Source organism: Gobio gobio, assembly GCF_949357685.1.
Source record: "Gobio gobio genome assembly, chromosome: 23".
Taxonomy (NCBI): Eukaryota; Metazoa; Chordata; class Actinopteri; order Cypriniformes; family Gobionidae; genus Gobio; species Gobio gobio.
This window is the reverse complement of record NC_137119.1, coordinates 33,103,302-33,247,480: the sequence shown is the minus strand read 5'-3', so window position 1 is coordinate 33,247,480 and position 144,179 is coordinate 33,103,302. Positions and strand designations below refer to the sequence as shown.

Here is a 144,179-nt window from a genome sequence, read left to right as displayed (position 1 = left end):
ATGTTATTCAGTGTACTTACAAAAAACACTATTATGATATTTACCGATAAATTAAAGGGTTAGTTCACCCAAAAATGAAAATTCTGTCATTAATTACTCACCCTCATGTCGTTGGACACCCGTAAGACCTCCGTTCATATTCGGAACACAAATGAAGATATTTTAGTTGAAAGCTGATGGCTTAGAAAGGCTTCAGACAGGCCTCCATTGGCATTCAGTACATTGACACTTCCAAGATCCATGAAAGGCACTTAAAACGTCGTTACAAAGTCCATCTCACCACAGTGACTCTACAATAATTTTACGATGCGACGACAATAGTTTTTGTGCGCAAAAAAAAATCAAAATAACACCTTTAACCAACTTGTTCTCGACTTCCGTGTGTGCCTCCACGACGCATGCGCGAGAATATGACGTAGCGCCGGCGTTCGGGAATCCATGAAATACACACTTTAACCCCATTTTGAGAACTACGCCGAGACCTAAAGCACGATCAATGTAGAATCCAACAGCTTAGACACGCGCGTCTTCCTCTGCTCGTAAACAAATCGCTTCTGGGTCATATGTCCGAGCGCCGGATCTGCGTCATTTTCTCGCGCATGCGTCGTGGAGGCACACACGGAAGTCGAGAACAAGTTGGTTAAAGGTGTTATTTTGATTTTTTTTGCGCACGAAAACTATTGTCGTCGCATCGTAAAATTATTGTAGAGCCACTGTGGTGAGATAGACTTTGTAACGACGTTTTAAGTGCCTTTCATGGATCTTGGAAGTGTCAATGTACTGAATGCCAATGGAGGCCTGTCTGAAGCCTTTCTAAGCCATCAGCTTTCAACTAAAATATCTTCATTTGTGTTCCGAATATGAACGGAGGTCTTACGGGTGTCCAACGACATGAGGGTGAGTAATTAATGACAGAATTTTCATTTTTGGGTGAACTAACCCTTTAAGCATCACTATTATTATTACTCATATTTGGGGTTTTGATTTTTGTATTACACTTCAGACCAGGCAACGTAACTGATGTGGGAACAGATACATTTTAGACTGACTGACCGAGGAAGGATAAAATTCACTGAATTGTAAGGCGTCAGGACCCACCTTTGGTGCTCTCATCTCTGCAGGCAGAGAGAGGTAGTATGCGGTGAATCTATGGTCCAGGAAAGGCACTCTCAGCTCCAGTCTAGTGAAAAAGGTTTGACGTCACAAACAATGGAAATCAGCAAGTTACTGTGGGAAGGGAAGAGAAGGAAGGGGTATTTTGTCTTACCCGTGTGCAGCTGTGGTTCGGTCTGCTCTCAGCACATCAAACAGATAAAGCTCTTTCAGCAGACGCACGCTTTCCTCAGCACCCAGTTCAGGGGATGGCGCCTAATTCAAAGCAGGTCACAAATTCAGCTGAAATCAAGTCTAATGCTGCGTTCACAACGAGCACAAATTGAGCGCAAGTGACTTCCATGTTAAGTCAATGTAAAGACGCGTTGACGCGCGTCTGGAGATCCTGCAGCGTGATAGACGCACTTAGCGCTGCGCTAGGTGAATTGACCTATCGGTAAGCCCCTCCCCTCGAATGCAGATGAGCCAATAGCAGTTGAGTATCAGTTGCGCTGGGACCGGAACTCGGACATCTTTAGATGTCAGCGCAATAGAGAAACATTGGAAAATCCGAAGCTCTCATCAGTTTGATGGTGTTTATGCTACAAAAATGCTAAAATGTCGTGCCTGAGGTACTGTAACACTGATTCCCGGGATCCTGAGAGGATTTCGTTAAGTTACGATTAAAGTCCCTGCTAACATACAAACCGAAATAACTAACTGTTCTCACGTCATGTAATGTTACACTGTAGGTCAAAAACAGGAAGGTCTACATTTCAGTGCCTCTCCATATTAAACTGGTTATATGTAAATGAATTTAATTTTAGATATGTTTGAGGTCTACATTATCTGTCCGTCTGACGCCTGAGTTGAAAAATCAGAAATTTGGCATCTGTTCTCGCAGAGTTAACCAATCAGGAGCCTGCTTGCTACTGTCATGTGGTGAAGTGCGTGATAAATGGGGGCAGGCCTGCCCGGAGTCACTCACTCAACAGTCCACTGATGAATGAGTGAAAATTTTATTTCGAACTAAAAAAAAAAAAAACCACAACAAATAATAAAACAAACAAAAATTCTGCATAATAATCACCCTGTTCAAAAAGGGATAGGTAGAAGCCCTAGGTTTATCTGGACTTACCCCCAGTATTTTCCAAAACCAAAATCACAATTAACAAGATAAATCAAAAAAGCCATTTTAAATACAGAAACACTAGGCTACTCCAGTTAACATCCTTGTTCTATTAAGCTAAAGATGGACAACAAGATATTGGCAGTGAGCAGTCATACGGAGCTATTTAGCTTCAAACGCTCGCTTTATATGCGGGATTCATATAAATGAAATGTTCAAGCGTCCAACTAGACGCGATAGAATCGAATTTGCCGCTCAATTCGTGTTCGGTGTGAACGCAGCATTAAGATACAGCTAACAATGCATGAACAGTGAAGTTTTCCTCCCTCCTAAAATGTTTGAATGTCATTGAATTTCATTATAAAACTGCACAAATGTTGCTACGCCTCTTCTCAGAACCAGCCTCAGCATTTTTAAGTGTAGCTTTTTTTATACATTTGTAGTGACAGTAAATGTAAGCTTAGAACATAATGACATGATGTACCTTATGAAAGTAGATGTATCCTTGTGTCAGCTCATCAGAACCTTCACCTGAGAAAATCAAAACGCTGTCCGTCTTCTCACGGATGTACTTTGATATTAGGTACATGCCTGCAAAGAGGAAAAATATTTTTTTTTTTTCTGAATACAAATCTTTTTCAGAAAATCACTGATCACACCTAGTGGCTATAAGCTGAGCTAGGAAATTCATATTGCTGAAGCAAATATTGCAAAAACAAAATGGCGTATGACGTAATGTGATTAAGCTTGTAAAGGCTGAGATTTACATAAATATAAAGCACTGGTTCTCAACCTTTATTGGGTCACCATAAGCATAGTATTGTTGGTGATTTATCAGCGCTGTAGCCTTTGGTGATGTTGAGGTGTCTTTAAATTTCTCTGACATACCCGGTTGCCCCAAAGTTTAGACTTGTTACAACATCCTGTTTAGGATATCTATTCATAGAGGAATTTTTACAGGCGTTTTCTGTTTTTACTACTTTGATCTTACCTCAGTTATTCTGGTATTACATTCACCAAAAATTGTCTATATGAAAAACAAATGTTACATAGTGCAGCTTTAAACAAATACGATCAGTCAACTAGTCTAATTGCATAAATTAACTACTAGAAGAAAAAAAATCTTTAGTCAAGGGTAGCCCATTCCTTTTACTCTACTCCAGTGGTTCCCAAACGTTTTTACTCGAAGGCCCACCTCTCAGAATCAATACTTGATACTGCAAGGACCACCGACTCACTCTAATATTGTTCCAAACCTGTATTAATTTCTCGATGTCAGAATTTTCATTTTTGAGTGAACTATTCCTTTAATGCTAATACAACAACAAAAGACAAAGAGAAAATCACTGCTCTTGACTTTAATACAGTAGCTTTAATAAGAATCAATGTATATTCTATAGTGAAGTCTATGTAGTGTTTTATTTTTACATTTATTCATTCAATTTCATACTTAAATGCTGCTGTACAACTCTGAGCTGCCAGTGTAAATCTTTATATATATTTATTTTATATTATACAATACACTAGGAATGTGTACAAGGGTTTTTTTTAAGTCAAGTTTTAAGTTTATATTAGTAATGTTATTCAATTCTTTTAAGTAAAATAAAGAGTATTGCAATAAAAAAATAGTCTTTTTTCTCCTTAACCTCTTGCTGTTCCTGTCGCCTAAGAATAGAATAGCAAAAAACTGATGACAAGCCATCAGAACCGAACCAAACCGAAAACCGTGGTTAAAAACCGAGGTTGAACCGTGGACTAACTGTATTGTTGCATCCCTAATATATATATATACACAACCCCAAATCGGAAAAAGTTGGGACAGTATGGAAAACGCAAATAAAAAAAAAAAGAAGTGATTTCTAAATTTACTTTGACTTGTATTTCATTGCAGACAATATGAACACAAAATATTTCATGTTTTGTCTGGTCAACTTCATGTCATTTGTAAACATGCATCCTTTCCTGTCATTCAGACCTGCAACACATTTAAAAAAAAGTTGGGACAGGAGCAATTTAGGGCTAGTAATGAGGTAAAATGGTTAAATAATGATGTGATTTGAAACAGGTGATGTCAACAGGGGATTGTAATTATGATTTGGTACAAAAGCAGCATCCAAGAAAGGTCTAATCCTTTAGGAGCAAAGATGGGCCGAGGATCGCCAGTTTGCCAACAAATACGTGAGAAAATTATTGAAATGTTTAAAAACAATGTTCCTCAAAGAAAGATAGGAAGAGATTTGGATATTTCACATTCAACAGTGCATAACATAATTAAAAGATTCAAGGAATCTGGAGGAATTTCAGTGCGTAAAGGACAAGGGCGCAAGCCTAAGCTGAACAACCGTGATCTCCGATCCCTCAGGTGGCACTGCATCAAGAATCGTCATTCATCTATAAGCGATATCACCACATGGGCTCAGGACTACTTTGGCAAACCTTTGTCAAGTACCACAATACGTAGTTACATCCACAAATGCCAGTTAAAACTGTACTGTGCCAAAAGGAAGCCCTATGTTAACAGTGTCCAGAAGCACCGTCAACTTCTCTGGGCTCTGAGGCATCTGGGATGGACCATCACACAGTGGAAACGTGTACTGTGGTCAGATGAATCAGTATTTGAGGTATTTTTTGGGAGGAATGGACGCCGTGTGCTCCGGACCAAAGAAGAAAAGGATCATCCAGACTGTTACCAGCAACAAGTCCAAAAGCCAGGGTCTGTCATGGTATGGGGTTGTGTCAGTGCCCTTGGCAAAGGTAACTTGCACTTCTGTGAAGGCACCATTAATGCTGAAAAGTACATCGAGATTTTGGAGCATAATATGCTGCCTTCAAGAAGACATCTTTTCCAGGGACGTCCATGCATATTTCAACAAGACAATGCAAAACCACATTCTGCACACATTACAAAGTCCTGGCTGCGGAGGAGGAGGGTACGGGTACTTGACTGGCCTGCCTGCAGTCCCGACCTGTCTCCAATAGAGAATGTGTGGCGCATTTTGAAGCGCAAAATGCGACAACCAAGACTCCGTACTGTTGCCCACCTTAAGACTTGTTTGCAGGAAGAATGGGACAAAATTACACCTGAAACACTTCATCACTTGGTGTCTTCAGTCCCTAAACGTCTTTTAAGTGTTGTGAAAAGGAATGACAACATTACAAAGTGGTAAATGCTTTACTGTCCCAACTTTTTTTTAAAAGGTGTTGCATATTTACAAAGCATATTTACAAATGACATGAAGTTGACCAGACAAAACATGAAATATTTTGTGTTCATATTGTCTGCAATGAAATACAAGTCAACTTGAAGTCAACTTTCAACTTGAAATCACTTCTTTTTTTTTTTTTTGCGTTTTCCATACTGTCCCAACTTTTTCTGATTTGGGGTTGTATATATATATAAGTATATTAAGTTAAGTTATCTCGCGGCCCACCCGGAGGATCACTGCGGCCCACAGGTTGGGAACCACTGCTCTACTCTTATAATTAGTCTTAGGGATGTCACGGTACCAAAAATCCAGTGGTCGGTACCAATACCATAACAATTTTATGGTACTCTGTACCAATTTCAGTACCACAGCTAAATGTTTTTTTTAACGTAACCATTTAAAAAAAAATATTAAATGTATTAAGTTTATTATTTATGATGATAATCATTATAAGTAAATAATACAAACATTTAAAGGCTGTATGCTGTTTAAAAGTAAACATTGTTTATAAAAAAAGATCAAGTGAAAATAATCAACCATCTTGGTATTATTATTATTAGTAGAGAAATATTATTATTACATAGAGACGTAGCTAAATCTACTGTAGGCTACAACCTATTCTGTCAATTTAAACCAAACTTTTATTTTGACGTGTTGTTGTGAAGACCTTTGAGTGTGTTCATGAGATGACAGTTCTCTCAAATGAAACAGTAAATTCTCATGAAGTGGCAGGTTATGCGTTCGTGTCCTCATATATTGACACATGGCAGAGACTACAAAGACAGCGAGTGTGTGTGTGTGTGTGTGTGCTCGCCCGCGTGTTATTTCATACAGAGACGCAGAACATGCAGGAGTAATATTTAAATCGTATTGTGCAGTTTAATATTCATAGACACTAGTGTATGAATATGTGTATGAATATTCGCTACAGTCTGGAGCTCTGTGCTTAGAAAAACACGGAAGCGACTGAACACAGCTTTGGGTACCGAATATACTGGGGAGTCGGTACTACCGGTACTACAGAAATGCTGTCACATTTTTATAATTTCAGTACCGAATTGGTACCGAAGTACCGGTACTTGTGACATCCCTAATTAGTCTGATGAGCTCCTGTACTCACCAACAGAGGCACGCAGAGTAGTGATGTCAAAACTCTCCAAGTGAAAGATGACTTCGTCCACCGCGCGGATACCCTCCTCAGGCGTGAAGTTCACCTCATGGTGTTCACTGCCAATGTAGTCTGCCACCTGCCACAACACACCAGTTAAAACCAAAGTGATCTGCTACTTAATGCTCAAAACCACATATGGCATTTACCATGAATAGGGAACAATACAGGGCATGAAAAGCGTAAAGTTCCCCTGTAGTCAGTTTTATCCCTTAAACTCATCTTTGATCACCAAAAAGTAATTAAAAAAAAAAGAAATTTCTTCATGCTTTAAAATAGCTTGAAAGTAACTACACTGTTGATTCATTTAGTATACACAGATTCATGAATTTGCTAATCAGCCCCACCTCCACTCACACCAGCTCAGAGATCCACTCTACTTACTGAGGTAAACGCTGCACAATGGCGCTCTTTTCAATGTCGGACACATAACAGTAATTTATATGATTAGCCTTTTGCTTGACTAATAATGTGTTGCTAATGTTACACAAACCATGTTCCTCGTTCCGGTCGCCATCTCAGTCTGCCTTCTAACAATCAGTATCCTTAGAAACGCCTTAAACAACTCAGATCGAGGATTTGTTACAAGGTCGTGTTTGACATCAGAAACACCAGCGATTTCAAACCACGTTTTTGAGACTGTCTTTAGAATACTGAAGTTATAAAGAGAATATACTCAGCAATGGTGTTTGCACATGGCTTCTCTGAATGTACAGTGTCACTTACCTTGCGGGCAGCAATAACATCTGGGCTGTCATCTGCACCAATGGCAAAAGTCTGAACGGGATACGGAAGCTGTTCTTCTTTGGCCAATTTCACGAGTGTCGCAGCAACCAGACTTGAATCGAGACCACCTGGAAATAAAAACATCATGGATGGATAGTGACAATATAATAAAGTCAGAAAAAAAAACCCACTTGAAGCAAATAACAGAAAGAGCACAGGCACCTGAGAGGAGACAGCCGATTCTTCTGTGAGCCATCAAGCGTTTCTTTACAGCATTTTCAAACAGGATCCTAATATTGCTCTTGACCGTCTCCAATTCAAATCCTGATGAAAAGGGAGAAAAATGTTTTTGTTTCTCTTTAGATTTAATTGTTCTGAATTTCTGCATAAATATAACCCACACATCAGATATTCACTCAAGTCCTAAATGTAGACAAAGAGAACCCAATCAAACAAACGAGACAAAATATACTTGGACATATTTATTCAGGAAAATTATCCAAAAATCACATTTCTGCCAGTGGCAAAAGTGAGTGAAGTTCTAGGATTAGCAGTTAATTTGAAAGTTAAATTAGGCTCCACCTAGACTGGGTAAACCCAGCCTGATTTGCTGGCGATTTGATTTCTCCCTGCAACTCAGTCTGGATACCTGTATCTTCATTTCTACTGCTTATCCACCTGGTGCGCTATTGGCGGGTTTAACACGATGACGGATAGAGAAGCGATGGGTCGTTGCCTGTTGATCACGCCTCTTGTGGTCCGATTGCTTGAAGGACTATCCCATTGCGTACAGAGCCATTTAATTTATGCTCATTTATCACATCTCTTGTGCAGTAGAAAATACCTAGCAGACTCCCCAGACCAATGTTCAATCTTAAATTGAGCTTAGAACAGGTGGAGCCTTGGCTGGCTATCAGCAGACTGAGATGTTTTCAGTCAATGGGGTGACATTCAGGTGTCAGTGTGTGCCCAGTTTTATTTAAAGAACAGGGATCTAGCAGCATCTGAACTTCACAACACGTTTGTGGAACTTAACTAAAGGCAACTAAAGGTTTCTCTCATGTTGGCTGATGTTAATGTTCATGAGTCCACAATCAGGAGAACACTGGACAACCATGGTGTGCATGGCAGAGTTGCAAGGAGAAGGCTCTCCAAAAAGAGCATCGCTGCCCGTCTGCAGTTTGCTAAAGATCATGTGGAAAAGCCAGAGTGTTTGTGGACGAAAGAAAAACTCTGCATTCCAGCATAAGAACCTTATCCCCTCTGTGAAACATGGTGGTGGTAGTATTATGATTTGGGTCTATTTTGCATTGAGGCCATATTGATGGAACAATGAATTCTGAATTATACCAGCAAATTCTAAAGGAAAATGTCAGGACATGTCGGTGAACTGAATATCCAGAGAAAGTGGGTCATGCAGCAAGACAAAGACCCTAGCACACAAGTCAATCTACCAAAGAATGGTTAAAGAACAAAGTTCATGTTTTGGATTGGCTGAGTCAAAGTCCAGACCTTAATCCAATTCAACTGTTGTGGAAGGACTTGAAGCAAGCAGTTTATGTGAGGAAACCCACCAACATCCCAGAGATGAAGCTGTTCTGTACTGAGGAATGGGCTAAAATTCCTCTAAGTTGTTGTGCAGGACTGATCAGCAGTTACCGGAAATGTTTAGTTGTCATTGTTGCAGAGTATATATTTTCTCTCATTTGTTTGATTGGGTTCTCTTTTGGCTCGTTTCCACCAAGCAGTACGGTTCAGTTCAGTATGATTCAGGATGGTAAACCCTGATCTTTCCCCCGCCAACTGTGCCCTTAGTTGCCAGGCTTGGTGTATGCCAGAAAGTAGCAATCAACGTCTTCCGCACTTGAAGAAAGGGAGACAGTAAACAACAATGGAGGACATACTACAGCAGCTTTGTTTGAGCAAAGGCTGCAGGCTGCAAGGAAAAACAGCCAGAAAATACACAATGTGTTGCAACGGTATTGTGCAATTCCCTTTGTAGCACGTTCAAGTGACGATTCTGTCAAACAATCAAGGTTCTGCAGGGAGTCCAGCTTCACCCTTTTGGTACTCGACTACTGTGCTAGGATCCCTAACAGGAGGGTCCCAAAAAAAGTGGTACAGTATGGAATTTTGGTAGCCTGGCTCCGCCCTCCTACGTACTTCGCTTTTCTCTGATCAAATTTTAACCGGTCCAATCAGTGAACAGAGGGAGTGGCTGAGAACGATGACGTTGATGTTGTGCGTTAGTTTAAATTTTAGTTCAGAAATGGTGGCTGAGAAAGATGCGAGGGAAGCAATTCATTCTATTGTGGCACCGCTGCCGAATATCCAGAAGTTAAAGCCGGAACAAGAACAATCTTTGCTGAGTTTTGTTAAAGGCCATGATGTCGTGGCCCTCCTCCCCACAGCGTTCGGGAAAAGTTAGATTTTCCTGCTCGCTCCGTTAGTGGTGAAGGAGTTGGCTAAGGCCCTATTCGGACGGTAATTGTTTCTTGTGGGATCGTAAGGTATTGTCATCATTTTCAGGGGCTAGTCAGTGATTTTATTGCCGTCCGTCTCTCACCACCCACGTAAAAATCGGCCGAATTACCTGCTGTTTTTGACAAACACCAAGGTCGTGTGGTAATTTAATTGCTGTCCGAATCCACATCTGAGTTTTCAAGACTATATCACTTCAAAATTCACTGTTTATATCCTTTTTGACCACTGCAGAGCACCGTGCGGTTGCGCTTCGTTGTAATTTTTAGGGGTGCACCGAAATTTCGGCCGCCGAAAATGTTCGGCCGAAAATGGCATTATGGGTCTCGGGCTGAAATAAAAAAAAACAGCCGAAAACGTAAACCGAAAATGAATGTCACCCGCCCCTCCCATCCGTGCGCAAGCGCTTAGGTTTCACTCACGGTCGAGCTATTATCACGCGACACGTCTGCCTATCAAAGATTAAGCATGTCAGCGGTATGAGAACAAATAGAGACGTATCCAGGCTCCAACTGAACTACCCATTGCCAGAAGTGACAATCCCCTTGACTACTGGCGCGTGAACGAAGGCCGCTTTCCATTGCTTGCGCAGATTGCACGCAGGTATTTATCTGCCCCTAAGCAGTGTTGCCAAGTCTGCGGTTTTCCCGCAGGATGTTTTTCCATGTCCGCGGGTTAAAGCGACCCCATTATGTGATATTTAGACCCAGGAATGCGAATTTTAGCAGGCAACCCTGCCAAAAAAACACATATTTTACCCCCCAAATGCCATTTTTCCCGGAGAACTGTGACAGACATGAGAGACTATTCAGTGCAGCATCTCATGTTCTTAATGAGAACCATTCTGTGATTTTGTGTGCAGTTAGTCAGATAATTGTGGATCTTTTTTTTGCACAATGGTTAAAAAACTATTTTATTTGATGGAACATAAAACTTGAAGAATAATATTAGGCCTATTTGGTAGTATTATTTATATTTATTGTTAGAAATATTTTAGGTTTTGTTATGTAACTTAATAAAAGTTTGATTATTCTATTGGTTCCTGATTTTTTTCATTTTAGATCCATTAAATTCAAGCAATATATATATATATATATATATATATATATATATATATATATATATATATATATATATATATATATATATATATATATATATATATATATATATATTGCTTGAATTTAATGGATCTATATATATTATTATACGTTTTTAAAAGAAGCCATTTTCGGCTTCAGTTTCGGTTTTCGGCCAAGTGCATCCTAAATTTTCCCAGAATTTTCATTTCGGTGCATCACTAGTAATTTGGATGCATTTCTTGACTTGAATTTCTTTAAATGCTGGCAAGTATTTAAAAGAGCAATATATTTCATCATTGCTCAAAAAATTAAAAGAAGAAAAGCACGTAAACGTTTGAATTGGGCCGTTATTTACGCCGGCATTTATTCTTATCATACCAAGCATATGCATTTTATTTACAGCAATCATGTTACGGACCACGTGAGCAGCGCGTTCCCAATCACAAAACTCTCCCCTCCATCGTGAATAAATCACAATCTGAATGCACGAGTTTTAGGTTATCACTGAGGTGGCATGCACAACTGCACATTTATTTTTACGGACTTCCATGTGAGAAACAAAGGCAAACCGCGCATGACATATGTCACAACCAAGCGTTAGCCATTGGTCATGACAGATCCAGATTGGCTCTTGGCAGATCCAATAGTTTTAAACTTCAACAGAGTACCCGCCTTCAAGGAAGTAAACAAAAGAAAATAATTGCACACCTTAGTTTGTCACACAAATACCTTGAAGGGATAGTTCATTAAAAAATTAAAATTCTGTCATCATTTACTCACCCTCAAGTTGTCCCAAACCTGTATGAGTTTCTTTGTTCTGCTGAACACAAAAGATGATATTTAGAAGAATGTTTGTAACAGAGCCGATAGAGCAACCACTGACTACCATAGTAGGAAAAAAATACTATGGTAGTCAATGGTTGCTCTATCTGCTTGATATCTTTTGTGTTCAGCAGAACAAAGAAACTCATACAGGTTTGGAACAGCTTGAGGGTGAGTAAGTGACAATTTTCATTTTTTGCACACAATAAATACCATAATTGCAAACCTTAATTTGTCACACACTTAATTTGTCAAATGGCTCAGAAGCCTGGGACACACCAAGCCAACAATCGTCCATCGGGCAGTAATTAAGTATCAGCTGACAGTTTTTTTTCGGTGTATTCCACACTTTTGTCTCTAGTCGGATGCTGCCAGGGTTGTTTTTGGCCGATTCAGCATGTAGAATTGCCGTTGGGCTGTCGGTGAGAGAGAGAACTCTGATTGACTTCAATTTAGCGAAGGAGTCGAAGCACAAAAATAATAGCAAAAAAGAGAGCAAAGTCAAGACGGCACAGACAGAAGGCTGTTCTAATTTGACGTCATCTTACCCGAGTGTTCCTAGGCGAATATTTTAAGTTTTAACATGAGCGGAGTGGAAAAAAGTAATCAGCATGAATGACATTCAAAACGGTAAGTGAGTGCTGCTTTGTGTGTCTGCAGTGTCAGTTTCACTTTCTGAATGACGAATATGGAACATGCATAAAAAAAAAAAAAATAGAGAGCTGCCTCCTTATACGCAGGCGCAGAACGCACAGGCTAGTTGGCGACGGCTGTAGTCTTTTCAGTGTGTTCAAATTCAGCTTTTTTGCCCTGACGCAACAGTCAGTTTTCATCAGAACTAGTTTTTTGGCGTCGGTTTTGGTGTGTCCCTACCCTAAAACACAGAAAATATAAATGCACAAGTAATCTGGACTTCTTTTACGTCAATACATGACATCTACCTGTGCCAAGGCCCTGAAGGATGTTATAGGAGGCATGTTTAGGTTCATCTGTGCAGCAGTGGAAGCGGTCTATCAGAACAGACTCCACTTTTCCAGTGAGCATCAAGTCAAACACCTCAATGTGTCCTGGGAGGAAAGGGGTGATCTGTGCAGGGGTTTTATATTTTTTATATTTTTATTTTTATCTTATTTCCTATTTTTATCTTTTACTTGATTTATTTATAATTCTACTTATGTTAATACTTTTTATTCTAATTTTATTCTATTTCTATTTAATTTCTTGTAACTGTTATTTGCACTGTCCATGGAGCGGACCTGTTTACATTTCACTGCCAGTTGTATATTGTGTATATAACTGTGTATGTGACAAATAAAACTCTTGAATCTTGAATCTTGGACATGGAGTGTTTGATCTCTGTCAAACCTGTTTGGATTAAAACCACAGTGAAAATGTGACGCTGTTCAAATCATTCTGCAATATATGACAATATGACAAATTATCATTATTTTATTCTGATTATTATTATCAGTATTGCTAAGATTAAGATAAGCCCTACCAGGAGAGGACAAATATGAATTGGTTTTATTCATTATACCTTTGGCCTCAGAACAGACAGCAAGAAAGCCATCGTCAGCGAGCAGTTTGAACAGTGGTCTCACACCGTAGGTGTCCCTCCCTAAGAAAACCTTTCTGTTAGCAGTGTCCAACAGGATGAATGCAAACACGCCATCTAGCAGAGATGCCATCTTCTCGATTCCAAAGCGATCGTACAGGTGCAGAAGGATCTCTCCATCGACTTTGGTCTGATAATAAAACTCATATTGCTCCTTCAGCTATAAGGGAAAAGAATGGTCATCAGATGTCAAGTTAAACCAACTACAATCACATGACTCAATCCCATTGAGGACAAAAGCCTTAAAGGGGTTATGACATGAGAAATCTAATTTGCCTCGAACTTTTGGCATATACTGTAAGAGGTCTTTGTATCATTAATACATCCTGCAAGCTCCATAACATAACATAACGTCCTCGTCATCAATAAAATAAATTCTTAAATTGAGCTTGGTCTGGTTATAGCCAGACAACTACTTACCCTGATGTGGTTGTAGATCTCACCGTTGTAACACAACCAGAGGTAGGGAAACTTCTTGACACGCAGGGGCTGCATGCCATACAGCTGGTCCACAATAGCAAGGCGGTGAAACCCAAAGCAGCAGTTGGTGAATCCATCGACATTCTCAAAACGGAAAGCATCTGGGCCACGATGGGCGATCTTCATGGCATTGGTGCACTGAGCCGCAAGGCACTCATCACTACCAAACAAGGCCCATATACCACACATTCTGAAGCTGGAAAAAACAATAAAAGCAAAAAATTTTTATTAAAATTAAAAGGGAGCAAATGTAATCATTTCCAAATGTTTTAACAGACCTACTTGAATCTGACTTCAAGAAGTGCATGCTTGATTAGAGACTTTGCGCAGTCAGCTCCAATTTTTGTGTCCCTTTCCAGGGCCAAATATATTAATTTGATTGCGAGTGATATTTTTGCTGAGATCGCCATTGGCGACCATTCTGTGATAAGTAGACCATCACATATTTTGTTGTGTGTTGACGTAACAAAATGAGTTGACGCGCAGCAAAGTTACAATGGTAAAAAGCTCACTGAGTCTGAGCACCAAAATATGCGACAGAAATGGAAAATATCATGCTTTTTCAAAGCCCTTGTCTCTATCGAGCGGCAACACTGACAGTGCCAGCATGTCAAGGAACGAACAACCAAGTACTCTTGTAAAAGTGCAGGAAGGCAAGTGTCTTTGTGCACACAACGTTGATAAACAACAGATAAACATGTCAGCTGTGTGGACGCCAACTAATTGGTAACAATTCTCGTTTTTTAATTGATACTGATATGGATTCTTATCCTCAATATAGTTTACTCTTTGCTGTTTTCTGTTACTGCCTGAACAGGACTCACAAAATCACTAGCCCGGGGCTGGTATCTTCCAGCCGGGCAACCAAAACGTATCACCGCCCTGCCCAATGGGCTATTTTAAAATAGTGAATACAATTCCTTTATTGTTTTGCGTTGTTGACTCTCTTGACTTGTTATCTGAAGGAAAAATAAGATCACGGATGTTTTTGATCACGCTGATTTGTCCGCAGTGAAGTTTAGCCGATGTAGCCTTTGTGTGTGCGTGTATGTCTTTCAGTGTGTTAGTGATCATATAGTTAGTGAGTGGATCAGGGCTATATCCGCGGGTCAGGTGGATCAAATAAAACTCAACATTGTAATTAATTGTGAGTGGATGAGGGATAAATAATTAATGTGTTGATTTTAGGAACTTTCATTTCACTGCAAAACACGATGAACGTTCATCACTCTTTCACTTTCAGCGTCTCTTCAGGGAAAACAAATCAAGGATAACATATGCCTAGAGCACCTCCTGTTATGGATCTTTCAGCAAAATCTTTGCTTCACTTAATAAACATTTATTTGTGTAAAACCATCTTTAGAGTCAGAAGTTTGTCAGACGCTGATTCTAGAGGTTCAAAGGGGGTCTCAACCAGACCCTCGAGGGCTAAAACTAAGTCCCATGAAGGGATCTTGGTTCTTACTGGAGTCCACACTGCCTGGCACAACGAAGTGCGCAGGCAGAGGATGCCTCCCAAGCGGCACCCCATCCACCAGGGCGTGGCAAGCCAAAAGAGCGGCCACATAAACCCTGCGAGTGGAGGGGCAAGTGCCTGTTGACAACTCCTTGCAGAAAGTTGTAGCCAAACGAAAAACCAATTCTAAGGGTCAGAAGTCTGTCAGACACTGACTCTAATGGTTCAAAGGGGGTCTCAACCAGACCCTCGATGACTATAACTAAGTTCCATGAAGGGATCTTGGTTCTTACTGGAGGCCTCAAATGCATGGCACAACGTAGCGAGCGAGCAGAGGATGCCTCCCGAGCAGCACCCCATCCACCAGGGTGTGGAAAGCCGATAGAGCGGCCACATAAACCCCAAGTGAGAATGGAGGGACAAGTGCCTGATGACAATTTCTCTTGCAGAAAATCCAGTGGAGGACACCCTAGCACTTAGGAGGGTCTCAATAACCTTTATAACATATGAAACTGGCGGGAGGCTTCATCCCGTCTTTTAATCAGTGTGTTCTTCAATCCGCTGTGGCGGCGAATAGAGCGCACGTGAGAAGCTGAGGTGTGTGCATTGATCTGAGCCTCATTGGTCTGTCACCGCTCGTCAATGTCAAAATATTTGAGAAAACCAATCAAATCAGAGTAGGCGGGCTTTATGTAGGCCTACGCACAGATGCTGCTGAGGCTGAGCGCAAATTTTAGCAGCAGGACTCAACGTCAAGTGCGAGATATGAAGGCTAAGTAGCTAAACTAAACATTTCATATTTGACAGCTGCTTCTTAAAGTCAGAAATGTAAAAAAAATGACAAAAATATTCAGGCAAATTAATAAACTTTTGTCTAATTTCGCCATTTTTAATTGAAATAGCGCTGTGTAATGTCATTTATAATATAATTAACAAACAAGAAGTCCCCTAGAGTTATATAGTTGAGTTTTACCGTTTTTGAATCCATTCAGCCGATCTTTGTATCTGGCGGTAGCACTTTTAGCATAGCTTAGCCTACATCATTGATTCTGATCAGTCCATTAGCATCTCATTCAAAAAATGACCAAATACACTTTCAATATTTTTCCTATTTAAAACTTGACTCTTCTACTGTTACATCGTGTGCTAAGACCAACTGAAAATAAAAAGGTGCGATTTTCTACACCTATATGGTTAGGAACTACTTTCTCATTCCTGCGTAATAGTCGCGGATCTTCGCGGCCGTACTATGGCTGCAGCAGCGCAATGATATTACACAGCGCCTGAAAGTAGCCCCCAGCTAGGTAACTTTCAATGTGACCGGCACTAAGTTCGTGTTGTTGCAGAGAAAGTTTCAGGCTTGCAGCCGACAAATTGTGTTGTGGATTTACCTGTGTGATTAGCCATGGTTCTGTGTGTTGTAAAGGGCTGTGATAGTAAGTCGAAAGTGTATACTACCACCATGTTTCACAGAATATCAACGAATCATTGCGCCGCTGCAGCCATAATACGGCCGCAAAGATCCCCGACTATTACGCAGGAATGAGAAAGTAGTTCCACTGCAGGAGGGATTTTGGCCCACTCCTCCACACAGATCTTCTCTAGATCAGTCAGGTTTCTGGCCTGTCGCTGAGAAACACAGAGTTTGAGCTCCCTCCAAAGATTCTCTATTGGGTTTAGGTCTGGAGACTGGCTAGGCCACACCAGAACCTTGATATGCTTCTTACAGAGCCACTCCTTGGTTATCCTGGCTGTGTGCTTTGGGTCATTGTCATGTTGGAAGACCCAGCCTCGACCCATCTTCAATGCTCTAACTGAGGGTAGGAGGTTGTTCCCCAAAATCTCGCAATACATGGCCCCGGTCATCCTCTCCTTAATACAGTGCAGTCGCCCTGTCCCATGTGCAGAAAAACACCCCCAAAGCATGATGCTACCACCCCCATGCTTCACAGTAGGGATGGTGTTATTGGGATGGTACTCATCATTCTTCTTCCTCCAAACACGTTTAGTGGAATTATGACCAAAAAGTTATATTTTGGTCTCATCTGACCACATGATCTTTCTCCCATGACTCCTCTGGATCATCCAAATGGTCATTGGCAAACTTAAGACGGGCCTGGAAATGTGCTGGTTTAAGCAGGGGAACCTTCCGTGCCATGCATGATTTCAAACCATGACGTCTTAGTGTATTATCAACAGTTACCTTGGAAATGGTGGTCCCAGCTCTTTTCAGGTCATTGACCAGCTCCTCCCGTGTAGTTCTGGGCTGATTTCTCACCTTTCTTAGGATCATTGAGACCCCACGAGGTCTGTAAGGATCGGTTTTGGTGCTAAGACAAAAGCTGAGATACACACCCCAGCAATTGAACAATAAAAGTCACTAATCTTGAGAGAAGATCTCACAGAAACTGTGTGACAACACCCTGACAAACATTTCTCCCCCCTCCCCATTTTGCCCTCTCCTTGCCCTGTTTTCAAGTCACCAAATGCAGACATACCAGTGATGATGTATCTTATAAATCTATTGTTTTATCCCTTTCATGTTTGATGTCTTTTTAAAGGTCTCGGTGCGAATGGTAAAATGGTCTCAGTTTCACTGCAGTCACTAGTAGTATTAGAAAGATTGAAAACTAATGAGAATTCAGGAGTCTCTTCAAAGATATCTGATCCACTCCCCCAAAACCAGGTGTTTGTGTTGCAAATATTTACAACCCTTTTGTTCTAGTTGGAGTATTTAAGCGAGGGTAACCAAACTGAGGGGGGAACATTCTGTAGTCAGAACCCCCCGTGTGGTGCAGGGTCAGTGTCTTTGAGACACTGACCCAAACTGCATGTATTGTGCCAGATAGAGCCCTGCGCGGGACTGTTTTCTTCATCCCGCTCCCGCCCGCACCCGCTGATTTTCTGACCATTACCGCCCGCTCCCGCAACGTATGTGTTACACTCCCGCCATATGTATGTCCACTCCTGCCCGCACCCGCAAAACTCTGAGAATTTATTCCCGCACAATAATAGAGATGCATTGATTTTGTGTCTTCTCCCGTCCCGCAGGAAAAAAAAACACGTATTTGTATTGATATTATTAAAGAGATTCATGGGGTTGTTTGTTTCGTTTCCCTGGCCTGCATGTAAAAAAAAAAAAAGACAAATACATTCAAATATAATTTCGTTTTTATCAAAAACTTTGCACATAAAAATAGACTGCTTTGCAAAACAGAAAACAGAAAAACAGATTGAGAAACAAAAAACAGATCCCAATTCGTCGGTCAGTTCCGACGTACGTTGAACGTGACTGACTGAAAGGAAACCTGAGAAAACATGCTTCAACAGAACGTAATGTGAACACAAAATAGCAAACGGACATTTAGAAACAATCCATTTCCACTCACTAAACTTCTATGTATTGTTTGTCAAAAACACCAAACAGTCAACTTGACCTGCAGGGAGTGCTGAGCGTTTTTGGTGAGGTATGATCAAGTAGCTATGTATTTGCCAGCTGCGCAATATGTGGATACATATAACGTTATACCGCATGATTTTGCTTACCAAAACAATTGAGAAACTTCTCCAAATGTCAGACTTTCCTTGCTTAGCTTTTGTGCTGTAAATACCTCGTTTGAGGTTCTTTTCTACATCATCTATTGACATCTTCTCCATCATGTCGTCAGGCAACCTCCCTATCCCGCCGATTCCCGCCGTGTTTTTTTTAGCCGCCCATTCCCGCCCGCAGCAAAATTCAAACCGCCCGCTCCCGCGAGATTTGCGTTGGGTCCCGCGGGACCCGGCGGGACTCAATCCCAATGCAGCCCTCTAGTGCCAGACATGATGACTCTTTTAAATTATTTTCATATTGCTTTGCAATTGTGTTTTATGTTTTTACGCTGATCAGTTGTGTACCATGGATTCTTGTTTACTTATTTACTTTTCCTGTCTGGCCAAAATAAATGTTAATCTTGATTTATCTTGTATGATTCTGAAATCATTATTCTAGTATGGATCGATGTATACTCCTTTATTACCGCAAAATCTAGGGTTATGATAGATCACACCGATGACGCCACGACTGAAGCATGGGGCGCAGCGTGCGCAATATTCTGATTTCGGACTATCGCTGGATTGGCAAGTTGTAGTCCGTGAATATTACTAAAATTACACTTTTTGTTGAGTGAGCATGTGCAACCACTTAAAGGTAAAATATTCACTCTGCATCCTCTGACTAATTATAGAAGTAAACATTTTGTGCCCGTGAGCACGCGAACCGGACGCGTCTGTCTCTCTGCGATATTGGGTCTCTCAATGAATGAATATGAAAACTAGGAAGATACAAAGAAAATCAACGATCTAAATTAAATCGCAACTAATCGTAAAATCAGCTGATAAACTCTAAATGTAGCACACTTTATGGAGTCACTTAGAATTGGAGTCAGATAAAATTATTAATGGAGTCAGATTAAAAATGAGATATCAATAAATTAAGAGAACTTCACCGACAGGCTGAAAAGGCTTACACGCAGAATTCCTTTTGACCAAGCCATTAGTATCCGGTTTTTGGGCTAAATGGAAATGTACAGGTGAGATCTTGCATGGAGCCCCAGTCCGAGGAAGATTGACAGTCATGTTTAGCTTCTTCCATTTTCTAATGATTGCTCCAACATTGGACCTTTTTTCACCAAGCTGCTTGCCAATTTCCCCGTAGCCCTTTCCAGCCTTGTGGAGGTGTACAATTTTGTCTCTAGTGTCTTTGGACAGCTCTTTGGTCTTGGCCATGTTAGTAGTTGGATTCTTACTGATTGTATGGGGTGGACAGGTGTCTTTATGCAGCTAACGACCTCAAACAGGTGCATCTAATTTAGGATAATAAATGGAGTGGAGGTGGACATTTTAAGGCAGACTAACAGCTCTTTGAGGGTCAGAATTCTAGCTGATAGCTGATAGTGTTCAAATACTTATTTGCAGCTGTATCATACAAATAAATAGTAAAAAAATCATACATTGTGATTTCTGGATTTTTTTTTTTTAGATTATGTCTCTCACAGTGGACATGCACCTACGATGACAATTTCAGACCCCTCCATGATTTCTAAGTGGGAGAACTTGCAAAATAGCAGGGTGTTCAAATACTTCTTTTCCTCACTGTATATATATATATATATATATATATATATATATTTTTTTTTTTTTTTTTTTATTTTTTTTTATTTATTTATTTATTTATTTATTTATTTATTTATTTTTTTACAAGCATTTATGCAAAACACTTAATAATAATAATTATAATAATTTGTTACATTTATATAGCGCTTTTCTAGGCACTCAAAGCGATCTCAGACCTCTAACACAAATAGGAGGGGTGCATGAGGCTAGCGTGGCAATGCAATGTGAACTAGTGCTGATGGTACCTTGGCTCCATACCCATCCCAGGATGTTGGTCTGTGCGGGAGCAACAACTGTTTTTACAGGGGATAAGCATAGGTTGCATGCCTGAAGAGCCATTAATACCCTTCTCCAGACCACAATCTGTTCTTCAAAACTGTTAGCGCCACAGTAAAGATCGTCAGCAACTTTGACCACCTGCCCCTGTTGAAGTAGTTCACCAAGTACCTGACATGTCAACTCCTCCAGGGCAGTTTCTGATCCAGGCATACCCATTGCACATCTAGCATAGACCTGAATTCCCTTGAATGGCGTTACTACTCCACAGTACTTCATGGAATCCTTTGAAAGAGGTATCTGATAGAATGCCTTTGTGAGGTCAGTTGCAACAATATATCTCCACTGAGCGATCTGACGTAAAGTGGCATGAGGGATGGCTGAGGTTTGCTGTACCGGCCTACGTCTGTAAATGCTGTCACAAGACGGAACCCTCCGTTCATTTTTTTGATAAGGAATGATGGATTAACATATTCAACTGCAACACCCACGTCCTCAGGTTTTTGAAAGACACCCATCTGTTCTAACATGTCAAATTGAGCCTGCAGTTCCTGTAACTGGCCTCTCGAGTACTGCGGAACTCTACCCTTCCGTTGTGGTGGTTGGACAGGGCCCATATTTACTCTAGCCTGAAAGGGCCTGACAGCGCCATTATAACCCGTCGAATTCCCGGTGGACTTCCAGAAATTTGTCTCTAACATTTGGAGTCATGATACTATCTGGGTCTAATGAGACGAGATCGGAAAACAGGGTCAGACTGGAGTTATGGGTAACTGTCATTGAGGTCTCAGACAGTGCCCGTTCAGGTAGTTCAGGCTCTGGGACATAAGTCATACGAATACGACACACATGATCATTTCTCTTAATGCCCTGCGGTGTATTGGTCAAATTGGGAATTCTGATTTTACCGGATATTCCTGTATACAAGGCAGGTGCAAGCCACTGTGTAGAGGCCTCATGTGGCTCAACAGCGAGTTTCTCACTAACATTCACCAACTCAGCAGGCAGTTCAAGCTCAACAAAGTCACCTGGCCACACAGTATGTGACGATGTAGCTCGCCGGACAACGTGTATTCCCCACTGTTCGTCTGGAACCATACTCTTATGTGTTAGACCCTACACAGACCTGGTGTTTAGCAGGGTGAAGGGAGATGTCATTCCACTCCATGGTATGCCAGCAAGAATATCAGAGTCAAAATTTTCTAAAACAAGCCCTTCAAAGTAATGCTCATATCCATCTCTGTGAAAGTGGGTGTTTGTCTCACCAACTACCTTTAAAGGTGAAGAGCCATCTGCCTGGTGAGCCGACTGGGTACTGCTGGTAATCTTAAGCCCCAGTCTGTTAGCACACGCTGTCCTTATCATATTTCCTGTAGCACCACTATCGATGGTCAGCTTAACTGGAGGAGCATAACCATGGAAAGCATCAAGACACTGCGACTGCATGATACGAACACGTTGCACTGCCATACGCCAACACACAGAGTCATCATGGCCATCATCAGATTCACCCTCTGTGTGGTCTAACGAGCCCACCACTTGCCACGCTTTAGCAATGACTGCTGTCGTGGGGAGGCAGATAGGAGCACTTACTGAGAAAGTGATTATCTGGTCTGTGAACCTCTTTACACATTGACATGACTTCCTAAATTGACCCATAGACGACGGATCCCACCGCTGCCACCACGCCAGTGTTTAGATAAACTAGGGCTGTGCAATTAATCGAATTTCGATTTCGATTTCGATTTTGCCTCCCAACGATCACCAAAATAGTACAATCGAGAAAAAACGATTATTTTGCCTTGCGTTCTGAATGAAACGCGCACGCGCACATCCGCCCCTCCCGAACCCACAAATCTCTCTCAGGTCGTGAGTCTCGTGTGCATATCATCCGCTGGAATTTAAAAACTCGGCGCGAGTAAAGATGGCAGAAGGAGGGCAGTTACAGCAGCGTTTGGTGAGCAAAAAGGCAAAACCAACTCCGTTGTCTGGGAACAGTTTGGCTTCGAGGAATCAGACGACGAGCAGAAACATGCTAAGATTTGCTACATGGCAGTGGCTGTGACGCAAGGGAACACCACGAATTTGTTTAACCACTTGAAAATTAAACAGAGTGACCTATGACAATCTAATAAAGAAACAAAAACTGACGAGAGCAGGGGAGCCGTGTAAACGTCCTTTTTTTCCTTCATATTTTTCAAATAATTCTCTCTTTGTAAACTTTGTTCAATGCATGCGAGATTGCGAGTGCTGCCATATTTTCGAATATGACCAGTCGTTTTCACCGTCATCACCCGGGTTTAGTGCTTTAGGGTTTAGGTTTAGAATGAGAAGCCGCGCGCGCTGTGAGAAAATGTGTCTCTGTGCTCTCATCCGAGAGCGCGCACACGTCTCTCAGCGCGCAAATATTGAGTTCTCTTTCAAGTCTTGCTCTTAAACGGACAAACTCACACAAAACGTATGTCAACATGTCCATCTTGATGAGTATCTTAGCAGACATAGTCTGTATATGCCTTAAGTGAACTTTATACAGTCGATAAAGAAGACGCGAGGTCTTATAGGGGCAGTAGCCTTTACTGCTGTCTGTTTAATGTCAAACAACAAAAGACAAGGACATCACTCACCGCTCTTGATTGAATAGCTTTTGTAAGTTTAATAGGATTAATCTTTAATTTATGCACTCAAATATGCAATGTTATTTTACATTTGATACATTTCTGTACCTGAAAACTAATGTTAGACGTACATGAAAAGCATAGCCGAACCATATTGTTGATCTTATTTATTTGTGGTTATCATTTTTACGTGAATACTTTTATACTTTGATTCGAATATATGTTATATTATTTATTTTAATAGTTCAAAAAGTACAACAAATGTTACAATTTCAATTGAATTGTTGAAAGGTGTATTTTTAATAAATACAACACATTCCCAAAGTCATGTGAAATAATCGTGATTTCAATATTGACCAAAATAATCGTGATTATGATTTTTTCCATAATCGAGCAGCCCTAAGATAAACACAATGAATTACCGACACGAGGAGCTGGTTAACACATGACTTTAATGGTGACCACCGTCAGACTAATAAGCCATCACACATAGACCCAAACCTCACCCCGCGCTGACGTGCCACCACACTGGGGATCAAACGTCACATCCCATACACGACACCGGGGATCAGACGTCACATTCCACTGGCGCTTGCTGTCTTTGTAGTCTCTGCCTTGTGTCACTATATGAGGACACGAACGCATAAACCATAATTTCATGAGAATTTATCTTTTATAATTTGAGAAAACTGTCATATCATGAACACAGACACTCAAAGGGTCTTCACGGCAACCCGTCAAAATAAAAGTTTGGTTTAAAAAAAAAATTTTAATTGGCAATATATTAGGCTACTTTTGTACAGTAGATTTAGCTACTTCTCTATGTAATAATAATAATACGTCTCTACTAATAATAATAATAATAATTATGTCTAGATGGTTGATTATTTTTCACTTGATTTTTTTTATAAACAATGTTTACTTTTAAACAGCATACAGCCTTTAAATGTATTATTTACTTATGATTATCATCATAAATAATACACTTAATAGGCCTACATTTAAAAAAATGTTTTATAGTTAATTAAAAAAAATTTTATCTGTGGTACCGAAATTGGTACCGAGTAGCAGTGAAATTCCCAAGCGACTGATGACTCTACAGAGAGGAAGCATGTAGAGATTAGAGCCCGACCAATATATCGGCCGATATTAGGCATTTTCCAAACGATCAGTATTTATGATGGGCGATAAATTAATATTAAAAAAAATTATAAACGGACAAAACACCGCTTAACCACATTATGAGTGTTGGCGTTTCATAGTTTGTTCACCAGAGGGCACTCTACAATGTGCCGGTTGGCAACACCAGCTGATCCATCCAGAATCATGCTGTGTGCCGCCAACATTCACAACTGAGATTATCCGTGAAGTGCATGGCAACTATCACGAGACATACATTGCTTGAATAACAATTAAAAGAACACCCCCATCAGTTCTCTTAACTCAAATAACATGACAAAATTTGTGACTCCCTATATACAGGGAGTGCAGAATTATTAGGCACGTTGATTTTCTGATCATATTTTTTTTCCAGGCACATTTGACCAATTCCAAACCACAGTTATCCTAATTACTACTATTGATTTAGTATTTAATAATGTATAAGTGATATATAATTGTTCATGAAGGCTGGAAATGAAAATCACCTTATATTCAGGTGTGCAGAATTATTAGGCATGTTTTCTTTTACAGATAAATTGAGCCAAAAAAGAGATTTAACTCAGACTGAAAAGTCAAAAAGTATTAAATGCCCATGAGAAGGATACAATACTAATGCAATACTAGACATTGCAGTTAAGGCGTGACCATTGGACAGTGAAATGCTCGTTGGGTCAGCAGGGTCAGACAAAAACATGTGGCGGAGAAAAGACACCTGTTAACCGCAAAAGAATTAAGAATTAAGGTGAAGAATTAAGGGTGAAACCATCAGGAACCCTTTAGTCTCCAGCGCCACCATTTTCCAGAGCTGCAACCTACCTGGAGTCTCCAGAAGTGCAAGGTGTCAGGATCTCAGAGACTTCAGTTAGGTAAAGAATCCTAAAAAATTACCCCCACTAAATAAGAATCATAAGCTGAAGTGTTGTAAAATACACGAAGAAGGTTTTTTTATAGGCTTTATGGACAGATAGGTTGAGAGTGACTCTTGAAGGACCAGCACCACATCCTCTAGTACCACTGTTTGAAGAATTCATCTTCCAGAATCTGGCAGTACGTTTTGCACTTCTGGAGACTCCAGGTAGGTTGCAGCTCTGGAAAATGGTGGCGCTGGAGACTAAAGGGTTCCTGATGGTTTCACCCTTAATTCTTCACCTTAATTCTTAATTCTTTTGCGGTTAATAGGTGTCTTTTCTTCACCACCTGTTTTTGTCAGATCCTGCTGACCCAACGAGCATTTCACTGTCCAATGGTCATGCCTTAACTGCAATGTCTAGTATTGCATTAGTATTGCATCCTTCTCATGGGCATTTAATACTTTTTGACTTTTCAGTCTGAGTTAAATCTCTTTTTTGGCTCAATTTATCTGTAAAAGAAAACATGCCTAATAATTCTGCACACCTGAATATAAGGTGATTTTCATTTCCAGCCTTCATGAACAATTATATATCACTTATACATTATTAAATACTAAATCAATAGTAGTTATTAGGATTACTGTGGTTTGGAATTGGTCAAATGTGCCTGGAAAAAAAATATGATCAGAAAATCAACGCGCCTAATAATTCTGCACTCCCTGTATATATATATATATATATATATATATATATATATATATATATATATATATATATATATATATATATAATCTCAGCATATCGGATTTTTAAATCACCAAATATTTGTATCGGCCTTAAAAATCCTTTATCGGTTGGGCCCTAGAAGATATTGAATAGGAGAGGTCCTACTGAGCCCTGAAATGGTGAAACCCTTAGAAAATGTAAAAGTTCAGATATAGAAAACTCATTTTTAAATAAATGTAATATATATATATATTATTATATTATATATAGCCAATATATTAAAAGTCATTACTTTTTTTCTAACTAAGATTTCATAATTAGTCCCATAGAGGGTTAAATAAATATCCTAGGCACAACATTTGCAGTAACTCAGGTTTTAACATGTGTGTTTAATATCGGACCAGTAAACACAGAACGTTCCCCTAATGTTCCCATATGGTTCCAGTTTGGTTATTTTTGTGGGGAACCAAATAAGAACGTTCTGGGAATGTTCTCTCTTGGTTGTGTTTTTGTAACCAAAAGAGAACCTTCCCAGAACGTTCCCTGCAGGTTATTTTTGGGGTTTATTTTATAACCTAAAGAGAACCTTCCCAGAACGTTCCCTGCAGGTTATTTTTGGGGTTTATTTTATAACCTAAAGAGAACCTTCCCAGAACGTTCCCTGCAGGTTATTTTTGGGGTTTATTTTTATAACCTACAGAGAACGTTCCCTGCAGGTTATTTTCGGGGTTTATTTTATAACCTAAAGAGCACCTTCCCAGAACGCCCCCTGCAGGTAATTTGTAGATTTTATTTTTTTATAATATATACGCAGGTTTATTTGTATATTTCGGTACTTCTCCAGCACGCGCTGTCTTCTGTCTTCCACAGAAAGACGCGCACTCGAGTAATTAAAACATTTACGGCCATTTCGTTTTTTCCGACTGACTAACATTAGTTTATCGATCTTTATAGAATACTAGGTTATAATTAATAAATATACCAGTGTAAATAGTGTGATTTCAGAGAGATTTGACACGTAATTGAAGACGATGTTAACCGAGAAGTTGTTTACTGACCAAAAGAGAGAAGTAGGATACGTTCCGTTAATTCAGTGGTAAGAAAATAATGCAATGTTATCCCAGTTAAAATAATCTTTATTCATTAATAGGCTATTTATATCTTTGTTATCCATGTTTTATAAAACGTGTCCTTGTGGCTGGCTTGCAGTATAGGCTACAACGGTGTGTAGTGTAAACAGCCTATTATATTATCAATAAGAAGCAACCACCTTACATAATTGTTAAACAGATTTATGGTTAACTTTTAAGTTGTTCGTTTATCTGTTAAATGTGTACAGGAAAACAGGAAAGCTGAAAAGATTCTGTGGTTTGACATTTGAAGACATCTGGAGCATACCAACTCCTATAATGAATTCGAAACATCTTAAAAACACATATCGTGAGATAAATTCGTAATAAATCAATGAGATAAAACGTGTACTACCTTTAAAAGATGCTTGATTTAGTGTATCTCGGATGAGGTAGGCTTTGAGAAGTAGGCTACCTGTTCTTCAGTGAGGATCGGCTGATGAATCACACGTCCAACATTTCTGCATGAGGATATATAGGCTTGTTTGAGATGCGCCTCGTCTAAAATTCAGCCGAGACTAGGCGGCTGCAGTGAGGGGAGGAGTGAAAAAAGTGCAGGCAAGCCGGACAGTAATTCTCTCTTCTCGTAGTGGATCAGACACCTGCGAGATCAAAGGCGGATATCGCGGGATTCACACTCGTGCGCTTTTTTGCTGATAAACTGGATGTAATTTAAGTTCTGTTACTTTTATGTGAAAATAAATATTATGAACAAGACACCCAAAGTTTTTGTTATTTATTTCCATTCGAAAGACGTGTTTATCAATCATTTTGACTTTAATTAGGCCTACATACATGTGTATGTTTTTATATATATATAAATATGACAACAATCACATAACCCACAGAGAGATTGCCTTTGTTAGAGAGTTTGGGAATATTCACACATAAAAACATGATTTCAGAGTTTTAAAATCAAACATTTTAAAAAAGAACCATTCATCACGGTTGTTTAAACCAATAAGCATTAACCTGTGTCGTCAGCAAGTCGTTTCCCATCATGCTTTTGATCAGCGCAGTCGGTGGAGAGCAACTGCGCTCGACTGCAGAATCCGACACATCCGCCTTTTGCTCGCGAGAGTTTTTTGACATACGTCAGCATGACATCAGAGCAAGGCTGACCGCCCTCGGACACTTTTCTAACCAGCATGCATCTCGCGCTGATCACCGGTGATCGGTTCTGCGCAGATTTTGCTCATCTCAAACAAGTCTTATATCTCAGATAAAAGTGGTCGCTGCTGATTGGTCGAATGTGGGAAGTTGCCACGACGATCTTGGCCATGTGACTACAGGGCCGTCGCTAGTGGGGTGCCCACTAAATCCAGTAGCTAAATCCAGATCACACGATTGTGACGTCACCGCATATCGCGTTTAATTTACCCCACCACAAACAACTCTATGATATTTATATTATTTTTTAAAAACATTTAAAACACCCCAAATACACCTATTTACATATATGTAACATTGTCAATGTTTTGTTGTTTAACATTATAGTTCCCTTCAGCAGGTGTCTTAAAGGGTTTCAATAAAGAAAGGGAAGACTGGTATACAAAAATTAATCTCAGTTTTATTTTCACTACTGGTATGATTAAAATATTGAAGGTTGGCAAACAATACTGTTCAGAGGCACACAATGGTCAACGGCAAGGCCTCACTATCATACAAACACACGGTGCATTTAATACCTCAATCTCAATTAGCACAGCACCCCCGATATAAACATACTATGCACAGCAAACCCAAAACCCGTGTGACACCACACTACATTTAGGCTGAAGACAGGCAGTGGGCCAATGCTGCACAATATTATAATAATGTTTGTCAGACCATTCAAATAAAAAAAAACAAAAACAACAAACAAAACAAATAAACAAAATACACAATAAAACTTGGAGGTACAATATGGTTGATACAAGTATGATACAAGAGGGAAAAGCGGCAATTACACCCAGAAGCGGTTTCTTGCACTATGGATGCCCGCTCCTAATTGCGTTACCTACTGGTACTCTGCTCGGCTACTAACTCTCCCGTTCGCGACCATTTAGGCGTCCCTGCTTTCCACTGAGAACAACGGCGGTGCGCCAGTCAGTGCAATTACTCCCGTCCAACTCTCACCATTCTGCGCTAGACACTGACCATGAGTTCTGATTCCAGCGTGACTAACCCGCTCTCGCTTGACGCACGCCAACCGGGCCCACCAACAAACGACTCCTCCACTCTACACGCCGCTTTTATCCACTTCCTAAATCTAACCACACCCTATAGTATCCAAGTAGGAAACTACGCCACAGCGTTCAGCCTCCAGCAGATTCCCCCTGTAGGAAGGGAGTAGGTATAGCCAGCCTACATGGATGTCTAGCACAACCACTTCATCCGGTTACATCCACCCCAGTTTTAAAAGCTCACCGTCCCGGTGGGAATATCCCCCGTTCTAATTATACCCACGGTCTAAATGTTACTGCCAAGGGAGCAAAGGTTGTAAATCTGCCCTCAATTGAGTTAGTTTGACCCACATTGCTACTGACATTTCTAGGCAGATGGAATGGGTTACTATGTTGACCTGCTGTGGCCCTTGCTGAGCGTCTTATTGTAGTGTCAGAGTTTGAGGGAGGACCTTGCTCAATCTCTATTGGGGGTTGGGCATAGACCTCCAGCCGCGTGTGGCCCTCTGTCTCATTGGGCACATTAGGGGCGCAGGGTGGGTTTCGGTACTCAGGAAGCACACCACTGTGATTCTCCATGTTAGTCACTGGTTCCATCAGCACAATCTCATCTTCGGAATCATTATCCTCTGTTAACTGCGTCCTGCTTACTCCCGAATTTTCCGGGTCTTGTTGGTCCCCTACTCTGTCAGGTATTGTGGAAGGGTTCTGGTCTACCCGTACCTTAGTTGGAATAACTCGAAGTTCTGACCTATGAATATTCTTTTCTGGCCCAGCCCCCTCCAAGGGGCGGATTGTGTACACTCTCCCATCCTGATCCAAGGCATCTTGTACTCGATACACTGTAGCATCCCAGAAGTCTTGAATCTTATGGCGGCCCAAAGGATGGTTCCTCCGGTGGACTAATGTGCCAGGGATGAGTGGCTGGCTCACTGCCGGGGTGACCTGCTGATTTTGACGCTCTGCTGAGAGGTTCAACCGGTCCCGTGCATGTATGTAGATTGTCCTAAGATTTTGCTGATGTTGTATTATCCAATCGTGGGGGTGCCCGGGGCCACTTTCCTCTTCAGTACTACCCAAAAGAAAATCCACCGGCAGTCGTACTTTCTGTCCAAACATCAGTTCAAAGGGTGAATAGCCAGTTGACGCATGCTGGGTGGTATTATAAGCAAAGAGCATGTGGGGAAGTGCTTGGGGCCACTTACGTTTCTGTTCCGGTGGTAACGAGCGGAGTAGATCGTGTAACGTGCGATTAAATCTCTCGCACTGCCCGTTACCCTCGGGATGATATGGTGTCGTTCTACTCTTAGCGATGTTGTACAACTGGCACAACTGCTTCATAAGGTCTCCCTCAAAACTTCTGCCCTGGTCGCTATGAAGCCGCTTCGGTACCCCATAACGATAAAACCAACCCTCTGTAAGTAGTTTAGCTACTGTGCTAGCCTTCTGATCCCGAGCTGGGTATGCCTGTGTAAACTTTGAGAACACATCTGTCACAATCAGTACATGTTCACGGCCATCTGTAGCTTTTTCCAAGATGGTGAAATCTATGGCTACCACTTCCAGAGGTTTGGACGCAGTCAGGTTCCCCGGAAAGGTTCTCGCCTGTGGACGGACAGCTTTTGCCACGACACAACGGCCACACTCTTGACAGTAATTCTCAATCTCTCGAGACATACCAGGCCAAAAACATCTTTCTCTAATGAGGCGGGTTGTGCGTTCTATACCTTGATGTCCATGGTCATCATGCAAACCTCTCAAGACTTCCTGTTTTAGGCACTGTGGCAAAATGAGCTGGAACGTCTCTCTACTGTACCCTGGCAGCCGAATGCTGCGGTAAAACACCCCATCCCGACACCGAATCCTTGGCCAATGCTTAAGCAGTTTCTGGGCCTCCGGAGGCAGTAGCATCCGTTCCGATTTTGTCGGGACTGCTCCTCGTTTCCAGAAATGGATAACTGGCCCAGTAGCTGGATCCTCCCTCTGTAGGACTTGCAAGTCAGCCTTCTGTCTGAATTGGTAAGGCACTAGCCTCTTGGCACAGGGTTTGTGTCCTACTGGCATCTACACTCAAGAGGACTTGGGGGACCTCTAAACCCGGGGCCACAGTAGCGATGGAAATCGGGGCCGGCAGCCTGGAAAGTGCATCCACATTTCTGTTCGCAGAGCCTGGGCGGTATCTGATTTCAAAGTCAAACATTGCTAGCTCCGAGGCCCAGCGATGTTCTACAGCCCCTAACCTAGCCGTCTGTAAGTAACTTAATGGGTTATTGTCGGTGAAGACCACAAACTTTGCACCTAAGAGATACTCCCTAAACTTGCTGGTTATTGCCCATTTAAGGGCTAGAAGCTCTAGCTTACGGGAGCTATAATTGGACATGTTTCTCTCAGTCGGGCGCAAACCTCTACTGGCAAAAGCGATAGGCTTCCTACGTCCATCTTGTTCTTGGGCTAGGACGGCGCCGAGCCCGGCAAGGCTTGCATCAACTTCCAAGACGAACGGTTTTTTGAAATCCGCATACGCTAAGACGGGGGCGCTGATCAGGCGGCTTTTTAGAGTCTGAAAACTCTGCTGACACTCTGGGGTCCAGCCGTCTCCCAGTGCATTGGCCCGGGACTTGGACCTATTAGAGCCTGTCTCCACCCGAGCGACCAATCTATGCAGCGGGGTGGCAATCTTTGCAAAGCCCTCCACAAAGCGACGATAGTACGATGCAAACCCCAGAAAAGATCTCAGTTCCTTTGTAGTAGCCGGCTGTTTCCATTCTGCTACTGCTTTAACTTTATCCGGATCAGTGGCTACCCCTGAGGCCGAAACAACATGTCCCAGATATTTTACCTCTCTTTGAAAAAAATGGCATTTAGATGGTTTTAACTTAAGATGGTTACTGTGCAGACGGTCAAAGACGAGTTCCAAACGCTTCAAGTGTTCGTCAAAAGAGGTCGAAAAAATGATAATGTCGTCCAAATACAGAAGTAATGATTGAAAACTTTGATCTCCAAAAATCCTCTCCATCAACCTCTGGAAGGTGCTCGGCGAGTTACAAAGGCCAAACGGCATACGATTAAACTCAAAGAGTCCAAAAGGTGTACAAAATGCTGTCTTGGCCTTGTCCGCTTCTGCAACTGGCACTTGGTTGTAACCACTGGCAAGATCTAAAGTTGAGAACCACTTCGCCCCCGTCAATGCATCCAAAGACTCATCTCTACGAGGAAGTGGATAAGCGTCCTTCCTCGTCTTTGCATTCAAGAGTCGGTAGTCAACACAGAGTCTAAGATCTCCCCCTTTCTTTTGCACGATAACTATAGGCGACGAATAGGAACTAGAACTAGGTTTCACAATTCCTGTCTCTAACAACTGCTGAATATGGGCTTTGACTTGTTCGTACTGGGAAGGAGGCAGTCGACGATATCTCTGCCTAATGGGGACATCATCAGTGAGGTGGATCTGATGTTCTACCAACGTAGCACACCCTATATCCCCCTCCCCCTGACTAAAAACCCTGCTGTGCTTCTGCAATAGTGCCTTTACTCTATGTTCCTGAGCTACAGATAGGGTTGGCCAAGACATATTAGAACAATCGATCAAGGGAGTGGCTTTCGTCTCCGCTGACTGAACTACCGCAACCTGTTCCCCACTACCCCCTTCCACAATGTGCACTGAACACCCTGAAGACATAACCTGAACAATATGGAGTGCCCCCAACAGGGTGTGTGGTTGCAGCCATACATCTTGTAAGCTCACATTCGTGACTGGTATTTCTACCACCCCGTTCTTCACTGATAGTAACGCTTTAGAGATCAAAATACCCACTGGTAACTGGGTTTCCTCTGTGACCGGCTCTAATAGCACAGAGTAGAGGGAAAGATTAGCAGCACTAGGACAAACTATGGAGATGAGTTTCAGAGACCCAGCAGGAATCCGTACTGCAGAACTCTGAACCCTAGCCTTGCCTAAACACCCTTTACTATGGAGGTCCTCAATGGACTGGCATATGGTAAAAGCCTGTCGCCATACCCTGCTGTCTTTATCCACCAGAGAAACCTGGGCCGAGGTTGCTGGTATCTCGGTGAGCAATTCTTTATAAAAACTCTGGATGATGTTCATACCTAATAGACCGGGGACTGCACGCTTCTGTTGTTGAGTAAAAACATCAGTTGGGTCCCGCACTACCAAAATGCCCATGCTAGGGGAGGTTTTACCCAACACTGTCACATCCAGTTCAAGGTAACCCAAGTATGGGATTTCGTACCCATTAGCTGCTTGTAATTGGAGCCAACTGCAGGGTTTAAGGGACTCCTCACATGCTTGAAAATGTTCCCAAAAAAATGTTTCTGTTATTGTGGAAACCATAGAACCCGTATCCAACAAACATGCAACTACTTTTCCCCCCATTCTGACATGAACCACTGGACACTGACCTATGAGATGGGGCATGTTGTCAAAGGCAGAATAACAAGAGCCTACTTGAGCCCCCCTTGGTGTTTGGCTCTGTACACCAGAGGGCGCTAGTTTTCCTGCGGCTGCAGAGGAGTGGGTAATTCCACTAACTGATTATGAGCTACAGCCCTCTGCCCCACCCCCTGGGTTACTACATTAGTCAAGTTTGGGTCAATACGGCAGTTTTTAGCAATATGGCCTGCTCTGTTGCATCGAATACAAATCGGCCTACCATCAGGATGGAACCGGTATGTTTTAGACTGACCTCCTACACTCCTTGGGTTAGCCTGTGGACGAGATAAATTTAATTGTGACAGAATGACATCTAATTGGGCCTGCTGACGCCGTAAACATTCTTTTAGCTCAGTCATTTCAGTGTTAGTCGCTGATATTGCGTTAGCATCTGCACCCCGACTACCCCCAGCAGATGCGTGAGTATCAAAAGAAAAAGCTCTAGGTCTAGTCTTCGTTCCTTGTTTCCCCTCCTCCGCCCATTTAATGGCTATGCTACGGAGTGTGACAAAACTCATATCCGAGTCCAATGCCAGCCGTCTTTTCAGCTCCCTTCTCAGCATGTCATCGTTTACATTTTCAGCGAACTGGTCCCGTAGCACTAAATCATGATTTAAAACTCCACCAGGTGTCTTTTTCATTACCGCATCCATTAAGGATTTTAAAACATGAGAAAAATCACGTAGGGACTCTCCCTCTTTCTGGTGTCGCTGGAAGAAACACAACTGTGCAGCGACATAGGACTGGGAACCACTGAAATTTTCAGCAAGAATCTTAAAAATCTTTTCAGCTGTATCTCTATCTGAAGCTTCATGAAAATCAACCTCTGCTTTTGCCCCCCCATCAAGATGATCATACAGAAACAACACTTGTTCAGCATTCGGCATAGGCCTAGCCTCGAAGCATCTCCGGACCTCTGTGACCCATTGATCTAGGGTGACTAGGTCCAAAGACAATTTGCCAGTAAATTTTGAACATTTACGCTCTCGTGGGACATAAACATAACGTGCATGCATCGAAGTAGACCCAGATGCCGTACTAGATGTAGGCTGTCCAGGATCAGTGGCGGCAGATGTTATATGAAACTCACTGTTAGAAGTAGAAGCATCAGTATCCCTGTTTCTGTCCTGTCCCTTCAATTGTTCATTTTCAGCCTTAAGCTGTCGAATTTGGTCCATTAGTTCCTGTAGTTCCATCACGCCTTGTGGAGAAGACATGGTCTCGGCCGATCCTCAATCAGCACTTACTGACGAGTCCCCCGACACGATCTCTCTGAAAATGGTGAACTGCCGCTTTTCCCACCAACAAAACAACCTTGTACCTCCCAGTACCACAATGATCTATTAATGAAACCAAAAAAACAAAAATATACCTATGTAACCAGCTTTAAAAAATCCTGCCGACTACGCCAGATGTAACATTGTCAATGTTTTGTTGTTTAACATTATAGTTCCCTTCAGCAGGTGTCTTAAAGGGTTTCAATAAAGAAAGGGAAGACTGGTATACAAAAATTAATCTCAGTTTTATTTTCACTACTGGTATAATTAAAATATTGAAGGTTGGCAAACAATACTGTTCAGAGGCACACAATGGTCAACGGCAAGGCCTCACTATCATACAAACACACGGTGCATTTAATACCTCAATCTCAATTAGCACAGCACCCCCGATATAAACATACTATGCACAGCAAACCCAAAACCCGTGTGACACCACACTACATTTAGGCTGAAGACAGGCAGTGGGCCAATGCTGCACAATATTATAATAATGTTTGTCAGACCATTCAAAAAAAAAAAAAAACAACAACAAACAAAACAAATAAACAAAATACACAATAAAACTTGGAGGTACAATATGGTTGATACAAGTATGATACAAGAGGGAAAAGCGGCAATTACACCCAGAAGCGGTTTCTTGCACTATGGATGCCCGCTCCTAATTGCGTTACCTACTGGTACTCTGCTCGGCTACTAACTCTCCCGTTCGCGACCATTTAGGCGTCCCTGCTTTCCACTGAGAACAACGGCGGTGCGCCAGTCAGTGCAATTACTCCCGTCCAACTCTCACCATTCTGCGCTAGACACTGACCATGAGTTCTGATTCCAGCGTGACTAACCCGCTCTCGCTTGACGCACGCCAACCGGGCCCACCAACAAACGACTCCTCCACTCTACACGCCGCTTTTATCCACTTCCTAAATCTAACCACACCCTATAGTATCCAAGTAGGAAACTACGCCACAGCGTTCAGCCTCCAGCAGATTCCCCCTGTAGGAAGGGAGTAGGTATAGCCAGCCTACATGGATGTCTAGCACAACCACTTCATCCGGTTACATCCCTCCAGCAGATTCCCCCTGTAGGAAGGGAGTAGGTATAGCCAGCCTACATGGATGTCTAGCACAACCACTTCATCCGGTTACATATAGAATGCTGTAAAGGAAAAAAAATTATAATAAATCAACTCCATAGTGGGTTCGAAGTGATCAAGGGCTTAGGACGTTCCAGTTCAGTCCATTGCAAATGTTCCTCCAGTAGTGGGCACTCATGCAATGTAAGCAATGACGCACATCCGAGTGAACGAGACAGAGGGAAGTTAATGAGTGAAGGGCCTGATAAAAATGAACTGGAACGCAGCACGTGTCATCTCGTCTCTACTTCTTCTCTTGGTTAATAACGAATTGCAAATAAGGTGCTTACCGCCACCTACTATACAGGAGTGTGTAACGTCATGTTATTTTATAATAATAATAAAAAAAAAAAGCTCTGGTGATATAACAAATTACAGGAAAGCAACTAAAAAGACTATGACTAAATGGTTTTGTATATACATATAACTATAAAAGCTTAATTAAATGCACTTATAAACATTTAAAAAAAATGTCCTTCAAAGCTTGTTGTGCTAAAAAACATTGTCTCGTGACATTAAAATTTGGCAGATCAAAATATATTTTTACATTCAAAGGAGTACTACAATAATGACATTTTGGACAACCATTCTTCAGAGTTTAGTTCTCTTAACCCTCAACCAACATTCATCAACTAGTTAGAAGTACAGGAAAAACTTGACAACCATGTCCTAGACTTCTTTAAATGTAGTCACAAAGTAACTAGTTGAATTAAATGGATTAATAAACACTATCTAAAAAGTAGTGACCACACACAGGTTTTGTATACTATTTCTAGGCAAACATTTAGGTTCAATACATAAAATGACAAAACTGACAGTTGTTATATTGTTTCCCCAACAACAGAAAGCCACACTCACTCAATAACAGTAGCCACAGTTCAGTCAAAAACAAGGTATGTACTCATTAACTTTAACGCATTAAGTCATTGGTTCTCAATTCTGATCTTGGGGACCCACAAAATTACACATGGATGTCTCTCTCATCAAACTTGCTGTTTAGAGCTTCTATTATATGAGTTGAATCATATGTACTAATGGAGACATCCAAAATGTGCAATGCAAGGTGCTTACAGGACTGGAGCTGAGAGCCACTGCATTTAGCAGGTCATTACAATGTACTTTTTGTTAATATCTCAGCACCATGGCTTGCAAAAAACAATCGTACTGGACATTGCGAAGAAAAGCCAAAGAGAAGGTGGACAAACAACTGCAGTCAATGCAAGCATTATCATCCCCATCATGGAGGGAGGAGAGTGGTAGCAAGCAAAGTGATACAAGCAGCACCATTGATGATGACGATGTCAAATTTATGGATTGTCTGTCCCAAATCGATGAGCCTGAATGCGTCACCATGGCACATACTTTATATAGCAGTGAATCTAACACAGACTCAGACACAGAGTCTGAACTGCATCCAAGTTCCCTGGATGATGACTTGGCAACCTGGGCAACAGAGCATAAAATTACACATGTGGCACTAAATTCATTACTCAATATCCTCCGTGAGCATGGTTTGAATATGCCAAAAGATGCCAGGACACTATTAGGAACAGTGCGTTCCAACATACAAAACAAGGCTGGTGGCCACACAGTACTATCATTTTGGCCTACTTCAATCTATTTCAGGCGTACTCCACAAGAACTTGGACATCTTGAGAAACATGAGTAATCTGGAGCTCCAAGTAAACATCAATGGTCTGCCTCTCCATAAGAGTTCAGCAACTCAATTCTGGCCTATTCTCGGAACGGTTCAAAACTTGGTGCAGGAGGAACTGGTCACAATAGGTTTATTTTGTGGTGCTGGTAAACCTAGCTCACTGGATGAGTATCTCCAAGATTTCATCCGTGAAATAAAATAATTGGGTAAGGGTTTTGAATTTGAGGGAGTTAAGTTAACACTAAAGATTACTTCGATGGTTTGTGACGCTCCTGCGCGTGCCTTTCTAAAAAGGTGAAAGGACACACAGGCTACCATGGTTGCGAAAAGTGCATTCAGGATGGCGTTTACCTGGAGAACAGAATGACCTTCCCCAGAAATGACATGCCTATTAGAAATGATGAGAGCTTCCGAAATAAAACTGATGCGGATCACCACCATGGCATCTCACCTCTGGAAGAAACCTCACTAGACATGGTCTCTGGATTTCCCCTTGATTACATGCACCTTGTGTGCCTTGGAGTCATGAGGCGGCTTCTCCTCTTGTGGCTTCGGCTGGGTTCTCTCACGTGCAGGCTGTCAGGATTCCAAGTCTCTGTGCTGACAGAAAGGTTGGTTGGTGCCCAGAAAAATATGCCCATGGAATTTGCACGCAAACCTAGGGCACTGAGGGAAATAGGTCGATGGAAGACGACTGAATTTAGACAATTTTTATTGTACACAGGCCCGGTTATGCTAAAAGATCTACTCACCACAGAGGTGTACAAAAGCTTTCTGCTGTTTTTTTGTTGGAATAAGACAGGCAGGAGCGCACAGCCAATCCCCAGTAAGGCCCCACCCCTTAACTACGGGCATATATAGCCTGCATGCGCTACTGTACATCAGTAAGTATATTCGCTTCTCGTGCGGCAAGCGGGGCAAAGCTGGTGGATCTCTCCACTCTGTTTCAGAGAACCGGGGTTACGACAGTAACCTATTGTTCTCTTTCATCATCTCGTGTTCGAGATCCACCTATGGGAGAGACATGGACAGCTCCCCGTTTGCCCAATATACTCACAGTGAGGTCCTGTTAGCCAGAAAAAGACGGTCACCCCCAAGGGGGCGGTGCTTGACACATCTCATAATCATGAACCCGCCAAACGGACGCACACACGTAACTGTGGTGTGCAAGCAGGACATGAAACGTGTGTGGCACACACAAAAGAAGGCAGGGTCAGGAAGACCCCACCCCCAAGACCGAATGTGCTACTGAGGTTCTGGTGACATCCAGCCTATAGTAATGCACAAACGTATGGGGAGAAGCCCAACTGGCAGCAGAGCAGATATCCTGCAGTGATACTACCCTGAACAGAGCCCAAGAGGCGGCTAAGCCCCTCTTGGAATGAGCTCTGATGTCCCCTGGGGGTTGCACTCCCTTCGATTCGTAAGCCAAAACTATAGCGTCCACAAGCCAATGTGAAAGTCGTTGTTTAGACAGGGGATCCCCTTTGTGGGGAGGAGCCCATGAAACAAAGAGTTGGTCACTCTTCCGGAAAGCACTGGTCCTAGCCAAATACGTCTGTAACGCACGGACCGGACACAGGGCGTTCAGCCTTTGATCCTCCGTGGAGGAAAAGGGCGGAGGGTGAAAAGTGGAAAGCTCCAATACCTCCGATGTGAATGCAGGAAAACATTTCGGCATGAAGGCTGGATTAGGCTTAAGGAAGACCTTATCTCCACCCAGAGAGAATTTAATGCTCGAGGGGTGAACCGAGAGTGCATATAACTCACTGACACGTTTGGCTGATGCCAAAGCCAAGAGCAAGGCTGTCTTGAAGGACAGCAACTTTAGGGAAATATTCCCCAGAGGCTCAAAAGGGAATTGAGACAGGGCTTCCAGCACCATGGAGAGGTCCCATCCGGGAATCGTCCTCCTAATGACTGGCAACGAACGACGGGCACCCTTCATAAATCTGCGGATTAGAAGATGCTGCCCAACCGTTGAGCCCTCAAAACCCACATGACAAGCAGAAATAGCTGCCAGATAGACATTAAAAGTGGAAAAGGACCTTCCTTTATCCATGAGGTCTTGGAGGAAACACAAAATATCAGAAACTGAGCACTGATATGACGTGAGACCCTGCCCATCACACCACTCATCGAACACTTGCCACTTACAGCCATATAAGGACCGTGTAGAAATGGCCCTGGCATTCTGTATAGTAGCCACCATGCGCGGGGGAAGCCCTAACACGCTCAGGTTCACCCTCTCACGGGTCAAGCCCAGAGAGCTACCCTGTCCGGGTGTGGGTGATAAATCTCCCCGTTCGCTTGAGACAATAGGTCTGTGCGGAGGGGGAGGCGCCACGGCTGGGCATGTAACAGAGGGATTATCTCCGCCAGCCAGGGCGCTTTGGGCCACCTGGGCGCTATCAGGATGAGAGACAGGTGCCCCTATTTCACCCTGGCCAGTGTTGGAATTATCAAGCACAGGGGAGGAAAGGCATACAGCAGCACTCTGGGCCACGGGTGGGCCAGCATGCATCCACCCCGAGGGGCGCGTCCAAGTCCTTTAGCGAGAAGAACATAGGACAACGGCTGTTTGGCTCTTCACCCTGAAGCCCAGAGATGTAATGTGCGCGAGCACGCGGCAGGTGTCCTGCAACACCTTTCCCCTCGAATCGGCTATGATGAGCCAATCATCTATGTATGTCAGGATCCGTAGACCGGACATTCTCAAGCCCACTTCCCCACACAGACAGAAGCTGCGAGGGCTTAGACTCATCGCAAACGGCAGGATTGTGAATTTGTAACAAATGCCTTGATAGGCGAAACGAAGAGACATGCTGTGCGGTGGATAAATGCTTATGTGGAAAAAAGCATCTTTCAGATCGACCAATGTGAATAAGTCGTTCCGTTTTATGGCGCGGGCGAGCAAACCATGAGTTAACATTATGAAATTGTATTTCCTCAAATGTTTGTTCAACACCCTAAGGTCCAGAATTGGACGGGAGGAACCGTCCTTCTTTGGAACCAGGAAATAACCGAATGAAAACCCTGGTTTATCAGATTGGGGGGGTACCACCTGAATCGCACCTTTGCTCAGCATAGTGGAGATTTCCTCTTTCAGAACGCGCGCTGTGTTTTCCTCTGTGTGAGAAAAACAAACGCTGCTGAAAAGTGGGGGTTTCATTGCAAACTGCAGACGATAACCCTGCGATATAGTACGCAATACCCATTCGGGTGGTTCTGCAGTTCGCAAGCCGACAGAGAGGGTATCTCTCTGTAAAGAATTCATATGATTCATCTGATTTAACGTGTTTTTTTGTGTTTTTTTGGGGGGAAAACACTGGGGTTTGGGAAAACTGGGGCCGAAGCCTTTATTAGCTGAGTGAGGGGACACAGTATGTGCGGTGTGGTGACACTGCTTTTGCACTTTCCCTCACAACAGACCCCCTGAATGGGGGGGAACACACCCCATCCACTAAACACATAGGCTGGGCAGCCACGGGAGGGGGGCACCCTCCAGAAGAAACCCTCCGTCTTTTGCACAGGGTTACTGCAGAAAGAGAGTTCAAAGAGCTTGTCGCTCGAGAACGGTATTGATGAAAGTTATGCCCCGGGGCCGGGGAATTAGGCAAACGCACAGGGGGCGCCTGGCTTGGGGCCGCCTTCCTAAGAAGGCACAACTTGAAGGCCTCGTCCTCCTCCTCCTCCTGGTCACATCCTACAAAGCAAAGCGCCATGGAGCGCCCAAAGGTTTGGAAGGCCTGACGAGCGTTATGGAGAAACGAGGTTGTAAATCGTGATGATCTCCTTCCATAATGCAGGAGAGGAAGATCCCTAGCTGTTGGCCCAGGTCGTCCAAAATTTCCGCCTGGTAAGCGGAGAGGAGGGAGGAGACATTTAGGGCCCTAACAGCCAAGGCCGAGGATTTATAAGCAGCCTGGTGCACCGAAGCAGAAAAACGGTTCATCAGGGCGAGCAGCCCTCCCTGGACTGGGTTGAGGTGCCTGGCGATCGCTCAATAGCGGGCGGTTAACCCATGCCGAGAGCCGCCATATTTTAACCTCCAGACCCGCGAGACCGTGTTTAAAGTCGAGCGGGTCGCTCCAATAATGCCGTGTGTGCTTAGCGCACGCTGGGAGAACGGGAAAGTTGTTACCTCGGGCCGAGGGGAGCTCCCAGAATTTTCCCGTCGTAAATATTCCTCTCCTGGTCGGTGACGCTCTGTGTAGCCGATGTTGAGACAAGCGGCTGCTCGCTCGCACACATCCAGGAAGATGTATTGAGGCAAGGCTGCGGGGGCGCTAGCCTGGGGAATGCCAGAGGGCGGGATGGCCTCCTCGTCCTCTGATGGTGCGTTCACACCGGAAGCGAATGAAGCGTTTCGCCGGAGTGATTTACATGTTAAGTTACATTTCATGTTAAGTCAATGCAAAGACGCAAATAGGCATTCCACAGCGCAATTCGCGCGAACGAGAAGTCCCGCATCGTCGTCATCACCGGACCCTGCCGGATCGTCGGCGAGCGGGGGGTTTCCCACGAAGATGTCCTCTTCGGGGAACTCAGGATTGGGCTGGTCAGCCCAGACAAGAGCAGTCACGCCCCGGGAGGTCCCCGGTGGCGGGCTGTCGTCACTATGTCCCACTGGGTAGCAGCACTTATGGTGGCGTCGCAGGAGTAACTAGGCAGCACCAGGCAGTGACTGCAGTTCTCCGGATTTTCTATGGCCTCTTCCGCGTGCTTGAGGCCCAAGCAGACCGCACAGAAAGGGTGAAAATCATAGCGGCAATAAGAGCACCACACGCGGCCAGGCAGGCCCGTGATAAACTAGCGCCGGACAAAGCAGGAATAGAGAGCAACATACCGGCGAAGAACTCAGGAAAAAATCTGTGGCGGCAGCCGTGGAACAGGAATGACGAAGGAGAGTGCGGGCAGCTCCGAGAGCAGACACAGAGAAACTGGCAGAATAGAAACTGTCACGCATGGCGGAGGCTGATCCGAACATATTTCCTCCTGCAGACAATAAGTGAGCAGCGCAAATTCGACAGAGCTGTGTCAGTGCAGAGATTGCAAGAAGCAAATGTCAACTGATGTACAGTAGCGCATGCAGGCTATATATACCCGTAGGTAAGGGGTGGGGCCTTACTGGGCATTGGCTGCGCGCTCCTGCCTGTCTTGCCAGACTTGGTGCAATTGGATGCTTCTGCAGAGGTCAGGTACGGATGCCCTTCCCATTGGTGGATCTCTCCACTCGATGTTTCAGAGAACCGGGGTTACGACAGTAACCTATTGTTATAATCTACGTGGAAATGGGAAATAGTTCAGTGCAAATGGAAAGTCTTGCAGCTTTCTGAATGGTTGAGACATCCGTCATACGTTATTTTATCAAAAATAAAACAAACTAAAGGCATATGCATGAATACCATGATTCCCTCGCTGATGAAGACTATGAAAACAACTTTCCCCAGTGGAAAATGAATACATCAATCTATCTATTTATCTATATATCTCCTTAATTATCTATCTATCTATCTGTCTTCCTATTTGAATCTATATCTGCTCCGCCAGACGGACACATTGACGAGAATATCAGTTTTGTACATTCTCGTTCTGTTTACCATATTATTTATGAGGATGACATAACATGCCAATATTATTGCAGAAAATATTTCACTTTTCTTTTTGCAAATATGTGTTAATTTGCTTTCTGCTGTAATTTTCGTTTGATTTTGTTTGTTTTACACTGCAGATCGATCAAATGGGTGTTCGTGTAGGCTGTTAATTGTAAGACTTGCTTTGTGAAGTCTTCATGTTATTTATGAGAGGCAGTATAGCCATTTCTTATAGCCTGTAGAACGGTCTACAGTTTCACAGGTTTCTTCCATCTGCCGACGGTGTCGCCATTTCTCATTTCACCCGTTTTTGTGCGTACGCCTAGGTCAGAGCTTGCGTGAAGGACCGCACATTTTTCCGTCATGTTTGCTTTTTATAAATACCAATTATTGCGTAGAGAGCGGCGTACGCCTTGTTTTGTGCGTACGCAACGTTTCTAAATGAGGCCCCTGTTCACGTGAACACGTGTTTCTCTGAAAATCAGCATTGAGTTTAAAGGAACGAGATCACTTAAAAAGCAATATCGGCAGAAAAACTGTCTTTCAGTTTGTGATCTCTGTACTACTCAGATTAATCCACAAGTTTAAAGAAATGTGCAATAAATCCGCGGGTCGCGAGCCGAACCGTGTACGGATCACGGATCAACTGCGATCCGTTACACCCCTAGCTTGTAGTAGGTACAGTTCATGTTTAACATACTTTAAATAATTCTGGGTTCAAGTCTATCAATAGCAGCAAACAAAAAAAATGTGTTTTCTTTTAATGTGCTCATCTTTGAGATGAGCGATGGGAGGGACAACCTCTTGGTGGTGCTGTTGGTCAGTGGACACATGTTTTTGAGGCATTATACACAAGTATGTTCAAGATAGTTATTTTTTTTTTGGCTGCGTTTTACCAACTCCGAGAATATGAGTTTTACCAAACACATTCGTCAGTATTGTACAAGTCAAAAATACTAATTTATATGCACAAAAACCGTAGCCTACCTTCCGATTCTACATTTAGCATATATTTTACCGATTCATCAATCAAGACTTGTTCTGTGACGAAATGTAAACCGATAAAAGAGCACTACATTAAAATAGATTGGATTTGTAAGTATCTGAATTACAGCTCATTTGACATTGCTAGTTTCACAAGACAGTGGCAGCCATTTTGTAATGCGTCAGATAAGTGGCACCAAGCTGGCAACTGAATAGAATCAATTTGTATACAATTTTTTTTTTTCTTGGAAATAAATTACTTTTATTCAGCAAGGATGCAATTTGGTCAGGATTTCTAAAATTTACAATTTATGGTACTGCACACTTGTTTCTCTGGAGCATAAAGGTCCCTCCAAACTCTTTGGATCTACACAATTTAATCCAAATGGCTAATTTCACCAAAATGCAGCTACTTTGCAGGTTTGAATATGACTTCAAAGCCTACCAACAATCTAGGTGTGATCTCGTCTTTGTGAACTGTGCATGTCCTATTTAACTAATTCTTTTTTATTATTCCTTTTGTTTGTGGCAACTTGCAGTCTAATCATGCATCTACTGTGGGTGCAGTCTCATCCTACAGGCGAACAGAGGAATACCCGGGTCGTCGAAGTATCATTTCACACCAGACACCACACATACTGAAATGAGTCAAAACACGTACATACTCTGAATCAAAGCTTTATTAATACCATGACCAGATCTTACAAACTGATAACTTCAGCACACATCAAGCCCTCAATGTAACTGAAAAGTCTTTGACTATTCTGTGCAGGAGGTGGAAAATGCTTTAAACACTTCATTTACATAACCCCAAAATTATTTTCTACCAGTTTACGGTGTTGTTGCACCAAATAAAACAGACATTACATCAAATATTAGAGAGCAACACTAACTCCCCATAAGGCTAAATTGTGCCAGGTGTTTAACTTTGAGAGTCACAATAATTCACTCTGAGTAATACATTCAAAAAGGAATAATTCTCCCAAAATCATCATTCATGAAAGTCACTGGTCACCAACGATCGTAAATTTCATCTTTGGGTTTTGCAGAAGAAATGCATTCAGGTTTAGAACAAGGGTTATTACCTTTTTTTTGTGGACCATCCCTTTAATTTCACTGGTTGAAAGTTTAACTAGCCAACCAATTGCTAATCTGTCAAATAACTAACTCAACACCTACAAACACATTCAAAGGCACAGTCCCACAAAAGGAACTTGGGTATAAAGTGCTTAGCTCAACTTCAAAATGGTAGTAGTTCATGGCCTGTAAGAATCAAACCAACAACTTCTCCAGCCCAGGGGTGCATTTCCCAAAAGCATCGTTAGTCATCTATGACCACAAGTACCATTGAACTCTATTGATGATGGAACTTGCGAACATAGTTGGCTTTGGGAAATGCACCCCTGATCATAATATCTTATGGATCTTCAAAAAGCTTTCAGAATCTTTGTATAAAACTCTTTTGTTGACAATATTGGCTAATGAGAAGTTTGGTGATTTAAAGCTGTAACAAAAATTGTATTTATGGGTAACAGTAGTAGTGGAGTCCTTTAACCAACAAGCTATACCTCACTTAGGTTCCCTAATCTTTTTGCATTCAGTTTAATAATATAAAGCCTAATGAAGAAGTGGATGCGAATAGCACTCAATATGTTTTAAATAAATACACTGAACTTCAAGGCAGCTTGAAGGCTTGACAAATGGACAGGGCCTTCTGTAAAGAATTGAACTGCAGTAATATAAATTCAGTTCTCTTTTGAATAATGTAATTCAAGCTAATTTTAAAGAGGAAGGTAGCATCATACATTTTGAACCAGCTTCACAAGGAAGGTGTGCATGCTGTAGCGAATGTAATCTTTAGCCAAGGTCTGAAGAATGATGTGATTACTGGTCTTTATCAGGCTTGTAGATGGTCAGGGTTCTGGCTGAGGGGTCTGTGGCCTTGATCCAGCGGGGCATCCAGTAATGAGGTGTCCAGTCGCTGCGGCCGGGGTACAGCTTCTCAAACACCTGCCTTATGTAGAAGCCTTCTTTGGTTTTGGGGGGGTTGAAAGGGAACAGTTTATTAGCCTTCTCCAACTGGGAGTCGTTCACCTGAAAGAGAAAAAAAATAGATTAGCGGATACACACTGTGTACATCCATAACATCATGGTCTGTGTGTACATGTGTAGTACCTCAGACTCGATGTGCTCCTGCAGGCTTGTGTACCAGGATTTCTTCATGGATGTCATACCATCACTGAAGGCCTCTTTCCTTCTCCAGAGAATCTCATCTGGGATAAGGTTCATCCCTTTAAACGCGTCCCTCAGGAGATGCTTCTCTACACCATCCTGCCCCAAACATGTTATTCAGTGTGCTTACAAAAAAACACTATTATGATATTTACCAATAAATTAAGCATCACTATTATCATTACTCATATTTGGGGTTTGTATTACACTTCAGACCAGGCATCATAACTGATGTGGGAAGTGGGAACAGATACATTTTAGACTGACTGACCGAGGAAGGATAAAATTCACTGAATTGTAAGGCGTCAGGACCCACCTTTGGTGCTCTCATCTCTGCAGGCAGAGAGAGGTAGTATGCGGTGAATCTATGGTCCAGGAAAGGCACTCTCAGCTCCAGTCTAGTGAAAAAGGTTTGACGTCACAAACACAGTGGAAAACAGCAAGTTACTGTGGGAAGGGAAGAGAAGGAAGGGGTATTTTGTCTTACCCGTGTGCAGCTGTGGTTCGGTCTGCTCTCAGCACATCAAACAGATAAAGCTCTTTCAGCAGACGCACGCTTTCCTCAGCACCCAGTTCAGGGGATGGTGCCTAATTCAAAGCAGGTCACAAATTCAGCTGAAATCAAGTCTAATGCTGCGTTCACAACGAGCGCAAATTGAGCGTCTGGAGCAAGTGATTTCCATGTTTAACAAGATAAATCAAACAAGCCATTTTAAATACAGAAACACTACTCCAGTTAATATCCTACTTTATCATTCTATTAAGATAAAGATGGACAACAAGATATTGGCAGTGAGCAGCAGTCACACGGAGCCATTTCGCTTCAAACGCTCGCTTTATATGCGCGTCCAAAGGTGGATTCAAAATGTTCAAGCGTCCAACTAGACGCGATAGAATCTAAGTTGACGCCCAATTCGCGTTCGGCGTGAACGCAGCATTAAGATACAGCTAACAATGCATGAACAGTGAAGTTCTCCTCCCTCCTAAAATGTCAGAATGTCATTGAATTTCATTATAAAACTGCACAAATGTTGCTACGCCTCTTCTCAGAACCAGCTTCAGCATTTTTAAGTGAAGCTTTATTTATACATTTGTAGTGACAGTAAATGTAAGCTTAGAACTAAATGACATGTACCTTATGAAAGTAGATGTATCCTTGTGTCAGCTCATCAGAACCTTCACCTGAGAAAATGACAACGCTGTCCGTCTTCTCACGGATGTACTTTGATATTAGGTACATGCCTGCACAGAGGAAAGAAAAAAAAAATTTCACTGAATACAAATCTTTTTCAGCAAATCACTGATCCCACCTAGTGGCTATAAGCTGAGCTAGGAAATTCATATTGCTGAAACAAATATTGCAAAAAACTAAATGGCGTATGACGTAATGTGATTAAGCTTGTAAAGGCTGAGATTTACATAAATGTGAGCACTGCAAGTTTTAAAGCACTGGTTCTCAACCTTTATTGGGTCACCATAAGCATAGTATTGTTGGTGATTTTCAGCGCTGTAGCCTTTGGTGATGTTGAGGTGTCTTTAAATTTCTCTGACATACCCGGTTGCCCCAAAGTTTAGACTTGTTACAACATCCTGTTTAGGATATCTATTCATAGAGGAATTTTTACAGACGTTTTCGGTTTTTACTACTTCGATCTTACCTCAGTTATTCTGGTATTACATTCACCAAAAATGGTCTAATGAAAAACAAATGTTACATAGTGCAGCTTTAAACATACGATTAGTCAACTAATTGCATAAATGAACTACTAGAAAAAAAAATTCTTTAGTCGAGGGTAGCCCATTCCTTTTACTCTACTCCAGTGGTTCCCAAAAGTTTTTATTCAAAGGCCCGACTCCTCTCAGTATCAATACTGCAAGGACCACGACACCGACTTTACCTTCATTACAGCCATCATCCATCAAATATTTTTAGCGACACTGGTTTGCTTTATCCATCTGAAATGTGTAGTTTGCGTATCCTGTGTTCATGAAGCGGGTGTTTTTGCCGTTCAGTCTGTATTTCACACAACGCGATTAGAACACCTTGGGCTGCTCCGAATCCAAAACAATCACGGAATACCTTTGAGAGGTGGCTCTTTCTTTCTTTGTTTGTAATTTAGATTTTGAATTTAAATCATTTCTCTTTTATTATTTACGCATCAATAATACAATTAATGAATTATATAGTTACGCAGGGATGTCACTAGGATTGGAAGACAGGGGGGGCTTAGCCCCCAGGGTATTTGTAACTTGCGTTTGCAAAATCTTTACACTCACATCTAGAGCTACACTTATGTCAACAACCTGTCAAGAAACCAAGATGTTAACAAGTAAAACGTGACAGACATATACTCTTCTTCCATTTCTACTCTGTTAAAGAAAAGTTACTGTAATGTTAGCTTTTAGACACAAAGCTGCATGGGGGAATTTACTTAGGCCAGACTTTGCTCCTGATGAGTTACTATAAGCAATGACTTAAATGCTATCTGTCTACTCATGTAAATGTATGATAAAGTAATAGCATACTATATCTAATTCCTCTCTATGTAAGATAAGTTGTCCACAGAAGGCCATTTAATTACACAGAACCGCATGTATTCAACCCATTTTGGAGCTAAAATACAAATATACAGCTAAACCTATACAAATACCACAGCTGTACAATTTTCACACCCTATACTAAATTGACCCTATACAATATGACATAACATTATTTAATATTTGAATCACAGCTTATATAGTGTTTTGACATCGACAACCCAAGTGCATTTTACCTCAAACTTGCGACTAGTTAACTTTCTTAAGTAGCAATCGCTTCTCGGGTCGACAATTAACACACTGACAAAATGATATTCTGAATTAAAAATATTTTTATAGGCTACCACTAGTGTTGTAGTACTCGAGACCGGTCTTGAGACCAGTTTTTGATGGTCTTGGTCTTGTCTCGGTCTAGACTGCATTTCTCCTCGGTCTTGTCTTGGTCTTGGACTTAGAGGACTCGGGATTTTATCTCAAGACCAGTCAAGACCTCAACTGCAAGGATATCACTAAATTGCAGGTGCATTGTCTGATTTAACATCATTAACGTTATTTGATGTAAAACTTACAGTTTAAAATGCAATCAATAACTTATTTGTAATGCGATATATATATATATATATATATATATATATATAATAATTAAAGGGTTAGTTCACCCAAAAATGAAAATTCTGTCATTAATTACTCACCCTCATGTCGTTGGACACCCGTAAGACCTCCGTTCATATTCGGAACACAAATGAAGATATTTTAGTGTAAAGCTGATGCTGAGAAAGGCTTCACACAGGCCTCCATTGGCATTCAGTACATTGACACTTCCAAGATCCATGAAAGGCACTTAAAACGTCGTTACAAAGTCTCTCACACCACAGTGGCTCTACAATAATCATACAATGCGACGACAATAGTTTTTGTGCGCAAAAAAAAATCAAAATAACACCTTTATCCAACTTGTTCTTGTCTTCCGTGTGCGCCTCCACGACGCATGCGCGAGAATATGACGTAGCGCCGGTGTTCGGGAATCGATGAAATACACACTTAAGCTCCATTTTGAGCACTACGCCGAGACCTAAAGCACGATCAATGTAGAATCCAACAGCTTAGACACGCGCGTCTTCCTCTGCTCGTAAACAAATCGCTTCTGGGTCATATGTCCGAACGCCGGATCTGCGTCATATTCTCGCGCATGCGTCGTGGAGGCGCACACGGAAGTCGAGAACAAGTTGGATAAAGGTGTTATTTTGATTTTTTTTTGCGCACAAAAACTATTGTCGTCGCATTGAATGATTATTGTAGAGCCACTGTGGTGAGATAGACTTTGTAACGACGTTTTAAGTGCCTTTCATGGATCTTGGAAGTGTCAATGTACTGAATGCCAATGGAGGCCTGTGTGAAGCCTTTCTCAGCCATCAGCTTTCAACTAAAATATCTTCATTTGTGTTCCGAATATGAACGGAGGTCTTACGGGTGTCCAACGACATGAGGGTGAGTAATTAATGACAGAATTTTCATTTTTGGGTGAACTAACCCTTTAAGCAATATCGCAAGAGAGCTGTTTTCATGAATTTAAGCGTGATTGCAAATTATATTGATTTATAGAAATGTTCAATAAACAAGAAGATAATATTAAATGACATTTTAAACTGTGTCTTTGCTAATTCGGCAACGTTTCGTTATTAAACGAATCCGCTGCTTTGAACAAATCGTTTGAATAAAGGATTCCGTGACTGTTAAATAATGTTGATGTTTTAATGTTAAATTAATCTGGACAATTTATGCAGGTGTAATTGTACCAATTCAGATGCAACTTCTGTGCCATAAATTTCATTATCAGTGATTTTATTGGTAACAGCATTGTAGTGTCTTACTATTCTAATTGTATTTATCCATTAAATACAAGTAATTTACTACTTAATAAATAATCTTTAAATAAATAATCTTTTAATTGTTTTACAATATTTCATCTTTAATATGAATGAGTTTGTCAGGAATTTATCATTTTTACTTTTATATTTTTACGTTGCATTTATTTGGTTCTTTGTTCAATCTCAGACCATTTTTTGTCGTATAGGTCATAGTTTGACTCAAGCTTTTTTGCTTAAAGGTGAAGACCCAACTTTATGCATGTTTGTTTTGCAAGATTCCCCTCTCCGTTAAACATATTTTGTTGGACTGTCCTGGGTTAAAACAAGAATGCCTTTTATCAAGTTACTTCACATAAGGACTCATGAAAAGGTTTTGGATTTTTTTAAGATCATAAGTTGATTTAAAAAAATCTTGTATATGACTTGTCGTGTTTGTTTGGTTTTAATTTATTTATATGATATTTGTATTTTTGTAATAGATTTTTTGCCATGAATATAGCCTTAGATGCTGACATGGCATTAAATAAAACAATCTGTATTCCATTATTTTATTTTTATTATTAAAGGTCCCGTTTTTCGTGTTTTTTTGAAGCTTTGATTGTGTGTACAGTGTGCAATATAACATGTGTTCATGTTTCATGTGTAAAAAAAACACAATTTACTTATCTGTATACTGCTGTTTTCACTGTCCTCTAAACGGCCTGATAATTTCCTCGTTCTATGAAGTCCCTCCTTCAGAAATACGTAACGAGTTCTGATTGTGCCAGCGGTTCCCGTGTTGTGATTCAACAGCAGCTTAGGGCACGTTGCCCGAGAAGGTCACGCCTCTTACCATAACGGGGAGATGAAGGCACTTCATCAAACAAAGGTGATTTGACTCCGGGATGAAAATAACAGCGCCTGATGGCGACAAACGCAACCGAACCGAACGCAACACTTCCTCTTCTCCACGAGGGAGCAACAAGACCACGCCCCCTTTTTCCGCATATTCTTGTGGGCGGAGGTTAGTCAACAAACTGTTCTACTGACGTAATTAAAGCAGGAAATACCAGGATGTAGTCCAAACCGGCCGTTCGCTGTAGGCTTTGAAAGGGAACTTCTGTTAAATAAAATATCTCGCTTGGCATTGAACTTTGAGCTTTATAATTTTACAGGTATTATTTATGCTCTAACAGCAACATTACACACTAACTAAAGTTTGAAAAATGGGATCACGAAGAACAGGACCTTTAAGATGTCTGCATAAGAGTAAACTCTAATCAGTGCAAACATTAAACTTTGCTGAAATTAAAAATCTTGATTCGGTCTCTACACTTCGTTCCGGTAACTCTGCTAAACTATAATTACTAAAACTAAAACGAAATATATAAAAACTAAATAGAAATGGGTTTACAAAATAAAAAAAAATAAAAACTAGCAAAATAATTTATAAAACTAACTAAACTAAACTGAAATTTGTTGCAAAATTTAAAACGATAAAATTAAATTTTAAATAATAAAAAAATGCAAAACTATAATAACCTTGTTTTGTAATGCCTCATTTTTATTTTTATTTCAGTTAACGACAACCCACCTCGTTTTTTCGTTCATTTTCATTAACGATTATAACCGTGGTAACGACGAGACGAATCCTCCAGGCAGTTACTTGCAGTAGCGCTCCGGTCTGCAACGCTCTGAAAGCTGCCACAGTTCACACCAATGCAACGAGACACGGTGCATCATCTTGATAGTACAACGACTCTTTGTACTTCTGTCCAACTTCCGACTTTTCGGCAATTTTTTTGTAGCTGGAAATATATCATTTGTTGCGTCTAAATATGAACGAGGATACAGTTATTGATAAATCAAATTGTTATTGTTGTTCTTATTATCATTTAGGGGGGCTTAGGAACATTTTGGGGTAGCTTCAGCCCCCCTAAAATAGGCCTAACGACGTCCCTGTAGTTACATTATCTCGTGGCCCACCCGGAGGATCACTGCGGCCCACAGGTTGGGAACCACTGCTCTACACTTATAATTAGTCTTAGAGATGTCACGGTACCAAAATTCCAGTAGTCGGTACGAATACCATTAATGTAACCATTTAAAAAAAAATATTAAGTGTATTAAGTATATTATTTATGATAATCATTATAAGTAAATAATACAAACATTTAAAGGCTGTATGCTGTTTAAAAGTAACCATTGTTTATAAAAAAAGATCAAGTGAAAAGTAATCAACCATCTAGGTATTATTATTATTATTAGTAGAGACACATTACATAGAGACGTACCTAAATCTACTGTAGGCTACAACAGTAGCCTGATATATTCTGTCAATTTAAAAAAAAATTAAACCAAACTTTTATTTCGACGGATTGCCGTAAAGACCTTTGAGTGTGTTCATGAGATAAATTCTCATGAAGTGGCAGTTTATGCGTTCGTATCCTCATATAGTGACACACAGCAGTGACTACAAAGACAGCGAGTGCGTTTTATATATATATATACATATATATATATACATACACACACACACAGTCTGGAGCTCTGTGCTTAGATAAACACGGAAGCGACTGAACACAGCTGCGGGTACCAAATATACTGGGGAGTCGGTACTACCGGTACTACAGAAATGCTGTCACATTTTTATAATTTCAGTACCGACTTGGTACCGAAGTACCGGTACTTGTGACATCCCTAATTAGTCTGATGAGCTCCTGTACTCACCAACAGAGGCACGCAGAGTAGTGATGTCAAAACTCTCCAAGTGAAAGATGACTTCGTCCACCGCGCGGATACCCTCCTCAGGCGTGAAGTTCACCTCATGGTGTTCACTGCCAATGTAGTCTGCCACCTGCCACAACACACCAGTTAAAACCAAAGTGATCTGCTACTTAATGCTCAAAACCACATATGGCATTTACCATGAATGGGGAACAATACAGGGCATGAAAAGCGTAAAGTTCCCCTGTAGTCAGTTTTATCCCTTAAAACTCATCTTTGATCACCAAAAAGTTTAATTAAAAAAAAAAGAAATTTCTTCATGCTTTAAAATAGCTTGAATGCAACTACACTGTTGATTAATTTAGTATACACAGATTCTAGCCTGACGTTGTCATACTCAATTCTAGTCAGAAAATGAGTCTAATACTGTCTGCTCCGCTGGGCTGTGATTATTGGGCGTGTTTCAAACGAACCAGGAAAGACCTCAATTGGATAGACCTACAACCAATCAGAGCAACGGAGCGACGCATAACGCAAGTTGTCAAATGTCAACAGAACTCAACTGCACAGTGTTGCCAAGTCCGCGGTTTTGCCGCGGGATGTTTTTCCATGTCGACCCCAATTATGTGATATTTAGACCCAGGAACCCAGGCAACCCTGCCAAAAAAACACGTTACCCCCCAAATGCCATTTGGGCTAGTTTTGAGTAGCAATTGGGCGGGTTTTGTTGTGAAAACATGCCAACCCTGTGCACGCACGCAGGAAGTAGTGAGTGTAAACAATGTTTGCCGGTGTTGTAAAAAATAATTTAAGGATACACAGAGTACTTACCAACGCGATGATTTCTGAGAGAAATGGTAAAGGTGAATGCACATACGAACAAGTTCTCCGTTTAGGATTAGAACAAATTCAACCCAAGCGCTCTTTGGTGACGTGGATGCTTGCGTTACTGTTTATCATCTGTCCATCATCTAAAGCCCGCCCTGACAATTTGATTGGTCCAAACAGCTTCTGTTCGGGCATAACGGATCAAGTCCAGACCGAACTTCCCGGACTAAAATGTTGTGGGCGGGGCTAAATTCGGCTAGCATCCAGGCTACACAGATTCATGAATATGCTAATCAGCCCCACCTCCACTCACACCAGCTCAGAGATCCACTCTACTTACTGAGGTAAACGCTGCACAATGGCGCTCTTTTCAATGTCGGACACATAACAGTATATGATTAACAATATGATTAGCCTTTAGCTTGACTAATAATGTGTTGCTAATGTTACACAAACCATGTTCCTCGTTCCGGTTGCCATCTCAGTCTGCCTTCTAACAATCAGTATCCTTAGAAACGCTTTAAACAACTCAGAACGAGGATTTGTTACAAGGTCATTTTTGACATCAGAAACACCAGCGATTTCAAACCACATTTTTGAGACTGTCTTTAGAATACTGACGTTATAAAGAGAATATACTCAGCAATGGTGTTTGCACATGGCTTCTCTGAATGTACTGTGTCACTAACCTTGCGGGCAGCAATAACATCTGGGCTGTCATCTGCACCAATGGCAAAAGTCTGAACGGGATACGGAAGCTGTTCTTCTTTGGCCAGTTTCACGAGTGTCGCAGCAACCAGACTTGAATCGAGACCACCTGGAAACAAAAACATCATGGATGGATAGTGAGAATATAATAAAGTCAGAAAAAAACCCCCACTTAAAGCAAATAACAGAAAGAGCACAGGCACCTGAGAGGAGACAGCCGATTCTTCTGTGAGCCATCAAGCGTTTCTTTACAGCATTTTCAAACAGGATCCTAATATTGCTCTTGACCGTCTCCAATTCAAATCCTGATGAAAAGGGAGAATTTTTTATTTCTCTTTAGTTTTAATTGATGGTAGGCAGACGCACAGTGATGCTTGAAAGTTTGTGAACCTTTTAGAATTTCTGCATAAATATAACCCACACAGATATTCACTCAAGTCCTAAATGTAGACAAAGAGAACCCAATCAAACAAACGAGACAAAATATACTTGGACATATTTATTCAGGAAAATTATCCAAAAATCACATTTCTGCCAGTGGCAAAAGTGAGTGAAGTTCTAGGATTAGCAGTTAATTTGAAAGTTAAATTAGGCTCCACCTAGACTGGGTAAACCCAGCCTGATCTGCTGGCGATTTGATTTCTCCCTGCAACTCAGTCTGGATACCTGTACATTCATTTCTACTGCTTCTGTTACACTTTTGCGGAAACCAATCACAGACTGGCTTATCCACCTGGTGCGCTATTGGCGGGTTTAACACGAAGGATAGAGAAGCGATGGGTTGTTTCCCGTTGATCACGCCTCTTGTGGTCTGATTGGTTGAAGGACTATCCAATTGCGTACAGAGTCATTTAATTTATGCTCGTTTATCATATCTCTTGTGCAGTAGAAAATACCTAGAAGACTCCCCAGACCAATGTTCAATCTTAAATTGAGCTTGGTCTGGTGATAGCCAGAAAAGGCTCCACCTGTTCTGAGATGTTTTCAGTCAATGGGGTGACATTCAGGTGTCAGTGTGTGCCCAGTTTTATTTAAAGAACAGGGATCTAGCAGCATCTGAACTTCACAACACGTTTGTGGAACTAAAGGCAACTAAAGGTCGCTCTCATGTTGGCTGATGTTAAATGTTCAAGAGTCCACAATCAGGAGAACACTGAACAATCATGGTGTGTATGTACTCTTATCATACCAAGCATATGACATTTTATTTACAGCAATCATGTTACGGACCACTTGAGCAGCACATTCCTTATCACAAAACTCTCCCCTCCACCGTGAATAAATCCCAATCCAAATGCACAAGTTTTAGGTTATCACTGAGGTGGCATGCACAACTGCACATTTATTTTTACAGACTTCCATGTGAGAAGCAAAAGGCAAACGGCGCATGACATACGTCACGACCAAACGTTAGGGATTGGTTATGGCAGATCCAGATTGGCTCTTGGCAGATCCAATAGTTTTAAACTTCAACAGAGTGCCCGCCTTCAAGGAAGTAAACGCTTGTCAATGGAGAGTGGCCAGACTCTCTGTACAAATTAAATGCATGAGAGTCTGGTAAGACCAGGCTAGAATTTTGGTACCATTCACAACTTCTGACAAAGGAAACGGAAATAATTGCATACCTTAATTTGTCACACAAATACCTTAAAGGGATAGTTCACCCAAAAATGAAAATTCTGTCATCATTTACTCACCCTCAAGTTGTTCCAAACCTGTATGGGTTTCTTTGTTCTACTGAACACAAAAGATGATATCTAGAAGAATGTTTGTAACAGAGCCGATAGAGCAACCACTGACAACCATAGTAAGGGAAAAAAAATTAAATGGTAGTCAATGGTTGCTCTATCTGCTTGATATCTTTTGTGTTCAGCAGAACAAAGAAACTCATACAGGTTTGGAACAACTTGAGGGTGAGTAAGTGACAATTTTCATTTTTGGGTGAACCATCACTTTAATTTGTCACACAATAAATACCATAATTGTAAACAAACGAGACAAAATATACTTGAACATATTTATTCAGGAAATTGTTCCCCCCTTCTATGTAAAGCACTTTGAGTGCCTAGAAAAACGCTATATAAATGTAACAAATTAAACCTTAATTTGTCAAATGGCTCTGAAGCCTGGGACACACCAAGCTGACGATCGGCCATCGGGCAGTTATTAAGTATCAGCTGACAGTTTTTTCGGTGTGTTCCACACCTTTGTCTCTAGTCGGATGCTGTCAGGTTTTTTTTTGGCCGTTTCAGGCCGTTGGGCTGTCGGTGAGAGAGAACACGGACTCCTTCACTAAATTGAAGTCAATCAAAGCACGAAAATAATAGCAAAACGGGGAGCAAAGTCAAGACAGCACAGACAGAAGGCTGTTCTAATTTTACGTCATCTTACCCGAGTGTTTCTTGGCGAAAATTTTAAAGGTTTAGTTCACCCAAAAATGAAAATGTCGTCATTAATTACTCACCCTCATGTCGTTCGACACCCGTAAGACCTCTGTTCATCTTCGGAACACAAATGAAGATATTTTTGTTGAAAGCTGATGGCTGAGAAAGGCCTCAGATACGGCCTCAGGTACTGAATGCCAATGGAGGCCTATCTGAGGCCTTTCTCAGCCATCAGCTTTCAACAAAAATCTTACGGGTGTCGAACGACATGAGGGTGAGTAATTAATGACATCATTTTTATTTTTGGGTGAACTAACCCTTTAAGTTTTAACATGAGCGAAGTGGAAAAAAAGTAATCAGCATGAATGACATTCAAAACGGTAAGTGAGTGCTGCTTTGTGTGTCTGCAGTGTCAGCTTCACTTTCTGAATGACGAATATGGAACATGCATAAAAAATAAAAAAAAATAGAGAGCTGCCTCCTTATACGCAGGCGCAGAACGCACAGGCTAGTTGGCGACAGCTGTAGTCTTTTCAGTGTGTTCAAATTCAGCTTTTTTGCCCTGACGCAACAGTCAGTTTTCATCAGAGCTAGTTTTTTGGCGTCGGTTTTGGTGTGTCCCTACCCTAAAACACAGAAAATATAAATGCACAAGTAATCTGGACTTCTTTTACGTCACTACATGACATATACCTGTGCCAAGGCCCTGAAGGATGTTATAGGAGGCATGTTTAGGTTCATCTGTGCAGCAGTGGAAGCGGTCTATCAGAACAGACTCCACTTTTCCAGTGAGCTTCAAGTTAAACACCTCAATGTGTCCTGGGGGGAAAGGGGTGATCTTTGCAGGGGTGGACATGGAGTGTTTGATCTCTGTCAAACCTGTTTGGATTAAAACCACAGTGAAAATGTGACGCTGTTCAAATCATTCTGCAATATATGACAATATGACAAATTATCATTATTTTATTCTGATTATTATTATCAGTATTGCTAAGATTAAGATGAGCCCTACCATTAGAGGACAAATATGACTTGGTTTTATTCATTATACCTTTGGCCTCAGAACAGACAGCAAGAAAGCCATCGTCAGCGAGCAGTTTGAACAGTGGTCTCACACCGTAGGTGTCCCTCCCTAAGAAAACCTTTCTGTTAACAGTGTCCAACAGGATGAATGCAAACACGCCATCTAGCAGAGATGCCATCTTCTCGATTCCAAAGCGATCGTACAGGTGCAGAAGGATCTCTCCATCGACTTTGGTCTGATAATCAAACTCATATTGCTCCTTCAGCTATAAGGGAAAAGAATGGTCATCAGATGTCAAGTTAAACCAACTACAATCACATGACTCAACCCTAGGGCTGTACGATTAATCGAAAAATAACCGAAATTCAGAACCTCTAACCGACGTATTTTTCCCATGTCAGTTATTTCGGTTTTCACGTGACTCTGCCTCGTCAGTCACATCAAGTGCAGTTTGCAGGCACACCGAGAGATGCAGGAGCGGTAATCTGTGTTTATAGATGCCCAGAATCACTATAGTAACTGCATGTTTTACACAGTTTATATACAGGTCAGTTAATTGCTGTTCTTATAGCCTACGCGCTCACACACACACACACACACACACACACACACACACACACACACACACACACACACACACACACACACACACACACACACACACACACACACACACACACACACACACACACACACACACACACACACACACACACACACACACACACACACACACACACACACACACACACACCTTTCACTTTCGTGCTCATAAAGTTTGTCAAGTAAATGCGTTTAAAGGCTTGCCAGTTTCAACATTTAAAGTGATTGTGCACTATTCAAAAACAACAACGGACAATGTATCCGTTCAGTGCTCAGCTTTTTTATGTGACACAGAGAGCCGAGCTGTGTCGCGTCTCTGACAACACGCGCCCTGAAGGCAGACCTCTTTTTTACCTGCGTCCTCACAAAGCTTGTCGACTCATTTGTATGTGGTTTAAGCTCTGCCAGTGTTCGACCATCAGATGTGTATTATGTTGAACTAATGCCTGATATATTGTGACAAACGAACACTCAGACAGAAGCTCGCACATCATGTGAAGATCGCACGCAGAGGAGCGCAGATATGCAGTGTCAACGCTGTCCTGTGACTAAAGTAAAGTCACTAAAGTAGTTTAGAAACTCAACCGTTATAGGCATCTCTTAATACCTTTGAAGTAAGTACAAACCACAGCTTCATAATGAATAGAGACAGTATGAGTAAGTCACACACACCATCTCGCTCATTAATGCATTCAAATAAATTAAATGTAGGCCTACTGTGCTAATGTATCTGTATCTGATGTACAAGCAGAAATCTGCCCCATAGACAATAACTGCTGAAAGTGAACTGTTTCCTTCAAGTACTTTAAAATCACAAAGAAATGTACTCTCATTAGAAAAAAAATCCACCTTTAATGATATGAAAATATTTACAGTACAAATCTTATCAGGAACTTCCTCAAAAACCTTATGAGGGCAAAAAAAGAAAAAAAAAAAAAAAGAAAAAAAAGAAGGAAAAATAATCGTTCATTAATTAATCATAATCGAGGTAAAATGTTCAATTATTCAAGGTTTTTATTTTTGATCAAATCGTTACAGCCCTACTCAACCCCTTTAAGGCCTTTGTCCTCCATGTGATTATGACAAATTTTCCTTGAATATAAGAGGTCTTTGTATCATTGATACATCCTGCAAGCTCCATAACATAACGTCCTCGTCATCAATAAAAAAGCATTTAAATAATTAAGCTGTAAAAATAGTTTGAATCCGAGGTGGCAGCTGAGATATGCAGCCTAAAGTAGGGCTGCACAATTAATCGAATTTGTAATCGTGATTACAATTACGGATGCCACAATTATGTAATCGTTCAATAAAATGTAATTTGCAATTACAAAAAAAAAAAAGTCTTATATTATTCTGTGTACTTAATGTTTTTTCTTTCTTTCTACGGGTCCTTAAGTTTTCTCCCCATTGTTTTTATTTTTCAACTTATGATTTGTCATAATCGTGCAGCCCTAGCCTAAAGATGCATTCACACTACCAGTGACTTCGCTATTGGGCATTCCCACTACTGGTTGCCTAGTAATGTTTGTGATTTTCTAATATCATTGCGCCGCTGCTCCCATGGTACGGCAGCAAAGTTCCTTGATTATTAGGCTGGAATAAGAGAATAGTTCCAGCCATATCGGTCAAGAAAAATCGCAACTTTTCATTTTTCGTCTTAGTACACAAAGTAACTAAACACATCACAACATGTAAATAGGAAAATGTTGGCGTTATTTTGTCACTTATTGAGCAGTAGGCTAGCTGGAGCCATTTACCTCCAGTCTTTGTGCTAAGCTAGGCTAGCAGTGGGTGCGTCAGACAGAGTTATGGCACGCATGGAGATGAGAATGGTATGTATGGACTCTAGTGTTGTCAAAAGTACAGACCACGATACCAAATGGGTATTGAAATGTAAAAAAGTGTGACACTTTGAGCACTGTTGCGCGGAATCGTTAACACCTCTGACTGGCCATTGTGCTTGCGCGCTCATCAATGTCTGTGATTGGCCACAATGATCAGCCCTTCACAAACATGTTGTAAATATACAATGACGCTTTATACACACAGATACACACGGGAGCGTTTGAAATTCAGGTGTCTATCAGCCTACCGGTCCGCTGGTACACATTTGTGTTCTTTCTTTATGACAGGTGGTCTCATATTTTTGTTTGAACAATGTTCAGCTACTTACCCTGATGTGGTTGTAGATCTCACCGTTGTAACACAACCAGAGGTAGGGAAACTTCTTGACACGCAGGGGCTGCATGCCATACAGCTGGTCCACAATAGCAAGGCGGTGAAACCCAAAGCAGCAGTTGGTGAATCCATTGACATTCTCAAAACGGAAAGCATCTGGGCCACGATGGGCGATCTTCATGGCATTGGTGCACTGAGCCGCAAGGCACTCATCACTACCAAACAAGGCCCATATACCACACATTCTGAAGTTGGAAAAAACAAAAAAAGCATAATGTCATTAAAATAAAAAGGTAGCAAAAGTAATCATGTCCAAATGTTTTAACAGACCTACTGGAATCTGACTTCAAGAAGTGCATGCCAGTTTGAAAATTTTCAAAATTGACAGTACAAAGAGTGTGATTAGAGATCAACCAGTTGGCTCACTTTGCACAGTCAGCTCCAATTTTGGAGTCCCTATAGATTCACTTACGTCTGAAGCCCTTATAAATGCGCTTAGCACCGCCCGAAGGATGTTTATACGTTTCATAAGAGCATAAGAGATTTCATCTTTTCAGGAAGCAAATTTTTCTGTTTCTGTTTTTCTGTTGTGTCGGAAACACACACAACTGTGTTTTGGGAGATAAGTACTTTTTTCCCCCAACTTACCACAAAATTCCTCAAGTACACCATTAGCGATTAAATATTTTTATGAAAAAAATTACACGTTAATGATTTAAAGGTGCAGTGTGTAACTTATGAGGATCTATTGACAGAAATGCAATATAATATACACAACTATGTTTCCAGTGGTGTATAAAGACCTTACATAATGAACCGTTATGTTTTTATTTCCTTAGAATGAGCCATTTCGATCTTCATACACCGCAGGTCCCCTTACAGCGAAGTCACCATTTTGTGGCTCCATGTTTCTACAGTAGCCCTAAAAGGACAAACTACTCTACAGAGCGCTACTCTCTGCCGTTTCAGATGATGACATCTTTGTCCTTCGGCCACCGTACCTTCTCTATGTACTTCGAAAGGGAGGGGTGAGTGGATGCAATTGGCAAACTCACCGCTATGCTGCTAAAATTTACACAGTGCACCTTCAAGTTAAATCCAAGTTGTTTCTGGATATTGATTTAGGTGTTAGAGGCAGAATTCTGCCATCTGCTGGTTAAAAAACGACCATGTAGTAGGTGGTCAAGTGTTGCAACAAGCAGAAGGCCATAAAGAGCCATTCATTTTTTTCTGGATGTGACTTATGAGCATATGAGCTCATATTCAAATTGTGATACATTTTTGTGAAGATATTTATTCAAACATAATAAAATACATTAAAATCAATTTATGTGAAAAGTTAGAATTTTTTGTTGTTTGGGTTATGAAGTTTGTTTTTGCAATAATACCATAAAAGTTTGCAAAAATATAACTAAAATGCCACTAAAAAGAGACTCTCTTACCTTTAGAATAAGCAATACATAAATAAAAACAGCAGAAATCAATGGGAGTTGTGTGTTTGTGTGTGCGCGCATGTGTATTTTTGTGTGCATTAAGCCTTGTTTATACTTGACGCGTCCGCACAAGCGCGAGGGTACAACGGCGAGTGCGTCAAGTATAAATGCCTCGTCCGTTTGGGGAGGCATGCGGTGCGGAGCCATGCTAAAGTATAAACAAGGCTTTAGGTCTTACCTCTTCATATCAGCATTTTTTCTGCATGTGTGGCTGTTTATTGTTTCCCAGATCCTATACAAATACTCTGTGGCAGGCCACCTTCTGTGTATGTGTGTATGTGAATGAGCATGTCTATTCTAAATTGCATTTGTACTCTAGTACCAGGCCTTCATTTCCATTTGGAAACTCTGATTTATGCCAGATTTATTGATTTTAGGGATGCTCATATTGACGTTAAAATAAACCTGTGAATTTAGTTTTTTTAAATGGGACAGACACTCGTCAATTGTATTTTTATTTAATGCCAATTCAATATTAGAATCTTAACGGTTAATATAAATGGATAACGAGCGGCAGTTGTCGGTCGAGAAAATTAACCAAAATGAGCATCCCTAATTGATTTAAAAGTTTTAAAAAAATGTTTTCGCATTTCTCTTTCAATTGGGCTTCATTTGCATTCTCATCCATATATAAAATTATTTAAATTTAATTTAATTTTAAATGCATTTCATCATATACAGTGGTATAGTAAGAAAAGCTGCATTATGTTAAGCTGTGAAGTTTCTCTGAATAGCGCAGAAATGCACATATGTACAGCTGTCCCATGAGGTCTGTAATCTGGGTCTGTATGAAAGGCATTTATTCTGAGAACTGGTGAGAATGGCACGCTTGACATTGCTCAAGGATTGGGCGAGACCGCGTCTGCAAACAGCATGTTTGATAAGAGTGATATTTTATTCACATAGCCAACAAGGAAACATTAAAAAAAAAAATAATAATTCAACAACAAAAAATGAATTCATGTTCTGGAGGTTTAAACTGCTGGGGTCCAATTGACCCCAGTGGCCAAAAAAATGGGGTAATATTTACACATTCAATTTACACCAGTTCTTTGCAATATATCACCAATTTTCAATTAGTATGCCATTTCACTTAATAAATAGCATCATCTGCTATTTGCAGAGTGTAAATATCACAAAAAAGTAAGGCAGTTGAAAATAACATTTTCTTAGCGATATATGATATTACTTCCCATTCTTGGTCGGGTTACATTTCTCTTTGTCGTAAACTATAGGGCAAGGATTTATTTAAATTTGAGCCGTGACATTTAAATAACACTTGTTTTAAGCTGCCACATTTATCAATGTACAATCAGTCACATCTGTGCTTGCTTCTACATTAGATGGGGCTCTAATAATGCATGTCTGTAATTTTGCAAATATTACATTTACATTTAGTCATTTAGCAGACGCTTTTATCCAAAGCGACTTACAAATGGGGGCAATAGAAGAAGCTAGAAATATTTTTTTTAAAAAGAAAACAGAGCTTTGACAATTAATTTTTTAGTTTAGTGGTAGTTTAAAATGCAATGTTTAGGAGTAACATGGCAGACACAAAATTAAATTAACCCTTTATGATGTTTCGTCTTTTATTAATGATGCAGAGAAAATACAATAATATTCAACCAAAACAAATTACCTTTTAGTATTATCATATGATATCCCCTTCAGCAAATAAAGTTAAACCAGTCTCATGTGCTTGATATTTTGCCAACAAGGACATGGAGACATGAGCACATGTTAGGTCACATGCTGTCAAGGCTCCATTGCAAGTTAATTTTAGACTAGGAAATACATACAAAATTAAATTATATAGATAGATAAGCTATTGCTCATTACTGGCAGGCAGTATAATAGGCTTTTTGCCCATGTTTTAGGTTAAACTTAGTACATTTTATAGAAGACAGAGAGGAAAAGCTTAGCTGTACCTTTTCCAGAACAGAATTTCCAAGTAAGAAACAATGTTAAAGATCATTTTAAATGTTTCTTAAAACACTATCCTATTTTACCGTTCTCTCTCACTCACACACACACATTATATATATGTACACTGAAAAATTAAATTAAGCAGAATTAATTTGTGCTCGTTTAAATAATTTTAATTTAGTTTTTTATTTTAATTTTAAAAAATGAATTGGTTTTATGGGAATTGCATGTGTTTTTGTTTAAATTGAGATCAAATAAATTGATTGCGACCACTTACGATATTTTTTTTTAGTAAATTCAACAAATTTTTTTCAGTGTATATAAATCCTTTTATTATTTACCATGCTGTTAATTTTCTATAAGGTATTTGATTGGCTTAGAATTATAAACATTGTTCCACTCTTTCCAATTACACTGATTGCTGGCATGTCGATTTAATTGGTGGTTTGAAAGTTGGATTTAATGCAACAAACATGATCCATGCACGATCTAATCTATAGCGTCTTATTAAAGGGTTAGTTCACCCAAAAATGAAAATTCTGTCATTAATTACTCACCCTCATGTCGTTTGACACCCGTAAGACCTCGGAACACAAATGAAGATATTTTAGTTGAAAGCTGATGGCTGAGAAAGGCTTCAGATAGGCCTCCATTGGCATTCAGTACATTAATACTCCCAAGACCCAGAAAAGGCACTTAAAACGTCGTTACAAAGTCCATCTCACCACAGTGACTCTACAATCATTTTACGATGCGACGACAATAGTTTTTGTGCGCAAAAAAAAATCAAAATAACACCTTCATCCAAAGACGCATGCGCGAGAATATGACGTAGCGCCGGGGTTCGGGAATCCATGAAATGCACCCTTTAGTCCCATTTTGAGAACTACGCCGAGACCTAAAGCATGATCAATGTAGAATCCAACAGCTTAGACACGCGCGTCTTCCTCTGCTTGTCAACAAATCGCTTCTGGGTCATCTGTCCGAACGCCGGATCTGCGTCATATTCTCGCGCATGCGTCGTGGAGGCACACATGGAAGGCAATAACAAGTTGGATATAGGTGTTATTTTGATTTTTTTTTTCGCACAAAAACAATTGTCGTTGCATGGTAAAATGATTGTAGAGTCACTGTGGTGAGATGGACTTTGTAACGACGTTTTAAGTGCCTTTTCTGGGTCTTGGGAGTATTAATGTACTGAATGCCAATGGAGGCCTATCTGAAGCCTCTCTCAGCCATCAGCTTTCAACAAAAATATCTTAATTTGTGTTCCGAATATGAACGGAGGTCTTACGGGTGTCGAACGACATAAGGGTGAGTAATTAATGACAGAATTTTCATTTTTGGGTGAACTAACCCTTTAAGTCACTGTCATCCATTGTCTGCAACACATTTCTTCTCCCTCTTCATCTTTCTGCCATTTTCTCCGCTGCTAAAGAAACTCTTAAGCCTCTTAAAAGTCCTTGTCCGTGCTCCTAACAAATTTGACCTTAAGACCTCTTTTAAGGGTTAAGATGCTTTCTGAATTACTTTTTTCTTTACTAGGATTTTTTTGTTAATTTTAAGAGTAAACGCCCACATTTCTAAGAATTTTGTCACTAGGAGCTACTCTTTGCATTAAGATTCTTTATGAATACGGGCCCTGATAAATACGGGCCCAGATGTAGAAAACTAATTTTTAAATAAATGTAAAATAATTTATTTTTTATTTTTTTATTATCTAACGAAGATTTCATAATTAGTCCCATAGCGGGTTAAATAAATATCCTAGGCACAAAATTTGCAGTAACTCAGCTTTTAACTCAGAGTAAATTAGTAGCATGTGCGTTTAATATGATCGTCATCTGACCAGTAAAACGTGTCCTTGTGGCTGGCTTGTACAACTGTGTGTAGTGTAAATCAGCCTATTATATTCTCAATAAGAAGCAACCACCATACATAATTGTTAAACAGATTTATGGTTAACTTACGTTTAAGTTGTTCGTTTATCTGTTAAATGTTTACGACAGGAAAGCTGAAAAGATGCTGTAGTATGACATTTGAAGACTGGAAGATCTGGAGCATTCCAAATCCTATAATTCTAAACATTTTAAAAACAGATAAATTCGTAATAAATCAATGGGATAAAACGTGTACTAACTTTAAAAGATGCTTGATTTAGTGTATCTCGGATGAGGTAAGAGAAGTACGTGTTCTTCTGTGAGGATCGGCTGATGAAACGCACATGCCACATTTCTGCATTAGGATCAGTGTTGCCAACTCTCGCGAGACAAATAAGCAACCGCAGCTTCAAAAACAAGCCCAAAACAAGCCCAATATTATTATATTATTTAATTAATTTTTTTTTTTATCAATAAATGAGCAACATATGAAACTGAAACCTCTCAGAGTGTGAAAAGCAAAAACAGATGTGATTTTACAAAAATCATCAAATTGCAAATTGCATTGAATTTTTCTTCAATGAAGGGGAGAAGGAAGCGGGATATTTGAGGACGGATTATTACAGCACTTGTATCGTTGCACTGAATGCCTATTAGCTGTGAGAAGACAGTGTCAGTCAATGTATTGGACAAAACAGCGACCATAAATGTAAAGAAACGAAGTTGCTTATTATATTTTTCTAACAAGCAACCACATTTTTTAAATAAGCCCAAAAAACCGCAACCCGCGACTCGTGATTTCTTAACGCGACTTGCCAAAAAAAGAAGCCCAAAGTCGCGTGTTATACGCGGACTTGGCAACTATGATTAGGATATCTCAGAGCGGTCGCTGCTGACCAACTGCAGAACCGCAGAACCCATATACCATATACCTGAGTGGTATACCATATACCACTCAGAGCAGTCTGTCTATGAGTCTGAGGATAACAGCACCACGCCTCAGTCTCATGCCGGAAGTGGGCGGAGTAGCAGCCTCAGATCGGAAGTGGGCGGAGTTAACGAAAACTAAACAATCGGCATCATAGACCGGCATGGCGGAAGAAGAGAGCACGATAAACAGTTGTTTTTGTGTTGTGATTTTAATCTATCAAGTTTATTTGTGTTTATTTGTTTGATCCCTCGTTGTTGTATTAACACTTTATACAGCACGTGGCTTTAATCTTTTTTTAAACGAGCTTTACGATGTCTCTCGCGTCTGTTGATATGGTCTTGCTTTAAGTTACATATTCATTGTTTGTGAGTTTACTTTGTTGTTGGCGCTGTATTTTTTATTTAATTACCTTTTCTGATAATGTCCAATGTGTTTTATGTGGATTTTTTTTCTAATTTATAGAGGCATGTTGCGATTTGGAGATGCTCAGCTTTACTTCATTTTCATCAATGCAAGACATTCTGCAACAGTTTTCACTGCCCAGTGTTTTTAAACTGACCAGATGGCACTAGTTGAATGCATGCACACCTTCAAATTCACTTCAAAAAGCAGCTGTCCATGAAGGTATGAATGTTTTGAGTTATTTGTTTATATACAGTGGCAAGAAATACAATTTATTAGTTATCCTTTTGGAATTAGTTGGTTGCATGATTTGGTCAAAAATGTCATCTCATCTTCAAAGTTTCTTGTAGATATATTTATATATAAGCACAATGTGCTTAACCTAACAAAATACAAAAAATATTTCATGTGTCTGAATATGTCCAAACATATTCTTGGTTCTTTATCCACAACCAAACATGTTATATGTATTGCCAATTATAGATATTGTTCATTTTGATGACGTTATGAAAGTTTCTTTTATATTCAGAATTTGCAGTAAGTGGTAATTTTTGCTTGAGAAAAATGAAACTTGGCTCTCTTGTACAATTTTTATGGTTACATTATATATAATATATTTCTGTTTGATTTTGTTGCAGTAAATTGACAAGCAGACTCACCACAGGACAGGACAATGGAAGCTGATCAAAAACAAGGTTAGTTTTAAAAGGCTCTCATAAAGACATAAGCTACTTATACAGATAGTGTGTTGTTATATCTGTCACATCTTTTCCAGGAATAACTTAATAATGTTCTATTGTTTTAGACTGTTCCACAACAGTTGGTCGGCTCTATTGACTGTGGGATATTCATGTTAATGGTAAGACATTTTTTTTTTAATAAGAGCTTCTCTTCATTAGGATAAAAACATGAGGGCTTTTCACACTTGAAATAGTAAACCCCGGGTATACAGAATCCTGGGTTATCTTGCTTCACGTTTCACACTGATCATCATTAACCTGAGATGAACAATTAATGCTAGGTATTCATACACTGCCGTTCCACACTGTACTTTACTAAACCATGGGATAACATCCTTATCTGCAGTGTCAGTGTCACTGATTGGACGAACACCGCACACAATATGTTTACATAAATGCTCAAGATTTGCATGAGGAGTATTACAAGTTTATCCTGAATGGACATTTCAGATTATAAAATAATTAAAATGGTCTCTTCTTCACTGCAATTGTTGCGTTTTCTGTCAGCATTTGACGTTTTTCCTCTCCAACGCTGAATTTATTATTTATATAGAATGCACAGTGTTTCAGTGACTGTCAAATGCACGTCAATATAAAAGTGTGAAATGTTACTTCACCCGGGGTTAAAAGTGTCTTTAGAACGACGATAAGCTCAGTGTGAAAAGCTTGCCTTTGATTTCTGTATACAGTTTGAACTGAAAATGGTTAATTAATTTGATTTGTGACAGGGTATGATTTGTCACAAATATAGACATGAGGGAAATTGAATTTCAAAACTTTTTTACAAACTATTATACATGCTACATCCTTCAACACACGAGATTGTTAAAAACTTCCAACATTTCATCCCATTTTTTGTACCCTTCTCTCATGAAGGAGCCACGGATCACAGAAGACCTCTGCACTGCAGGTGAACTACCAAACTTTTTCAGAGGTTTCGTGGAGGAGCCGTGCTTTCTGAAATTGAGAGAGGCATGCAATTCTTATAATATGCATTTATTTTTACCAGTTTTGACAGCGATTCTCAAATGATTCCTTTAGTGATTCACTTTTCAAAACCCCGCCTTTACGTGACGCTAATCTGCGGTGATTGGTCCGATGACACAGTCAGTTGTGATTGGTATAGTCTGTGCAGATATTTTCGAAAACGGAACGCCCATCAAAGTCTTATAGTGACAGTAATTTGTTAATATGTGTCAGGAGTTATGAATATGAAAACCGCATCGGAACCGTTTGATTGTAATATGAGCCTCAGCAGATCTCATTCATAAAAAAAACTCCTCTATTCTCCTCACGAAGACTCGCGACAAATCATCATCCCTCAGGGCTTTTAGTTCAAAAGTGTGCAGATGAGGAGACATATTGATAGATTCTCATATGTCTGTGTCAAATTTCTAAACAGAGGAGTATTTTTTATTCAATACTTCCTCAAAATGCGCAGATGTAGCCTGTTCACGAGCGATTGAGTCTCTTATGTGTTGTTTTGAATTCATACTGGCAGCCGGAGGGCGCTCTGTGCACATTTTGCCATATATGGTACAGACAGACGAAGAAGAACCATGTGCCATAATAAAAGTCCATAATAAAAGCTTCCTGAGATCGCGAAACATGCAAATAGAGACATTTGACGATTAAATAAACACACAATCGCGACGATGTATGGTTTGTCTTCAAGCCACATAGTCTTCAAATGCTCATCCTTGGGCAGATGAAAAAAGTTTGCTTTTGAGTCGCACTTCAGAACACAGCGTCTCGTCGCCATGATGTTTTCTAGTTTTCACTGGCGTCTTGGAGCGCAATAAGTGGGCGTATCATATTCAAATAACTTGACAAGTTGACGTCATCTAGTCAGAGAAAAAGCTTCGGTCTTCTAACGATTCTTAAAAATGACTCAGAGTCGACTCTTACTTTTGAAAGAAAATAACTATATATACGGTGCAATGTCATATTTCAAAACTTTGCAGGATGTTTTTGTTCACTTAGATCTATGTTACACACTATATGAAAGGTAAATTTCAAAATTCCATGATAGGTGCTCTTTAAATAAAATATCTCGCTTGGCATTGAACTTTGAGCTTTATAATTTTACAGGTATTATACATGCTCTAACAGCAACATTACACACTAACTAAAGTTTGAAAAATGGGATCACGAAGAAACAGGACCTTTAATAAAATACTTGACATTATTAACATGGTTTTAAACTTGGGTTTGAAACGCTCCAAATGGAGCAATGTATACGAAGATAAATCAGCTCCGCCCACTTCCGGCATGACCGTGGTGTGGCGCTGTTGTCCTCAGACTGTTGTGAGTGACGTATATGGGTTCTGCGGTTCAGCAGTTAGACCTATCTCACTATATCCAGTAGCTATGCTATATTTTCCCCTACTTTTATGAATCACATATATATTATAGCGTCAGATTTTATGCCTGAGAGTTTAAAGAAAAACACAAACAAATACAATTTAGTTAAATTTTTCAAACATCTCTTTCTCCCCTCCATAAAATAATGGTTTAGTCCGATGATGCAGAGCAGAGGAACCCAAAAGGAAAGGGCTTGTTCGATAGCTGTGTCCCAAAGTGGAGGGTGCGCACTTCGAAGGCCGTGCACTTCGAAGGCCAGACCAGGCCACGCCTTATGTGGCGTTCACACCGGACGCGATTCGCGCGAAGGTGGACGCGTGTACATTTTGAGTTTACTCGCGCGTGACATTAGGCTTGTTTGAGATGCGCCTCGCCTCGCCTCGCCTGAAATTCAGCCGAGACTAGGCGGCTGCAGTGAGGGGAGGAGTGAAAAAAGTGCAGGCAAGCCGGACAGTTCTCTCTTCTCGTAGTGGATCAGACACCTGCGAGATCAAAGGCAGATATCGCGGGATTCACACTCGTGCGCTTTGTTGCTGATAAACTGGATGCAATTTAAGTTCTGTTACTTTTATATGAAAATAAATATGATGAACAAAACACCCAAAGTTTTTGTTATGTATTTCCATTCGAAAGACGTGTTTATCAATCATTTTGACTTTAATTAGGCCTACATACATGTTTTTATATATATATTTTTTATAAATATAACAACAATCACATAACCCACAGAGAGATCGCCTTTGTTAGAGAGTTTGGGAATATTCACACATAAAAACATGATCTCAGAGTTTTAAAATCAAACATTTAAAAAAAAGAACCATACATCACGGTTGTTTAAACCAATAAGCATTAAGCTGTGTCGTCAGCAAGTCGTTTCCCATCATGCTTTTGCTCCGCGCAGTCAGTGGAGAGCAGCTGCGCTCAGCGGAAGAATACGACACATCCGCCTTTCGCTCGCGAGAGTTTTTTGACATACGTCGGCATGACATCAGAGCAAGGCGGACCGCCCTCGGACACTTTTCTAACCGGCATGCATCTCGCGCTGATCACCGGTGAACGGTTCTGCGCAGATTTTGCTCATCTCAAACAAGCCTAAGGGTGCTGATCCACTTGTCCGTGCAACACTTCTGTCGCACCGCACTCCACTTTATTCCTATGGGTGACGTCAAGCAACTTTAACGCGCCCGCAAAGCATTCCGGGAAGGCGGCGCTGCATTTGAACAAATGCCGAGCGTCAAAAAAGCTGGCCGAAGCTCAACTTTATGCAAATTAATCCGTTGAACGCGACGCGACTATCCAATAGAAGTAGAGCACATGGAGACGGAGGGAAGTCTCTCGCTGGTCCTTTGTTTTTCATTCCCCGCTGGCTCAAATGCACGCCCATAGCGGTAAACTTGAGGAACGCCCATCAACATACACATGAGGGGAAGCGTCACAACACCACGCTTCAGTCGTGCCGCAAAAGTGGATCTGTATCATCAGCCTAACCTGCCAAAGTAGGCGGCACGTGCCGCTTCTCGATTTCCAATCACTAGCATCCAAAGAGTGACAGCAACCAATCAGATGATGGCCAGGTGACAGCAGCGTGTAAAACAAGCGGCAACCTCCCGCAGTTTCTCTTGAAGCCAATATGGAAGTGCCTCAAACTGCAATTCATCGACTGGCCGCTAGGGACAGGATCCAGAAGGGAGCAGAATCTCATTGAGGCCCATGTTAAAATGGCCAACTTTACAGCAGGATAAAACATGTTTACAGCCTGGTACAAATTGTGCTTTAGGTCTATACGGCTCATTTTGCCCTTCATGACAATCCCATGGGTGACGTCACGGACACTACGTCCATATTTTTTTACAGTCTATGGTGTAAACATTCGATAAGATTAAGAATCGGTGGGTTTGTTGTTAATACCTTTAATATCAGCCAACGACAGTATCGCTGCAACTAGCGTTTAAAGAGCCACGTCTTGTGTGCCGTATTTTACATTTATAATTAGCTTTATCGGCCCCAGCAAACATGAACTTATCAAAGCAGAAGAGTCGACATACAGACTGTGGAATAATTATGTTCATGGTAAGTAGTAAATGCCAGGGTTCTCTAACACAATATTAATGATGGACATAAGTTTAATCAGTTGTAAAACACCGGGATAGGCCTTTTTTAGGAGTAGTCAAATCTGCAGTTTGATTTATATTCATGTGGGGGGGGGGACACTACTATACTGTATATTGCGCTGGACTGGAGTTTGTCTTTACTCAGGTAAGCATAATACAGTTTTGAGACGTTTTAACGGTCATTTTGAATGTATCTGCTGTGCTTCAGAATGACTCCTATCAGTGAATCTGCTGATGTCAGAAGTAAAGAAGGGAAGGAATTGACTATGTGAATTCAAGCAATTTTTGACTTTTGAATATTAGTAATCACTAATAATATTTTCTAGGAAGACACCGTGCACATTTGTTGCAGAAGGATGCAGGCAAAACAACAGACGAGGTAACAGCACATTCAGTGTGACAGAAGCTCATTTCAAGTGTTACCCTCTCATACTGTATCTACAGAATCTTTCTGATTAAAATACAGAATACATGTATTTCTCAAGTACTAACTGCACCCATAGGATGTGCATTCTGTATTAAGGGAAGTTACTGTAAGTCGTGATGAAAATAGTATAGAAAATAGTGTTTAATGACACTGTCAGTCATTTTTGTTAGTTTTGTATGCCACATCGTTGCCAGAGAAATGCTTCTTCGTGTGGTCATTGAGGTGGGTGATCCTGCTTTTGTAAACTTGGGTCTTGTATGTCTGCATTAGAAAGCGACTCATACTGTGTGAAAGCACACTTTCGCTGGTTAGATCAATGTTTCCCAACCCTGTTCCTGCAGGCACACCAACAGTAAACATTTTGAATGTCTCTCTTATATGACCCATCCATTTTAGGCCTTGGAGCAGGGATGTGCAGCTTCGGTCACAGTCCTGAAGAGTTCAGCTCCAACCCTGATCAAACACACCTGAACCAGCTGATCAGGGTTACTAAGTCTACAGGCAGGTAAGTTTTTATCTGGAGCTGTGTCTCATTTCGGAGGCTACATTTGTCAGCTGCCTCATTTCAGTAAAGTAGCCATCACATTCCACACACATAAAGAAATTACAACAATTTGCTTCACACGGATAACAGTCAATTTTATAATGGTTACCTTTCTGAAATGAGACATCCTTGACTATGTATGTGGGTGACAAATGCGACCTTTGGAACGCAACCTCCAAATTGAGACAGTAGTGACCAGTACCAGTAGTGGCGTTATACATCGATGTTGCCATGTCTCTGGAATCCAAGTCTGGACCAAGTCTCAGATCCGGCGTTCGGACAGATGACCCAGAAGCGATTTGTTGACAAGCAGAGGAAGACGCGCGTGTCTAAGCTGTTGGATTCTACATTGATCATGCTTTAGGTCTCGGCGTAGTTCTCAAAATGGGACTAAAGTGTGCATTTCATGGATTCCTGAACCCCGGCGCTACGTCATATTCTCGCGCATGCGTCATGGAGGCACACACGGAAGGCAATAACAAGTTGGATAAAGGTGTTATTTTGATTTTTTTTTGCGCACAAAAACTATTGTCGTCGCATGGTAAAATGATTGTAGAGTCACGGTGGTGAGATGGACTTTGTAATGACGTTTTAAGTGCCTTTTCTGGGTCTTGGGAGTATTAATGTACTGAATGCCAATGGAGGCCTATCTGAAGCCTTTCTCAGCCATCAGCTTTCAACAAAAATATCTTAATTTGTGTTCCGAATATGAACGGAGGACTAACGGGTGTCGAACGACATGAGGGTGAGTAATTAATGACAGAATTTATTTTTGGGTGAACTAACCCTTTAATCGTAATCATGAGATTTGCATGGTAGACGTCTCGCGCACGGCGGAATATCCTGTGAAGTCCACTTCGCAGGGAATTACGGTTGACCAGGGGCGATTCTAGGAGGGGGGATCTGCCCCCATTGAGGGGGAATGAAAAAAAAAAGGTAACCTTTTAGTTTGGGGTCCAATTCTCACTATTAACTAGTATCTTATTAGTAAGCAAATTAGCTGTTATTGGCTGTTTATTATTACTTATAAAGCAAATATTAATGCCTTATTCTGCATGACCATAATGTACATCCCTTAATCATACAATGTAGGCAGGTTTATAATCAATGAGATTCCAAATGTGAGCCTAGGTGGGGTTCGGGTGCATGGCTCCTCGAGAAAATGTTGATTTCTATGATCTATATATGTGCAGATTAAGATGTTCTGAACGCCAAAAAAATAGATAACAATAGTTTGAAAACCATGTCAGTGGGCAGATTGTAATCATTTAAATGTTGCAGCTGATTAGGCCTAGGCTACTTTATAAAGAGAATTGTTGCTCGATTTCTAATATTACTCTAATATTATTCTAATATTTTTCTAGTGTGTGAGAGTAATGCTGCTGTAGGCTACTATTTGTGATAATATTGCAGTTAGTAATTTATTCCTTCTTTCTGTTTATTGTAGAACCACACACACACACACACACCCGTACCTAATGCATATTGTGTAGATTGGAACAAGAGAAAATAACTGTCTGCCATACCGTGCTGGTTCCTGATTCTGAATCTTAATCATTCAAGTAAAACTATAACAACCTGATTCTGTCTTCTGAGTCGTGACTGACATCCGTAGTGAATGCAACACATTACCATCTAACAGAGTCATTCCTATCTCTTCCTAACAATCAGCCTGAGAGTTTGACTCAGAAATCCAGATAAGAGCAGAAGCTGGAGACAAAGTGATGATGATAAAATTTGTTATTTTATTGAATAATCTTAGTTGCGTATGCCTCAATGCTCAGACTTCGTCTGGCCAGTACAATTCCAACAAGTGTTGTACCAAGGGAAAAACAATGGAAAATTACTGCTTCACAACATTGTCATGTGACGTTAAAAAACTTGAAATGGTGACATTATCTTATCTCCTACTCGTGAAGCAAACATCCCTTCAGACCACACAATCATAAGGTTTAAACAACAATAGAAAAGAAATAAGATATAAAAACAAACCTAAATGAATAATAATTCAATGATAAATGACAGTGTTGGGCAAAGTTACTTTGAAAAGTAATGCATCACAATATTGCGTTATTCCCTTAAAAAGTAACTAATTGTGTTACTTAGTTTCTTTCTAAGAAGTAATGCGTTACGTTACTTTTGCATTACTTTTTCTCACCTGGGCTGGGATTTTTTTTAAAATAACAAAACGTTCTATTTTGTGGCAGACGTAAAGGCCCTTTCACACCAAAATTGAAATAACGTTGCGTTCACACCGAAAGCGAATAGAGCGTCAAATTCGAGTCTAGTTGTAGTCTTAAAACTATATTTTGTGACACAACAGTAGTATTTTTAAATTATGTTGGGTTTCTCATCCGCTATTGATTCGCCATTAGTTTATGACGTCACCACGTGACAGCAGCAAGCAGGCTCCTGATTGGTTAACGCGGTGCGAACAGATGCCAAAGAACTGAATATTTTTTAACTCGGGCGTCAGAAGTGAATTCGCTTCAAACGTGCAAATGCACAAAAAGCACCAAATAAAATCGTTCTCAGCTGTGCTGCCAGAAGAATAGGATGCAGGAGAAGAAAGTTTAACACTTAATCTAAAGTAATTTTTGCTTATATGGTTTAACTGAATCATCGAAAGGTCAGCAGCAAGTACATTGGCCAATAAAGTGAGATTGAACGCACACAAATATTTGTTTATTTAACATATTTAATTATTGGAGGTTTGCGTAGTCTGCTGATTTAGCATTTCACTGATTTTATTCATTTTGAGGAATATTGAATCTGTTTTTGTGCAAGTGAGATTAGTAATTGCATGCTCACATTTAGTGTAGATCTACAATAACCCTCATGTTTACACACTACGCCTCTGCACTTATTCAACATGGGGACAGGAGAGCTGTCAGTCAGTAAATGAGAAAACAAATTAACTTGCATTACTAATTTGAAAAAAAAAAACCTCAAATATTTAGTTGTAAATTTAAAAGCATAAATTTGTAAATGCGTTACTTTACTAGTTACTTGAAAAAGTAATCTGATAATGTAACTCAAGTTACTTGTAATGAGTTACCCCCAACACTGATTGATTATAAAATGATAAATGACATACATGAATGACTAATGATTATAAATGATTATAAAATTAAATCATAAAAAATCAATGACTGATCACAGGTTGCTATTGAAAATCTTCAGATCTTTGATTTTGAAATTGCAATCTTTTTATCTATCTAAATCAGGAGTTTTCAGCTAATTTTTATTTACTTATTTATTTATTTAATTTTGCTAAAAAGGAGAAGATGGACAGATGATTATGGCAGAAAGTGACATCTAGCAGGAAGGAAGGTCTCCTCAGGATCTTGACTAAACTCGCCATTCTAGAGAACAGATAGAACAAACAACAATATAAGCATGTTTCTGCAGTTTTAAGTCAATGTAGGTGCATCCCAATTCGCGTACTCATGCACTATTCTATGACGTTATTTGATTAACATTCCTAAACTTAATTTAAAAAATCATAATCATAACACAATTATGACGATTCATTGTCCATTGTAGGGTTTGTAATACATTTTGTGTGCTTCATTTGTTAAATAATTGAGATGAATTTAATCATTTGTAAGTTATCATTTTGCATTGTAAGATTGCAAAGAAAATTTTAAATTCGGAGAATCGACAGATGCCTATCCAATACTAGTGCTATCACTATACTAAATACACTAAATACACACTACCTCATAGGTGTTAGTGGGTGGGATATATTAGGCAGCAAGTGAACATTTTGTCCTTAAAGTTGATGTGTTAGAAGCAGGAAAAATGGTCAAGCGTAAGGATTTGAGCGAGTTTGACAAGGGCCAAATTGTGATGACTAGACGACTGGCTCAGAACATCTCCAAAACTGCAGCTCTTGTGGGGTGTTCCCGGTCTGCATTGGTCAGTATCTATCAAAAGTGCCCCAAGGAAGGAACAGTGGTGAACCGGCGACAGGGTCATGGGCAGCCAAGGCTCACTGATGCATGTGGGGAGTAGGGTTGGGTATCGTTTGAGTTTTTTTTAAATACTGGTGCCAAACCGATACTTTTAAAACTGTACAGGTGCCTAAACGGTGCCTGAACCGATACTTAAAAAAAAAAAAAGACCCACAAAACGACGGCGGATGCCATTAGAGAATGGCTTTTTATTGTATGTTTTTTTTTTATTCTTTAAATTGAACAATTTATTAAAAGTTTAAAGTACACTTAAATATATAAATATACAAAACTTTACTTAACAAATTCACAGTAAAACTAAGCAACCTACAAGAGGCCTAATTTAACACTAAATAACAGTTACAGTACTAATAACAGCAAAGTTTGGTATGCTACAAACCAGTTTCAAGGTTCAGCATTATTTTGCAGAGAATATGACCATATTCTCTGGCTAAATATTTCAGAACGCATCGCCTTATTGTTTCCATAGCGACGCGTCATGCTTCTCATATGACACAGTAACCACAATAGTGCTGTATGACAGCTGTATCGGTTTTATTTTGTTTTTCTTTTTTATTCAAAATATTCACAAACTGTTTACTATTCACAAACTGTTTACTATGTCATGAACAATCTGATATTCTGATTTTCAAATATGTGTAAGTGAATGTGTTTTGTCATTTAAAACCTTTATAATGATCATGTTATTTGATCTATAATGCTCAATGGGCGCCGTTATGTTAGTTTGCGCCTCATAGAATTGGATCTGTCGGATTTACATCACGTAAATTCATCCTCTCACGAAATACATGAAAGTGAGTGACCACTGAACCGGGGGAAGAATAGAGTAAACTATATAGTTAACTATATAATGTGTATCTGATATAAATAAAACACGTAGTCAAGTTATAACTGTCTGAAAGAATTGTTATTGCCGCTTCCATAGACATCAGTGTGTTTTTTGCTATATGTGCATTTAAATGTCTGAACTCTGAAACCTACAATAAACATTATGTGGTTGAAAACACTGAATAGTTTTGATGTGATGAGCGCTGAGCGTATCTGTCTTTGGCTCGGTGCCAGCCAAAGCTCGAAAGCAAATGAGGCACCGAATGAGGTTTGAATGAGGCACCGAAATCTGCGTTCTGTTTCGGTCCGGTTACATACCGGTTATATAGGTACCATATTGGCACCGGGTTTCGGTACCCAACCCTAGTGGGGAGCGAAGGCTGGCCCGTGTGGTCTGATCAACAGCTACTGTAGCTCAAATTGCTCATGTTAATTCTGGTTCTGATAGAAAGGTGATTAGAATATACAGTGCATCGCAGTTTGTTGCGTATGGGGCTGCATAGCCACAGACCAGTCAGGGTGCCCATGCTGACCCCTGTCCACCACCAAAAGCGCTAAAAGTGAGCATCAAAACTGGACCACGAAGGCGGAGCCTCCTTATCTGGGGAACACATGGCACCAGGATGCACTATGGGAAGAAGGCAAGCCAGCGGAGGGAGTCTGATGTAGATCTACTACTAATACTAATACTACTAGCATATAGCAAAGTCAAAATTTGCTATGTGTAAAAACAATATAAGTGTCAATATTTAAGTTCCTCCCATTCCTTCAGTCTCTGTCCAATCTACGTTGCGTTAAGTTGTTCACCCAGCCTGAACACAACGTGACAATACATTTGTTATGTTCTAATTTAGAAATGTGTATCTAAGTGTGTTATTGTATTGTATTGTAAGTGTATATTTCATACCTGAGTTTGGCCCTAAGCAGCCTGTAGGAAGTCCACAACCTCCTTCCGTTCAAAGGCTCTTGCCTAAAGGTGAGAGAAGCCAATTCATGAATGATTACATGACGCATGACATTATCAACATATCTTTTCATACATATTTGATATTTGCTGACCGACAAATTCACACTAACAATTAGTCATTTTGCAAAGCAACGTACAAACGAGGAACAAGTAAATGCCTTATATCCACAAATCCACTCATACAGCTTTATAAATGACAAGTCACTGCAGGCACTGATTGTTGGGCTGTGTACTATTCAACACACATCCCCATTAACTCACCACTTCAACAGGAGTCTTTCCATCATAACCGGGCATGGCCATATTAACCCCAGCTAACTTCCAAATCTTCAATCCCTCCAAGTCACCACTTGCAGCAAGACTGTAAAACACACATCAGAATATATACATGAGCCATCATGAACCCTGAAGCTACTATCATTATTCCAGCTCCTGAAAAATCAGTTCTGGCATGTGTTCAATATTTTGATCTGTTCAGTAGGAGACATCAGCCTCATGTCAGCAAGGCTACAGCTTTAAATTGACACTTCTGATCTGTACTAAATGTGGAGGTGATTTATCATTGCCAGTGAAGGGTGATAAGAAGCAGTTAATTTTGTTTTATAAACATATAGTTCTGACTCTAAATTCTGACCTGATGAACCATGTTCAAATTAATTGAATTTAATATTTTTATTTTGCTATAATAGTAATATTTGTATGCTATTATTAATAATACACTTATAGGTTTATAGATCTTTGGTGACACACAGAATGAAGACTGATGTAGCTGAAGGACTGACATGCCACAAGACATGAGATGATGTCATGCTTAGCCAAATTCCAATAATATCTTTGCTGTCTCAATGCAATGAAAGTCGCTGAATGACTGGTCAGACCAGAATAAATACTACAGAAAGGGTGAGAGGAAATGTGTGTGTGTGTGAGAGAGAGAGAGAGACCGGCACAGCTCTGTTCCAGTATCCTGCAATTCATCACGGGAGAGGTGAGCTCCACTGTTCCTCAGCAGCTCCACAACATCCTTATGCCTACAGACAGAGAAAATTGAAATGTCTTAAAGGAATAGTTCACAAAAAATGAAAATCTTCTTTACTTGCGTAGGCCATTTGCCAGAAGCTAGTTATTTTAGTTTATAACGTTTTAAATATGGATATTTTTCTTAAACAAACAATTTGTCGCTTCATAAAACTGACATTAAACCACTGGAGTCACGTGTATCATATTGTCTACTGTACTAAAATTGTAAAATTGCATTTTGAATGTATGTTTGAATAAATTAATAGATCCTAATTGGCGTCACGTCATTGACCAACTTGTCTTGAAATGTATTGTTGAAGGTGGTGAATTTTTTACAAAAATGGTGCATCAACAGCTATAGATGTGGAATGTTAAAGGGGCCGTTTTAAAGGTGAACATATCTTTAAGTTACGGTGACTAAGGCCCAGAGCAGTGTAATGTCTGTCCATGGATCATTCATCCCTCCACCAGAAAGAGCCATAACCAGAATTCTAGTTCCACTTCCTGTGTCCTAAATCACTTCCTGTTTGTAGATATTTCTACCATGCTCTCACATCTTTGTGAAGTATTGACAGTTTCGTCATGCTGGCATGTGTGGGAAGTTTTAAACCATGTGTATTACAACTAGCCCCGCGTTAGGTTGTGCCCCGCTCACCCCCTACAACATGCCCACACACATCTGCACACCCGCACATTAGTTGTGGTGAAAACAGAGAAAAAAACCTTTTAGATATAGGCAAAACATTCAGTTAAATACGCATTTACAAGCTTCCTAATGCAAATAGGTATTAAGCTAATACCATCCGACCTTACTGGCCTGTCTTACCTGAACTGAACGGCATTGCGAAGGGGTGTATCACCAAAGCGATCTTTGACAAAGACGGTGGTCCCTTTACTCAGCAGATATTGCACCACTTTCAGATGCCCCTCACATGCGGCGATGTGAAGGGGAGTTCGGCCATCATAATCCGCCATGCTCAAGTTAGTGCCCTATAAACAACAACAAGAACAAAAAAGAAAGCATTTCTTATGAAGAATGAAGAATCTCTTTCTCCCCCATGCTGTTTGGTACAATCAATGGCGGAGAGTAACAAAGTATTTTTGCTCTCTGTGTCTGTAGGTACGCCAACTGGACATAATGAATTAGCATTTGTTGGGTCGTGAAACGCCATGACAAAGAGTTACACAGTACAGTCATTGCAAAGGCACTTGCTGTTACAGCAAACACCCAAATGCTTACCATTTCCCTTATGGCCTCTAAAGCCTCGGTATCTCCATTCTTAGCAGCAGCACAGGCCAGAGTGGGCGTTAGCGCATTTCGTATGGCTTCAAGCTCCTAAGGACATCAGCAATATTATAGTGAATTACAACTGTTAATCGCAACCTCTTCTGGTCCTGAATATACTTGTTCATTATAGGGCTATACAAACAAGATTAGAAGCAAAAGGTCTGGCCTACTCACATCTTTACAGCCAATGCTGAGGGACTTGGCGATGACCTGAATAAAGCGACTGTCGCTGAGAGAGAGCTTTGCACCCTCCAGGTCAGCTATCATCTCACCACGCAGATTGCGACTCAGCATCTTATGAACAAATAACATTTTGAAACCATAAAGTAACATTACTAACACTGTACTGTGCAAACTGTCCTGGGAGATGTACAATTCTCACTTGTTTTATTTTTATTTTTTTACCTTCTTCTTCTCTTCTGCACTGAGGTCTTGTTTTGCCAGCACATAGGAGAGCTTGGAAAGAGCAGCTTCTGGAGTCATATCAAACCCAGCAACCGCACCCGCCTTACTCAGAGCCTTGGAGGGAATATTAAAGTAATACACACTTCTGGAGTACACCGATATAAGGTCTTTCTCATGCAAACTCCCATACCTGGCCAGTGGCGTATGATATTGTGACTGTGCCCCTTAGGCACTGAGTGCAGTTGACAATGATGAGTCCTCTATCAGTCGCTTTACGGATCTCATCCAGCAAGTCTTGGCGGTTATCAGGGGCGTTACCACTGCCGTAGGTCTCCAAAATTACACCCTCCATAGGAGCCTTCAAGAAGGCCTTGACCTGATGAGAAAATTTGAACATCTGAAAACTTGCATGTCAATATTAATTTATAATTTATTATTAAACATTCCCGAGCCATTTTATTTCCATAATGTAATGTAATTCTGAGTGAAACAGAAAGTTGGGAGTAACCCCATAGTTTTCCTTTTTCAAATCTAACATTATTTACCACTATGGCCATAATCTGATAATAATAAAACATTATTATTAAACTATTCTCAAACTAATAACCAGCATATGTTAACCAGCATATGATTACTTATTTTTTTATGCAAAAAAACATAATTATTTTTATACAATAATTCATATACTACACAGTGCTTTTTTTATTTGACCACCACCCAATGGTTTGTGTACTACAGCTGCCCTAAACTAAAAGTATTGGTGATTACCAAAATCTGGTTAATCCAGTATGTGTTAGATCTTTAGTCAGTGTGTGTGTGTGTATATATATATATATATATATATATATATATATATATATATATATATATATATATATATATATATATATATATATATATATATATATATATATATATATATATATATATATATATATATATTCGGCCGCTTGTACCCGCAATCTAGTTATTTCGGTCATGACCCAGACCCATGGAACTTCATTTATATTATTGTAATTCTCTTCCTATGCAATGCAACATGAAATCACAGTTATTTGATTTTAAAAGAAGTAGTAAAAACAATAGTAAAAAAAGCAATTAATTTATTAATGCTGCAATGCATTCTGGGAGTATGCTTCCTCATATCACAGATATAATTAAGTTGACAAAACTTAAATGGTTTAAGTAAGAACAACTTGATGCAATTAAACTTGTAAGGATGCAAGGTTCACTTTACTTAAAGAAAATGTGGAAACTGATTGCACATAGTTTTTTATATCGCCATAGCTGAAAATGACAGATTAAAACTGTTGAGAATAATAGTATTTAAGATGGACATAATATAACACTGTTAGTTAAATGGAATTACTCAAGTAATCTTACTGTAAATTCTTAAGTAAGATTGGTAAATATTCTAGTGTATGTTAACTAGAATTGGCATTAAACTAACTTGATCTTTATTACTTAATTGACTTGGGAGGTGTTAGCTTTCTTTTAGCTGATAATTAAATTAACTTCATTTTTCCCTTTAAGTTTGCTTTGCAAAAATAAGGCAATCGGTTTCCAAACTTTTTTAAAGTAAACTGAACTTGTTAAAATTTACAGTGTATATATTTTAAATAATACATTTTATAAACATTTAAACTTTCTTTTATTTGTAATTTACTAACACAATTAGGCAGGGTCCATTTTGATTTCCTACTGACTTTATAGTCTTGTGGAGAAACACAGCTCAGCTATGTAGGATCCATCTATTAACAGTCACCACAAGCTTTTTATTCTTTCATTTTACACTTTCTTGCGGAGTGTCCCATTGGGATCACTAGCTAATTACATTGTCACATTGTTATACTTGAGGGTGTTTGTGGTCCAATGGAGAAAATAATTAACGATGCTGAAGATTCAATTAAAGCTCTGGTAGACTCCAAGCCTGCTACGGCACATCTGGAGCTGCTACCCAACATCAGCACACCCAAGGACATTTCAAAGGCATCACAGGCACTGGCCTGAGATGTGAGATGAAATCAAGAATATTTCTTATGCTACTTGATGGCTAGACATGGCTAAGCCATAATGATAATGAGAAAAACACGAATATTGGCATTATGACTATCTATGAACATGAAGAGGTGTAACCCCCCCCCCCCCCCCCCCCCAGAATTATATGTGAAGGTTCATAAACACCAAGATTATAAAATAATAATAATTAAAATAAAAAAAACATGGCAAAAGAGTCAGACTGATGTAGTAAATACCTGCTCCTTCCTCCACACTGCTCTTAATAGAGGTGGCGTTAAACTCTCATCATCAGTAACAGATTGCAATTAACTACAAATATTTTGTCACTTAACATTAAAGATGTTTGACCAAAATATGTGGCATATTACCACACAGCCTTACTGTATTAGTAGTAATCCCTGGGAAGAGTCGCAGGAGACCCACATTTTGGTTCAGTTGTGTGCTGACGATGAATTTGGCAGGTGTGCTTGGTCGCCACACATTGTCCCAGTTAACTAAACAATAATAAATTATAATTTTTAAATCAGAATACAAACATTAGTACAATTACATCAGTACTGAGGAAGTTGACATGAAATTGCAAGCAGTGGCAGCAACACTGTCTTGTGACACGGTCTGTTAAGCTACTTGAAATTAAAATTTACTACAGATTGTGAGATACGTTTACTATATATACTGTATATATAAACTATATACACACACACACACACACACACACACACACACACACACACACACACACACACACACACACACACACACACACACACACACACACACACACACACACACACACACACACACACACACACACACACACACACACACACACACACACACACACACACACACACACACAGTAAATACATATATATATATATATATACACACTGTATAATAGCCTATACACACAGTAAACATATCTCACAATCTGTAGTAGATTTCAAGTAGCCTAATATTTCTGACTAATGCAGCTATAAATGTAGGAAGAACTGGAATTACTGTTGATGTCAACTTCAGCATTGGCTAATGGTGGAAGATTTGGTGAGGCAAATGCTTTAAAGCTTCCAGAGTCAACCTTAGTGACACGATTGCCTCTGTACAGCTTATGGTGAAAATAGAGGCAAACCTGTAGAGAAATAAAGAGATAAAATTATATTTTCTTGTACATTTACATTTATGCATTTAGCAGACGCTTATTATCCATTATATAATTATATAATAATATAAGCCATTATTATTATTATTATCCATTATCCAATGATTTTGGAGTACAGGAAGCGATCATGAAGAGTCGAGTAAGCGCAACAAGTGCTACCCGAGCCTGCTTGAATTTGGCAGGGAAATTGCCGGTGCAGAGAGATGTGTCGAGTGCTGGTAGGAGTGTAGGAGAGATGGCTTGAAGGAGGTGTGAGGGAATGGGATCTAGAGGACAGGTGGTAGGATGGCTGGAGAGGAGAAGTTTAGATACTTCTGCCTCACTGAGTGTAGAAAATGTGTTAGTCATTTTAAACAGTTTTCAATAATTGTATGTCCTGTTATTGTGCTTCATTGTGTGTCAGCCTTCACTGGAACACCTTATCATGGACCATCAAAACATGTACTGACTTATTTGAAAGGTGGTGTACAGGTGGTTACAGGTTTGTGCTGTCTGTTATTAAAGGTCCCATGGCATGAAATTTTCATTTTATGAGGTATTTCAACATTAATATGAGTTCCCCTAGCCTGAATATTGTCCCCAAATGGATAGAAATGTTGATAAAACCGAGTTCTGGCTGTCTTTCTCTGCCTTTGAAAAAATGACAGGCCAGACTAGCCAATCCTGAAGTCTCCTGTTTTGACGTCCACACAGGAATGGTTACCTCCCTTTCCTCCGCCCAGAGAATCTGGCACGCCCATGCAAGCGCTCGAGAGATCATGGCTTGTGAACGAGTGAATGCTGGCAGTTTCTCAGTGTTTGGATGTACAAATGAAAACAGAAGTCTTTTTTCAGTTCCTTCTGATCTGTGATCAGTGATTTCTTATGTGTAGCTAATTATTTATTATTCGTGCACACACTGCGGCTTCTCTCTCTCCCTTGTCAGGAAGCGCACTTCCCTTTGACCTCACACACTTCCCGTGTGTGAGGTCAAAATTCTGTCCGGGTCATAGATATGTATACGTAGATTCCTCATTCGAGCGATCCACGCCATGATCCACGCAGGCACTAATGAGGTATCTATGTATATATCTATGACCCGGCCGGAATTTTGACCTCACACATGGGAAGTGATGGCAGTCTGCAGAGCTGAAGCGTTCGTCTGATATGAGGTGAAATTAATTGCATAAATACCGTTCGGTTTCTCTCAGAAACCGATCGTTTCGTGTCTTACGACATCAATGTGTCGTCACGAGCCGTGGGGTTTAATTTGAAGTTGTCTGTCCATGTGTTTTTTACTCTAATAGAATTCGACCCCATTGACAAGCATTATATGAGTGACACACGGCAACGGTTGGAGTTAAAAATCTTCATTTGTGTTCTACTGAAGAAACGAAGACACCTACATCTTGGATGCCTTAGGGGTAAGCAGAAAAACATCAAATTTTCGTTTTTGGGTGTACTATCCCTTTAAGTGACTATATATACTGATTATAAACTAAGTATTACACTATATGCATATGGTCAATTCACCTATGCAGCATGTTTTTGGATTGTGGGGAAACCAGAGCACCCAAAATCCTAACATTTATTTTATATTCAATAACACTATACAAACACTATACAAACATTTTTAATATCTGTATCATACTGCTTGCTCATACTGCTTTTGCAATGGATATAAAAGCATTTCTTAAAAGAAATATCTCTCACCTCGGGGATGACAAACTGTCCTGCAATCAAGAGCGCCCCCAAGAGGTTGTCCCTCCCATCACTCCTCATCTCAAAGATGGGCACCTGCCACACATAAAATGGTTAGTTAAAGGAATAGTTCACTTAAAATACCTTTAAAATGTGTTACCTGTGAGCCAGTGAGGATGACAGGCTTTCCCAGATTCTCACACATGAATGATAAGGCAGAGGCGGTGTAAGCCATGGTGTCAGTGCCATGCAGAACAACAAAGCCATCATAGCTCTCGTAGTATTTCTGTGAACAAGACACGAGACAAATTCTCATTACTGACTGTCTAAAGTGGAAAAATAAATAAATAGAGATGGTCAAAAAAAGGCACCTCAATGTCTTTTGCAATAGTAATCCAGTCATTTGGAGTCATATTGCTGGAGTCAAGCAGTGGAGAGTACTCTAAAAACGTATACACAACCCTCTTGCCCAGTTTGGATCGTCTAAGGTAAGACAAAATGAGGCAAAAAACAAAATGAGGCTTGATTTAAGTCAACTTATACTTGGGATGTACCATAATAACAACAAGCTTCAAAAAACAATATCTCATTTAGTTGCCTTAAACCATAAAAAAGAAAGAAAGAAAGAGCTGCTAGTGGTAATGAAAGGGCACTCGCACCCAGGGCCACCACCACCCGGTGGCCTTAGGAAAATAGTGAACTGTGGGTGATGCTTTTTTCGTAAGGGTACACAGATAGCAAGCTACCATCGAAACAACGCTAATTCAATGTTAATATGTCAATGTTAACTGCATTGAATCAACATCATGTTTGCACCCGCAATTAATGTTGAAAAAATGTTGACGTTTCATCCAAAAATCAAGTGTAATGGCTTAATCTATGTTACAATGTGATGTTGGTTCAATATCATGCTTGCACTCTCAGAAAATGAAACATAACAACTACAACTAAAGCCACACAGCCTGAAATAAACTGAAAATAAAATAAGACAATAAATCTCTCTAGATCTCAGCAGAAGTCCTTTTGATGTTTTATTGAAAATGTTTGGTCACCATTATGGTGATCGTGTTTTCTTTAGTTGGGCAGTTTGCATGATCCTTATTGGTCTCTGGAAAATTACATTGACATTGCATTGCAACTGAGCAGCTCTGCTTTTACAGTGGGTATCATGAAGGAGGATAGTGACATACCCACTGCATTTGCTAAGCAGGTGTCTTCGACATGAGTCTCGTCCCGTCATGGCTGATGTCCAGGGTCCAGTGACGTGTCCTGTCCATGTCCAGGGTTCAGCGACATCTCCTGTCTGTGACCAGCGTCCAGAGATGGCTCCAGCCACTGACCAGCGTCCAGAGATGGCTCCAGCCACTGACCAGCGTGCAGAGATGGCATGGCTCCAGCCAATGACCAGGGTCCAGCGACGTCTCCTGTCCATGTCCAGGGTTCAGTGACATCTCCTGTCTGTGACCAGCGTCCAGAGATGGCTCCAGCCACTGACCAGCGTTCAGAGATGGCTCCAGCCACTGACCAGCGTGCAGAGATGGCTCCAGCCACTGACCAGCGTCCAGAGATGGCTCCAGCCACTGACCAGCGTGCAGAGATGGCTCCAGCCACTGACCAGGGTCCAGCGACGTCTCCAGCCACTGACCAGGGTTCAGCGACGTCTCCTGTCTGTGACCAGCATCCAGAGATGGCTCCAGCCACTGACCAGCGTGCAGAGATGGCTCCAGCCACTGACCAGTGTCCAGAGATGGCTCCAGACACTGACCAACGTAGAGTGAGGGATCCAGCCTCTGGTCAGCGTCCAGAGAGGGCTCCGCCTCCTTCCCTCACGAGTCCAGAGAGGGCTCCGTCTCCTTCCGTCACGAGTCCAAAGAGGGCTCCGTCTCCTTCCGTCACGAGTCCAGAGAGAAACCCGTCTCCGCTGCTGTGGTGGTCGTCTGCTCCGCCGTGGAGGTCTTCAAACGCATCTCCACTGCTGTGGTGGTCGTCTGCTCCACTCTGGGGGTCTTCAAACCCGTCTCCGCTGCTGTGGTGGTCGTCTGTGCCACCCTGGTCATCTACCCAGCCTGTTCCGCCCTGGATGCCTGCTCTGCCTCAGTCTCCAGGCCCTCTTCCGCTCCATGGGCCTGGAGTCCACCAGAGGGCACTCCACCTCAGACTATTGCCATATCACCACAGAATACATTACCCATAATACTCTCTGCCCGGACTCATCATCCCTGATTACATCCACCTGTGTCTCATTACCCTATATAAGCCTGGTTATCTCAGTCATTCATTGCGAAGTCTTGTTTGTTGTAATACTGCATTTCTGAGCATTTTCCCTGGTTTCTTGTCTCTTGGTTTTGGATTACTTGCCTGTTTCGTGGATTACCCTTTTTCCTGTCTCTCCTGTCTTGATTGCCTGTTTGGACTGCTTGCATGTGTATGGCCTTTTGCCAGTTTCTTGACTACAATTGTGGATTATCCTTTAATAAAGCTGCGTTTGGATTCTCAGCCTTTGTGTCTCTGAGCAGTCCTATGTCCATCTGCTGGTCTTTTAAGCATTTACAATTTTTCAGCAAATTGCCAGTGCTTAGTACGTTTTAATATTGCATAGGTCATGGTAACTTTTAACTTTTTCTAACTTGTGCATGATAAATTGATTTTGCTAATATGTGGCATCAACAAATAATTTACCATGACATGCTGGGTCCTGATCAAAATCAGCCAAGAGACACCTCCTTAAATCACAAACTTGATTAAATTGCATGGGAACTTACGGCAGCACCAGTGTTTTCTCCTCAGGCTTGTAACATTCATACAGCTTTGTCTGTTGTGCGTACTGCTCATCATGCAGAATGGGGAGTTTGCGTAGAGCTTTAACAAGAGCATTTGGTTCTGGAGACAGAACTGCAAATATAGAAGAAAAGCATGTAAGAAAGAAAGTTGCATCTCACAACAAATTCAGATACGTACAACAGTAAGTGATGCATGATTGAAAACCCCTGGCACAGCTGAGGCATGTTTTATCTGTTTAATTGAGCATTTTGTGAGCGATTTGAAGAAGCTGTATCCCAAACGACAGTGTAAGTGTCATCTATAGCCACATACAAAAATATTTTTCTTCTAATATTTTTCTTATTTATAATTTACAATTAGTGTAGTAATTAAGGTTAACATAGAGAATTCCAATGCAAAGAGGCAAATTAGAGTCATTTTGTGGCTGGAAAAATAATACATTTAATTTGTAATGCCATGGTTTACCCACTAGGTGCCTGTATGGCTCTTTAATAAATATATACTCTAGTTGCTCAAAAAAGTATTGCAGATCATAACTGCTTACTTATTTTTAGGTTTTGCATTTGAATACATATTTAGATTCCAGAGGGAGGGGCTCTGATGACATCCTGAATGCATGATTTTTTCCCCCAAACCAGTTAAGTGGAAACTCCGCCCTGCAGCTGATTCATAAGATTTCATTGGTCATGTCAATCACAGTAATGATTGCCTACACCAAACACTGATCCCTAAAGCCTAAACCTACCCGTCACTGTAATCTTAACCAATGAAATTAGCTGCAGGGCGGGATTTCTGGTGAAGTGATTTGGGGGGGGAAATCACGCATTCCCGAATGGCTGTTTCATTGTAGGGGGTGTGACCTGAGGAAGGCTCATAATTTGTAGGCCGTGGTTTGTAGTATACTGCGGGACGCAGTTTGACACACTTGCTCATACCAGTTTGAACATCAGTCATGCTGATCACTTTCTCCATTCCAAGTGGCTCATGTTATTATGAAAATATGTGCGCATTAGAATGCTCAGGTAAGATGACATAAACTTAGATCATCCTTCTGTCTCTACCATCTTGACTTCTTTGTTTACATCTGTTCTCATGCATTGACTCATTCGCTAAACTGAACAGCCAATCCGAATTCTCTCTCCCAGTTATGACGCAGATGGATGGTGATTTAACATGCCTAAATGGCCAAAACACCCCGACAATCAGGGCCGTGCGCAGACATTTTGAGGAGCAGTGGCCCAAACCAAAAAAAGGGACACTGGGGTGGGGTGGCATTGGGGACGAGGATTGGGTGCTTGTCCATACAAATTATCCTTCTTACTCTTACTATTCCTTTACTAACAGCCTGTAATCTGATTTGGCTGATGCTCAGTGGGCTCTCCCTCACTCTCCGAGCCCTAATTTTTTTCTCCTGACCATAGGCGACACAAAATCACATCTCAGCACTTTTGATGAATGATTATACTATTTTTAATTTTGTCATTTCATCTGAATATCAACATTTGTGAGATTTAGTCAGATAAAACAGTTTTTATCTAATTTTGTGTCTATCGAAAATATAGTGATCTATGACATTGTATTATGTTGAATATCAAAGTTTTTGTCTATATAAATATCTATAGCAAAGTCTATTTTTAATGAGGGATTTACATTTACATTACATTTACATTTAGACATTTAGCAGACGCTTTTATCCAAAGCGACTTACAAATGAGAGCAATAGAAGCAACTACAACAGTCAGAGGCTACAGTATGCAAGTGCTGTAACAAGTCTCAGTTAATCTAACACAGAACACACAGGATTTTTTTTTTTTTTTTATAAATAAATTAGACAGACAGAAAAATGAATAGAATGTTAAGTGCTATTCTTGATTGGTCAGGTGCTGCTGGAAGAGATGCGTCTTTAGATGTTTTTTGAAAATGGCTACAGACTCGGCTGCTCGAATTGAGATAGGCAGGTCATTCCACCAGGTGGGAACGGTCCAGGAAAAGGTCCGTGACAGTGATTTCATGCCTCTCTGGTATGGCACCACAAGGCGTCGTTCACTGGTAGAACGCAAACTCCTGGAGGGTGTGTATGTCTGAACAAGCGAGTTAAGGTATATTGGTGCAGAGCCAGTGGTTGCTTTGAAGGCGAGTACCAGTGCCTTGAATTTGATGCGAGCGGCTATTGGTAGCCAGTGGAGTCTGATGAAGAGAGGCGTGACGTGCGCTCTCTTCGGCTCGTTAAAGATCACCCTCGCCGCTGCATTCTGGATCAGTTGCAAGGGTTTGATAGTGCATGCCGGAAGGCCTGCTAGAAGAGCATTACAGTAGTCCAGTCTGGAGAGAACAAGAGCTTGGACCAAGAGTTGTGTGGTCAGCTCAGATAGGAAGGGTCTAATCTTCCTAATGTTGTATAATGCAAATCTGCAGGACCGGGTTGTTGCAGTAATATGGTCAGTGAATTTTAGCTGATCATCGATCACAACTCCAAGATTCCTGGCTGTCCTGGACGGAGTTATGGTTGATGATCCTAGCTGAATGGAGAGATTGTGATGAAGTGCTGGGTTGGCTGAGACCACAAGCAGTTCAGTCTTTGCAAGGTTGAGTTGCAGGTGATGCTCCTTCATCCAGGCAGAAATGTCTGTTAGGCAGGCAGCAATACGAACACCAACCGTGGGATCATCTGGTTGAAATGAGAAGTAGAGTTGAGTGTCGTCTGCAAAGCAGTGATAGGAAAAGCCATGTTTCTGAATGACCGATCCCAGTGATGACATGTAGATGGAGAAGAGAAGTGGTCCAAGCACTGAGCCCTGTGGAACTCCAGTGGCTAGATGATGTGACTTAGACACTTCACCTCTCCATGACACCCTGAAGGACCTACCTGAGAGGTAAGACTTGAGCCACTGGAGAGCAGTTCCTGAGATGCCCATCTTCATGAGAGTTGACAGGAGGATCTGGTGGTTAACTGTGTCAAAAGCAGCAGACAAATCCAGTAAGATAAGTACTGTGGATCTGGAAGCCGCTCTTGCCTGCCTCAGTGCCTCCGTAACCGAGAGCAGGGCAGTCTCAGTTGAGTGGCCGCTTTTGAAGCCTGATTGGTTGATATCCAGGAGGTTGTTCTGTTCAAGAAACGTAGAGAGCTGGTTAAAAACAACTCGCTCGAGTGTCTTTGCAATGAAAGGTTTGCAATGAAAGATTTGTGGAATAAATATTATAGCTTTTATTTTGAAGTAAAAAGATAAAATTAGACCCTTTGGGGTAAGATGACCCAGCCATCTTTGGCACAGAAGGCCCCAAGTGGCATGCTGTTACTGGTGTTATTGTTTTTAAATGTAATACTTATTGTAATTAACGGGGCTATTATTGAAAATATAGGTTAATTGAGTGAATTCTATTACGATGAAATCTATTATGTTTTTTAAAATTATTTTTATTATGACATATCTTCAATTAAAATATGGGCAATTATAAGTGAATATTGATATGCTTGTATATAAGTCATAAAAATGTACCTTTCAGATGATTATCTTTTAATGGGATTCAGATTTTTCTGTTATCAGTTATTCAATTATTCTACTAAATTGTTAAAGCAAAATTTTAAGTAGAATATTTTATTTAGTATTTTACATTAATGACATTTTAAAAGATATATAAATGGTAATAAGAATTATATCAAAAGCTATTTATACATTCTGTAACAGTTCATGCGTTATTATATGAAATTAGGCCTATATATATATATATATATATATATATATATATATATATATATATATATATATATATATATATATATATATATATATATATATATATATATATATATATATATATATATATATATATATATAGTGAGGAAAATAAGTATTTGAACACCCTGCTATTTTGCAAGTTCTCCCACTTGGAAATCATGGAGGGGTCTGAAATTGTCATCGTAGGTGCATGTCCACTGTGAGAGACATAATCTTTAAAAAAATCCAGAAATCACAATATATGATTTTTTAACTATTTATTTGTATGATACAGCTGCAAATAAATATTTGAACACCTGTCTATCAGCTAGAATTCTGACCCTCAAAGACCTGTTAGTCTGCCTTTAAAATGTCAACCTCCACTCCATTTATTATCCTAAATTAGATGCACCTGTTTGAGGTCGTTACCTGCATAAAGACACCTGTCCACCCCATACAATCAGTTAGAATCCAACTACTTACATGGCCAAGACCAAAGAGCTGTCCAAAGACACTAGAGACAAAATTGTGCGTATCACCAGACCAAGCTCAATTTAAGATTGAACGTTGGTCTGGGGAGTCTGCTCTGTATTTTCTACTGCACAAGAGGCGTGATAAACGAGCATAATTCAAATGACTCTGTATGTAATTGGATAGTCCTTCAACCAATCAGACCACAAGAGGCGTGATCAACGGGCAACGACCCATCCCTTTTCTATCTGTCATCGTGTTAAACCCGCCAATAGCGCGTCGGGTGGATAAGCCAGTCTGTGATTGGTTCCCGCGAAAGTGTAACAGAAGCAGTAGAAATGAATGTACAGGTTTCCAGACTGAGTTGCAGGGCGAAATCAAATCGCCGGCAGATTAAGCTGGGTTTACCCAGTCTACAAGTTGTTAACAGAAATACAAAAACAAACTACCAAATTACTAATTCAGAGGATTGTAATGCATAGAGACAGAGCATATTTAGGCCACGCCCACACCAGGGGGAAAACAATCCCACGCTCTCCATTGACTTTGCATTGCGTGAAGCGGCCTCCTTGTCATTTCAGACTTATAACAAAAAACAGAATAATGTCTAAAAGCTGATATGTGACCAAGTGTACAGCAAACAAGCTAAACAAAACCCAGAACCAAAAACCCAGAAGTTTTTATAAGCTGTTGACCCAAAAAACGAGCGTTTAAGGACACAAAAGTGGATACAGGCAATTGAGACAGAGCGAGATTATATTACACTGAGAACTACACCCACTAGAGGGGAACGTGATCAGTGACAGGACATATAATATATAAAACTGACATTTGGATATTTGACTTAACAGTGAAAAAATACTTACTGTACACACAGGCATACTGAGTGTCAGGATGTCAAAATGTACCTATTCTTCCTGCTGTTGCTTCACGTCTTATTGCCTGTATCCACTTTTGTCTCCTTAAACACTCGTTTTTTTGGGTCGACAGGTTATAAAAACGTATTTCTGTGTTTTTTAGCTTGTTTGCTGTACACCTTGTCACATATCAGCTTTTAGACATTGTTCTGTTTTTTGTTATAAGCCAAAAATGACAAGGAGGCGCTTCATGCAATACAAAGTCAATGGAGAGCGTTGGATTGACAAACTCATAAAACCGTCAATTCATGAGAATTTACCAGAATTTACCATTTAATTTGAGAAAACTGTCATCTCATGAACACAGACACTCAAAGGTCTTCATGGCAACCCGTCAAATTAAAAGTTCGGTTTAAAAAAATTGAAATTGACAGAATATATTACAGTATTACAGTATTTTAGCTAGGTCTTTATGTAATAATAATACATCTCTACTAATAATAATTATGCCTAGATGGTTGATTATTTTTCACTTGATATTTTTTATAAACAATGTTTTCTTTTAAACAGCATACAGCCTTTAAATGTTTGTATTATTTACTTATAATGATTATCATCATAAATAATAAACTTAATACATTTAATCATTTTTTTAAATACTAAAAAAAAACTAAAAACATTCAGCTGTGGTACCGAAACATTTTACCGTACATTTTTTATGGTATTGGTACCGACTACTGGAATTTTGGAATTTTGGTGACATCCCTAGTCTCTATACTGTTAATGCGACGACATTCTGGTACTGTCGTCTCCGTTTTCCAGATTTCCGTGCACAGACTCTGTGAGTGACGCTGGGGAGCGAGCGGGAAAACAATGGAGTGGTTTTACAATGGCATACACATAAATTTTTTTTTCAATTAAATGATTATTAGGCTGCATTAACTAGGTCAGCCGGAACCGGGAACACTTACCATAACACCTGATGTACTCTTTACATCATAAAAAGAATGCAATCTACACTAATGTTAGTCTCTCTGTTTATCCTGGGGTTTATTGCAGTCAGCCGGATCCGGGCCGTATCCAGATCAGATGGTGGACCTGCACCCAGACATGACCAACGCATCCCTGAAGTGTCTACAGAGACCGTGTCAATTAGACTCCCCCTAAATTGCCTCATCGTGACGACATCCTGAATAAACCCGTCTCCGGCATGGTGAGTCCGATCTTTCGAATATTCCTTTTTTATAATTGTTTAATCGACATGTCATTCTCAATAAACCCGTCTCCGCCGTGATGACTCCGATCTTTTGAATATTTCGATCTAATATGACCCCTGACCTGTAAAGTTGCCAGAATAATAATCATACACTATTTGTTAATTGGCCAGAGGAGAACTGGCACCCCGACTGAGCCTGGTTTCTCCCAAGGTTTATTTTTCTCCATTATGCCACCTGATGGAGTTTTGGTTCCTTGCCACTGTCGCCTTTGGCTTGGCTTGCTCAGTTGGGGACGCTAAATTTTCAACTAAATATCCAAATAAATCTAATTACTAAATAACTAAATTACTGTACAGCCGAATCAAATTCTCTTGCATTATTTTCCTGTTTAACTCTGTGAAGTTTTATCACTAAGTTTGTCAGAGCCATGCAGGACAGAAGGCCTTACACTCTGCTCTTGAGTGTGAAAGTACACTCCTTTGTAGTGTGTCTGAGTGCTTTGGACCCAGATAAGATTATATTTTTAAAAGATAAAGATTTGTGTTGGTTAGCTTCCTGAAGCTGTGTTATTGTGCATGGGCAGAATTGAATGGATTTATAGTAGGCTTATAATTGTAGTATGCGACTGTGGTGTTCTGGTTGACATGGTAAAATATGGCAGAAGCCTGCTAGAAAAAAAACCTTCTGTTCTGAATAAGCAGTCCAGTTGCATAAATTTGTGAAATATAGAAATGATTATTTGTAAGAAATTCACTTGTCCCACTTATATAAAAATTATTAATTATTTTCTGTTTATCTTCAGTTACATTAAGTATTTTATGTATGCCTACTATCTTTCTGACTGACTTTTCCAATGTTGAAAAACTGAAAGAACTCTCATATGGCAAACTAATCTTTTAATTAGGGGTTTGAGCACTGACAGCCTATTGTATTTATCAGGATTTTTATTATTATTATTCTGCCATAAAAGTGATCATCAAACTGGCCTACCCTAGAGACTTGAAACTTGATCAGATGGTAGAAGTCTTGCTCGCTACTCAGATACATGGCCAATAGGGGGCACTACAGTGATCAAAAATGTGAAATTGCTTCTAGATAACTCTATTTGTTTGAGTGTCTGATATTTGGAATCCTGGGCTCAAGACACAAAATGTATTTAGCTCCAATTTCATTTCCACTATTACATTTTTTTCCACCATTTTTAAATCTACTTTTTCAAACTCCTCATAGGCTGTTTGTCCAATTCACTTGAAACTTGATATGCGTCATCTAGAACCCTTAATGGCAACACATTTTTTCCAGCAATCCCTGTTTACACTGTTACTATCAGAGTTATGTTTTGTCCGGGTTATTGTTCAATTGCTGCTTTTCCTTTGACCCTCATTTTCCTATCTGTTTCATTCTATAATCATGTTTCACCCGTGTCTAGTTATTTAGTCATTAGTCACATGTCTCCTAGTTAATCAACTCATCAGTTCCTTTGTTTTGCCCCATGTATTTAAGCCTTCAGTTTCAGTCTGTTCCTGGTCCTATATTGATTTGTGTTATGCGTTATCTCCTGGATATTCTCCTTTTCCTTGTGTGTTAAGTTAGTAATAAAGACTATTTTCACTTAATTCCTTTGTCGCACGCTCATCTACCACCCCAGACCGTGACAGAATACAGGACCTATCTATCTATCTATCTATCTATCTATCTATCTATCTATCTATCTATCTATCTATCTATCTATCTATCTATCTATCTATCTATCTATCTATCTATCTATCTATCTATCTATCTATCTATCTATCTATCTATCTATCTATCTATCTATCTATCTATCTATCTATCTATCTATCTATCATCTGTTTTAGGGATGGGGTGACACATCAACATAATGTTCGTCCCTGGCAGCGCTGCTTTGAGCCTACACATTTTGTAGGACTCACAACCACACAGAGAGCATGTTTCAGCTGCGCACCGCTCCGTAAATAAACTAAACCATGTCATGATTATACAGTTAAGTATTGCTCTCACATTATTATATGATGTGGCAGACAACTAGTTGTCAATTGCAGTTCCGTTAATTCAGCACAGGCCATTATCCATTAGCATTTGCTCTAGAGTCTTGTGTGAAACATGACAGGGGATTGATGAACATAAACAGTGCATCGATTACATCGGGAGGAGCACGTTCAGATTATCTACACAATCAGCTTGAGAGGAGGCGTAGGCTATATATATATTCATAGCATTCCTCAACAGTTTTCAGCATCCCTCCACCACCCCATCTCCTCACTCATAGTCCTATTCCCTGCAAGAGGTATGGGGGGAGTACTCTGGGTTAAGGCCAAATTTCGAGCTCGGAGTTCTGCATGCCAAATGCGCATATTTTATGGTTTTAATCTACAGTAGCCTATTTGATAATTTGTAAGTGTGAACTCATGAAAAAGCAGAACTCTGCTCATTATTTTGTTATACTGACTGTTTGCAGGTTCATACAACAAAATATTCTGGGGGCCATGAAACTTTTGTGAACATGTTAAAAAATGCTAGTGCTGACTGGCACCTTTTTTTATTTTTTTATTTTAGAAAATGTTGGCAGGGAACTATTCAACAATTAGATGCAAACGTTATTTCATTGATTGTACTCTGCATTAGGAGAATAAAATTATAAAGAATATATCTAAATATTGATCATAACACAGTCCTAAACAGTAACTCTCACTAACAGATTGAAAGTACATTCCTTTGTAGTGTATCTGAGTTCTTTGGACCCGGATACGATTTTATTAAAGATAAAGATTAGTGATAAGTGAAAGATAAAGAGTGAATTTTGTGAGCTTCCTGAAGCTGTATTATTGTGCATGGGCAGAATTAAATGGCTTTATAGTAGGCTTATAATTGTAAGTGTAGTGATCTGGCTGACATGGTAAAATAAGGCACAAGTCTGATAGAAACAAACTTTCAACTAAACCGTCCCAATATATTGCCTTTGATAAACAATATAATTTTTGTTTATCTTCACTGTTCTTTCTTCCTGACTGACTTTCCCAAAGTATGTAACCTTGGTTCCCTGAATAGGGAACAAGATGCTGCATAGCCATTGCTATGGGAACACCTTCGATGTGATGAATGTCTGAAGCCATTATACCATGCTATTTTCATCTGATTTCTAGTTATTGTGCGTACGTACATACACTTTTAGGTTTAAATCTATGGAAAGAGACGTGGTTCCCTGATGGAAACTCGGTCTGCGCACAAAGAAGGATATGCCTCACCAACCTGCACAGGGGATGAGAAGCAGTTCTCCTTGGCAATTTAAGTATGAGACCACAGTCATGTTATCCGTTCTGACCAGTACATGATAGCCCCTCAAGTGTGGCAAGAACCATTTGAGTGCCATTAACACTGACAGCATCTCCAAAAGATTTATGTGCCAGCCACAATGTGCCCCCTTCCAAATTGATTGCCCCCCAGCTCATATAGGATGTGTCTGTCGTTATAGTTTTGCAATGACAGAACGCACTTAGCTGGACTCCTCTGCAAAGTAGCAGGGACCTTATCAATGGTCACGAGGCATGAAAACCTCATGATCAAGGGCGTAGGTTTGATTTTGAAATTGGTAGGGACATCCCTGGAAGCCGAGGATTCAGGGAATGAATAGGATAATGTTTTAAGGTTTTTAGTCTATATTGACCTTAACAATATGTTAATTAATGAATTCTGTAATGTTAAAGATAACTAACAAAGACAAGGAGGCAGTTTAACAGAGATTTAACTTTACTCCATTCATAGTGCAAAGCATGCGCTGCAATTAAATTAAATCAAGATACTTTTACTAGATAAGTAAAATTATACAATATATTTTTCTTGTTTTATTGGGGGGGGGGGGGGGGTTGCTTAAAACAGGCAACTTTATCAATGGGTTAAGAAGCAATGGGGTAAGAAAAATCTTGAAACAGATTGACAAAGGAAATCAGAGTTGCTAAAAGAAGCTACTCTGAAAAGCTGAAAAAACTGTTTTTAGCCAATGACCCTGCATCAGTCTGCTTGAGGAACATTACCAACTACAAGTCACCATCCCCTCGTTCTATAGAGAACCAACAACTGGCTGAGGATCTGAATGCAATACTAAAAAAAACAAAAAAAAACATTCAGCTGTGGTACCGAAACATTTTACCGGTGACATCTGAATGCATTCTACTGCAGGTTTGAAAAGCCCAGTCTCACACCACACACCCGCTCTGATCAGCACTTCACACATTCACCATCACCTCCTGCACCCCTTCTCCCCCCTCCTGCCATCCATCCTGACATTAAGGTCTGTGTGGAGGACGTGAGCCGAGTCTTCAAAAAACAGAAGACTAAGAAAGCTTCAGGCCCAGACGGCATCTCATCTGCTTGTTTGAAAGCCTGTACTGACCAACTGGCCACAGTCTTCACGCAGATCTTCAACAGATCATTGGAGCAGTGTGAAGTTCCCTGCAGCTTCAGATGCTCCACTATCATTCCTGTCCCCAAAAAACCCGAAATCACTGGACTTAATGGCTACAGACCTGTTGCTCTCACGTCTGTGGTCATGAAGTCATTTGAAAGACTGGTTTTGGCCCACCTGAAGGACATCACTGGACCCTTGCTGGATCCTCTTCAATTTGCCTACAGAGTAAACAGGTCTGTGGATGATGCAGTCAAGACCTGGGACTTATGCAAGGATCTTATTTGTGGACTTCAGTTCGGCCTTCAATACCATCATGCCTGATCTTCTAACAGCTTAACTGACACAGCTCTCCATGCCATCCTCAATCTGTCAGTGGATCTCCAGCTTCCTGACAGACCGGCAGCAGCTCGTGAGACTGGGGAAACTCACATCCAGAACTCTCACTATCAGCACTGGCGCCCCCCAGGGGTGTGTTCTCTCCCCACTGCTCTTCTCCCTGTACACCAATGACTGCACTTCTAAAGACCCCTCTGTGAAGCTCCTGAAATTTGCAGACGACACCACTGTCATCGGCCTCATCCAAAACGGTAACGAGTCTGCTTACAGACTGGAGGTTGAACAGTTGGCTGTCTGGTGCAGTTATAACAACCTTGAGCTCAACACGCTCAAAACGGTGGAGATGATAGTGGACTTCAGGAGGAATAGCCCAGCACTCCCCCCACTCACCATCATGAACAGCACTGTGGCAGCAGTGGAGTCATTCAGGTTCCTGGGCACTACCATCTCTCAGGACCTGAAGTGGGACAATCACATTGACTCCATTGTGAAAAAGGCCCAGCAGAGACTGTACTTCCTTCGTCAGCTGAGGAAGTTCAACCTGCCACAGGAGCTGCTGATTCAGTTCTACTCGGCTGTCATTGAGTTTGTTTTATGCACTTCCATCACTGTCTGGTTTGGTTCAGCTACCAAATCAGATATCAGGAGACTACAACGGACAGTCCGGACTGCGGAGAGGATTATTGGTGCCTCCCTGCCAACCCTCCAGGACCTGTACTCTTCCAGAGTGAGGAAATCATCACAGACTACACTCACCCTGGACACCTCCTGTTTGAACAGTTACCGTCAGGTAGGCGACTCTGATCACTGGCCACTAGAACATCTATAGGCACCGGTTCTTCACCGGTTCTTTGACTAAGGTGCTATATAGCACCTCTGAAGAACCGCTGAAGAACCACTGAAGCACCAAAATTGGTGCTATATAGCACTAAAAAAGGTTCCCCTATGATTACGAGCCAAGAACCATTTTTGGTGCCATATAGAACCATTTTTTTTAGAGTGTATATATTTAGACTGGAAACAAGACAAAAATAGGCTACTAGATAAGAAAACCATTTTTTGGCAGTGTAGGCTAGTCAAGTGCCTGCAGTGTTCCTTGCTATTTGAAGAAGCCAAACACATGTCTGTGTCTGTCCTTAACAGAAATGAACTGTATATTTGTTTCACATATTGTCCAGTTTGTCTTGGCAAACAGCAAATAACATTACAATTTAATAATAATGGTTTTAATAAACTTAAAAATATTATTTATTTCTGTGATGCAAAGCTGAATTTTCAGCATCGTTACATCAGACTTCAGTGTCACATGATCCTTCAGAAATCATTCTAATATGCTGATTTGATACTCAGCTATTATCAATGTTGTTGTCATGATTCCCGTCTTGTTTTCCCCTGATCTTGTGTGGACTAGTGTTACTTCCTGTTTTACGTCATGTTTTGTAGTCCTTTGGAGTTTTTTTGTTTGTTGATTAGTTCTTTGATTTGTCTACCCCAGGTGTTTCTTGTTTACTTGTTAAAACTACAAAGGACTACAAAACAATGATATGAAACAGGAAGTAGGCTAACACAAATCCACACAAGATCAGGGGAAAACAAGACAGGAATCATAACAGTTGTGCACTCTAAAAAAAAAGGCTCGTAATCATAGGGGAACCTTTTTTAGTGCTATATAGCACCAATTTTGGTGCTTCAGTGGTTCTTCAGCGGTTCTTCAGAGGTGCTATATAGCACCTTAGTCAAAGAACCGGTGAAGAACCTCTGAAGAACCGCTGAAGAACCACTGAAGCACCAAAATTGGTGCTATATAGCACTAAAAAAGGTTCCCCTATGATTACGAGCCAAGAACCATTTTTGGTGCAATATAGAACCTTTTTTTTTTTTAGAGTGTGCTGCTTTTTTTTAATATATATTTTTTAATACTTTTTTCAGGATTCTTTAATGATGAAATCATTTAAAAAGTACAGCATTTACTTAAGATAGGATTTTTGTGTAACAATATACACTACTGTTCAAAAGTTTGGGGTCAGTGTTTGTTTGTTTCTTTTTTTGAAAGAAATTAATACTTTTATTCAGTAAAGATGTGTTTTGATAAAAAAGCGATGGTAAAGATTTATGTTAGAAAAGATTTCTATTTTGAATAAATGCTGTTCTTTTAAACTTTTTATTCATCAATGAATCCTGAAAAAAGTATCAACGGTTCCAAAAATATTAAGCAGCACAACTGTTTCCAACATTGGTAACAACTGAGTATCAAATCATCATTAGAATGATTTCTGAAGGATCATGTGACACTGGAGACTGGAGTAATGGATGATGAAAATGCAGCTTTACATCATAATAATATTTCACAATATTACTGGTTTTTTTTTCAGTATTTTTGATCAAATAAATGCAGGCTTGATAAGCATAACTTCTTTCAAAAACATTAAATAGTTAATATTAATAGTAATGTTTCCAAACATGAACTCTCGTTTCCACTGCTCTCCTCTTTTCTGCTTTCTCCATCACTTTCTTTTTCCTGTGACTCAATTTCTGTGAAGCTTCATGAAGCTTCATGAAGCTTCGAAGCGTTATGAATCAGTGAGTCGATTCAGCGGTTTGGATCGCCAAAGTCACGTGATTTCAGCAGTTTGGCGGTTTGACACGCGGTCCGAATCATGATTCGACTCGCTGATTCATAACGCTTCGAAGCTTCATGATGCAGTGTTTTGAAATTGGTCATCACTATAAGTCGTTATTTAGGGGGTTTTTTGCACACAAAAACTATTCTCGTCGCTTCATAAAGTTATTGTAGAACCACTGTAGTGAGATGGACTTTGTAACGACGTCTTTAGTAGGGCTGGGTATTGACACAAATTTCACAATTCGATTCGATTTCAATTCACAAGCTTTTGATTCGGTTCCATTCGATTCAATTCAATATCGATTATTTTGGATATGTATCAGCTATAATACATGGAAAATGTTCTCAAGGAAAACTAATTTCTGAACTAATGTTGTAAACTATGGGAGTCAGTTGATACTACATTAGCCTATTAATATTGAAGGTACAAATTAACTGATTTGTATACAAACACTTAAATGACACTAAATTATGTTTTTTTTTTATATAATAATAATAAAGTTATAATATTAACTTTACAATTACATAATCATAATTCTACTCCAATTCGTTTTTTGAAATATAAACATTTAAAGGGTGGCTGTCATAAAAACGTGCCAGATTTATTAAATATTGAAGAACATTGACAATGAATACACTCTAAAAAAAAAGGCTCGTAATCATAGGGGAACCTTTTTTAGTGCTATATAGCACCAATTTTGGTGCTTCAGTGGTTCTTCAGCGGTTCTTCAGAGGTGCTATATAGCACCTTAGTCAAAGAACCGGTGAAGAACCTCTGAAGAACCACTGAAGAACCTCTGAAGAACCGCTGAAGAACCACTGAAGCACCAAAATTGGTGCTATATAGCACTAAAAAAGGTTCCCCTATGATTACGAGCCAAGAACCATTTTTGGTGCAATATAGAACCTTTTTTTTTTTAGAGTGTAGGCCTGTAATGTGGTGCATATAATTAGCAAAATGCTCCTCTCTAGAGTTAATTTTTCTAGCTGACTAACGAGTTTATGGACACTGGATATGGTTTTTCTGAGGTAACTGTGACGTTACGTGACATTGTTTACTTGTAAGCCGTTTTACTTACATCTTTCTGCGGTTGAAACACTGATTGAGCGATTCTGTGTGACACAATACGGATTTCGGTATGTTGTCCTGTATCTTTTAACACACTTTCAGAAGCTCATTCGTGTTTATTTCGCACTGTTACTGGAATTAAGGCGGAAGAGAAGATCCGTTCATGTGTGCTCCGAAAACGGTGCCAAAACGGTATTTATGTTTTTGAATTTCGTAAAAAAAATAGACTAATCGATTCTTGGGATTTAAGAATCGATATTGCTTTGTAAAAGTGAGAATCGATTAAAATCGAGAAATCAATATTTTTTACCCAGCCCTAGTCTTTAGTACCTTTTATGGGTCTTGAGAGTGTAAAGTGCATTGTGCAAATGGAGGCCTTTCTGAGCCATCGGATTTCAACTAAAATATCTTCATTTGTGTTTCGAAGATGAACGGTCTTACGGGTGTCGAACGACATGAGGGTAAGTAATTAATGACAGAATTTTCATTTTTGGGTGAACTAACCCTTTAAGCTTACGATGGTTTTGTGAAAGCAGCCCTGGAAATTAGTGTGAGAGGCTTTTCAGCACTGCAAGATAGCTTTTCAGCCCCAAAAGACGCTTGACACTCACAATTTTGAAAATCAGCTTCTGCTTAAAGGGATAGTTCACCTAGAAATGAAAATGTGATGTTTATCTGCTTACAAGGTGTCTTTGTTTCTTCAGTAGAACACAAATGAAGATGTTTAACTCCAACCGTTGCAATCTATCAGTCATATAATGCATGTGAATGGTACATGATTACTAGCATCATGAGAGTAAAAAAAACCTGCACAGACAAATCCATATTAAACTCTGCAGCTTGTGACAACACATTGATGTCCTAAGACATGAAACGATCAGTTTTTGCGAGAAACCGATAACCGATATATAGTATTTATATAATATTTTTACCTCAAAAACGATCTATGTCCGACACCCGTTCAGTGCGCCATCACTTCCGGCAAGTGTGGTCAATGTACATAATAATAATAATAATAATAATAATAATAATAATAATAATTTGTTACATTTAAATAGCGCTTTTTTGGGTACTCAAATCGCTTTACATATAGAAGGGGGAAATCTCCTCAACCAACACCAATGTGCAGCATCCACCGGGATGCTGCGACAGCAGCCATATTGCGCCAGAACCACACACCAGCTTATGGTGGAGAGGAGACGGAGTGATGATGTCAATCGGTATATGGGGATGATTAGGAGGCCATAATGGACAGAGGCCAATTTGGCCAGGATGCCGGGGTTACACCCCTACTCTTTTTCCGAAGGACATCCTAGGATTTTTTTTAAGACCACAGAGAGTCAGGACCTCGTTTTAACGTCTCATCTGAAGGACGGTGCTCTTTGACAGTATAGTGTCCCCTACTGGGGCATTAGAACCCATACAGACCACAGGGTGAGCACCCCCTGCTGGCCTCACTTACACATCTACCAGCAGACACCTGGTTTTCCCAGGAGGTCTCCCATCCAGGTACTGACCATGCTCAGCCCTGCTTAGCTTCAGTGGGAAACAAGTCTTGGGCAAAAGGGTGATATGGCTGCTGGCAAATGATCAGACAGAGTGCTGGAAGTGATCTCTCGCACGTATCTCTACGCCAGATTGTGTACATTGACCTCACTTACCGGAAGTGATAGCACGCTGAACGGGTGTCGGACATAGAACGTATTCGAGGTAAACATTTTTACAAATACTGTTCGGTTTCTCGCACAAACCGATAATTTTGTGTCTTAGGACATCAATATGTCGCCACGAGCTGCGTGATTTGTCTGTGCATGTTTTTTTTAACTCTCATAGATTTTGTTTCCATTCACATTCAATATACGACTGACAGACTGCAACTGTTGGAGTTAAAAATCTTAATTTGTGTTCTATTGAAGAAACAAAGACACTTATATCTTGGATGCCCTGCAGATAAGCAGATAAACATAAAATTTCCATTTTTGGGTGAACTATCCCTTTAAGTTAAATCCGGGGTTTTACAACTTTGAGTAGCATGTTGCATACTGGCATTAGGTAGTAGTCTTATAGTTTGAGAATTAAATACCATTAAATTCAAACAGTTCTAAAGCAGGATAAAACCTTATATGTGGTTCATTCACTTCATGTTTTTAGAGATTAAAAGCTTAAAGAAGAATCTCTAGTTTTCATTCTTGCTGCTACTTTTACGCTACTTTTACTTTTTTTAATACTCAAGTACAATTTTAATGTGGTACTTTTTTTACTTTTACTCAAGTATGATTCTGGCCAGATACTTTTACTTTTAATTATTCATTCACTTGAGTAACATTTTTGAGTACTTTTTACACCTCTGGCTGTATAGCTGTATTTAGCGATGTGTTTGTTGTCAAACTGAAAAATTTTGTATATTTTTAATGATTAAAAAATGCCATTATTTTATTTTAAAAAGTTAATAATTGTATTTTGTTGACAAAATATTTTAGTTTGTCTTGGATATTTTTTTGATTATATCAGGTAACATTTTAAGCTGTCATTTGGTTATGTTACAATGTGCCCCCTAACATGTTACAATGTACCCCACCTATGGGGCATGTTGTCACATTTCACTTCCATTCTTTTGGGGTAAATAAAGAAAAAGGTATACACTGTATTAATTAAACAAAACCACATAATTGTACTAGACATGTGGGAAAGAGATTCACAAAAATGTAATAAATTCACAAATAAATAGAATGAGATCCACAAATATATGCAGGAGTTTCACACAAATGAATTAGATTCACAAATAAATACAATGACATTTGTTAATACAATTTGTAAATCGCAGCACAGCGCGTGGATTTTGAAACATTTCTAGCGTCTACAGTACACTCACATAAATCCACAAATAGGTAGACTCCACCCATCATCTACTTAAGCCAATCAGATAACTCCATGTTGTGCTGACCCATAGACCGTAAAAAAATATGGACGACGCGACTTCATTGACTTCCGCTGACCAAAGTTGAAGCTTTCATAGGCCCGCTCACGGCGCTGACATCTTGGGACCGAGTCTGCGCAGTAGCGATCTCGGGACCGGAGTTGCGCAGTAGAGAACAGGAAGTAGAGGCGCGATTATCAAAAGCCCGCCCACACTCTCGCAGATGCAGAACAATTCATTTTGTTGGTGTGAAATAAACAGTTATGGAAGTTTAGAAATTAAAGCTAAAGCTCCAATCTCCTCCCAAAAATCCAGAAAAAAGTCCGTTAGTGCCTCAGTGACAAGTTCATTCAGAGAAGCCGTCAATCTCAGCTGTCAATCATGACGTCACACCCCTCGTTTTTATAGCATCAAATAACTCACTAAAACTAAACTTATTTAAAAAACGAACACTTGAAATGAAATTATTGTAATAAAAACTGCCTAAAATGACAGAAACCATCTTTAGGAAACAATTATTTGAAGTGTAATTAAATTGTTTAGTGTGTCTCGCGCCCATTCTAATACATGGAGAGGCGGGGTTTAGGAGCTATACTGGGACCGGCCACCGGGGGGCGATCGAGTCGCGAAAGCTTCAATTTCTGACTGAAGCACTACAGGCTTGTGCTGACCAATCATAGCACATTCTCGCTCCAACCAATCACGTTTTGGCCACTCCCATAGACTTCATGCGTAAGTAAAGCGCGTCATGGAGTGACCAATAGTTCCAGCATTGAACTCCATTAATTCCAGTGTAGGCTATCTCAAGCACACTCGCTGGCAAATTGATGAAATTACTGCATATTTTGCGATTTTATGGCATTAGTTAACCTCTCAGGAATATTGATAGAAGATGTAGGCCTATTTTATAAAGCACGTTAGAGTTAGCCTAATGTTTAGTGTTATATAACATATCGTTAGACTCTAACTTCAGTTAGAGCAGCACTACAACAGCTATTATATCCAGATGCTATGTGTCATTTCAACAGTTTTTAGAATCTCATAGATCTTTCTGTCAAATGCGTTCCTATGAAGTATTTGCCATTCAAGGAATAACGTAGCCTATCTAGTGCCAGGATATAAAGAGTTTAATAAATTGGTTGCCCAGTTTTTTTTTAAACACTATTTAAAACTTCTTTCTTGGGTTAAATTCTGTATATTCTAGCATCATTCATTTATATTCACTTTGCTTTGAGTATCAAAATAACATTAGGACGTCAAAGGGATAGTTCACCCAAAAATGAAAATTCTGTCATCATTTACTCACCCTCAAGTTGTTCCAAACCTGTATGAGTTTCTTTGTTCTGCTGAACACAAAAGATGATATTTTGAAGAATCTTTGTAAACAAGCAGATAGAGCAACCATTGACTAGGGGAGAGCAGGGACGAAAGTACCATTTTTCAGAAAAACGTAATTTTAAAAGATAATATTTTAGACTGAGATATATTTTTGCTGTGGTCAATAACTCACAAGTGTGGTCTATCAATAGCAGGTGGTATTTTGTACAAATGTAGAATGACTACAGTATCATTTTTCACTTTGAACATAAGCTGCACATTGTTACTTTTGACCCCATCAGGTGGGACGAAAGTAACACACAGGTGGGTCAAAAGTAACACAACAATACAAGCTAGATTTTTTTGTGTTACTCTTGTTTTTATTAAACATACCTGACTATGACCTTGTTAATATGTAACTGCAAACATATTTTGTCCTTTATCTTTGCAACAAAAAAAATATTAAATTACATTTTCATTTTAAATGTTAAAGTTCATCAAATGTTTCAAATGTAACCTGACATTACACATTTTTATTTGCAATGTAAATCTATTTGATAAGATTTTTCTTCAACAGTAGCCTATAAACAATATGAAAATTAAATTAAATTAGCATAATATGCATATATAATAGCGGGACAAAAGTAACAGGTGTTACTTTTTTCAGGAAGTCCTGACATTTAAACACGATTTACTTTTATACTGAAAAACTCTGAAAAGACAAACCTTCAGGGTGTGTAACAGCACTAAATAACCCATAGATTGATCATTACTGTGACACATGAAACAAGAAACACAACTTTTTTGCCGTACTTGAAAACTGTATTTCGGATCTAAAAACGATGAGGGAATCACGTGATATTTGGCAGATCCGTCAAGGGTTGTGTGCTGAACGTGCTGTTTGCTGTCATAACTTGGAATGCAAATGTAGTCAAGGGCTCTGAGAAAATCGCTTTGTTACTTTCGCCCCGGTTCTCCCCTACCATAGTAGGGAAATACATACTATGGTAGTCAATGGTTGCTCTATCTGCTTTGTTACAAACATTCTTCAAAATATATTATTTTGTGTTCAGCAGAACAAAGAAACTCATACAGGTTTGGAACAACTTGAGGGTGAGTAAATGATGACAGCATTTTCATTTTTGGGTGAACTATCCCTTTAACAACATTAAAAAAATGAAAAATAAATTACCACTATAACCAGTAGATGGCGGAAGAGGAACACTTATTGGCTCATAGCCATTTTTTTAGCCATTCATTTTTTATAGATTATCAAATCACTATTATAACATTAAAATATCTATTTTTGTTACTTTATTTGTACTGAAGTGTTAAATATATAGGCTAATTGTATGGAAAATTACAAAGTCTAATGAAAAACAAAAACATCTGACTTAACTTCACAATAAATCTTTATTTAAATCGTGTATGTGCTTTGTTTATGATGAGGGGATTTGTAGATAATGGGAAGATTTGTATAAAACGTAAACTTGCACTAAAATTCATTCAGCGTTTTGAGACTGTATAAAACTTGTTTTGATCGATTGAGAGGATTCTCATTGCCGGTAAATAAAAAATATGACTGGTTATTATTTTCAACAGAAATGCCCGTGATTGACTACAATGCTCAACGCTGTAAAATCATGTTGTAGCCTACTGTCGTGACCCAAATAAAATAACCAGATCACTCAACCAAAAAAAAGATTAACGTCGTCTCTTCTTTATCTCTCCCCAGAATAAAATGCTACTGTAAAGCCTAATCGAAGTCAATGCACATATTGTGTTAATAATTTGCCAGAAATCGCTGCAAATAGCCTACAGTTAAATGCTGTCTATCCTGCTTAATCCTATTCAAACAGATTGACAGCACGGAGTTGTTTGGAACTATTGAGAGCTCTCTGGTCAGCACAATATGGCCGTTATCTGATTGGCTTAAGTAGATGGTGGGTGGAGTCTACCCATTTGTGGATTTGTGTGAGTGTAGACGCTAGAAATGTTTCAAAATCCACGCGCTGTGCTGCGATTTACAAATGTGCAAGAAGAGATCCACAGATGCAGAGGAAGCCATCAACAAATGCACAGGAAGCGATTCACAAATGAATGCAAAGCAGAGTTGTGTTTGTGACATAAAAATATATGTGTGGATATTTTTGTCATTCACAAATCGCCACCTTGGAATTATAAGGTTCTATGCATTCTGACTGGTTTGGAGATATTGAGCTTTAAAGTTTTTTGCATTCCATTTGACTGTGTAGAAAGAACCTTTTTATTTTGTAAATAAAAAATTCAAAAAAACTTAAAAACTTAAAACACATCACATAATGTAAAGAAGTTGTCACAGAATACGAATGTGTGAATAACTCAATTTTGACACAAATGTCAGATAGAACCTTATTATTGCAAGGGGACGAAATGTCATTGTATTTATTTGTGAATCGAATTCATTTTTATGATACTCCTGCATATATTTGTGGATCTCATTCTATTTATTTGTGAATTTATTTAATTTTTGTGAATCTCTTTACATTTATTTGTGGATGACAATCTATATTTGTTTGGAATAAAGCAACAAATCTACCCCCATAAATTAATGTGGGAAAAAAATAAATACTCTGAACCACAAGTGGATTTATACAGACTTGGTTGTCGCTAGGTTGTGCAACAGTGGTTATAGCCTATATAAATATAGGCTATAATTTTTGATTGAAAATATTGCTAGGGACAAATCTGGAGAGACATGTCCCGTGCGTCCCTTCTAAATTCTACGCCCCTGATATATTGAATAATACATAAGGAATTGCCACTTTTCATATATTGAAAAATACGTGACTATTTGCTAGGCCTAATGTATTTAACACATATATGATCAGATATGATAAATGCATGTATAATATATTGCAGCTATTTAAACACACACATAAATAGAACATATAATGGCCGAATATATTTCTTTATATTTACTTTCATTATGCGTTTCATATTTTCAAGCTAGTTAACTAGCACAAGCACACCTGCATGTAGGCTATTTAGCAACTAATCTATCACAGCGCCATTGAGCAAATCACGTAAAATAACACTTAATTTTAACATTTAACTACTCTCAACAGTCAGAAGCAAAGCTGAGATCTAGAAATCTGCTGTAACTCATTCCGTGAATGTGTCTATGTGTGTAGCCTACAATCAAGGGCTGTGCCAAGTGTGCGACCGCACCGGGCCTCGCACCTCACGGCCTCAAGAAAAGTGACAGCTGACTTGATGATGTAAAGCCAATAGTTAAAGTTCACGTTTTTGTCCTCCAAAATACTATATTAGTTAAAAGACATAGCAGAAAATGTGTATCGTGTTGCTGTATTATTCTGCTTGTCAAAAATGTATCACGCAGTAACTTAAAATATTTCTCTGAGCGTGAGACGGTGCGTGTGACCAACCCGTTCTCATCAGTCTGCGCATGCATGTAAGTCAGCGGGCATCGCACGTCAAGTTCGTAGAGCTTTATTCACAGTCCATTCAAATTCTGATTTTGGCTGCCTCTGAAATGGGTAAAACCATAGATATTACCTAAGAAGTTCAAGTGGCCTAAATATGCTAGAAATCCGCGCTCATTCAAGGGTGTGTATTTATTGCATGGACGGAGAAAGGATGGACGTCTGCATTTCTTCTGACAGTACGCACAAAGGTTTTTTATTTTATTTAACACTATAAAGTTAAATACGCATATCCTAACTATTAGGCCTACTCACCTTTCGGAGCATCAGTGAGAGCAACGGGACCACAGAACGAGTAGCCTACTTATCGCTAGACGTTTTAAACTTTTTTAAAACTGAAAACTTGTAGGCTACAATACATTCACACATAGGCGTAATTTACGGGTGGGACGGGTGGGACATGTCCCCACCACTTTTTGCCAGGCTCGATATTGTCCCCACCACTTTTTAAAACCTAGCCTAATTGAAAAATAGATTGCGGAAGGTGTGTATTAAAGCAAAAGCACGATCTACAAATCGTAATTCATTCATTTAACAAATGTTTCCGCCGGTCAGAAGCTTTTTTTCCATTACAGATTTGCACAAAACTTTTGCCATATTTCCTAAGTCGATAAAAAAAAATATTGCGAAATGACAGCGACATTTATACAGGTTTGTGCAGTATATGTTCACAATAAAGGATCAAACTTTATGAATTTACATGTAGCCTAATAAAATTTTTGTCTTCATTTCTAAATATTTAGCCTTTCAATAAATAGCCATACATGGTCAATGCATAGACCTATACTGCAGTATATTGAAAAATATAAGCAACCATACACTCTAAAAAAAAGGTTCTATATGGCACCAAAAATGGTTCTTGGCTCGTAATCATAGGGGAACCTTTTTAGTGCTATATAGCACCAAATTAGGTGCTTCAGTGGTTCTTCAGCGGTTCTTCAGAGGTGCTATAGCACCTTAGTCAAAGAACCGGTGAAGAACCTCTGAAGAACCGCTGAAGAACCACTGAAGCACCAAAATTGGTGCTATATAGCACTAAAAAAGGTTCCCCTATGATTACGAGGCAAGAACCATTTTTGGTGCCATATAGAACCTTTTTTTCTAGTGTATGGTTGCTTATATTTTTCAATATAGCCTACTGCAGTATAGGTCTATGCATTGACCAAAATATATATAGAATTATATTTTGCAGCCTATATATTTTTTGTTATGTAAAGGGTGTAGGCCTATCTCTCTTGCATGTTTTTAACCGATTTAATAAAATAGGCTACACTATTTTAATTAGCCAATTAAATTACGAAATTAGGCTACGTTTTTACAAAAAGCGGCTATTACACGCATCTTCAGGAAAACTGAAAACAGTCGCATGAAACGATGTAGCCTACGGTGTTGCTTGCTTTTTTTATAGGCCTGTGTTTCTTTTTCTTTTTTAACGAACGTCAATGTGAAAGTGTAACTAACTTGTTTTTTTTTATTATTTTTTTTTATTTATTTTTTTTACTGGCCTATAAAACAATAAAGTAAATCGGAAACACAGTGCTTGTTTTGTTTTAGATGTACATAATAGAATATGGCTAGAATTTTTTATCATTTTATATAATTAGCTATACTATTTTAAATGAGTACAAATCAATAATATCTAGGCTATTACCAAAAATACAATATTTTTTGTGCAATTGTGTGTACAATATATCTATGAATCTTCATAATTCTATGAAAAACTGTGCCAGGGCTGTTCAATATTGTCAGTATGAACCCTCGTGCAGTTAAGCTGATGGTGTTTACCGCCGTCATGCATGATCATTCCTATGGTTCCGCCGGTGTTTAGGACCAGGACCCTCGCCTCGACATCGGTACTCAGATCAGAAGAGCCGGAACTGTCGCAAGAGACTCTTCTACGTCCCACGGCGCTTCGGCAGAGAGACTTCTGGGACTGAAACACATCACATGGATTTAACCTGTTACTCAGCGATGTCATTCTTGCTAAAGCACACAACTAACTAACAATTTTTTTCAGAGGCAGCACGTTGATTTTAAACATAGCCATAGTGCGTCTCAATCAGCTCCCTAGTTCAGTAGTCAGGGCACTGATCAGGGTGTCAGCCCATTGACTTATGTCCTTATCAGTGCCCTGACTACTGAACTAGGGAGCTGATTGGTACGCACGCATAGGCTGCTCGCAACTACCGTGCAACTAGTCTAAATGAACATATAGCTACTTTTACACTTTTATTAACACAAAAGTAGCCTATATTAGAACGTTTTAAATGTGAGAAAACTCCGTCTTATCAAATCCAGTTATTATTTTCAAAACCTTACCAGGAACTGCAAATCCATGTCTTCTTCTTTTTTCTTTTTTGTAAGGCTATGTGAATTCACGTATGATGACTGTTGAAGATGATCGTGCAGATTTACAATTTAGGCTACTCTTTTATTTAGTTGCAGACATGAAGTAGAACTTTGTTTAAGCCAATGAGGGCGCTGGACAACTGTCATGTGATGACGAATTAAATTGATAAAAAAAAAATCGAATTGCATAAGGACACATAACTTAGTAACTGCTATTGCGACAACACGACCTTTAAAAAAATTAGGCCTACATGGTCATCATAATCATCATAATGGTCATCCTTCTTTATTTTTCGTTTTCCTTCATAATTTCCTTCATTATTTTTCCTTTTCGTTAATAATATCTCACAATAATATACACAAAGTAGATGACGTTAAAAATGCTGGGCTGTGATAGGCCTATCACTAAAATATTAACCAAAATTAAAATAAATCAAACTAAAATATTGGCCAAAACTAAAATGAAACATAGGTCTTAAGAGTTCTGACATGTTGGAATGGCAGAATTTCTCAGTATGCTCTTCACAACCGAAATAAGCAGTGAGCATGTCAAACAGGGAGCACTTAATCGACTCCCGATCATGAATTAATTCTATATTATATAATATCTATATTTATAAATAGTATAGGGCCATCCCTGGTGAAAAAAAGTATACTTTATTGTATTTCAAATATATTCCCTTTTCAGCAATAGCCTACTAACAAACATTTTTACCATCTATAAATATATAAAAAGTATAATTTTGACAATGCAACTTTAAAATAATTGTATTTTAGTATATTTTCTAAAAATATATTTAGAAAAATATACTTAAAATGAAAGTTCTGTGTAGGCTACTTTTTTAAAGTGTACTTATTTTAACAGTATACTTTAAAACATTTTTAGTATATTTTGAACTTGTCATTGTAACAATTCACTTAAAAATACATATAATATACTGAAGTTGTAGTAGCCTATATTTAAAGTTATATTTTATTATAATTTTTAAGTTTACTTATTCATGCTGGGAATTCTTTATTACTTTATTGCATATTACTTTCAGAAAGTGTTAAAAGTATAATGCATTAAAAGCCCATTTTTAAATATAAGCAGTGTACAATTGGCTACTTCCCTCCGTCTCCATGTGCTCTACTTCTATTGGATAGTCGCGTTGCTTTCAACGGATTCATTTGCATAAAGTTGAGCTTCGGCCAGCTTTTTTGACGCTCGGCATTTGTTTTAAATGCAGCGCCGCCTTCCCGGAATGCTTTGCGGGCGCGTTAAAGTCGCTTGACGTCACCCATAGGAATAAAGTGGAGTGCGGCGCGACAGAAGTGTTGCACGGACAAGTGGATCAGCACCCTATAGGTAATATGTACCCAATAGGTAATAGGCTTGTTTGAGATGAGCGAAATCTGCGCAGAACCGATCACCGGTGATCAGCGCGAGATGCATGCCGGTTAGAAATGTGTCCGAGGGCGGTCCGCCTTGCTCTGATGCCATGCCGACGTATGTCAAAAAACTCTCGCGAGCGAAAGGCGGATGTGTCGGATTCTGCAGTTGAGCGCAGTTGCTCTCCACCGACTGCGCTGAGCAAAAGCATGATGGGAAACGACTTGCTGTCGACACAGCTTAATGCTTATTGGTTTAAACAACCGTGATGTATGGTTCTTTTTAAAAATGTTTGATTTTAAAACTCTGATATATCATGTTTTTATGTGTGAATATTCCCAAACTCTCTAACAAAGGCGATCTCTCTGTGGGTTATGTGATTGTTGTTATATTTATAAAATATATACACATACACATGTATGTAGGCCTAATTAAAGTCAAAAGGATTGATAAACACGTCTTTCGAATGGAAATAAATAACAAAAACTTTGGGTGTCTTGTTTATAATATTTATTTTCATATAAAAGTAACAGAACTTAAATTGCATCCAGTTTATCAGCAACAAAGCGCACGAGTGTGAATCCCGCGATATCCGCCTTTGATCTCGCAGGTGTCTGATCCACTACGAGAAGAGAGAACTGTCCGGCTTGCCTGCACTTTTTTCACTCCTCCCCTCACTGCAGCCGCCTAGTCTCGGCTGAACTGCAGGCGAGGCGAGGCGCACCTCAAACAAGCTGTGCGTTCACACCGCCGCCGGCGAGAGCGTCAAACTTCGCTCTGGCCGCCCTGCCATCGACGCTGTAGAAAGATTCGTGGACGCGGTGCCGCTCTGACGTAGATCGAATGCTTGGTCTTTTTTGAAACGGCATTTAAAGGGGCTGCAAAGCAAACAATCATGTTGATCGGCGTCTGTGCTGACTGACCACAAGTAGGGTATAACCGTATAATATAACCTCATGAAATCATTTAAATGATGTTTAAGTTGTTAAGGCGGACCGCCCTCGGACACATTTCTAACCGGCATGCATCTCGCGCTGATCACCGGTGATCGGTTTTGCGCAGATTTTGCTCATCTCAAACAAGCCTAATGAAAAACAAAGGACCGGCGAGAGACTTCCCTCCGTCTCCATGTGCTCTACTTCTATTGGATAGTCGCGTCGCGTTCAACGGATTCATTTGCATAAAGTTGAGCTTCGGCCAGCTTTTTTGACGCGCGGCATTTGTTCAAATGCAGCGCCGCCTTCCCGGAATGCTTTGCGGGCGCGTTAAAGTCGCATGACGTCACCCATATGAATAAAGTGGAGTGCGGCGTGACAGAAGTGTTGCACAGACAAGTGGATCAGCACCTATTGGAATAAAGTGGAGTGCGGTGCGACAGAAGTGTTGCACGGACAAGTGGATCAGCACCTTGACGATTGGCACATGGAGACGGAGGGAAGTCTCTCGCCGGTCCTTTGTTTTTCATTCCCCGCTGGCTCAAACGCACGCCCATAGCGGTAAACTTGAGGAACGCCCATCAACATACACATGAAGGGAAGCATCACAACACCACGCTTCAGTCGTGCCGCAAAAGTGGATCTGTATCTCCATGTGCTCTACTTCTATTGGATAGTCGCGTCGCGTTCAACAGATTCATTTGCATAAATTTGAGCTTCGGCCAGCTTTTTTGACGCGCGGCATTTGTTCAAATGCAGCGTGGCCTTCCCGGAATGCTTTGCGGGCGCATTAAAGTCGCATGACGTCACCCATAGGAATAAAGTGGAGTGCGGCGCGACAGAAGTGTTGCACGGACAAGTGGATCTGCACCTTCACTCTCCCTCGCTTACCAGAGGTTTGCAGGTGAAGTAGGCCTACAATGTCGCTATACTTTATTTAATAAAACATTCAAAGCAGAAAGTACATCGGTCATTCTTGGGAATTCGGACCAGTTCAATCAACTGACATCGCAGCCTGGCCTTGATGGCGAGTCGATGATATCTGGATCGGAATAAATGGCCTATACGCAATCCTGAAAAGAACAGGAGAAAAAGTCCTGCTGTTCCCTTGCGATACACGAGTAGGCTACTGCGTCGTTCATCTTATTAATATTTAGACAAGACGCTACGGGGAAAAAACGTACCTTTTTCTCAGATTCTGAAGCCTTCAATATTTCCAGAAAAGGAGTTTTCCAATAAGCGTCTAGCGACGCAATACGAGAAACCGTTTTCGAAAGGGAACATAGGATATAGCAAACCAGAGACTGAAAGAATAATCTAACAGGTACAATTTACCCTAAAAGTACAAATATGCTATAGACCTTCAAGCTATTTTTAATATTTAATAATAATAATAACTAGTGTGGTTGCAAAGTGGTATTTGTGGTAGAAGCACAATAAAAACAACACTTGCCATGCTTTTACCACCTTAGTTTTAATGTGATAGGTGTAGTAAAAGAACAGTAACCTCAAGACTTACCATGCTTTTACCACAGTATTGGTAGGTCGTTTTAATGTATTGTTTATTGTAAATAGACAGTAACCACAACACTTACCATGCTTTGCCCTTTTTGGGTGCTCGAGCCCCTGCCCTTTTTCAAAATGAATCAAAATTGCCCCTCTCAGACAATCAATGATATCGTGGTCAATAAAACTAAATAAATGTGATTATTATAACATGACAATGCATACAATAGTAACGAACGGCTCAAAAGTCCCCAAAAGTCGGACAATTTCTGTTGAGGCGTTGCCATAACGCGTTGCTATGGGTTGCATGCGTTTTGATCATAGACTGTAAAAAAATATGGACGTAGTGTCCGTGACATCACCCATAGGATTCTGATGTGCCGTTCTGAAGCGCAAAGTATGGACGAGATGGCCGTTGCCATCTTGGCAGCGCGTCATCGCGCGTCACTCCCGGATAACAGAAAATGGGCAAAAAGGCGGGACGTGGGCGGTGCTTAAGTGACGCGATGACTAACAAGGTGTTTCTCAATGTCAAGGATCCTTCCTCTGCAGGATTGGTCCTTCCAAGTCACTTCCTTCAGAGGCTAGGCGAGGCTCCTCTTTAGCATTCGGAGAACACGTAAATGGAACAGGCTAGCAAGTGCGTGTCAGCCTCATTACGTCAGTGAAAAGGTCCGTTAGCCATCAATAACGTCATTTGTATAATATCAATACGGTTGTAATTTGTACTGGCATTTAAAAGTTAAACTTTACTTATATTTACTACGGTTATAACAAATGTTTGGTAACGTAAATACTTAAATTGAAAGCATATTGCCCCGTTAACGCTCCGACTCAGCCAACGTCCGATATTTTGTATTTTTTGAACAAGATAGCAAAGCTGTGCGCATAGGATTGTGGGTGATTTGAGAACGCTAAGTGCGCGAAGTCTACTCGTATGCATCCTTTCCTGTATATGGCATATTTTTCGAACGAAGGACTCAGACCTTGGTTGAAATTCCGAGGATCCTCGACATTGGAACAGCCCTTCGACGGACGTCGATGACGTAGCATCCTCGGAATTCTGGCTTTTCCGAGGATCCTTCCTTGACATTGAGAAACGCCTACAGACAGCAGATAAATGGCTATCCACCTGTCACTCGAAGTGGCCACGCCCTTAATTATGCAGAACTTTAAGGCTTTATTTAATGTAAACGAATGAGTTATAAAAAAATTCACCCCCCTCACAGTTGTCATGAAGGGCAAAATGAGCCATATAGACCAAAAGCACAATTTGTTTCAGGCTGCAAACATGTTTTATTCTGCTCTAAAGTTGGCCATTTTAACATGGGGCTCAATGAGATTCTGCTCCCTTCTGGAGCCTGTCCCTAGCGGCCAGTCGATGAATTGCAGTTTGAGGCACTTCCGTATTGGCTTCAAGAGAAACTGCGGGAGGTTGCCGCTTGGTTTTGATTGACTGCTGATTTTCCACTGTTCGGAAACGGCTCTCGAGCCAAATATGGTCCTTTCAGAGTGTGTGGCCTCACGGGAAAAAAGTAAACCAATATTTTTTTTTCATCCATAATCAGAGCTAATGTGTTGATTGTATTACAAATCTATATATTAGCTATATATTTTAAAGTATTACACAATTCACCAATGCCCGTTTGTCATGTATAGGCTATACACCACAGAACTTTGTGAGATCGCGATGAACTGACAAAGCGACAGCGTTTTAGTGATTGTACGCGGTTGACTCGCTTTCGATGTTATACACAGTCCATAAAATCCATTGAATAAAACTTTTGTTTTTCATGCTAATATAGAGGACTGATGGCCAATTGCATGCCTTCGGTAGTGACTTAATGCTGGATTCACTCTGCACGGGAAAGAAATCCTCCTGGACACAGAATAGATGTTTTGCCTCTGTAGAGGACATTATATTTTAGCTAATTTCTCTGACAACATGTCACAGCTTTAAGTCTGGATATTCTTATGAAATATAAGATATTCTTATGAAAATATTCCCAATTATTAGTCTCATTATTACACATCTTTTGTTTCATTACTTGTTGCCCCCAATCACATTAATATATAAATTAGATACAGTGTTGCATTGCATAGAATGGGAATGGCCATGTTTTCACGCATATTTCATAAATATTTCAAAAAATGCTATATCAAATAATTCTGTTATATCTTTCATAACATAGTTAAGAATCATCCTTATAAGTTTGGATAAAAAAAGCTTGAAACAAAAAAAAATATTTGTTAAATGAAAAAAAATTCCATTGGTTTTGCCTATTCGTGTATTTTAATAAATGGGTCCAGAGTTTAATTAATAACTGATGTTTTATTTTTATTACAACCGAATTGAATTATCACAAAATTGACATAATCAAAATAAAGGTGACTTGACCAATGGTACAGCAGAGTTGGTTACCTAAACTAATGCTTACTTTACAGATAATGGTTTTACTACACTCCTAAAAAGAAAAAAGTAGTTCTGCCAGTTAGTTGGCATAGCTCATTTTGTTTATTATTATTATTATTATTATTATTATTATTATTATTATTATTATTATTATTATTATTATTATTATTATTGTTTTACCAAGGTGCTGGAAATGAGGCATATCAAATTTTGACATAAAGAGCACAAAACATTTTGCTTTCTGTATTTTCAAATTCAAATGAGTCTTATTTGATGATAATTCTGTATTTGAAAGTCATTAAATGTATTAAAATTATATAATGATGCTTGTACTCTCAGAGGTCTGTCAGGCTCTCTCTGTCACATGTTGATTGCAGCAGAGATGAAACAGGATCTAAATGCAGCAGTCTTTATTTAGAAATAAAAAAAAACAGGATCAAAAGAACGGAAACATGAACAGAACAACCAACTTAACGCAAAAGAACTGACAATGAACTGAAAGACGCACAGGGCTTAAATAGACAGAACAAACCTATCAAAGAAACGTGAAACATCTGTGACAACTTAATTAAACCATTTGTAAACTATAGGAGACTAACAGGGAAACGGAGGATGACGGGACTAATTAACAGATCAAGAAAAGCAACCTAGAAACAGGCATGAACAGAACAGAAGATCAAAAACGAACTCTAAGCGTCCCTTCCCAAACTCAAACAAACAAACTCAAAGTGTGACAGTAAGGCGCATCCTCGCACTGTAATAAATCCACCAGGGTAGGAGGGTGGGCACCCCCTGGAGGCGAGGGCATGGCTTAGCGGAACAGGAAGCCTACGCCCTGGGCCCCTGAGTTGCCGGTATAAGGGGACCATGGCGGTGCCAGTAGCTCAGGGGACCATGGTGGTTTGGCCTCTGTGGCCTTGACACTAGGCTCGGCCGCGATGGTGAGGACTCTGGAGCGGGCTCATGGGCTGGAGAGGATTCTGGTGAAGCTTCCTGGGCTGGAGCCATCACAGGACTCTGGTCCTGGGCTGGAGCCATCGCTGGAGTCTGGTCCGGGGCTGGAGCCATCACTGGAATGGACCCAGGGGCTGGAGCCATTGTGTGTTCAACCCACACACACAAAATGGCCATGGCCATAATGATCAGGGCTGCATTCTCAGAAGCGGACTCAAGGACTGGAACAGGCTCTGGAATTTCCCTCACGGCAACAGACTGGTGAATTTCTCTCACAGGAACAGACTCAGGAAATTGTAAGTGTAACAGATGGTAACAGATTATATCAGAAGAAGAAAAAAACTAGAGGCTTTTTGAATCTTTTATTTGAAAAGTTTGTTTTCAAAAAGGTATGAATGAGGATTTTTTTGTCTTAAAGTCCCCCATGGTGAAATCAAGTTTTTAATGTTGTTTGATGTCTATGTGGTGTTTTGAATATGTTTTAAGATAAACCATGTGCAAATTCATAAGTCAACACTATTGTTGAGTATTTTCTCTTTAAAACTGCAGTGAACCAAAGACAGTCACAAAAACACAGTTTGAAATCGCTGTTTCTGACGTCATAAACTACCTTGTAACCAATCACGTGAGTGACGTGACGTCAACATGCCAGGGGGCTTTAGCATATCATTAACTATGCTGCGAAACAGGGGATTCTCAAGACAAGCCAGCTTATCCCAGTATATTTTTCTGTTGACATGAAGAATACAGCGGTAGAATTATTCAATTCAATTCAATTCAAATTTATTTGTATAGCGCTTTTCACAATACACATTGTTTCAAAGCAGCTTTACAAAAAGTGCATTTCATAAATGTACATTGAAAAATGTTAGAAAGAGAATGTTAAAGCAAAATCTTAGAAAAAGTTAATCAATCATGTATTAATTTAGGCCATAACAACGCTGGCGTTGAGTCGTCTCTTCACAGGCGTCAAGTCGTCTCATCACAGGTGTTGGGGCATCTGAAGTCTCCATGAGAGGCTGGATACAAACTGGAGCTGACGAACTATTTACCTCGGGACTAGTGTCCCGAGATAACAACAGAAAAGCAGATGGGAAATAATTAGCATAGCTGCTGTTCAGAATATTAATGCTTTTGATCCGATTTAACTGTAGTATAAAAGGTAATTATAATGTGAATGCTTGGCTAAAGAGATGCATCTTTAATCTAGTTTTAAACTGGGACAGCGAGTCTGAACCTCGAACAATATCAGGAAGACTATTCCAGAGTTTAGGAGCTAAATGTGAAAATGCCCTCCCTCCTTTAGTGGACTTAGATATTCTAGGAATGACCAGAAGCCTCGAGTTTAGTGATCTTAAAGAGCGTGATGGATTGTAGGGCGATAGAAGATCCGTTAAATACACTGGAGCTAAACCATTTTGGGCTTTATAGGTAAGTAGCAATACTTTGTAATTGATACGGAACATAATAGGTAACCAGTGTAGAGATGATAAAATTGGTGTTATATGATCATATTTTCTTGACCTAGTAAGAACTCTAGCAGCTGCATTTTGGACTAACTGTAGCTTGTTTATTGATGATGCAGGACAACCAGCTAATAAAGCATTACAGTAATCTAGTCTCGAGGTCATGAATGCATGAACTAACTTTTCTGCATCAGAAATAGATAGCATGTTACGTGGCTTAGCAATGTTTCTAAGGTGGAAAAATGCCGTTCTTGTAACATATGAAATATGATTTTCGAAAGACAAGATGCGGTCTAATATAACACCCAGGTCTTTTACTGTAGTGGATAAAGTGACAGGACATCCTTCCAAGTTAAAGTTGTATTGTGAGAGGTTTTGTGGGCAGTTTTTTGGACCAATATGTAATACCTCCATTTTATCTGAATTTAATAGCAGAAAATTACACTTCATCCAGTATTTAATATCTTCAACACACGCTGTCAGTTTAGATAATTTAGCGTTTTCATCTGGTCGTGATGAAATATATAATTGAGTGTCATCAGCATAACAGTGGAAATTAATTCCATGTTTTCGTATAATATTACCAAGTGGCAGCATATATATTGAGAATAGCTGAGGGCCTAACACGGATCCTTGCGGCACCCCATAGTCTACTGATGTTATCTTTGATTTTTCCCCATTTAGACAGACAAAATGGTAGTGGTCTGATAAGTACGATCTAAACCAGTTTAATGCCTGTCCCTGAACACCAGTGTAATTTTGAAGTCGATCTAAGAGTATTTTATGATCTATAGTATCGAACGCAGCACTAAGATCGAGTAGAACTAGTATTGAGATACAGCCTTGGTCAGAAGCTAGAAGTAAATCATTTGTGATTTTAACGAGCGCAGTTTCTGTGCTATGATGCGGCCTGAATCCTGATTGAAATTTTTCATAGATATCATTTTCTTGCAAGAAAGAGCACAATTGGGCATACATTTTTAGACATAAATGGAAGATTTGAAATGGGTCTGTAATTTGCTAGGTTATTATGATCTAATTGTGGCTTCTTAATGAGAGGTTTTATGACTTCCAACTTGAATATTCTTGGAACATGACCTAAAGATAAAGACGAGTTAATAATATTGAGAAGAGGCTCTTCCACTACAGGTAACAACTCTTTCAGTAGTCTAGTGGGTATTGGATCTAATAAACATGTTGTTGGTTTAGATGCAATGATAAGTTTATTTAGCTCTTCCTGTCCTATAGTTGTAAAGCGGTGTAGTAGTTCTTGAGGGGCGATAATTGAGGTTGAATCATAAGACATCATTAAAGATTGTACATTTACAATTTTGTTTCTGATGCTTTCTATTTTCTCAGTGAAGAAATTCATAAAATCATTACTACTAAACTCTAACGGAATATTTTGCTCAGGCGATGCTTGTTTATTTGTTAGTCTAGCCACGGTGTTAAATAAAAACCTTGGATTATTTTGGTTATTTTCTATTCGTTTGCGGAGATGCTCAGCCCTGGCTGCTTTTAGGGCCTTTTTATAACGTGACATACTATCTTTCCACGTGATTCTAAAGACCTCTAAATTAGTTTGTTTCCATTTACGCTCTAAGTTACGAGTTTCTCTCTTGATAACATGTGTAGCACTGTTGTACCATGGTGCTTTAGTTTTCTCTCTAACCTTTTTTAATCTAATTGGTGCAACAATTTCTAATGTACTAGAGAAAATGGTGCTCATACTGCTAGTCATTTCCTCTAGTTCATCTGTTTGTTTGGGTTCACTGAGCAGCTGAGACAGATCAGGTAAGCTATTTGAGAATCTATCTATAGTGGTTGGAAGGATTGTTCTGCCTGGTCGATAACGTGGCGCAACATGACAGATTTCAGCAGTATGCAAGTTACCATGTAATGGTCAGTGACATCATCACTTTGCGGTATAATATCTATATCGGTTGGGTTGGTTCCATGTGATATAATTAAATCTAGTGTGTGATTAAGACGATGAGTGGGACCAGTGACGTTTTGCTTGACCCCAAAGGAGTTTAATAGATCTGTAAACGCAGCACCTAACGCATCATTTGTGTTATCTACGTGTATGTTAAAATCTCCAACAATTAATGCTTGATTGACGTTGAAGAATAGATCTGAGAGAAAGTCTGTAAACTCTTTTAGGAAATCAGCATAGGGCCCTGGAGGTCTATATACAGTAGCCAAGGCTAGAGATAATACGGATTTCTTTCTTACATCTAAGAGCGTAACATTTAGCACTAGTACTTCAAACGAATTAAACCTGACCTGTTTTCTGAGTAACATTAAGAATATCTCTATAGATTGTTGCAACACCGCCGCCACGACCAATCAGACGGGGCTCATGCTTATAACAGTATCCTGGTGGAGTAGACTCATTAAGACCGAAATAATCATTTGGCTTAAGCCAGGTTTCAGTAAGGTAAAGTACATCGAAACTATTATCTGTGACCATTTCATTTACAATAACCGCCTTAGGTGTGAGCGATCTAATGTTTAGAAGACCTAGTTTTAGAAATTGTTTTTGTTCATTAATATTGAGATTTTCTGGTTTAATCACAATTACATTTTTCCTAGATCCTACAGTAGATTTAATGTTTGACCTCACTAAACGAGGAATAGACACAGTTTCTATATAATGTTCTACATTGGTACTTATGTCAATTAAGTCAGGACACAATTGTGTGCACCGAATGCAGCTCGAAGGTGTCCTCACCTGCACTCAAAGGTAACATTAGACACACATCCGATTTATTCGCCATTGTAGCAGATGTGCTACGATGGCGAATTGTAGGTTTCAGTGGTTATCGGGTGTAAATAAGTTACCACGCGTGCAATGCTAGCGGGCTACGGCTAGTAGCGGAAGTTCGGATATAAGTAGCGATATCAAAGCAATCCGATTGTTTTTTATAGAGAATCGTATCGGAGATATGTTCGCACGCTGTAAATAATAGAAAGTATTCGTTTGTAAGCGAGTGTTAAGAATAAAATCAAGGATTATGAGTCAATGCGACGGAGCTCCAACACAAACAACACGCTCAAAATAATTATGTATATAATGTATTACGATGTTGTGATGAACTATATGCCTTTCTCCACTGATGCTCTAAATTGTTCAAAGCGTTTAAGGCTGATTTATACTTCTCGTCGGATTGGTATAGCAATGGATATGGCAATGTAACATGACGCAAGGATAGGACAAACACCCCCAAAACAGCAGATCTACCACCATGACATAGCCTCGCTAATCCTGATTCAACTCATCAGCCCATTATACACCTGAACTGCATCAACTTATAGGGAGACATCTGAATGTGCAGTGTTTGGGTACTTAGGACCGAAACTGCACATGTAGGTCAATGGTATATCAAGCAAAGAAACAAAAACATTTTTAGATTGGATTAGGCAACTTGAAGTTCCTCAAATTATTGTCACTTGATGTTGCAAGGTTATATTAAAATCCATTAAAATGACCATGGTCATCCTAATTTGTGAATAATTGCAAAACATCCTGTTACAAAACAGCAGAGTGGGTTACCATAAACTTACTTGACAGATAACAGTTTTAAAACCCTCTACAGCAGGGGCGTAGCCATCATTTCAAAAGTGAGGGGGAACGAATGTTAAGCGATATCAGTTTTTTCTGACCTTCGTCTAATTGACTGGTTTTATTTTTAATGTTATATTTTTTTTTTGCTTAAGTGGCTTAATATGCTATTTATGTTAAAGCAATAAAAGATGCAGATGTTCAGTACTTTATATTTCACATGGTATTGTATATGTAGGGGAGAACCGGGGCGAAAGTAACACGGGACGAAAGTAACAACGCGATTTTCTCCGAGCCCTGAATACATTTGCATTTCAAGCTATGACAGCACGTTCAGCACACAACCCTTGACGGCTCTGCCAAATATCATGTGATTCCACCATCGTTTCCCGCGGTTAGGTCCAAAATGCAGTTTTCAAGTACAGCAAGTAAATTAATGAAGCTGTACTTTTTTTCTAATTACAAGTTGTGTTTCTTGTTTCATGTGTCACAGTAATGATCAATCTACGGGTTATTTAGTGCTGTTACACACCCTGAAGGTTTGTCTTTTCAGAGTTTTTCAGTATAAAAGTAAATCGTGTTTAAATGTCAGGACTTCCTGTCGGGACGAAAGAAACACTTGTCACTTTTGTCCCGCTATTATATATATATATATATATATATATATATATATATATATATATATATATATATATATATATATATATATATATATATATATATATATATATATATATATATATATATATATATATTATGCAAATTTAATTTAATTTTTATATTGTTCATACTGTTGAAGAAAACTTATCAAATAGATTGACATTGCAAATAAAAAATATTCTAAACAATTCAAGTTTGTACTGTCATATTACATTTGATGAACTTAAACATATAAAATGAAAATGTAATTTAATATTTTTTTTGCAAAGATAAAGGACAAAATATGTTTGCAGTTACATATTAACAAGGTCATAGTCAGGTATGTTTAATAAAAACAAGAGTAGCACCAAAAAATCTAGCTTGTATTGTTGTGTTACTTTTGACCCACCTGTGTGTTACTTTCGTCCCACCTGATGGGGTCAAAAGTAACAATGTGCAGCTTATGTTCAAAGTGAAATTATACTGTAGTCGTTCTACATTTGTACAAAATACCACCTGCTATTGATAGACCACACTTGTGAGTTATTGGCCACAGCAAAAATATATCTCGGTCTAAAACATCTTTTAAAATTACGATTTTCTGAAAAATGGTACTTTCGTCCCTGCTCTCCCCTACTATATTGTTTACATATTTCAAATAGTTTTTTGTGTACGTTGTATGTACATGCCACACAGTAATGGATACTTGCACATTCTCACTCCTCTTTATTCTTTTCAATTCTATAGTCCACGTTTTAGAAAGGAAATTAAAAAAGTCACTCAAACCACTCTATTGCAAAGAAACTGTGTATTGAACTCAACTGACAAACATGTCACAGTAAGGAGACCTTATAAACAATAAGATGCAATAAACATGTAGTGTAATTTACTTTATGCTTTCTGGCTGGTTTGTTCAAAAGCAGCATATTATTTACACAGAGTTAAAGCTAACATATATCTCAGTATTTTAAGCTGCCTACTTGAAACTGCCAAAAGTGTTTCTACGACGTTCCTTCCCATCTATGAACTGCTGAGCAATCATCTCCCTATCTATACTGTCCAGTTTGTCACTGTGGATGTGACACACAGCAACACTGTTTAGACGAGACTGTGTCATTGTGCTTCGGAGCCAGGTTTTTAATCTTCGAAGACTGCTGAAGCTTCTTTCAGCCTCTGCTGAAGAAACAGGGCAAACAAGGAGCAACCTCACAAGCGTTTCCACTTGGTCAAAGAGTTGGCGGACTTCTGGCAACATATTCTGAAGAGTGCTTGCAGCCTCAGTAGTTGACTGATAATTATACTTGGACTTAAACATTGCTAATTGCTCCCTCAGTGAAGCCCAATGCAATTCTGGATATTGTTCCAACAGACCTCCATCAGACTCTCCTGTCAACAGTACCTTTTCAAGAGTACTGATCATAAGCAGCCCCTCTTGCTGAAATCTTTCTTGAAACTGCACACTGACAATATCCAATACCTTGAAAAATTCTGTCCTGAAGTAGTCTGCTGAGGAACTAGAAACTTGTGCTGAACCCTGACCAGACAGGCGTTTTGGAGGCTTTCGAACACGGGGCATTTCAATTGGAGACAAATTTAGGGAGTTACACATTTGTGTTGCTCTGTTCTCCTCTGTTCTCTTTTTTGCAATTTTGTCCTTCACACAGTTGACAGCAGCTTGCATTCCATCTACTGTCTGGGTGCGGCTCTGAAGAGAAGTATTGAGACACTCCAGCTCTTCTGTCACTTCTAAGGCAAGTAAAAGGCCAAGCAAAACATTGCCTTTTTGAAATCAAACAATCAAACAAACCATCTGCTCTGCAAGCTGACTCTGAATGACCACATGTCATTTCCTCCAGAGCAAGTAACATTGGCTGATACTGGTTAAGCACAGCACGAATGGCAGAGGTGCGCATTGTCCACCTTGTAGGACACAAAGGTCTGATGGTTTTGACAGATCCACTCTCTGACTTTGAAATATCCTGGAAAATTGTCTTCATTTTCACAGATTGGCCAAACAACACTCCAACTTCATGAACCCACTGCAAAGAGTCACGGATAACAGGAGATGCTGTGCAAGCATGCTGTGTGATTAAATTTACACAGTGTGGACCACAGTGGACATATAATGCAAGTGGCTGACTCTCTTTGATGATGGCCTGTGCCCCTGAATATTTTCCTGCCATGTTCGCAGCACCATCATAAGCCTGTCCTCTCAGCCCAGTGATGGATAAGTTCAAACGAAGCAATACATCCTTCACAACCTTTGCCAGGCTCTCTCCTGTTGTCACAGACACTTCATACAGGCCAACAAATTCCTCATGGACTATTAGATCATGATCAACATATCTTAGACAGACTGATTCCTGTTCCTTCCCTGATACATCTTGGGTACCATCCATGATGACACAAAACTGCAAGTTAGGAAGTGAATTGATGTTTTGTGCAATTCCACGAATTATAGAATTACTAAATAGATTGAGGATTTCATTTTGAATTTGTGGACAAATATAATCAGTTTTGAGAGACAACCATTTGCTTAGGCTGGGGTCACCTTCCGACTTGTATTTTAGTAGCTGATTAAAGTTTCCCTCATCATCATTATGGCCTCTAAAAGATAAACCTTGTCTTGCCAGAAACTGCATAGCGCTGATTATCTTTAATAGGCATTTCCTTGCCTCTTCTTGCTGCGATGCCTTTACATTGGACAGCTGAACATCTATTGGTCTTGATTCATAGATGTGTGTTGTTATGGCTGTCTTGTGACATTCTGATCCAGCATGTCATGTAAACCTCTCTTTAGCCTTTTTCCAGTTTTTAAAGCCAGTGCTGATAAAGGTGGTTTCTGTGTTTTTGACAAGTTGTGATGTTTTGTTTTTAAAGGTCTTGTGGCAGTAGGAGCACAAAGCTCCATCAATACCAGGCTCAAAATGGAGCCATGAAAAATCTTGGTACCACTGAGCCAGAAATTTTAGAGTTCTGTCTCGAAGCACCTGACACAGTCTTGGGATCTGGCTGGTGGGGTTTTAATACAGGTACTGAAGACCCGCCTCCTTCTACAACAGTCAACCCTAAGTCTGATGCTCTCTGTTCTGTCTATAAAAAATTACAAATTAGTCTGATTAGTAGCAGAAATATTTAAACGTACACTGTAAAAAAAATTCAGGTCTCCAATTGAAAATTTTCTAGTGAATGATCACATCTAAATTTTTCAGTTGGCCAAATTGAATTTCTGTGAATTGATGCAATTTAATTCAATTAAAATTCAAGAAATTCAATTTGGCCAACTGAAAAATTTAATGTGATCGGTCACTAGAAAATGTTCAATTGGAGACCTGAATTTTTTTTTACAGTGTAGACATTGTTGCTAAATATTTTGTACATTCCTTTCAGTTTGCAAATGCATACGATAAAAGGTACACAACAACAAAGACACAATTTTTTGGTTCCCAAATCCTAAGAGACTCGATTTTAGTTATAACTTTAGTAATAACTTTTCACAAATGGAGTAGTTACTTTAGCCGCGTTTCCACCGCAGGAACTTTCCCCCGGAACTAGGAACTTTGGGGGGGGGGGGGGGGGGGGGGGGGGACTCTGTGTGTTTCGACCGCAGGAACCAGGGTCTAAATGAAGGTCCGGGTAAATATTTCCACCTCCAAACGGCCCTGCTTGCGAGGTGGTACTTTTAAAAGTTCGGGAACTTTCGGGGGTGGGACTTGGGCGCTGAACATGCTGATTGGTTGAGCTCTCGCAGCATTTTTTTTCCACCGCCATTTTTACAAGTCTTTTGCGAGGTGGGTTCTGCGTTCAGTAAACATTTTCTTTGCAACAATGAAGTTCAACAAAAAATTCGACCGATGGACCGACGACGAGGTTCAGGCTTTATTGAGCATATATGCGGAGGAGGACATCCAGCGGGAACTGGAAACGGCGACCCGCAATGAAAAGGTATACCTGAAGATATCGACTCGGTTCCAGTCACACTGGAAAACAGTGCAGAGAGAAGTTAAAGAAATTAAGACAAGATTACAAGAAATTAAAGGATCATAACAACCGGAGCGGTTCCGACTGGCGTATCAACAAGTGACCGCATGGACGTGTTGTTGGGACACAGACCGTCCTTTTCTGGCGCAGCGGTAACGAAAGACTCGGCTAGTGCGTTGTTGGAAACCATCCAGGAATCCGAGTGGGTTGAAGGTAAATCTCATCTTGTTATCATCTATTAAACTCGTTGCAGTGTTTAAACACGTTACAGTAACTTTTTTCAACGTGCTTTTCCAGACGTAACGAGTGGCCCTGATGAATCGCAGGCAACTGAGACCAGCGTGTTTTCATCCTGCGGTCACCAGTACGTTAACCCCGTGTCTCCTGCCAAAACACACACACACGCAGAGGTATAAAGCTGACAAAAATGTGTATATATTTAAAAACTGATGTGTAATCCTTAATGGTTTCCACATCCTAACTATATAACCACATTCTAATTGTATTCATATAGTGTAGGAATTAAATAAAAGGGCTGCTGCTCGCAAGTCTTTCTGAATATGCACATAAACATATCTAGAAAACCCAAATATTATATTTTTAAATGTATAACTATATGAATGTAGTATAATAACTTATAACCACAACTTAAGTGAAGCCATAAGTGTGGTCCTGCTTCATTTCAAATTGAGGAAGAAGTCTCTAAAATTATGCATTTAATGAAGCATATTGTAATACTAGTCATGTTATTTATTTTTTTTCTTTGTGAATGTTATTGTGATAAAAAATAAAATACTTGCAGTCTAGTACCTAATCTTTCAACCGCTTAATTCAGTCTATTGTTTTCATTAAATTAACTTTTCACACATCTGTCATGAATGACTGAAACCTCATTATCCTTTTATAGAAAATATTTTGATTTGGAATTGAGCTATTACAACACATTCAGATTTTGGATTGCCCATTTTGTATTAAAATGGTCAAACCAGGTGAAAGTGCACGTTTAAATAAGCAGTGTTGGTAATGTGTATACATAATCAGCAAAAGCAGCGCTGCTTGCATCTCCTCCACTTGTTATTGTGGCAGACAGTATCGCGCAAAAGTGATTCATGTCCGTCGGTGACTGGGAGGAGCAGTCGCGCGCATTCCCACGTCACCGGACTAATTTGCCTAATCTTCCCGGTACTTTAGACCGCGGTGGAAATGCAGACAGTAGCAGGTCTGGGGGAGAAAAAGTTCCTGGGAAAAAAGTTCCTGGTACAAATAGTTCCGGGTAATTTCGGTGGAAACGCGGCTTAAGTGAGGCAGGGGTCAAAATGGCAAACACTCTGTGAGAAACACCACCACCACAGGGCAAAAGCAGCTAGCTTCCCTCACTGGGGGCCTTCAGCTCCTGAGTAAACAAAAAGAAACCAAATATAAGAACACACTTAAACACATTAAAGGGGTGGTAAAATCTCACTTATCATATCCACTTACTTTATATTTTTATTTTTATCTTATTTCCTATTTTTATCTTACTTGATTTATTTATAACTCTACTTATGTTAATACTTTTTATTCTAATTTTATTCTATTTCTATTTTAATTTCCCTTGTGTTCTTGTAACTGTTATTTGCACTGTCCATGGAGCGGACCTGTTTACATTTCACTGCCAGTTGTATATTGTGTATATAACTGTGTATGTGACAAATAAAACTCTTGAATCTTGAATCTTGAATCTTGAATAAAACACATTGTTTTGAAGGCTTGATTGTGTTTGTGGGGTGCACTGTAACATGTGTTAATGCTTCGTTTTTTTAAAAAAATCATTATTTTTCATATATTTGACATTTATTCTACACTGCTCTGTCCCTCCTTGTAAAATGGTCTGATGCTTTCCGGGTTGTATGAACCCAGTCCCTCAAAAATACGCAATGGGCTCAGATTGGTTAGCTGGCCCAGTGTGTTGTGATTCGCTAACCGCAGTGTATGTTTGTCGGAAACGTCACGCCCCTTACCTTACCGGTAGACTTTGCTTTGGTCAGTATTAGAAACGATGGCGTCAATAAAACCACACCAATCTTAGCCCGAATCAGACCCAGAACATTTTAGTGAAGATGATCGAGCAGAACCTGTTCAGTCCTAATGAGTAAAGACTGCGGATCTATAGTGATCGCTACTGAATGGCACTGTTACTTTTGTATTTTTAGAACGATTATAGCCAAATATCTGTCGCAAGAACTATTAACCCAAAACACTAAACACTGGCTTTACTATAGTAGCCAAATCACACACAGAACCATGTTTAGCATGCCTGTAGATACATAATACATAAAAGCTCTAATCAAAGAATCATTTACACTAATGCCAAGTTCGCTGTTGAGATTTTAACGTTAGTGTTTGTAACGATAGGTGTTCGTCGGATAACGTTAAGTATGAATAAGCATTTAACAGACTGGTTTGCAGAACAGCGTTGTCATCTGTTTACTTCCTTGCTACAACCTATTACAGGAAAACGCATCGATGAAAAATAAATCAGACTTACAGGTTGTGGCCCGTAAACAGCTTCTGTTTGTAAATCCAGCTTTCAGGTCAAGCTGTTGTGCATATCCTGTATTGAACTCGCGAACATTGTGAAAGTTTTCCTCCGTGAAATGTGCTACGGGAGGGAGCCCCGCGCACGTCGTGCATTCACACACTGGCAGTGTTTGTCTTATGCAGCTGACGTTGTGCAAATCCGGTGTTGAACTCGCGAACATTGTGAAAGTTTCCCTCCGTGAGATGTGCTGCGGGAGCCCCGCACGTGCCTGTTCCCTTCTGTCTCATACACACGTGCATATAACATGTTGTATGTTAAACGCTCTGCAACGCACCCCTGTCCCTATGAAGGCTGAACAAAGCAAGTACCCCAGACCTGCAATCCGGATGAATATAACAGCGTTTCCTCGGCATCGCGGCAACAACACTCCAGCCTAACTATACCACAACAGCGCCGCGATACAAAATGGCCTCACCCCCCCCTATTTAATATTCTCGGAGGAGGGGTTTATGTAAATATTGAGCCTGGTGATGTCACCAACCCTGGATGAATGTGTGTAGTCGCCTACTGGCCGTTTGCTGTAGTTCATAGAAACTGATTTCTTTAAAAGCAAATATCTCCCTTTGCTTTAAACTTTGAACGTTGTAACTTTGCAGATGTTGTTTATGCTAAAGCAGCAACATTACACGCTAGCTTAAGTTAGAATAGTGAAATCGTGGTTTACCACCCCTTTAAACAAAGACAAATTGTATGAGAATAAATTCTTGCAACAAAAGAAACCCTGTGCCACCCACCTGCCACAGGAGTCAGGCAGAGATTAAATTAGGTTCACGACGAGCATATAAACCAATACCCACCATGGAGCGGCAAGAGGGAAAAGATGATAACAAAATAGAAAATAAACAAACAATTAAAATGAAAACAATTAAATAGGTTTCAAATTAAATCACAAAATACAAGAACTAAATTAATGAAAAACTGAACACAACTGGAAGAACTCAAATCAAAACATTAACCAAAACATTTCCACACCATTCCTTGAAGGAGTGAGGATTGAAGGAAAATGATCCCAAATAACACACTCTGCCGGTGGCGATATAACAATCAGTGGGGCTAAACATGCACTGTTAAGAGTACATCTCATTTTACGTGATGGTGTAACGGCCACCTTGAATACGGTGCATGATGTTAATGTTGTTGTGCCTTTAAGATGACCGCTTCTATGGCTTCTATGGTGCACGCTGTTTGTATGTGAGCGCGCATGCATTTTGAGTGTGACGAGAGAGATGACTGCTCTACGGCCGACTGGTGCTCCAGTTTATTAATGTTATTTTTCCCCTTTGATTTTGTAAAGTTTTTCAGAGTGTTTATTTTCCATTTTCCCCTCACTCTTTGTACATGTATGGGAAGAGTGTACTCTTTTGTGCGAACCCTTTATAAAGACTCGTGGGACTACCAGTTCATTTGACCAGTGTCGTTCTTCTCGCCTCCTGTTTCTTTTGTTTTTCATCTGGGCAGACTTCACCCTCTGGTAGACGTTACAACGGCTCGGGCTAGCCATCCTTCCCTAGGCCACCAGCATGAGCGTGAAACACAAAAACAAATAAAATAACAGAATGGTCAGTCACAGAACTACAGCAGAACAAAACAGTGCAGTCTCGGTGTCGTCTAAGGAGCGTTTGCGCTGCCGTCCACAGAACCGAAGTGTTCACGTGCAGTTGCCCCACTAAAATAGACAGATTTACAAAATCAGTTAAAACACCCAAACCCACGATGCTCAAGGGGCTAGATATACGTACCCAGAAGTAGATTGCTAAGCACACAGGTTCAATCACTCACACCGTTATCTGTAGGTATTTAACGAAGACGAAACTGCAAACATGCAGACGCTGCATAAGAGCACACACCTAGGCTGCAACACGAGCAAAGTACAAGTTACTACGAGTCACACCACAACACACATTAATGCATTAGGGTTACCATACCTGGGGTTAAAGAGAGCCTGTACCCATCGGCAAAGTCACACCAGCCGTAACCTGGCTATAACAAAATAGACACACTTAACTGGTGCATAGGCACTAGCAGCAACGTTAGCCAAACAGCTAGATACATACCTCCCGCAGAGCTGCGCGCGCACACCCACACCACAATGATACGCACCCAGGTGACAAAACTCTGCCTTAAATATGCCAGGAATGGCAGTGATAGGCTGTCACACCCACCATTCAGGTGACAACTATGCTCAATAGGGCAGGACCTAGACCGCCCCGCTACACACAGAAGAGAGCAGTTTTCAATATTTCTGACTTTTTTTTTTAAACAAGGGGGTTTGCGTTCATTGATTGTTATTATTTATCTCAGTTCAGCAGGGGAAAAAAGCACTTTAGTTGCTAGTTAGTGGGCATAGATTAAATAAATGAGTAATTTTGATGTGTAATTCTGTGCAATATGTATGCATAACTTTAAAACAATTATTATTAAAATAAAGTCAGGACAACTCAACTTTATTAGGCTTTGGAAAGCTCAAGAGCAGAAAAAGGCTCATAATGAACAGCAGTACAACAACAATTGAGCTGCACTTACAGCAACCACAAAATCTATTCATGCCACGGTGCATGCTTAAAACTTGACTACCAGCAAGGATTTGTAAAATAATTTTGAATCTTGTGTAAAGGTAAATTGTCTTTTGATGTCATTAAAAAACATTTTTCCTTTCATCTCAGTGGCATGAACTTTTGTAACTTCTGTCACATTATCTATCTAAACACACACAAAAAATGGGGCTTGATTCAGAAATAAATCCACACAGAAAATGAACACAATACGTACTAGAGCTGAGCACAAATGCAATGTTCAGCAAACATGCTCACTCACACACACTCAAATACACGCACAGGCCCTTCATTTTTCATTTGAAAATGCATCTTTTTCTATACATTTTGGCATTCAATCCACACTGAGACAGCGTTTTTAGCAACGAAAACAAAGCTTTTCGATCTCCAAAGTGGATCAATATGAAAACGCATTTTTCGCGTTGTTGTGTGGACTTTGAAAACGTCTCAGGTTACTTGTGTAACCTATGTTCTCTGAGTAGGGAACGAGACGCTGCTTCACTTATGACGCAAGGGGACGCCCTCTGGATGTGCTGATTGTCTGAAGCCCTTATAGAATCACACCAATTCATTGGCTGATGGCGCGGGCACCGCTCCAACGCTCTTACGTCGCCATATTATCCTCAGACTTCTCTGCCGAAAAGGAAGGCCTGTCAACAGCGCGAGGAGCTTGGCAGCGGACGCAGCATCTCATTCCCTACTCAGAGAACATAGGTTACACAAGTAACCTGAGACGTTCTCTTTCATAGGTTCACTCAACGCTGCGTCACTTATGACGCAATGGGAACGATATACCACACACGCCAAGCTAAAGCGCTGCCATATCTGGCTCAAAGAATACCAGATAACCTGCATGGCCGGATTAAGCAGATAGAACATGCGAACCCAGAGCCATGTCGAGATCCAAACTATAGAATCTCACAAAAGTGTGCGGGGAGGACCAACCTGCCGCTACACAAATGTCTTCCAGAAGAGCCTCTCTAAAAAGCGCTTGAGAGGAAGCCACACTTCTGTTAGAGTGTGCCCTAATGTTAAGAGGTGAAGGTATACCACCTCATATGCCAGCGAGATAGCCTCCGTCACCCAATGGGAAATCCTCTGCTTCGATGCGGCAAGCCCGCGGTGGCCAGCACCGAAGCACACCAAGAGTTGGTTAGATTTCCTCCAACCGTCAGACCGGTCCACATAACACTTCAATGCAGAGTGGACAGTGGCTCAGGACAGAGCAGATGAAGCTTCCCGTCCTCCACCGAGTCGAAAGGAGGAGGGGGAAAAGAGTGAAGGGTGATAACCTGAGAACGAAACAAAGTGGACCGAACTTTGGGCACATAACCTGGCCTAGGTCTTAAGGTTACTTTGACTAGACCAGGAGCAAAATACATACAGGTCCCACTAACAGAGAGGGCCTGTAGGTCGCCCACACGCTTCAAGGACGATAATGCTAGTAAAAGAGCAACCTTGAGAGTCAGAATCCGCTCTAAAGCTGACTCCAAGGGCTCAAAGGGAGCCTTTGTTAAGCCCTCCAGGACAACTGAGAGGTCCCAAGAGGTAATACCAGGGGAGTGTGCTGGCCTCAGGCGCCTAACCCCTCGCATTAAAGACGAAACTAACCTATGCTTGCCTAGGGGGACTTCATCCAACTCCCTACGAGCAGCGATGGCAGCGACGTAGACCCTAAGGGTGGTAGTTGCTGCTCCAGCGGCAAACTTTTCTTGTAGGAACTCCAGTACTGAACCCACCAGGCAGTTAACTGGATCCACCGCATGGAACGAGCACCATGACTCAAAGACCCTCCACTTGGAGGGTAGAGCCTCCTAGTGGAAGGAGCTCTCGCACTCGCAATGGTCTCCGGAACATTAGCAGGAAGGCCAGTGTCTAGAGCTACTAACCCTTGATGGGCCATACCCACAACTTCCAAATTTCCGGGTGAGGATGCCAAATCCTGCCCTGAAGCTGGGACAGTAGGTCCTCTCTGATCGGGATCTCCCAGGGGGGAGAATCCAGAAGGAGAACCATCTCCGATAACCAAGTCTGGGATGGCCAGAGTGGAGCCACAAGCATGAGGCTGACCCCGCTCTCTCACACCCTGCACAGAACCGCCGGAATCAGTTTGATGGGCGGGAATGCATAGAGTTTCAGATTGGGCCATGGATGTGCGAACGAATCTATCCCCAATGGAGCTGGGGAGCTCAGAGAAAACCAGAGACGGCACTGGGACGACTCTTTCGAGGCAAAGAGGTCCACCTCTGCTTTGCCGAACACTTCCCAAATCTGAGATACAGTTTGAGGGTTCAGCATCCATTCCCCCGACCTGAGCTTCTGCCTCGATAGGTAATCTGCTGCGAGGTTCAAGACTCCGGGTACATGACTGCTCTCAGGGACAGAAGTTTGTCCTGAGCCCACAGAAGGAGATGTCGCGCATGCATGTCCAAGGTGCGTGACCGTAATCCCCCTTGGCGATTCACATGAGACACCACCTCCATGTTGTCCGTCCTGACGATGACACAATGTCCCATGAGAGATGGGAGAAAGTACCGAAGGGCCAGGGACACAGCTCTCAGCTCTAGGCATTTGAAGTGCCAAGAGAGAACTTCCCCTTCCCAGACCCCGAATGCTGGTCTGCCCTTGAATACCACACCCCAGCCGGTTTGAGAGGCGTCCGTCGTGATCATTTGGTGACGGAAAACAGCCTCCATACTGACCCTCCTCTGAAGAAAAAGAGGGTCCTGCCATACTGATAGGGCGCTGAAGCAGCTGCGTGACACCTTCAATAGGCAAAGGGCCGATAATGTTGATTGAGCACCTGAGAGTTTCATCCACCAGTGGAAGGGCCTCAAGTGGCGCAGTCCCAGGGGAAGCACCGGGGAAACTGCGACCATGAGACCCAGGAGCCTGCAACACGTACCCACAGAAACATGATGACTGAGCCTGAAGCGGGCCAAGCATGTTACAATACTGGAAATCCGGGCAGGGGCCAAGCGGGCCTGCATCAGAACGGAATCCAGGTGGACTCCTAAGAAGGTGGTCTGCTGAGCTGGGGTGAGAACACTCTTGTCGGTGTTCACTCTCAAGCCAAGGGACTGATTGTGCTGAAGAGCGACATCTCTGTGGCGAGTCACCAACTCCCTGGAGTGGGCCAGGATGAGCTAATCATCCAGATAATTGAGTATACGGATGCCCTGGAGCCTCAACAGGGCCAGAACAGCATCCATACACTTTGTGAACGTCCTCGGTGACAGGGCGAGGCCGAACGGAAAGGACTTTGTATTGATAAGCCCTCCCCTCGAAGGCAAATCTGAGAAATGTCCTGTGTCGTCAGACGACCTGAATATGGAAGTATGCATCTTTCACGTCTATCGTAACGAACCAGTCCCCCACACGTATCTGTGCCAAAATAGTCTTGAGTGTTAGCATTTTGAACTTCCCTCTGTAGAGGGCGAAGTTCAGACGGCGAAGGTCCAGAATGGGACGCAGTCTGCCGTCTTTCTTCGGAACCAGAAAATAGCGGCTGAAGAAGCCGCATTCCGCTAACGGGACCTCCTCTATCGCCCCTTTGAGAAGGAGAGAACTAAGTTCCTGTTGTAGAACAGAAGCCTTTGAGGCGCTGTTTACTACAGTTGGAATGACCCCGTCGAAGCGAGGGGGGGTTGCGACGGAACTGGAGTGCATAACCGGACTGAATCGTGCGGAGGACCCAGGATGATACCCCTGGCACATGGCATCCTGGCGCGGAGTGGGAGATGTCACAGCCAGAGTGGGAAAAATAGGCCCAGCTGGTTCCCGGAGAAAACCGAATGTGTCTCCGTCTGAACGAGCGGGGGATGGTGAGCCAATCAGACGTGAGGGGAGAAAGCAAAAAGTGTCTCTTTCCTTCAGCGCCGGAAGAGGCGTGGGTAGAGCCAGATCTGCATTTCGAAACGCGCTGGGCGGCGAAAGTGACAGAGCTGGATAAGGAGAGCTGGCGAGAGGTGGGCAGAAACGCTTGCGCGGTCTGACCCAGCCTCGGACGTGAGCCGGCGCTCTCCTTTTTCTGACCAGAGGGTCAGGAGCGACTCGAAGTGGCCGGAGCAGAGGGTTTGCTGGGCCGCTTCGGGTCAATGCGCCTGTGCTGTCGTTGGCGAGGAAACGGGCGACCACAAGCTCCCCAAATCGTAGTAGGTGGATCGTAGTCACTCCTCCTACTGGGGTACTCCCTTCTGTGAAATGGGCGTTCTCTGGACTGAGAGGGGGAGGGGTTAGGTGAGTCGCTCGCCCTCCTGGGCATAAACTGCTTAAAGAAAGCAGACTGGGACTTAGCAGCTCGAAACTTTTCGACCACCGTGTTGACTGCCTCCCCAAACAAACCAGACTGTGAGACTGGGGCGTCCAGTTGGAAAACCGAAAACCTTTTCCTTGTCACGGATTTCAGTGAGCTTGAGCCACAGGTGGCGCACTGCCGTCACCGCGCCCGCCATGGAGCATCCTATGGCACGAGCGGTATGCTTAGTGGCTCTTAAAGCCAAATCCGTGGCCTTGCGCAGCTCCTTAACCGCTTCCGGTGTCCGCTTCCGCTTCCTGGCTTGGAGGATGGTAGATAGGGCAAAAGGTGTCCTACACGGCTTAGTGGGAAGAAAGGGGCGGGACTTCCACGAGGGAGCTGAAGATGGAGCGAGATGAGTCGCCAGCGTATCCTCAACCGCAGGAATGGCGGAATAGCCCTGCTCCACAAAACCAACAAGGTTGGTGAAATCAGTGGCTGCCGCGTTAGTCAGACGAGCTGAGAAGGGCTGTTTCCAGGATCTTGAGATTTCACTATGCAGATCGCTGAAAAATGGCAACTTCCTCCGCACTGGCCTGGAATTAGTGCCGCTTAGAAACCTCTCGTCAAGTCGAGAGGATAGTGCCTCGCAGGGTTCGTCCGGCCACTCGATGGCAAGTTTCTCAGTAGCGTTCAAAAGTACATCGACGAGCTCAGCATAGGCCGCCGAAGGTGGCGCTTCCTGGCCGCTAGGCGGGAGAACGTCGTCATTAAAAGCAGGCCCGAAGTCCTCAGAGTCGGACGCTGTGAACACGACATCATCCAGTCTGAAGGAAACCGCCTCGTGTGCCCTTGGGCTGGGACATAGGTAATCGTGAGAAAACGCGACGGGCGGGGCCCCGCGCACGTGCTTGGGGGAGAGAGGGAGAGAAAAGGCAAGGCCCGTCTGCTCGCACTCCACATCCTCGAGCTCTATATCCGAACCCCAGGTCGCGGATCCAAGAGAGGCCTGCACAGCTTCGGGAGCGCGACGGGGAAAAACAGATGACTCCCTTTCAAAAACCGCAAGCCTCGAGCAGAGGGTTTTGAGAAGGAGGTTATCACAAAGTTAAAATTTTGAAGACCCCTGAACCGTGTCGTGCGCGTGTGAAAACCCCAAGCATTTAACAATCTTACTGTGAGGGTCGTCATTTGAGGCGAAAATCCATGACACTTCACCGCAAGAAGAACAATGTTCCATTATCTACAGTCGCTGAAGTGCTGGTGATAAAAGTTGAATCCAAGATATTTGGGCCAGAAAAAGGCTCAAAGGGCTAGAAATGGCCGCTTCGTGAAGGCAGAGAAATCTGAGGAGTAGATGGCGCACACGCCAGTATAATGTGGTGACATAAGAGCGACGGGGAGGCGCCCGCGCCATCAACCAATTAAATGGCGTGATTCTATAAGGGCTTCAGACAATTGGCACACCCAAAGGGCGTCCCATTGCGTCATAAGTGATGCAGCGTCGAGTGAACCTATGAAAGAGAACTGAGGTATCTGAAAGCGATGACATAAGTTTAGTCATGTGACGCATATTAAACCAGTAGACATTCATTTTATACCAGTATTTTGCCTGTTATGTGCTATTCACTTTCACACAGTTGCTAAAATATGTTACTCTGTGCATGACATACGCACACACATACAGTATATCACTCTTCATATGCGTTTTAGACCAAAAGTGCCTGCAACCTGGACAAAAATTATCCTGCCAGAAGAATTGCGTGATAACTTTATGATGTCTTTTCTGTCTGTATAATCTCAGTTAGCTTTTATGAGGGTTACGCATGTGCTGTAAGGTGAATTTAGCAACGTTTCAGTGTGGATGAGAGACTTTTGGAAAATGCTTGAATACGCTGTCTCACCATGGCAAATTGATTCATTCTTCAGAGATGCAGATATCTAGCCTGACGTCGTCATACTCAATTCTAGTCAGAATTTGAGTCTGATTCTCCTCCGTTGGGCTGTGATTATGGGGCGTGTTTCAACCGAACCAGGAAAGACCTTAATTGGATAGACCTACAACCAATCAGAGCAACGGAGCGACGCATAATGTTAGTTATCAAATGTCAACAGAACTCAACTGCACTTTGTTGCCATGTCCGCGGGTTGAAGCGACCCCAATTATGTGATATACAGACCCAGGAATGCGATTTTTAGCTGCCAGCCCTGCCAAAATAACACATATTTTACCCCTCAAATGCCTTTTTTTCCCGGAGAACCCCACCCGGAAAGCTATTGGGCTTGTTTTTTGCTAGTTTTGAGGAACGTTAGCAATTGGGCGGGTTTTGTTGTAAAAACTTGGCAACCCTGTCTGCACGCACGCTGGAATAAGTAGTCTAACGTTAGAAGAAAAAGATGAGTGTAAACGATCGTTTCCGGTGTTGTAAAAAAAGAATTTAAGGAGACACAGAGTACTTACCAACACGATCATCATTTCTGAGAGAAATATTAAAGGTGAATGCATAAATGAACAAGTTCTCGGTTTAGGATTAGAACAAATTCAACCCAAGCGACTTTGATGACGTGGATGATTACGTTACTGTTTATCATCTGTCCGTCATCGTCTAAAGCCCGCCCTGACAATTTCATTGGTCCGAACAGTTTCTGTTCGGGCATAATTACTCCTCTACGGATCAAGTCCAGACCGAACTGCCCGAGTAAAAATGTTGTGGGCGGGGCTAAGTTCGGCTGGCATCCAGGCTAGCAGATA

General features: G+C 40.4%; 3 protein-coding genes and 1 long non-coding RNA gene across 6 annotated transcripts in view; 1 reads left to right on the top strand and 3 right to left on the bottom strand.

Moving 5' to 3' along the window:
- LOC307119660 (asparagine synthetase [glutamine-hydrolyzing]-like) overlaps positions 1–13,990 on the bottom strand; it is a gene marked incomplete at its 5' end in the record, with an annotated part of 14,537 nt that extends 547 nt beyond the window's left edge. Inside the window, 9 exons of the mRNA XM_079806068.1 lie at positions 1,099–1,180; positions 1,268–1,368; positions 2,706–2,812; positions 6,548–6,674; positions 7,322–7,449; positions 7,544–7,645; positions 12,648–12,792; positions 13,200–13,481; positions 13,742–13,990. Coding sequence (XP_079662194.1) covers positions 1,099–1,180; positions 1,268–1,368; positions 2,706–2,812; positions 6,548–6,674; positions 7,322–7,449; positions 7,544–7,645; positions 12,648–12,792; positions 13,200–13,481; positions 13,742–13,990 — 1,323 coding nt within the window. The remainder of the gene's footprint in view (positions 1–1,098; positions 1,181–1,267; positions 1,369–2,705; positions 2,813–6,547; positions 6,675–7,321; positions 7,450–7,543; positions 7,646–12,647; positions 12,793–13,199; positions 13,482–13,741) is intronic.
- A 31,107-nt stretch (positions 13,991–45,097) lies between these two features.
- On the bottom strand, positions 45,098–67,177 carry LOC307119374 (asparagine synthetase [glutamine-hydrolyzing]-like). 2 transcript variants are annotated; one of them, XM_079805609.1, is made up of 12 exons: positions 67,067–67,177; positions 61,503–61,752; positions 58,751–58,988; positions 58,393–58,578; positions 55,519–55,620; positions 55,297–55,424; positions 53,783–53,909; positions 47,803–47,909; positions 47,155–47,255; positions 46,984–47,065; positions 46,611–46,766; positions 45,098–46,529 (listed from the first exon to the last, which is right to left on the bottom strand). In XM_079805609.1, the coding sequence occupies exons 2-12, from the start codon at positions 61,749–61,751 to the stop codon at positions 46,320–46,322; spliced, it is 1,686 nt and encodes a 561-aa protein (XP_079661735.1). In that variant the 5' UTR covers position 61,752; positions 67,067–67,177; the 3' UTR covers positions 45,098–46,319. The 2 variants fall into 2 exon arrangements, with proteins under 2 accessions (XP_079661735.1, XP_079661734.1); XM_079805608.1 differs by having other exon boundaries at positions 66,897–67,148.
- A 665-nt stretch (positions 67,178–67,842) lies between these two features.
- On the top strand, positions 67,843–72,035 carry LOC307119373. Its single transcript, XR_013815637.1, has 5 exons — positions 67,843–68,102; positions 68,200–68,361; positions 68,778–68,834; positions 68,945–68,998; positions 69,756–72,035. It is a non-coding gene; the product is annotated as an uncharacterized lncRNA (long non-coding RNA).
- A 4,012-nt stretch (positions 72,036–76,047) lies between these two features.
- Positions 76,048–115,404, bottom strand: LOC307119372 (60 kDa lysophospholipase-like). Of its 2 annotated transcripts, XM_079805607.1 has the most exons (17): positions 115,197–115,404; positions 114,663–114,810; positions 90,428–90,557; positions 88,037–88,148; positions 87,826–87,951; positions 87,678–87,761; positions 85,829–85,955; positions 85,208–85,320; positions 82,998–83,183; positions 82,808–82,921; positions 82,577–82,696; positions 82,355–82,450; positions 81,941–82,104; positions 81,039–81,125; positions 80,359–80,458; positions 80,038–80,100; positions 76,048–77,690 (listed from the first exon to the last, which is right to left on the bottom strand). In XM_079805607.1, exons 1-16 carry the CDS (start codon positions 115,212–115,214, stop codon positions 80,050–80,052), a joined length of 1,776 nt encoding a protein of 591 aa, XP_079661733.1. In that variant the 5' UTR covers positions 115,215–115,404; the 3' UTR covers positions 76,048–77,690; positions 80,038–80,049. The 2 variants fall into 2 exon arrangements, with proteins under 2 accessions (XP_079661733.1, XP_079661732.1); XM_079805606.1 differs by lacking the exon at positions 115,197–115,404 and having other exon boundaries at positions 114,663–114,937.
- Positions 115,405–144,179: the final 28,775 nt, after the last annotated feature.

Excerpts from the sequence above, each read along its gene's own strand:
- LOC307119374 (XM_079805609.1), bottom strand. The coding sequence starts at position 61,751 with ATGTGTGGTATATGGGCCTTGTTTGGTAGTGATGAGTGCCTTGCGGCT. Across the intron at positions 58,579-58,750 it reads TGTCTGTTCTGAGGCCAAAG|GTTTGACAGAGATCAAACAC; the intron begins GTATAATGAATA and ends TAATCCAAACAG. Across the intron at positions 53,910-55,296 it reads ATGTTATTGCTGCCCGCAAG|GTGGCAGACTACATTGGCAG; the intron begins GTTAGTGACACA and ends GTGTTGTGGCAG.
- LOC307119372 (XM_079805606.1), bottom strand. The coding sequence starts at position 114,855 with ATGACATCGCTGAGTAACAGGTTAAATCCATGTGATGTGTTTCAGTCC. Across the intron at positions 90,558-114,662 it reads AATGATCATGCATGACGGCG|TTCTGTCTCCAGAACCAAAT; the intron begins GTAAACACCATC and ends CTATATTTGCAG. Across the intron at positions 80,459-81,038 it reads ACTGGAACAGAGCTGTGCCG|TCTTGCTGCAAGTGGTGACT; the intron begins GTCTCTCTCTCT and ends TGTGTTTTACAG.